This window comes from Gymnoscopelus braueri (genome assembly GCF_963280865.1).
Source record: "Gymnoscopelus braueri genome assembly, chromosome: 4".
In the NCBI taxonomy this organism is placed as follows: domain Eukaryota; kingdom Metazoa; phylum Chordata; class Actinopteri; order Myctophiformes; family Myctophidae; genus Gymnoscopelus; species Gymnoscopelus braueri.
The window spans coordinates 27,776,103-27,920,281 of NC_137605.1; the positions used below are offsets into that span (position 1 = coordinate 27,776,103).

Consider the following 144,179-nt stretch of genomic DNA (forward strand, 5'->3'; position numbering starts at 1 on the left):
GTTTCGGAATGTGACCTAATGAAGTCATTCTGAACCTGGAGAATCTGGAATCCACACGAGTGTTACTGGAAAAGTTTCAAGGTGTTATTTAGTGTTAGGTCTTGTGTACAGTTACTACATAAGAGTAACATTTATTTTTGTTTGGTTCCTCAGACATAGCAGTATTCGTAGTGCAGAAGAATGATTCATTATACTATATTGTTATTATGGGCGTATATATAGTATCTAACTTTTATATTTTGCCATCACGTATAGTACTTATATAACACTGTTTCTATACTATGAGGTGATATTGAACATTGTGTGAATGTATTTGAGTAAACACATACACATATTTGTTTGTTGGTCAATAGACTACAGACTAGCGTCTACTAGATTGTGTCATCGCCGTCTGCTTGAAATGCTATATTAAGGATGATGAAACATGATGACACATATGATATCTGGACATGTCACAATGACCAACCAATGACACTTGTGTCTAAAGGTCTGTGATTCAAATAGAGATGAGAGGACAGACTGGACATATTAGGACTGCAACATGAATTCTGATGATGGAGGCAGGATGCTCATATTGAAACACTTTGTGAGTGGTAGGTAAGAATAGATTTGAGCCTGTCTGCTTGATAGGATGGTATGTAAGCACCCAGGAACTACATGGTACTTGTTGATTCTGCTGCCTGCTCTCGCGTGTGCTAGATTAGACCTAGAATGTTAAAGTGTACTTCATGCTGAATAAATACTGAACATGCAGACTGGCCTGTCATCCTTGCTTGGGATGCCTTGCTCCTCGAGAGATTTCACCACAATACAATACATTATGATATTTGGTAGCTTGTAAGAGCCTACAGATGTCTCCACTAGGCCTGATAGCTATTGTTTTGGTTACAGCCTGTATTGTTATAGTTCAGCTTGTCCTTGAAGCAGCTAGTGTAACTATTGTCTGAACCCTGTGCTCCTTGGCGGAATTACCGTACCACCGACCACTGAGTGTTATTGTACTTCTCCCCATGATATCATGTACATTAAAGCATAACCATCACCACCTAGAATATTGCCTCGACTCCTATCGCCTCATCAATTCACTGATTGATCCAGAATTCCACGACAGTAGTAATAATGAAAATAAATAATAATTTAAAAACCAAATGTACGTATATCAAGAGGAATTACAAATAGAACAGTTTTGACCATTGTGCATTGTGCAACGCTTATTGTGCTTGAAGGTGCTTTGCATAAAGTTCTAACTCCTATAATATCATATAGTCAGGGGATATTTAAAAAATCTTGGAATAAATTCCTTACCAAAAAAAATCTTCACCAATGTGTTTGTAAAGGTGTCTAGTAATACATCTCACAAAGACTGAAATGCAGTTTCCCTAGGAGAATTTGTGACAGCTCCTGAAAGTTGGGGTACCCACCACAACCTTATGCGGGGAAAAAAAATCCAATTTTAATTCTGTTTTAAGTAGCATGTGAGGGGTCAAACTAGGGTGTTTTTATGATTCTGAATCCATTGCAAGCATTTGTTTTGCACCAAAACCACTCCTTGGGCTAAAAACGGCCATAGCCATCCTTTTCCAGGTATACTTTTTGTGTAAAAAGCCCATTGAGATTGGGCCGTTTTTAGCCCAAGGAGTGGTTTTGGTGCAAAACAAATGCTTGCAATGGATTCAGAATCATAAAAACACCCTAGTTTGACCCCTCACATGCTACTTAAAACAGAATTAAATTTTGATTTCTTTCCCCCGCATAAGGTTATGGTGGGTACCCCAACTTTCAGCAGCTGTCAAAAATTCCCCTAGGGAAACTGCATTTCAGTCTTTGTGAGATGTGTTACTAGACACTTTTACAAACACATTGGTGAAGATTTTTTTTGGTAAGGAATTTATTCCAAGACTGGACATTTTTCTGCTAATATCCCCTGACTAATAGGGGTTTGGGGGAGCAACATACTGTTAATGTTCATGTTAATTAGGGCTGCAACTGTTACAATAATCAAACCAATCAATTATAAAAAAATTAAATAAACGATTTTAACACTAATCAATTTAGAAAATAAATTGTATCTTTAGGTGAAAGTTACAGGAGTACATACAGTATGATGTGTGAATAGAAATGTTAGCTTATCATATGAACACAGTCTTCCATACTATATTCAAGGGCTTTAGAGAAACAACATTTTTGAGTTGCTTATCACTTCAGCTTTGCGTACAAGGGGTAGACACAGTCCATTATTAAACAAATGTGGCATTTCTTTTGTGTGTCCCCGATTATTATTAGTAATTATTTCTAGACTTTAGTACTAACTTTCAATTGAATATATACACTAACACACACGATACACAGACGTACACATCCTATATTGTTTGTATGTCTTTAAATACAGTAACAAAGTACAGTAATAAATGGACCAGTAGGGCTGCAACAGTTAATCGGAGTAATCAAAGTCTATTATAAAAAAATCATCATTTTGAATGGTTTGTGTCGATTCAAAGATACATATAAATAGAAAGATTTAAATTATATAAAAGAGATTATTCAGTTAACCAAAACATAATGGATAGAATAATCGCTAAGAAAACAACCTATAACTGCAACCCTAATGTTAATGTCACATTAATGGCTTGTGGGTTTCACTTTGCCATTTTAGGTGAACTGTGTTTCTCTGTAGGCTATATCATCTTACTTAATTCAAGCTCTGTCTTCTGGTAGCTGTTAAAGAGACTGGTAAGGAAGGTTTTCTGCACCGCAATACATCTGTCTTGATGGCAAGAGTGAATGCTGTTACTGTACTTGTGATCGAAATTGGTTAAGATTTTATGGACACTAGTGTGGGAGCCGTCTGTCTGCTTGTCAGCTACGGAGGGTGATGGACAAGTCATCAATGACCTGTTCTCCCGTGTGGAGTAATCTGTTGATTTAGGCAGCATTCCCATACCACACGGACGGAACCTGGCAGAATACCTTCTATTGTATTTTCTATTGTGTGGTCCCCCCTGCTAACCCACATGTTTCTCTCGTCCCCTAAACCTGACCACTCGTGCTGGCCAAATGAATTCCACATTTTCTCCCCTCCTGTGCTGTCATTGGTCTGCACACATGAGGCTATCCTTATAAATGGGACACAGCAGGACGTGTGGGCTCTTGAGCTGACAGCCTGGCCTGAAACAGCTTGCTGGAAATGGAGACTCCATCACTCAGTCAGTCAAGCAGCCATCCAGTCAGTCAGTGTGTGGCTTCATATGACATAATGCCTGGTTCTGGTTCAACCCAGTACCCATAGTGTCCAGAGTGAATAGGGCCGGGGGCCCATAGTGGTGCCGTGGTGAGCCACAATTGTGCGGTGAGCAACCCTCTGATGAGTGGCAAGTTCTGAAGAGTTGCCTTCGTTTACTGTGGCTGCATCACGGTTTTGTTCAGCAGAGTGAAATCAAGTCAAATGTATTCATGAAGCTCTTTTAGCAAAGTAAGTGTGTTATATATTGATGTCTCGTCCACATGCATCATTGTGCGGAAGTGGTTACGAGAGCACATTCAACAGTGGGAAGGAGAGTTGAGCAAGAGGACTGGAAAGAAAGCTACTTTAAATGCACTTCCATGAAGTACTACTGTACACCTGTTCACCTGTACCAGGTTGTCAGTTTGAACCCCTGCTATGTATTGTAGTCAGCTTGTGTTAGTAAGATAACAGCATGGCTAAATCAAAGAGGAATCATTAAGTGTAGAAATGCAAAGGGGGGTCCGGGTGGTGTTGGACTAAATCAGTCACCCACCACCATTTAGGGTTAGGATTCCTGGCAGTGATGCCTCCGCCTTGGCTGGGTGCTCCGATAAACACAGTGTTCGTGGGTGGGAAGCCGGTAGGACACTGTGTCCTTGTCACTGCACTAGTGATTCCTACTGATTGATCAGGGTGCCTGTTGAGCAGGGAACGGAGCTGGGGAAGATACTGTGAACGTTACACTCTCCTGGTGAAATTCACGTAAAAAAGAAGTGGCTGTCAACTCTGTGTGTATCAGTGGAGGCATGTGGTTGTATACACTCTCCCTACAACAGCAGTGAGAGGTACCACAGTACACATGGGGGGTAATTGGCATCTGCGATTTTAGCCTCTGCTAGCAGAAGGGGGCAAGAACTATTTACAGTAATGCCACTGCATACTGTAGGCCTATGCCAAATGCCAAAATCTAATCCGTATGAACTTGAACTACTTGACCCTGTCTTTTACTTCAAATCACAATCACATTTATTCAATCATTTTGTTAATTAGTCTAAATGTAAAGATAAAAAATTACAAAAAAACTAAAGATGACAAAAAAACAAAAGCTGAGTGAAAGCCCCCACCCACCTTTCCCCCTATAAAATCGGCACTGGTAGTTGCCAATGATTAAATTGGACAAAATTAGAATAACAGAGTCTAATGGCGTGGCTTCCCTTTCCCTGTTCAATCTTTAGCTTTTCATTGTTAGTTAAGTGAGTAGACCTGCAGTTGATGAACGAAGTTGCTCTGTATTATGTAAACATTAAAACAGACATAATTCTGATATTTTAACAGAGCAGGATTTCCCCCTTGAAATAGCATTGAATTATGGTAAGGTTATCCTACTCAATCAGCTGTTGCCCAGCTGTTAGACAACCAACTAGCAATTCCAGCGTAGTCCCTCTGGGTTAAAATATTAACAGCTGATGGGGCAGCCCCTTCCGGGTAATGGGAACGAAAACCATATAGCGTGTGCAACATCTGACAGTATTTCATGATAAGATCTCAATGTGTTTTTTCATGTTGTGTTGTTTTTCTTAACACTACATGGCGTCCCTGTAGGATATGGGAACGTAACAGTTAATGCGTGAGTGACACTGAGATGGGGTCTAATAACAGCGTGGCCTCCCAGGTGAATCTCATACATCATGTTGAGGTTGGCGGAACTGACATTATGAATTCACAAAATGTGAAAAATATTCACACAAAAAATAAGTTCATAATATGTGACAAATATTTGGTATTCGATGTACTGTGCTTGGCCTACTGGCAGCGTGCATAAGAAATATGGCACTGATCAGTCCAGTGGTTTGTGACATTAGCCACAGACACGAACACTCTTCTAGACTAGGCGGTTTGTCCATGGCATAGTGGATTGTACATGTATTTTGAAAAATAATATGGTGATACTCAGCATTGACAAACAGGCGGCTTGTGGGCATGTTGACTAGTGCAGTGATGGTCTGTTTCCTTTGGACAAATAGCGATCGTTATAATGCTTCACATATCAAGTACAACAGGGCATCACAAAAACAATGTTGGTGTAACAGAATTTCCTGAAAAAACATTTTTACATGCATACATGCTTTATGAAGTAAGATCCCATTTGAACACATGAGTTTCACATTGACACTTCACTTAATCAGGCATTCCCTTGTTGTTCAGACTGTTTATTTGTTTGGCAATTATTGCTTTGTTTTGATGGGAGAGTGTAGAGAGACCGGAAGTGAGGGTAGGGAGGGAAAGATGAGCAACACATGACTTGGGCTGGAATCGGACCGGAGATGTGGCAACCATATGGTTGGCGCACTAACCATTCACCCACCCATGCACTGCCAGACGTTTGTTCATGGCTGGAGGTGGTGCTGTTGAGAAGGCTGTCAGAGTGAATTAATAGTTTTCTCCGTTTTCCCAAACCCAGCTTCTAAGCAAGTCACAAATTTGGACAGGGTTTACCTAATGATCATTGATTATTTGTTTATTAACAGGAGTGTAATCCTTTCCTAATTCTTATCCTCCAGTCTTTCTCAGTGGGCATAAATTGAAGGTCTTGCCAGTACTCCCCTCTCCAGCATGCCCCCCAACTCACACAAACAGTAGGCCTCCCATATTTACAGTATATCCCATAGTTGTGGTGTACAAATGGCAGCAAATGACATGTATAATTATTAATTGATTTAATTCATCAGTAAAAGTTCACAATAATTTGTGAGTCATCAGAAAAATCTTAACAAAAATGTGAACAAATTAGAAGATAATTCCAACAAAAATTATAGAAAATGTTAAAAGTTATTGATCCTTAAATTTGCATACAATGTTGCTAATTACCAGCACTTGTTCTGAATCATCCTTTGTTCTACCTAACCTTTTACATCTCACTGTCTTTCTCTGCTTCTCATTCTTTTCGATTAAACATTTGAAGAATTGAACACTGCATCTTGGTGTTGTGTTAACACATTGACTGCAGTTTTATGCCAGGGGTTTTTCATTGAAAAAAATAAGTACTCAGGAGCCGAGATACAGACTTTTTAAGTTTTAAGTTAAAAAGGAAGTGGATAGGAGTCTAAATCTTCAAAAAATCATATCTCCTTGGTCTTTGGGTCAAATAAAAAAAATGTAAAAAAAAGCAAGTGATGGATTCTAAAGAACGCAAAGAACGCATATATGCGTTCTTGGCAGGCAATATGTTAACTGTCATATCATGTGTTACCAAATATATGTACTTACAGTACCTGTGTGGTGTTGTAATAGTGTTCCTTCTTAATTTGAGGACGTTAGATATTTTGGTACAAATTAGTAGTTAACTAATTCATGAGTTCAGGAGGATCTTTCATGATAGCATGTGGTTGTACGATCATTAGACTTTTGATTATCATTGCAGTCAAATGAAGAACTCAGCCAGTTACAGTGGCTATTATGGTATTGTCATGTTAAGCAGCTCTATCTTACAAACCTCATGCTCACGGATCTGGCTGCATGTTCTTAGATTTATTTTTATTTTTATTCACAGGAACAGCAATTATGTTTTTGGTATTTTGTCACTGTAATCATCATCAGAGCGCTATAAACCCTGAAACCATGGAAAGAACCATGATGACAGACACATATGACTTTTTGAATGAATTCTTTGACGACAGTATACTATGGTGTTTTTACAGCGTGGCTCCAAGCGGCGAGCCGTCCAGAAGAGTGTTCGTCCAAATGTATGTCGCCAAAATGTATGTGTGTTTTTGTGTCCGCCCATCAGTCAATCTGTCACGGCCAATTTTGTAAACAATTACATGATCAGCACCACATTTCTTGCTGATAGTTGGCCAAGGAAGTAAATCGCTGAATATTTTAATACCTTTTAGAAGAGTCAATAGAGTCAATCTTGGCTAAAACTTGAGGTTGATTCCTCTTTGTTTTCATCCTTCTTAAAATCTTGCTCAGTGGCTCGTTCAGCTTGTAGTACCAGTAAGCCTAAGACTGAATTACCGATGCCTGGCATGTCTCACAGTGAGGTTCTTTTTACACCTTTTCAACATTGCGGTGGTAAGGACCAAATAAACAAACAATTGATGTAAAAAAAAAAAAGAAACAAGGCCATTTATCGGAAAAACTGTCTTTTTCCTGTACATTTCGACATCTCCGTAAATATGTATCAAACCCATATCCGTAAACATCTGTATCCGTAAATTTCAACCACATAATACATAAACGGAGACTCTACGTTTATGTATATGTGGTCAAAATTGTGTCTGCAAATACTGACCTCCACTTTAGTCTTTGACTTGTCAAACTCAGCAGGAAACAAATACACTGTGTCTGTTGCACTAACATGGAAAACCATAAACAGACAATAAACCATCTGGTTAGCCCTGTGGGGTAAAGTTCCTGCCTTTGTAGAGACTGGGGTTTGAAATCTCCACAGTGCCTCCGGCTTGGCCGGCACTCAAACGAACTCAATTGGCCATGTTCGCAGGTGTGACGCCAGATAGGGAGGGCAACCTCCGTCGCTGCACTAGTGACTCCTACAGGTTGTTCGTCAGGAAGCGCAACTGGGAGGGGATGGCGTGTTCCTCCGCATATATTACACCCTCCCGGTGAAACTGACTGGAACGTGCCCTGACCTGTGCACATGAGAGTATAATCAGGAGAGAAGACACAAGGACAAGACAATCAGTAGAGTACAGGACTTGAATGGTAAACTTCGGGATAGTAGTCAAATGCAGAGGAATGGCAGGACAGAGTGTGAGATTGAAAGACTGAGCTTCAGCTTCATCAGAGACATTTGTTATACGGGCCCCCCCCCCCCCCCCCCCTTCCCCCCCACCCACACACACACACACACACACACTTCCCACAACATCAACAGTTACAAACTGTGTGTACGTGCCAGTGATGTGTAATAGTGAATTTAGTAATGGTGTGAATTGGCCCAAATTAAGCCCAGCGATTATCTATAATTACCATGGTGGGTTGGTTAGTCCTATCGCTCATCAACGCTGATTATTTGTGTTTGGACAGGCTGGGTGCTGTGGGAGCTTCATCTTAGGTGGGGAATGGAGAAAATGACTCATACTGTATACTGTGTGTGCGTGTGCATGCGTGTGCAAGCGTGCGTGCGTGCGTATACAGTACATGTCTGCAAGTTTGTGTGAATGCATACATCCAATGATGCCACAGTGGGCTGTATAAATGATAGGACGTGCAACCTGTGAGAACCATATGACAGTGATCACAGAAAACAGTCATGAATCCTCACAGAGTCTAGAAAAACGTATTTAGGGAAGAATGGATGCAATAATTATTTAATGAAAAGGCTTCACTGGAATGATATATAGATTTGGATCATTCTAGCTAGAAACTTGAATATTGTAGGGATAGATGGGTGCTTTGGAGTGTGTGTTTGCGTGTGTGCATGCATGCGTGCGTGTCAGCGTGTGTGTGAGAGAGAAAGGGGGTTTAGTTGGAAGCAGCTGTGGATTTGGCTGCAGCATGCCTGTAAGAGCTCCTTACTGACAGCCAGGGTTTCGATTTGTAAAAAAAAAAAAGACATTTTCTTAACCACTTAAGCCCTGTTTACTTCATCGTACGACAAATAGCTAATATAGCCCAACTACAAGCCCACAAATTCTGACACATTTTGACACATTTGCCCAAAATAGTGACACCAGGGCTAATGTGGTTGACATACATTTTTGTATTAAACTGTTTTCACTTTGATATCAAACCTATAAGACAGTCTACATTTCCCAACAGGAAAGGCCTGTGCTGTACTTAATTCAGTCTGTCCAGAAGCAGGGATAAAACACAACCCGACAGGCGATAAAAATGAATGACCAGACGGGGGATATCAACAGCAGAGGCATGGATCCCCTTCCCATCCCCCCCCAGCAAATCGAACCCTGCTGACAGCCATGACGCTCATCTGCACATGAAAAAGCTCACGACTCTGCTTCATGAGGCTGTATCCAGTGGTGGAAAAAGTACTCACATTTTTACTTAATTAAGTAAAAGTATCAATACTGCAATGTAGAAATAAGTCCGGAATTGGTATTGGTATCAAAATGCACTTAAAGTACCAAAAGTACAAAGTACTCATTATGCAGAATGTCCCGTTTCACAAGTTTTCAAATGTATAAAATCTTTTGAAAATAGCAGATCTACTGTTGACGCATTGTGAGCTTGCAGATCGGCTATTTACAAATAGCCAACATGTATATATGGCTGAAGTGTATAATGTATGTTTTGTAATAATAATCAAAATCTACAAAGTAACTAGTAACTAAAGTTTTCAAATAATTGTAGTGGAGTAGAAGTAAAAGTACTGAAAATTGGAAATACTCTACACTACTTTACACCACTGGCTGTATCTTATGTGGACTATTTTCATTGCTCCTCAGATGCCAGTCAATCACGCCCACCATCAGTGGGTGAGAGAAGACATGTGAGAATTATGCCACGCACCCACACAAGTACCTGCAGGTGTAAACACAACCACACACACACACACACACACACATGGAGTCATGCAAACACACTTACACACAGTGCTTACTTTATACTTCACAAACAATTTATTGCACAATTAATGCAGACATACAGAATAATGACCCAAGGGCACTTTAGTGCAGTGCAGAAATAGAATGAAAATACAACACGCGCACGCACGCACGCACGCACGCACGCACGCACGCACGCACGCACGCACGCACGCACGCACGCACGCACGCACGCACGCACGCACGCACGCACGCACGCACGCACGCACGCACGCGCACACACACAGTGCAGACGAATTTTTCCCATGATCATTCATCCTCCATTCAGGACAACCTTCCCGAGGCCTGAGCTATGGACCTGTGCTCCCACTGGACCACGTTGAAGGATTGTATCAATTTTCTCTACAGCAAAACCTCAAACACAACAACAGTAAGTTGGTCATCATGGTCTGCCATAACATCTTGATTTGTGTCATAGGAGCAACACACACACACACACACACACACACACACACACACACACACACACACACACACACACACACACACACAAGCCATCTATTCCAGCACCACGCTGTGCAGAGAGCATACCGTTACTGTTGGGCAGAAACCTTGTATCTCCATATTTTAACTTTGTATGTGTTTTTTTTGGTAAATGAATGCCCTACTTCTTCATACTACAGTGTCACAGATCTACAAGCTCACGCTGTGAGCTTGTAGATCTGCTATTTTTGCTATTTTCGAATATTTCTTTAATGAAAGTGAAAGTGGTTAGACTTAACCACTTTAACCACGTCTGTGGGTTTAATAAATATTTAACCAATGTTAACAAGAAGCTTATGACTAAATAATAACTACACTGAATCCATTGGAACACAGGTTATTTTCCATTTCCTGAAAAGCAACGCTTTTGGACATACAAGGTTTCCACCCGACAGCTGACAATAACCCTTCGAGGGCCGACTCATCAGTTGGACGAGAAGAAATCTCCCTGGGTTTTGGGAGATCCCTGGATCTTTCTCTGAAATGATTTATGAGGCCAAATCACTCATAGCGCTCACTTCCTGTCAGTGAAATCTCCAGACGTCCTCCTCTGTTTTATACTGTCACGTCCCATCTAGATGGCTGGCTGTGGAATTTAGTGCGCGGCTGGATCAAGCCTTGTCCGCACATGTGTTTCACTGCGGGAAGTTCTGTGCCATCTGAACTCTTCATTTAGTCTTTAACCACGGCTTTTGCAAGGGGTTTTTATGTTGTATTGCCTCTCCAATTGCCTGGTCATCTCTCTCTGTCTGTGACTTGAATTGGTTTGTGCTGAAAGTATACAGGCTTTCATGCTGCACAACTGGTCAAACTCTTCAACTCGAATTTGGCTTCTTCAGTTGGCCCGGGCTTCCCTTGATGAAGCCTTTCCTGATGCCACAGCGATATTTTACTGCCTACTGGTCAGACAACAGAAGATCTTGTAATTTCCCTTGCGCGAGAGTTTTGCAGTAAAGAAAAATAAGGGAGTAGAACAGAGAGTGGGAGTGAGGCCAGTCGTATTTCTGTGACTCCAGTATATGCATCCTGAATGAGAGGTCCCGTTCTCTTTTCCAAATAGCAAATTAACTTGAGGCCTCTGAGTGGTGCCATGCTCGGGTGAGATTTATTGATCTGCAACAGCCCCTGGGCTCCTAATTGGCTGTCTTGGAGCTGACCCGACCCATGATGGTTCTCTCAGCTGCCACCCCCTCAAAATGGCTGCCCGGCCGCAACGCTGCGGTGTGTTAGGTTTGCCCAGCACTTTTCATAGTGCTCGGCCGTAAATCCTCTCTTTCCCTTTCCTACAATCTCCCTCTCCCTTTCCTCTATAACGTCTCCATTACCCAAGTCGTTTTGTCAGCACACCATTGGGCGTAACAGAATACCATGCTAACCGACATTTAGGTCATTTCCTCCTCTTACGACCAGATATTACGGTGCCGCGAAGGTAGCCGGGGGTTGCCAGATTGGAGTGCTGGGTTGCCAGATTGGGGACCCGGCTAATCTAATTAGAGAGTGAAGGAAAGAGGCCCACGAGGCCCGCAGGACTGGGGCCACGGTGGAGCCAGGAGTGGTTCCCCCTTCTGAAAAACTAAGCGCCGCAAAATACAATGTGGTAATGTCTGAGGACCTAATTCTTCCGGAGGAGGGAGAGAACAGGGCTCTGTCCTGCAGGCGGCCACATCCCTTGCTCTGACTTCAGAGAGAGAGAGACGAGGGGGTTGCGGGCAAGAAAGAGAGCCTGGGCATGATTTATGTCCTGCTGTGTAGACACAGAAATAAATCCAGCAGTGTTGTGCAGAGAGTGAAGCTGGACATACATCCTGTGTAAAGCACAGGATCAATTCTGAACGGGCTCCTTTGAAAAAAATTATAATATAAAAAATCCTAAATGAGCTAAATTCTCCCTCCATGTCAAAGCCAATGGTTTTGTTTTATGTCATCAAGCCGTTTTATGATTAGTTCCCGTTCTTCAAAAAGGGTGTGTGTGTGTGTGTGTGTGTGTGGGGGGGGGGGGGGTCTCTCTGTCTAAGTACTGTATATGATATATTAGGTTCTGTCTTTGGAGTTGAACCCTGGGCTCTCTGAGTTGATAATGAGGTCTGCAGTCGTGAATGCTTTGATAGTAGTGTATGGGGGGCCTCATTAAAAAAAGCACTACTAATTTGACGCGTAGGAGTTATTGCACTTATCACCCCACACCACACACAAGGGATCCGTGTCTTAGCAGTTTGGTGTCTGCTGTTGAACACATTTGCACGTACGCACGCACGCACGCACGCACAGAAATACTGACAGACACACACACACACACACACACACACACACACACACACACACACACACACACACACACACACACACACACACACACACACACACACACACACAGAAATACTGACAGACAGACACACACACACACACACACACACACACACACACACACACACACACACACACACACACACTTGCACACACACAGAGAGAGAGAGACCTCCAGGTGGCCAAGAGCTGTGCATATATTTCACACACTTCATGCTACGATCAATTTCACCTTGCATGCGTCCAGTTAAGTGTGCAACTTTTACAAGGGCTAGAGATCAGTTTCAGACCCCCTGAGAAACCCCGACTTCTTTCCATCTCTGCAGAGCGAACCCGGTGTTGACCAGTAAAACGATCAGTGGGTGTTTTTAGGTGTGACCTTTTGTACCCACTGGGAACGCAAACGTTCAAACCCACAGAACTATCTATACCAGTGGTTCCCGCAACGTTTTAGCTCGAGACCCAAAACAGAAATTATATGTTTGCCCGGTACCCAAACTATAGTGAAAATAGCAGATCTACATGCTCACAACGTGTCACCTCAGACCGCATTGCGAGCTTGTAGATCTGCTATTTTCACTACTTCTTAAACATTTTTTTTTACTTTTGACATTTTTTTTTAGAATTGTTTTTAATTGATACAATGTTGTTTTTAATAGTTGTTTTTAATTGATGAAAGGTTGTGATTTTGTTTTTGTTTAAACGTTTTTACATCTTTTGAAATAATATATGTACATTTTTAAATGTAGGAATAAAAAAAGGGAAATTTGCAAAAATTGGTCCGTGACCCAAACATGGGTCCCAACCCACTGTTTGGGAAACAGTGATCTACTGTATACTACACATTGTAACACATTATTAAAAATAATAATGAATAATATCGTGAAAATTGCTTGCCATATTGAAGAAACCGATAGCTCAACACAGTAAATTAACAGGGGATCAAACAGAAATACTTTAACCCTGCAAGACCCGGATATATTTCTACTTGCAAAAAAAATGTTTCAACCTTTCAGATGGTGTTGTAGGAGTACTTTGGAGAGGAAAATATAATGTTTTTTAAAATAAATAGTTTTCGTAAGGTTTTATTGAAATGTTGTAATATTACAACATTGGGTCTAACGGGTAGCAGAATGTCCTATAGGCCATTGTTACTCACTATCAGAATAACATGGCAAATGTCTATATACTTCACTAAAACAACTTAAGGGTTCATTTATATGGTTATGGTTTATTATTTGGCCTCAGAACAGTATACATTATGAATAATATTTGGCCTCAGAACAGTACATTATGAATAATAACATCAATAAGCCATATTTTTAAGTTTTTATTTTATTTTAGTCGATGTCCACATCACTCTCTCCATTCATTACAATATCCAACACATCCCTTGCAGTGAAGCGAGGCTCTCTCCTTGCTTGTGGCATTCTGAAATGATAAATGAAGACATACCTTTAGCACATTAGTAGCACATCTCACTGCAGGTACATATTTCACAAGTCACACAATACTGTCTGGCCAACCTATTGTGCTTTGCTTATCCTCACAAAGGCTAAGCACCATCATCACTGATGGTGCTTAGCCTAACAAAGGGATTGAGGATGGCTGTAAGTAAGCAATCCCCAACACCCATCACATGAACAATGATGAGTCTTAACTGGGCGACTCCCATATGAACAATTACCATACACTGATTGCTAATCACAAACATTACCAAAATATTTTGCTAAAACATTATAGGCAATGAAATGTTATAAGCTAATGCAGTATATTTGTCTTCGAGCACAATTGGTTACAAAATGTATTGTGAAAACGAATAATACTCCACTGCATTCCACTCTGTAAAATGAACAGGTGCATTGCTATTTGCTACCACCATGACCCAATGTTGTAAAAATACAACAAGTATAAAGCATGCTCTAATTTACATTTGGGGGATATCTTTCACAATAACAACATATCTACATGTTCTAGACATTCTAATGATCACCAAAATAATTATTACAGACATTTTACTTACTTTTTTGTGAGGAATCCTGTCCAGTGAAAAAGAGATTTTTCTTCCTTCAAGGATTTTCAAGTTGTGACATTTCCTGCCTCTGTGGGGGGTATTTATATGCAAATATCCTGGCCACTGACATTGCAAGACTAAACAATAGGATCCAATGATGATGTTTAGGTGAAAAAATAACAGGAAAACAAATGATTTATACACTTTTTTTGATAAAATACAAATGTTGTATTATTACAACAGCGGGTCTTGCAGGGTTAATTAGCAAATAAAAGCAGAGGAAACGCAGGTGAAGGGCTACCTTGCTCCGTCTCCTCTGGGTGACATGTAATTCTGAGGCAGGCCCTCCCTCTTGTCTCTTTACCATTTCTCCTTGTTCGACTAATTGGGATTCGTTGTGATTAAAGCCGCCAGATGCTCTGGCGAGCATTGTAAAAAAAAAAAAAAAAAAGGGAAAAAAAGGACCAAACCCATAAACTCACAGCTCTGTTTCTCCGACAGCTCTTTCTTGTGGAGAGCCCCAGGAATGTCAGCAATCTTACCATCAGCACAAGACGCCACAAATACTCGATTTTAAAATGTGTTTACAGTGAAACGTCCCACTAATGTGGTACAGATTTATTACCTATTTACTCTCCGGCTTGGCCCAGGCATTTGTTAGTCCAATTTCTGATCACTTTGACTACCTCATGCCAGACCGCGGCATGTAAACACACCACATGCAAGCTGGATAAGAGGAATGTATGTGTTAGTGTTTGTGTGGGTGTGAGACTGAGACTGTGAATCTGTGTATTTATGCCAGTGTGCATGCCCGTGTATTTGTATGTGTTTTCTTGCCTTCAAATGTGTGTTCTGTTTCTCGCTGTGTGTGTGTGTGTGTGTGTGTGTGTGTGTGTGTGTGTGTGTGTGTGTGTGTGTGTGTGTGTGTGTGTTCCACTCCCTACTCAGTGTTGTGTAATTATCACATCGTAATCAGCCTCCAATGAAAGGTCAATCAGGTGTAAGGTAAACATGGCAAAGTTGTCTAATACTGTACACTTCATTAAGAATGAAAATGGAGATGTCTGCTCTGCCTGATCACTGCTTGGCAGAAAGGCACGGTAGTATTTACACCACCCACCAGAAATATCTCCCATCCTACATCAGGATCCCTGGCCATTGAATGTCAGATTAATATATATCTATGTGTGTCGATTGACACATATCAGTCTCCTGTCTATATCTTGCACATGCCCTATTGCAGTGTGAGGACCCGTTCTACTTGTGTACGTATTTCCTGTATCACTATGTAAGTTATCAGGTCTTGACTCTATACACCTATGCCACCAAGACATTCCTATGCATTTATTGCACTTGGCGCATGAGATGATTCTGATTCTGATGAGGTTTATTTATCGAAGAGAGAGAGGAAAATGGCATCATGATGAGCGTCAGTACCGCCACTGCTGTGAGTCAGAATGAGCAATGGGGTGGTTTCCTCTTAATTGTTTGTGTGCTTTCTCCTCTAATTGAAAGTGGTTCCATGTTAGTGAAATATGTTACAGGTCAGGAGAGTCGGCATAATAAATGCTTTGTCTGATGGACGTTGAAAAAACAAGAGTTACCACAGGGGGGTTTCAGTATAAAGAGTTCTGATTTGTATGTTATGGATCACAGAGTGTGCGAAATAAAACTTTAAACAGAGTCCAGTGTTTATTTGTTCAGCAGTTTAGTTGGATTGTATTTTGCATACATTCACAATAAAAACAAAACACATTAAAACATCAAAAGATGATTATTTTCAATGTGGTCTACACCAAACAGCACCAGGAAATGTTATACATGCTGCAACATGAAAAATGATAAATAAGAAGATTCACATCAAAAATCAAATACAGCCACATGAAAAGTAGATTGAGGTCTGGTCGATTGGGGTCATAAAAGTTGCAGTTATATTGTTTAACCAAATTGCCTTGTTTGTAATCAATGGTAACTACCAAACTTCTCATAACTTAATCTTAAAATGTATATTCCTACTGACAACATTAGAATAAAACCTGCATTTATAGCTTACTTGTTTTATATGTAGCCTGATTTTTGGAATCTTACACCAAGATTGACTTATTATTAGACCTTTTGAATATCAATATCTTTTGAATATCAATTATCCTATGAAAGGTGATCTGGTCATTTGGTGCATCAGACATCACAAGATCCAAATGTAGGATATTTTCTTCTAAATCGACATCTCCAAAAACACAGCTCTATAATTCAAACTAGTTCTGCCTGAGCATTTTTGTCAGTGTGAAGCTGCAATATTGTTTCTTGTGGGAACATTTTTTTTGGATCCAAGTGTCTGTCTATACCGCATTGTTTCCCGAGTGGGGTTGTTCTGTCTCCCCCGCACTGAACACCTCCCTATTGTTTCCTGCTGAATGACTTAACGGTGCTAAAGTAACTGTCACACCGCTGGCCTTTCCCAACCTTCACACCTCCTTTGGTTCCTATCTTTACTCTCTTGAATCTATAAATCGTGTCTTGGTGTTGTGTTTCTTTCCCCAGTAGTCACATCTTGCGTTATATTCTGCACATTTGCTATTTGTTACATACGCTTTTGCTTTTAAGCTGCAGCATGAACTTGTTACTGTAGGTCGGCGGCCCTATACTCCTGAGATAGTCTTTGAGAAGCTAAAATGATATGCTCCTCCCAGCACTTGGAAGGAATATTGAGTCATCTGGTAACCTTCAGAGATACGTATTGTACTGTACGCATACCCTAGTGAATTATGATAACTTACTCTGATCTTTCGCAAGAAGTGAGAACAAAAAGGGTTGAAGAGGCTATCGCAATGATCCCCTCAACCTCTACGGTGAGACTCTGTTGTACGGCAGTGTCGTGTGCCAAAAATAGCAGATCTAGACGTTCACGATACAGCGAGGCGTTGTGAGCTAGTAGATCTGCAATTTTTTGGGCATGCGACAATGTCATATCACAAAGTATAAATCAGGCTTTAATGTGTATCTTCATGGTTTACATTTACATCACTGCATTGTCAGTTCCTGTGTGCTGCTGTTTCTATGGGGTCATGGGTGGATTGTAGCCTTCCAGCAGGAAGTCCCACCTCCTCCTCCTCTTCTTCTGTTTTAACGAAGCCCCTGGGAGGTTTCGGAAAGCCCTGGAACCGAATGCTGTCCGTCCCATCCAAGCCCACCCCCCACCACCTCCTCCTCTCCCATTCCGCCGGTCTTGGACCAAACCCTACGTCCTGCACACACCACACTGTCACCATGGCTACTACTACACACAGGACAGCGTAGGGTCGCCTTTAAATGCAACTATGATTTCAACAGATGTCAATGGGATGTAGCAGAAGTCTCTAGCTTCCCTCACACATAATATTTCAGCCATCCATGGAAGAAAAAAAAGATACATAATGTTTGACAATAGGCATGTTTTTTTTTAAAAAACATGGTAACGTTTTGTATTTCATTTAGTGACATACTGAATGAATCCATTATGAATCAGTCCTGCACAGAACAAACACGGCAGCTCTCTGTTTGGTGTCACCAGACATGAAACACAGGAAATCGGCACAGGTTCAGTTCATCGTTCATAACAACCCATCCTAACCCTGTCCTCGTTAAAGGGGGATTTCTGCACCCAGTACAGCGTGCCTTTATATCCTCCTATTGTTCTGGCCATGCGTCATGTCCACACTATGGACGCTTCAGCTGAAGCCAGATACTGGTCTTCTCCTGACGTGGACATGGGATTGTTCTGGACCATGGTAGGGGAAATGCTTGGGAACTCCTCTTCCCAGCGTGAGAGTCGACGGAGCGCACAACAGCTCCCCGGGGGCCCAGCCAGCGACCTCGCTGAGTGAAAAGTATGCAGAGGTCACTGGGTTTCTATTGGGCAAGAGCTAAATCTGACTGACACCAGGCAGCAATAAACTTTGACTCTGGAGCTGTTCTGAGATGCAACTATTTGTAGAGGGATAAATATCAGAGGAATTGTATTAGAATTTCAACAAACACTTCAAAAAAATACATATAATACAATATAAATAAAATCTGACTGTCATTGGTATTATTTTGCTCTGATCTGTCTGATCCCTAATAAGATCCGATTCTCTTAAAGTATCAATTATGACACGTTTAATCATACAGTTAAACGTACATGAAATTGATACATACAGTAAAGTATGTCTCCCGTCCTGTCCATCCCCTCAATATTTGAATGAGACAGATAGATTATCATGACCCGCCATACCTCAGAGGTCAAGCATGTACAACATCAGTCATAGGCTAGCTGGGTCAGTGGGGATCAACAGCAGTATTGCTATTTTATGTTGTGTGCTTACACACCCTACCCCCTTTCAACACCCGCCAGCAGAGGTCAGCGTTCTCCTGCATACCTCAGTGACCTGGGAGAGGCGATGCAGCGCCTTGGGGCCTTGGCTCATGGTGTGGAGAGCTTCACTGACAGCAAAAGAGTGCAGTCTCAGTAGAACGGCCTGCCCTCAGTAGAACGGCCTGCCCTGAGACCTGACTGCTTGGGCCACGGTGTCATTTGCAGCTTGGGGAAAGTTCATACATCCATGGATATGTTTTTATTAGTCCCTGTGTGATTGCAGATCACCTTTTCAAGCAGCTCCTGGTCAAGAAAGCAGTGTCGAACAAAAGACGGTTACAGAAAAACAACACAAAAGCCGGATTTAGCTGTGAGCTCAGCAACAGATAACAAAAAACAAGTCCAGTGACTATAAAAGGTAACTTCCAAATCTCTCACATACCAAACACATTCTAAGTGTTATGTTGTCATTGAACAGCTATGGTGCTATAGCATGACAGTTGCTCAAGATCAAACCAACGGTGCCGAGTCTGAATTGAGTGTTAATGAGCTTCACCAGCCCCAACCCACTGACTTAACGTTAGTCAGAGTGCCTATAGGCTGGTCCGACACACAGTCAGCAACTAGAGGGAATCAACCCTCTGGGAATTATCCAGAAACCCCCAGGAACCTAAAGAGAGAAGGAAGCCGTTAAATCATAAAAGGTTGACTTCACTCTTCAGAATTATTAGGCTTATTGAAACAGCATGTTTAGGCAGGACCATCAGAGAGATGCTGAAGTGATGCAATATGGTCAGAGTTCTTCCAAAGCTGTTGGACGGAACCCCGACTTGTGGGCGTTCGAAACAAATTGCATTGTGAAACAGGAGGCATAGCATGGGTTCGGGGGGCCGGGGTGGAGGGCTGAGGCAATCGAAAAAATAAAAGCACTAATGGTCCCATTCACAGATTGGGGAGTAGGGGAGTCTGGAGCCGCTCAACGCCTGGCATCCATTCACACACGAGACCCTTGAAGGCAGCAAAGTGTGTTTGGGGGGTAAAATGGAGGAGGGCATTTACAAATTTAGTCTGGGAGGAAACAGGCTTAGCGCTGTTGGGTAATGTGCATGGCTGGCTGGAGCCGGGGCCTTTCGGTTTTGGTGGTTGTACCAGGTCCAGAATTAAATGGAGGTTTTAGTGGGGGGACCCTGGGCTGTTTGAGGTGTGGTCTGCCTTGGTGCTAGGTCCTGTACAATATCACACACGTCTACCCAGGCTCCAATGCCTCCAAGCTAAAGGCAGAGGGGAACCATCACGCTATCCACAAGGCAGCTCCAACCACCCCCATTATAGATGATGATCTCACTCTGGCTGTCTTTGGCCATTAAAGCGACAGAAAATGGCCACCTAAGAGCTGAACCGTTTCCTCAGTGACTTGCATTACACTACAGTATGAATGTACTGAAGTCATTGGATCAAAAATTAGACACAATTTTAGGGCATTTTTCTTTTAAATGTTATTAATAAATGCGAAACAGGAAATATTACTGTAACATCCCCCTGAATCCAGCGATCAGATTTCTAAAACCAAACCAAAGATATAGATGGATTTAAAATAATAATTTATTGTACCTTCTTTATACAGTATGCTATGTCAACACTAAATTCGAAAGCAAGCCAGACATTTTCTCATAATATTTTATATTAAATATATATAATTTTCCACTTCATTTAATGTAACAAGTGGTTCATTTATTCTCTTTCAAACTAAATAAACCAATAAACATCTATTAAATATTTGTTTTTGTAACTGCCTTATGCTTTTACACGTGCTCTTAGAATATTCCTATATGTACAGTAGTTTGGCCTGACAACAGGACAACTGAGCTGAGACTACATTTACTAAGACTACATCATATCTTCAACATCCCACTAACGTCTGTATAGACAGTTTTCGTCTGACAACTGTTATGAATCTGTAGCAGAAGTTAGAAGTGTAAAAAGCAGTGATGACTGCCTCTCTACCAGAGCCTGACATGCTGTCAACACATGCTCATCTTATCTGATTTCAATATATAACTTTGCATCGGGACACCACCAGGCAAGTGTATAAATTGTCTGTGAAGCCGATGTGTAATAATCTAGTCAAAAGTTCTAATATTGTCAAGGTCATTATTTTAATAGTTGTCAAACTGTATTTTATTTATAAGCTACACCAAATGAAAAATACATTACTTTAGCAGCTGTACAATAATTTCAAGAATTAACAGCATACCTCCTTTCCAGAACGATTTATTTCCAACGGAGATTTAAAGACAATTAAACAAAGAAAGGTTATTTTTAACAGATAAGACATCCATTCGGAAATATGTCTGTGGTTAATATCCATTTTTCAAATTTCCAATTTTATCCTAGGATGCCTATTTTGAATATTATCATTCAAAAGTGATTTAACAAGAGTTGAATTACTGTTCCAAAACATGAAATAAATGCCTCTTTAATGGCATGCTTTATATCTTTAGAGGTGCACAACATAGTGTACCCTAAAATCTTTCCATATTAGCTGAGGAATAAAATCATATAAATGTTTAATGACGATCATACACATATTGAGTCTTTTTAAATATCCAAATTATATTATGGACTAGAGGGTTACATCAAGGGGTTTTGAGTAAAACATATAACATTTTTGAGGCAATAAATTCTTTGCAGAAAGGGGCGGGCAGTATGTGGACTTTAACATATTAAAATGTTTGAATACTTTTTCATACTTTAGCCCGGGGGCCATTAAAATCTGATAGTCAGTCTGTCAGTTCTGCTTTTAGAACTGTTATTGTTGTCATCTCTACTTCACTCTAAGCATGTCGAACACTTTTAATACCACAGCTTGTAACTATTTCATATTGTAGTGTCATTATTCATTGTGTTTGGAGGGGCGCTGAGAAACCCTGTGACATTATTCTAGTGCTGAGGCCACTCTGCTTTGAAATATTATCTCTCGCCTTTCAAATGTATTATTCAACTATATTAACCTTTGTTTTAATCGTTTAGCACGGTACCTAGTGAAAATGATCCTATATAATGTACTCACACATGTCTAACAGTACAATGTTAAGTACAAACAGTGTGCAGTGTGTAGGTTACTGTTATTTATTAATTTACTGATTTTAATTTACTACCAGGTACTATTTTATCCATAAATTACCTTTCTCTACGACATAGATTATTAAACTGGATTTAGAGCCATTAAAGACTATAGTATGTCTATTGTCGGATAAAGGGCACTTCTGCAATAAGTATACATTTATTCAGGAACGGAGAGAAGAGTGAAGGGTGTATCACTGCCACCCAAGAGATCAAGCTGCATTTTGTCATTTTGAGGCCCCAGTAGGACATGAAACTCACAAGACACTACATGCGTCATGACCAATGTAAATGCAGTTCAAGTAGGCACAGCAAATTCCCGAGTGTTAATTTAACTCTGAGTGTTAAATAAATGAGTTAAATCATCACCCTTGATTTTAACAGTGCACATGGTACAAATCCTCTGTGTTAATTTATCCCATTCGTAACTCTGAGAGTGCACAAATGTAACCAAAACGGACCCCGTTTGTGCACTGTCCACATTTTGTGCACTCTCTGAGTTAAAGGTACTTCTTCCACGGTCGACCCGCGTGACAGGCCTGCAGGCCTCCCCATCATCTCCCTCCCGGGCCGACATGTCTGACTGACAGCCACAGGTTTAGCAGCAGGTATCTAGAGCACCGGTATCTGTCTACTCTGGAGGAACGAGCTGTCCTGACCTCACGGGGTCCCGTCATGGCTACAGGAACATCACACTCACATCACATCAACACAGCCTTGACCCCACAGCCTCTGTTCCCATCGCTCGGTTCCAAATCAGGGGACAAAAGTTTCACCCACTCCCAAACCATCTTCTCTTGCCTCCTCTATCTCCTTCTATCCCTTTTTGCGCACGTACGTACGTACGTATGCACGCATGCACGTATGCACGCACGCAAAGACACACACACGCACACGCACACGCACACGCACACGCACACGCACACGCACACACACACACACACACCCCCACACACGCACAGTCACACACACACACACACACACACACACACACACACACACACACACACACACACACACACACACACACACACACACACACACACACACACACACACACACACACACACACACACACACACACACACACACACACACACACACACACACACCTCTCACTGGTAGATATTGCCTCACAGCCTTACGGCAAGAGTGCACAAGGGGCAAAGAGCAGGATTCACTGAGACGCCCTCGCCACAGGGCATCACAGCTGAGAGAATCATGCCAGGATATTGGAACCACATGTGCATTAATACCAAGTCAAGGCCGGAGCCAATGCAGTTTTCACTAACCTGCTAATAGCCTTAATTTGTAACGTAAACAGCAGAGTCTGACACTCACTTACCTAAGGAGCCTTTAGCCGGGTGCTGCCTCCCTCCACTCCCTTCCGAGGGTATGACTGGGAGAGTGATAGCACCACAGTTAGAGCCTGCCTCGGCTGTGCTATCTGCTAAAGTCATTTTCTCTCAAAGAGGAATTAATTTCCTTTCTCAGGCGGGCCCCCGTGCATGTGGCACAGCCTGCCTGCGTAGCTGGAGTCAAATCCACTGCTGTATGGAGCTGTGACCCATTCATCTGCAGCACACGTCGTGGGAAAAGTCTGAAACAATCAACTGAAAAGTTTATTTATATATTTCTAAATCTGTTTTTATTTGTGTTAATAAAATCCTTTTATTATTAAATGTTTTATTCACCGTAAAAGTATTCTGTTAATTTAACTCTGACAGTGTGCAAATGTAACAAATGGACATTTGGTTACATGTGTACACTCACAGAGTTGCAAATTGATAAATGAACAATGAGGATTTTCCTGTGCATTTTCTGTTTCCTTTTTTTGGTAATATAATAAAGCTTCAATATTAGATTGCATTGATTGTACACAGTACTGGGTTGGGTTAAAGGGGAGGTTTTCCTTGCCGCCGTTGTCAAAATGCTTGCTCTTACCTGCTCTACACGTGTGTGTGTGTGTGTGTGTGTGTGTGTGTGTGTGTGTGTGTGTGTGTGTGTGTGTGTGTGTGTGTATATTGTACGTACAGTGTGTGTATATATACTGTGTGTATATATATATATATATATATATATATATATATATATATATATATATATATATATATATATATATATATATATATATATATATATATATATATATATATATATATATACACATACATACACACATTATGTATACAGTATGTGTGTTATTTATATGGATTTAAGAGAGGACAAAAGTCTTAAATAGTTCTCCTAACCTGTTCACTTTGTTAATTCAAAACTGATTACTCACACTCAGTTGTTGTTTCTGAAATGTCACAACAACACTGATTTTGCACTAGTTTTTAAAATGACTGCAGATACTTTTTTTTAAATACATTTATGCAAAGTTATTGATAAGAGGACTGTGAGTATGGAGCTATTAAATATGGATTTTTGGCTTATTTTGAGATTGTGATGTGTTGAAAGATGTGTTCATGCTTGTGTTTGTTTGTGAACAGTATTGCCAACAAGTCTTACTACAATGTCTTTCAAGTTATGGGAAATTTGAATTTTTCATTAGAATCTCATACTTTGCAATACACTACCAGGATGTGATATTTAGACAGCTGAATAAAGTACCATAAATAATTAATAAAATAATAAGTTAAGAATATTTGTGTAGTTTTCTTTGTGCCAGTTAATATTTTTAAGTCATTAATTAAGTATAACAAAAATAACATATACTTAAGATGGTGAAGAGAAGGTGCTCTTCAATGCACAAGCTGACAGGATGCACAAGCTGACAGGTTTCCACTTTAAGGGGAGTGGTAAGAAGGGGGAGCCATTAGAAGTGGGTGGAAGCAGCAAGTGTGCTAGGAAACTGCCACAACACAAACATTACTGAGAGGGGTCAACATCAACAAAAGTAGGGTGACATCCCAGAGTTAACCCTTGACACCTAGCCCCCTATCTCATGCCTGCTCACATCCCAGACCCCGTGAACCATTTAGGGGCTGTTTTCTTAGGGAGGGTGGAAAGAAGGCCACCGGAGGTCAGATCCAAGTCCAAAATAAATTGTCGTCTTTCCTGAGGCTCAGCCATTTTAATAGTGCAGATTTATTGTGCTGTGCTTTTTGGAGGGCGATCATATGTATGTGGTCAGTGGCGCGTATGCAGTCTATGACCCAGCCTCCCTCTCACATTACACCCTATTTATAACTTTCCCCCGACCGGCTCCCCTTCGTTCTGCAGTTCCTAGGAACCACCTTCTTCTCCCAGCCTCGAGCTCCAGTCCCCTACTCTTCCTGACATCCGAGAGGCTCTCCCAGCGCAGCTTACCCAGGGCTCACTGTTTATCCTGTGCAGCCTGGCAACTGGCCGCATGCTCCGGATTACCATAGGACCCACCTTTCAACACACACTTAAGTTTTTTGTGTGCTTCCAATCTCAATTTCTTTTTTTTGTACAAAGAGGAAAAGTTTTTGCACTAGTTGAGGAAAGAGACAAGCATTGTGGATATCTATGTGCTTTCATTTTTATTTTTCATCTATTTTTTATTTTATTTTTTTCTGATTGATTTATAACTTTATCCGGTTGACCTTCCCTTTTCACCTTTCCTGGAGTGCCTTGTGTTTGCATGTGATGGATCACACACTCTTCGGCTGCCTGCGCAGCCCCCATGCCCCAGCACAGGCCTTGCACCCGGCTTTCACCCAGTCTCCCCTGACTCTGCACGGACGCTCGGACCACGTCTCCTACCCTGACTTAGCTGTTTCCTCCTCCCCCGCCACATCCTCTCCGTCGCCCTGTATCATCTCTGGCTATCCTGCCGATGACGGCCTGTTCTCTGGACAGTACCATCACCCCCATCGCGGCCACCTGCCCTCCCAGCAGCATCTTCATCCGCCTCAGCACCAGGCCCCATGGCACATACCGCAGATGCCCTCGCCTGGAAGCACAGGCTCCCGCCACAACCTGTGCCACCCTCACCCTCACGCTCACCCTCATCCTCACCCTCACCCTAATTCTCACTCTCACTCTCACTCTCACTCTCACTCAGCCCAGGACAGTGGGCCCACAACCCCAGACCTAGGTCCTCCAGGTGGGCCCAGCATGTGCGCTAGTACCCCCAGCCTGGGGGGTGGCAGCACCCCCACAGGGGCCTCTTGTATTCCGGTAGACTTTGGCAGACAGACGCTGTCGCCTGTCGAGGCAGAGAAGAGGAACGGCAAGAGGAAGAGTGACAGTTCAGGTAAATAAGGACAAAAACATAGAGAGCTTGGGAGTGACTATTTTATCTTTAGTAAAATGTGCAAAACTATGGGACGGGGCTAGATGAGGTCAAATAAGAAAGACTGGTTGTACTATAACATATGTCGAATATAATATATAATAATATATAATATATAGACTACATCAATAGACGTTCATAACGTTCCTTAGAATATGTCAATAGAAGTTCATAAAGTTCTTAAGATTCATAATGTTATATTCTGTGTGAAACCGGGAACCAAATTAATCTTTGGCTATTTCTGTTATATATTATCCTTATATAAATGTTATCACATCAACATCAACTTTTTAAGGGATCCTGAGCAGATCACAAAAGCTACATTAGTACTTAATTAATTTATTGCTTTCAATCTTTCAACGACACATACTGTAACAGTGGAGGTTTACAATGCTTTGACAGGACAACAGAATATTGCCTTAGAAGCAGTTTGTACGCGTTGGTTGACATGAACAGAAGCAATTGCACTTGGTTCACTATACCCTGGAGCAAAAGGCTATGCTACAGCTCTGTGGCAGGCACTGGTATGTTTTGCTTAAAAATCACATCTGGTTCATTTCTACACATTTCAGAGAGCAGAAAATGAGGCACACTGTAAAGAATTAATGTCACGGATTGTAAAAGACTACACCGGCGCCTAGTGTGACATTAAACACCCAGAAAGATTGGGGCTTTTCATGCTATGCGCAGTGATTTATTTAAGGATTTGTCTCACTCCTGCATTCTCAATAAATCATTATATGCTCTATTCAAATAAATCCCCCGGAAAATACAATTATGCAATGTTTAACGTATAACATAATCAAGAGTTAGTGCGAATGCTTATTCATTGAGATCAAATTGATCAGTGGACTGATGAAGTTTACTGTTGAATGAAGTTATTCATTACATATAACTTTAACATAATCAATTAAACATTGTTGTGCAATAGTAATTTTACATTGTCCATAATCCATACATTTTAATGTCACGGTAAGCATGTCTTTCTTGCATGTTACTTTAGAGTTTTCATTCAAACAACCAGACGTCCTTTATTTCTTATACACGTAGTGTACCTGGCCATCACTTCTGTAATGTACTATACAGTATATTATACTGTATATTATATACAGTATATTATGCTTTACAGTTTATTATAATGTATATTATTGTTATGCTTTTAGAAATCAAGTATCGTGCTGGCTACAGGTGCCTTGACCTTGATATTTCCCAACAGGGTTATAAAAACAAAAGCATGAAGATTCCTGTACTGTAGGCCTACTAGTGCTTTACCTACTACACTGTAAATATAAACTGAAATTGTATTTCTGAAAATTATATTCCAATTCTACCCGACGATATTGACGATTCAACTAGATCAAATGTCAAAATCTTTATATATTAAATAGTCTTTGTAAGGAAAATCTGCATTCAACACACCTTCCTGCTAATCAGTGCAACACTTAAAAAACACATTCACCACAATAATCAATCACGGCATGACAAACTGCTAAGGTAGGGGCGAGGGAGATTTTGCATGGAAACACGATACGAAAATGAGTGATCAGTTTTCTGGAAAGTGTGCTTGCCGTACTGTCCGTCTGTTTGCAGTATGTAGGCCCTCGCTACGGGGACTGAACCTGAGCTCTTTTTAAAAGCCTCGTTGTATACTGTACGTCACCTGGTCTTGGCTGTGTGTACACAGCACTTTACCACTGAGTGATATTTCCTTATACGATTAGTATTCACTCAGGATGCACATAGCCACATCAGACATCTATATGCTCTTTCATAGTCTGGTCACTCAGACGTGACTTTACAGGACCCCAGGGACATGTAAATAGCATTTCAGAGATTCATTCTTGAGTGACAGACTGTATAATGAGTCTGGGTACATTATTTTTATTTTGTAGAATAATTTAAGTTGGAACACCAAATATTGGGATAGGCAGGTAGCGTGCATGCAGCATTTTCCACATTATTTTTGTATGTGGTTGTTAGGTATTTAAAAATGAAGGAGTCAAGGCACATGGTTCATAAGTATATATCTTAAAATAATGGCCTTAATGATAGAACTTGACAGAGCTTTTCCTGCACTTGAGTGCCGTCATTTCTAATTCTTATAAGTATATTTTTGCTAAGCCTCCTGTCAAGACGCATCACGGTGCTGTAGTCCATTTGATTAACAAATTCAACACACCAACCTCTATTTCCTTTTCCCCTTTGTCAAATCGTTTGGAATGCAACCCCTGGCCCCCAAACCCCATTTCACTAATAACAATAGTTATTGCATGCTCATATGTGCCATGCTTTCTCTTAATGCTAACACCAATCATGCTGATTATTGAGACTATTTAGCTTTCTAACACAATCAGCTGTCTAAATATCCTACTCCTGCTAGTTCAATAAGATAGGCCACGATTTGGTTTCACCATCTGGCTTGGAAACTCTGAAAGCCAGGTGAAACTTAAAGTTACATATCAAAACAATAACCCCCTTTAGTCAAATAAGTAGTTTCTCAATTTTCTTGGATTTAAGCTGGCTTGTTATTGTTGTTATTGTTATTGCTTAAATGGGGTTGGCCACCTTTGGCATTTGGGTGTTTTGTTTCTGTGGAACTTGTTAAATTTCAGTAGGCCATCTGAAGACAGCATGGGTGTGCAGGTCCTCTTTACTGAGCTGCAATTCACATGAAACCAGCTCTTTAAGGGAGTGGCCATTCTTTATAAGTTACAAGAATATTCTGTGTGGAACAATAAAAAGAAGCTTGAAGTCTTCTTTTGTTGAAGCAGACACTTCTTTTGGACAGCAATAAAAAGGAGTGAGCAGAAATGGATGAGTCATTCAGTGTTCAGACACATTTTCTAAAAGCAATTTTGGAATAGAGTAGATACATCAGTACATTTAATGTCATCCTCCTTGTATACACCTCAGAAACATTACATTGTCATTGTTATTTTCTGTTGAGGAAAATGGATTTTATTTACTTCAATAAATGAATGAAAATTTGTAAAATTTAACAAATCTTCAAGAAGGTACCTATACAGTATCTAAGCTGACCTAAACTATGCTCTGTTCATTTGGGAACCCTAAATTAAATACCCTGTCTGAGCGCATGTATTTTTCTCCTATTATTCCTCCTTTTTAGTGGAGAGATGAAAGTTACAGAGGAGACCTAATTGCTGTGGTGTAGTGGCTGTGTCGTAAAAGCCTGCCACTCGTTTTAAACTCTGAGGCGGCTGGTCTCAAGCAGCTGGCTGTGTTATTCTTTTATCCTTCTTACACAATGTCTGTGTTTACCAGAGAGAGAGTAAATACATCTGAGTGCCTGTTTCAATCAAACCAGCTCAGGGCCAGAATGCTGTTTGGACCGCTCTGCTGAAATTACAGGGAAGACAGTGTGAGGTCAAGGGGAAGCTGGACACTGGCTGTGGGTCAAGCAATGAGCCGCTTAATTTCAGGGGTTCTCTGTTTGGGGATTCCTGCAGTAGCTTAGGCATCGCTGCATCGTTCATCCTTGATTCTAACTACTCTGTACAAAATCCACAACAAATATAACTTTTGTTGAGCAGTTTAAATTTACCCGATGTTGTATAACCACTACATAAAGTTTTTCCCCACCGCAAGAAAATATATGCAATATATATGATATATATATATATATGCCTCACTTTTTTTCTTTCACTAGACATGGACATTCATAATGAGAGATTTACGTCAAGAAAAGAATCGTGTTTCTCGTGACGTGACTCTGCGTCTGACACAGCTTGTGAAACTGGCTCTGAACCCCAGGCCTATTTACAGTTTGGCCTTAAACAGGCCTGCTGGATTAACACACACTACAGAACATGGCCGCAGATGAATTAGCATGCAATCACGACTGCCTTCAAATACAATGTGCAACTGAAGCATGTCCAACACAGAAACCACAAGGCCTGCTCACAATAGGAACGTTTTGGAAACCAAATTAACGATACGTGTCTTCTTGGGAAAGATCGTGGAAAAACAAAAACAAAATGTATTTTTCTGAAGTGAGAATGATGTGTTCTTAGTTTTACCCATTTTATTATGTATACTTTATATTTTACTTAACAATACAGCGCAGTACAAAGGACCATTTTCCTTTTAACTGTATACTTATTTCAAGCTATATGCTTTATTCTTAGCAATTTATCATTTCCTTCAGCATGCAATATAATACGAGTTTTAATTGTTTGCATGATGACTTTATTGACCCATAATGTTTTTAGAGATATTTGCCCAGAACTTCCCAATTGTTATCAATTATTGAATGGAGCGTTTTAAGTGCTGTCAAGTGCTGTTGCTGTTTTCAATACCTGCTATAAAGCCAAATCGGGCCAAAAGAAAGAAAACTTTGAGAATTGTAGCGAGTTGGCGGCTTGTTAGCCATAATAAGGAGATGCTTATAAATGCTGAAGTAAATAAACGGAGGAAACATATTTTACACATCCTGCAGAGCTGTTTTGTTCCATATTAAAATGTTGGGGGTAGCAGCAGATTCCATTAAGACTAAGACAAATTAACTCCATGTTGGAAAATATATGAGCCAGCCTATTGTGAGAGTGCAGCTGCCAGAGTCAGACACATGTGTAGCCGCCTATGGGTCCTTCCAGCCTCTTAATATACGCCTGAACAATAAAGTCTGATTGGAGCTTTCCATTGTTTCTCTTACCTGATGTTTTCCCGTCCTCTGCTTGACTTGCACCTGCCACACAGTACACTCATTTAATCATTATTTTCTTTGCATATAAATCTCCCCTGACTGGAAAAGAAATGTGTGGTGTTTGATTTCAGAGTCCCAGGATGGGAATTACAAATCAGATGTGAGCAAGCCCAGGAAGGAGAGGACGGCCTTCACCAAGGAGCAGATCCGAGAGCTGGAGGCAGAGTTTGCCCACCACAATTACCTGACCAGGCTAAGGCGCTACGAGATAGCCGTCAACCTCGACCTTACCGAGCGACAGGTATGTTCCTAACCATTGCTCCTGCTTTTCCATTGGGTTCACACATCATCAGGCCCCTATTAGCACATTAATGCCATGTTATGAAAACAGAGGGGGCCTCAAGACGAAGAAGAGGCTGTTCAGCCTGCTACTGTTTTTGTAACTTTGGTGCATGTGCTATTATGCACCAGCTATGTCTGCAGTGCCAGTGAAGGGACTATTATATTCCAGTTGTTCCTGTCTATTCTTCCAGGCAGGCCACGGTGAAGTCCTGAGAGAGGGATTGAAGGAAATGCTGTCTAGCAAGTCACTTCCTCTCCTCTCTAGTCCTGCTTGCAGACATTAGTCTGAATGCGGGCAGACTGTTGTACAAGCAGGCAAAGACATGCAGTACAAATAATACAAGACAAATTGTGCGGGAAGGAAACACCCACGGTGTGTTGTCATGACACCCTTTTGGTTTCGCAAGTCATACTTAGTTGACACTTTGCCAGTGATAGTTTGTAGTGAGATCGAGACCCTGTATGGATTCGACATTAAGAAAAGACTGGAGTTAAAGAGTAACATTAGCATTGGATTTCAGTTGTTACTTCAGTAACTCAATAACTGTTTCCCCCTGGGAGCTGGAGAGTTTTGACTTGTAATTTGTTTTAGCTCAGAGGTTGACTTATGCTTGTCAAGGCCCAAGAGTCCCATGCAATCGGAGTATCTTATGTCACACTGAAATCAAAAGCAGTAACACTTACGCAACGAGTTAAGTAGATGTTATGAAGAACCAAACAGATCGAATTAGCTAATGAACCTAGATGAACCTTCAGACTCTAATACAAGTCTCAACTTACGGAACTCAAATAGACCACTATTCTTCGTCTCAAATTCAGTCACTATAATAATTACTCAGAGGAATTCTCACTGTAAAATTTGCCTCAAAATGTATGCCATAATACCAACATTTACATTCTGTTTGAAGTATGAATATCCCTGCTGATAGCATAAGTAGGGATAATACACACATCGGCTCCGTGAAATCTCCTTGAATGCTTTTACACAGTAAAATCCAGAGTGTTAACTGGATTTTACTGTATACTCCCTGAATACATGGGAGTGAAAAGGCAATGCTTGCAGAATGCAGATGTATTTTAAGGTTAGTCTACTTGGAGTAATGATATTTGGGAACCTGGGTGGCCATGTTTTGGACCTCATTCCTCGACCAACCATTCCTCAAGTGAAACATGACAGTGATATATCACCACAACAGAAGTCTCCTACTGTACAGTACTATACTGTAATGCAGTAGGAGCCACCTGTGTCAGGACTGGAGGTGGTCAAAGGTTAAGTTTAGACACAAGAGTTGAGCTTATGCAAGTGTATTTTGCACCTGTCACCAGGACCTTGAGGGTCATAGGTTATCTTTCGGGATAAGGGCTTTACCAGTGGCCGTGGAAACGTGCCATTGCTCAAGTTCCCCTCTGACCCTTAAAAAAGCCCCCACCACCATGTCATAAAGACGATGTGATATCCAGCATGGCGCACGTTGCTGATGTTTAAGACAAACGTTTGTGCTGTCAACTGACTTCCTGACCATGTGATCTGTGGGGCCCCTTGGAATGACATTCCCCAAAAATAAACCCACACGACATGAGGGGAGTGAGCGAGTCCCCTCCCTTAAGCGCAGTGTCGACACTCGGAGAAGCACGGCCTCACTACGTGTAAACCGTTTTAAGCAACAGCTTAATCATCAATCTGAGAGACGTAAATACGGTTTAAGTTGTCGAGTCAGGAGAAAAGAGGTAGATGCCAAACAGCAGGTGGAACATCACATCAACACATAATTGCTGCTGTAGAAATAGCTGCCAAACATTTACAGTAGCTAGCTAGCTATCGAGTGTTAAGGTTCCTGTTTACTCGATATTTGGGTTACTTGGGTTGTCTGAATATCGAAAGACGTGAAGAGCCATTGTGTCTACTTTCCCGTTCAGACCTGTGTTTGACCACTTCATTTATGTCCATTTGACCCCCTAGGTCAAGGTGTGGTTTCAAAACAGGAGGATGAAGTGGAAGCGAGTGAAAGGAGGCCAGCAGGGGGCAGTAGCACGAGAGAAGGAACTGGGGAATGTGAAAAAGGGAACATTGCTGCCTTCCGAGTTCTCTGGCATTTCAGCCCTTCACCACTCCACAGACTCCTTAGCCAATGAGGACAGTCACGACAGCGACCAGAGTTCTGAGCATGCTCACTTATAATGCACGGACAACTGGCCACACCTTCTCAAAGTAGGCCTTGCCTCTGCCTCAGGAACGTCCTTAAAAGGATTGCTGTTTGCTGATTTGCCATCGTCATAAAGAGTACAACGATGCTAAATAAATGTACAAATGTAAAAAGGGATGATGTGTGTTACTTGATGTAATAAAGTCCAGAACATGGGCAGGCAAAAAGTCAATTTCATGAACAAAGTAGAATGTTGAAACACTGCAAAGTGGAAAATAGCAATAAAGGCTTATTTTACAAATGCCAGAAACATGAATATTTGACTGTAATTCTAGTTTACGTAAATGTATTGAATATAATATTTTGGATTCAATTCAAATTTGGTCAAAACATTTTGAACATTCCATGTTGTGTGTCTTACATTGAGAAGGACGCAGGTTGATTTGCACTGTTAAACATTTGCCTCAATTGGTTTCTACTGTATGTAATGTAAATTACCATGTAATTGAGTTACTGATCAAATCAAGTGCCAGGAAAGTCAAATTTCGCCTACAGTACCTAATATATATTCTGTAAATAATCCTCAGTATTGTCTTACCTTAACAATAACTTCTTATCAAAACTATTCAACTCACTCAACAATAAACAATGGCGGTTCTTTAGTCAACACTTTTCTGCCTGAAGATTATATTTTATAAACACACCTGGAGTTCATCATTTATGAAAATAATTTGCAGATCATTTTTAGATCTATCAAAAGTGACCCTGCGGTACATTTAATTCCTGATGATTGCATAACTTCTCTATGTAACCCCACCCCATCTACTGTATCTGTCCATATGAATCCATGGTAATGTATGCACATAACGTGAACCGAGGCTGAAATGAATTATACATTACAGAGAGTGTAGAAAGCTGGCGATGGGGGTGCATGCTAAATTCACCTTCCTTCAGGCAGGGTCAGGACATTCTGCCAAGTCTCCACAAGAGAACCTGCAATGGATCATATTCTATTACAAAATCCAGTTGAAAATAATTTCATGGTTTGATCTCGTCTTTCACCACATTGTGAGTGTGCATTCTAATTAGCAGAAAAGGTTACAACGTGATTTTTTTTTCATACAAAAAGGTTGGCCTATATCCGCATTTTGGCCTATGCTGAGAAATAAGCCCCCAATATTTAATTCAGTTATTTACAATATTTCAATCACACACATCTGACATTGATGTCTGATGAAGGTCTTGTGAAATGCTATGAATACAGTGCTGAATGGGTTTGATCTAAAATATTTGGGAATTCGAAGGCTAAAAAATACTGCTCTATATAGTCCCATAGCACTTTAAAGCAAAATATATTTGGATTTAAGGGTAGGCTTGTAAGCCTTATTGAGAGATACTGAATCCTGCTTCATCAACATCTTGTACTTGCTTGACCCTATAATACCTACCTCGGTCAAAACAAACCTTTTTGGCTGGTATACACACTGCAGGGTGTCGAAGCCATAGTATTGGGGTAGGCTACTGAGATAATATAAGGACACAATAAGACAGAGACAACAACTCAGATCTTAAAGTACGAGAGATTTCAAGTTTTCAAATACTGGAGTCAGAACTCATAATTCAATACAACAGAGAAATGTGATAGGTAAACAGCCTTGTCTGACTAACTAATGTCAGTGCTGCCGCCTCCTTAAATACACTACAGACAGAACATACAGAAACAAGAACAGACTAGAAATAATCTTATATCGCTAGTCCACCCCCTGACCCAAGTGTCTTTTCGGGTCACTACAAGCAGCAAATACCTTTAACATAAATTCCTTGCCCTCAAGAAGACTAGATGTAGCCTAGATCTCATCCATCTTTTCCACAACTATTTATGGAGAGTGGATTATATTTGTATATTTGAGTTAATTTAAATGTTCACATGTCAGAATTCTTTGACTTGACAAGGGTAAATTCAGGCAAACTGTGGTGCATAGGCTGATTTAAGACCTAAGGACAGGTGAAAAAATAAAACCTGTTCCTGCAATTCTTTAGGCTATAATTGTTTTTTTTTGCTACCATGTGTGTTGTTTTCTTGTGGTATTCTCTCAGCAACGCATCTAAGAGCAACCTGCTCATTCACTGTAAACAGGGTATAAATAGCCTAGGACAGGTTCCTCATGGAACCTATAGCCTATAGGTTCCATGAGGTGATGTTTATGTTACCTGTCCTCCTGAGACCAGCCTATTGTTTCCTGATCTCACCTTAATGGTTGCCCTAGTTGCAGGTGGGTAGACTTAAGATGGAAAGACACGCTCATTTGCTCACGATTTAACCACTTAAACCCCATCATCAGTATTTGTGGGAAAGCTTTCGCTCAACATAGCCGATCCTCAAGCTCACAACGCGACGCGCCAGTCCAGGTCACAGGTGGGAAGACTCGAACTTCTGTGCAGATAAGCAAATAATTCAAACAATGTTTTCGAGTGTATTTCTATGCAAGCAGTAACAAATATTGCACTTCACAGACAGTAGGCTAATCTACTGATCTTTCATAAACAGATTTTCTTTCACCGATACCGATGCACTGATTGGAGGGTTGCACAGACAATGCTGCGCGAACTCTCGCGAGTTGAAACGACCGTTTACTAATTACTAAGGAATGCGAGTCCAAACAAAGTAGGTTACTGTCAGTCAATCTAGTGAACAGTAGGGCTGACTAATAGTCTCTATGGTACACACAACCGATATGACCGCGCAAGGGCACTTTCGCCCTTTCTAACCAAGAAAAGCCTACTCTACAGTAAACGTGAGGTCAAATATATTGTAGACATTGCAGCATAACGCAGTTGTTAGCCATTTAGAACTGTCCATTGGAGGAACGACAGCCCAGACCAAGTTACAGTTTGAGTGAGTGACCCAGTCCCTGAGAGGCGACTGAAGGGCTGTGGTCCAAAGGGCGCGCGGCGCGTCGCACGCTCCCCCATATAAGCAGCATTCCATTACCTACCGCATCAGATCAGACTGCAGGCGGCATGGCTCAAGTTCTGGATGCAGACACCCTGTCCAGGGGGGTTCGGTCCATGTTTTACATGGTTACGCCGAACGAGTCATCCTTTCAGCATGTGGAGGAAGTGCCGCAGTATGTACAGCAGGTGAGTGGGCTATATACCTGGTTTCCTCCTCCAAATATGTTTTTATTTGTTTATTCATTCATTAATCATTAACTTATCTAGACCACCGTTTCCCAGACAGTGGGTTTGGGAAACGACCCATCTTTGGGTTATGTCCTTCCTTATATCTCCTTTTTTCCATTTCCTACATAAAAAAAATTATCTAAAGAATTAAAAAAGTTAAAAAAAAAGAAAATAAATCTCAACTTTTCATCAATTAAAAACAATTCCAACATTTACAAAAGTATTTCATAAATAAAATGAAAAAATATAATAATGTGCATAAATACATTTTTTTTTAGTTTAAGAGGAAGTGAAAATAGGACCCTGGACCATATTGAAAATAGCAGATCTACAAGCTCACAAAGCATTGCTTTGCAGCATTATGAGCTTGTAGATCTGCTATTTTCACTAATTTCGGTCCCGGGCAAACTTCTATTTCCCCTTTTGGGTCTTGAGCTAAAATGTTTGGGAACCACTGATCTAGACCACGTTAATTATACATAGATATGCCTAAATGAGCTATTCTGCATGGCTACCCCTACACCAAAAAATTAATCATAATACTTAATTGAAAACACCTGTGTAAAGGGAAGAAAAAAAAGTTTGTGGTAGTTTTACAACTTGATTTAATTTTATAGTGTCACACGTGTCTTTTATCATTACACTTGTCTGATAAAGGTTGGCTGGCATAAAAATCAACATGCTTCTAATAAAACACACTTTATTGGGCACATCAGGAAAAAAGAACAATTACTCACTCAGCAGGAGACCTTATAACACCAAACCAAACCAAAATTAAACAACTTCTGTTTGGATTTTATGGTGTTTACATTTACATTGCTGTTTACATGGGTGTGGCAAGGCTGTTTGTTGTTCAGAACTAGCCTATACTTAACACATTGTAACCTGCAAGAACAATTCCTTTATTACAGCAGGCCTAACCATAACACACACACAAAAATCCCATATTTTGTTTTTGTTGTTCTTGGGGTTGTCAGCAGTTAAATTGTGCACAATGGCAATATTTTTAGTGTTTAAAAGTGTGTTTTCAGCTCACACCACTCATCCATGACACTATAAAAAGAAGCTGTTAAAGAAAATTCTTTCATCTTGCCTACAAATGCCATTTCCCATGTAAAGTTGGAAAATAAGTATTGGAAATAAAAGTGTAAATTATTAGGCTGACTCCACAATAAACAATCCAAACGAGCTTTGTGTGACTTTGTGTGGCTGATTTAATCAGAAAGTCATATGGCCTGATAAGAATGGTGGAAAGGGTCATATAAGTATTCAGAAAAACACGAGGTGAAAAAACTCTTAGTTCTTGCACAGCATGAGAATCAACTTGCCTCTCTGAATAATTCTGCACTGAACTGCCGAACTGTCAGGGACATGGAGCTATGGCGGTAAAACTATCCGCTAGACAGCAGACTAAAAGAGGGGAAAGTTTAGGCCAGCATCCAGAATGATAATCTCTCTCTCAGCGGGTTTGGAGAGAGACTGCCTGTGCTCTGAGCCCATTTGTTAGCTGCAGTTCTCCAGTCCGTTGCCAGATGTTGGAGTGTTGCGTGTGATCGCAGGTCCCTTGTGGTGCTCTCACCTCTGCTTGTGTAGTGACACACACACACACACACACACACGCACACGCACACGCAACACACACACACACACACACACACACACACACACACACACACACACACACACACACACACACACACACACACGCACGCACGCACGCACGCACGCACGCACGCACGCACACACACACACACACACACACACACACACACACACACACACACACACACACACACACACACACACACACACACACAGGTGCAAATGAACACAGCCACAGCCGCACACTTGCATGTATGTACTGTAGGACTAATCTGACAAGTATACACACATGTCTGCACGCATGCCTGTGCACGTACTGTATGAACACATACACTCATGCACTCACACATGCTGTGCACGTGTGTGTGTGTGTGTGTGTGTGTGTGTGTGTGTGTGTGTGTGTGCGTGTGTGTGTGTGTGTGTGTGTGTGTGTGTGTGTGTGTGTGTGTGTGTGTGTGTGTGTGCGCGCGCGTGCGTGTATGTGTTCATACGTGCACATGCGTGTGTGTGAAGGCACATGGACATTGTTCCACCTGCAGATGTGTTCCGCAGTGGTTCTGTCACGCCCTACATTCCTCACAGCCGTCTCTTTGGGTGGGGCCACATGTCCATGTTGGGGTCACAGGGACTTGGTCAAACTCATCACATATACACTCAAATCCGGTGTGTTAATTTAACTCTGAGAGAGTTTAAAAATGGACCCAGACGATTTAAGTGTGCCAAAAAGTGCCACCAAAAATGCACTTAAACGATGACTAAATATCTGGGGACAAGTGTTGGAATTATTGATATATAATTAGGTGTAAGTCACCAAACTTGGTGTAGAATACTTCATTGGTCTTGAATACCTCCCAGATAAGCCATTTCTTAGATATGGCTTGGTGACTTTTACATGGAGGGTAATTTATTTCAATCATTTTAATAATCTATATAAACTGTATAAGAAATCCTGACTCAGTGAAGCTGAGTTATTGTGAGTGGCCATATTTTGCCATACGCAATTGATGCCCATGTCCTTTGGACTATTATGCTGAATAGCTGATGATGTCATTTATGACCTTTTTGTGACCACTGACCCTGTTGCGTACTGCATTGGTCCATGTTTGACAGACCCATGGGGTGGTACTTAAGTTGCCGGGTGAAAAATTATTCCTACTCTGCCGAGGCTAAGATGGATCCCTGGGGACCACTAACATGTGACTTTCACGAGTTGTTTCAACACACTGCCATTAAATAAATACAAAGCATCACAAGACATGAAAGATGTGCAGATCCTCTGTTCATAGTCCAAATCAAACATTCAAGCTGAACACAACTGTTAAAGCAAACAGTGAGACTTGAAAGTGTCCTGTTTTCTCTGCGTGTAAAGCCTAAATTATATTTTGTCAATTGCCAATGTTTTATGACAAAAACAATGTAAAAAAAAGTGTCAATGTGAAATGTTAGTTTTTACATAATTTTGTCCTTTAACAGGCCAGCCAATGAATTACAAATGACTTGTCTTAAGCTTAATTTATACTCCACCATGCAAGCGTCGCTTGCCGATAATAGCCGACAGTATATCGACACATTGTGAGCTTGTAGAAAAAGTATTAAATCAGGCTTTAACACTGCTGATTTATGATTGTCTGTTTCCAGGCCACTCCTTTCTTTGTTGGCTTGGTTCTGCTGGAGATGGCGGTGGGCTGGCTAAAAAACGGGGTGCCAGTGGTCACCATCAGCGATGGTCTCACCTCCATATCTGCTGGCATAATCTCCAGACTTCCATCGTGAGTCTTTCATGTTATTATAATTTTGTGTTCTTATGTGTTATGTAAGCACCTACTGTGGAAAAATAATGTCCTCCTTGAGGACAATTGATTGATTGATTGATTGATTGATTGATTGATTGAATAGTTTATTAACATGTTTGTTAACAGCATGGCAATACAGTCAAAAAAAGCTCTGCTAAAAGGTTAACACAAAAAGCCCCGGGGGGCTTGTTTCCATTGTGGTCCAATTCATCAATAAGACATACAATACATACAATACATTACACATCGGTAACAACACCAATAGCAGCAAAATATATATTTACAGAAAAAAGAGGGGGCGGGGGCGGGGGCGGGGGCCAGGGAATACCACTCCCATGAGGCTCCTTCCTCATACACAGGTACTTCTGTTCTGTGCTTTTTTTTGTGCAGTTTTTGCAAACTGTTAATAAAGTATTCAATCAATCAATCAATCAAGTCTGTTTTCTCTCAAAAAACACCCATTGAATTTCAAGAATTCAGAAGAGCGCATACATTTGAAATAGAAGAAACACCACATGTACGGCTATAGAAATAAAGCTCTTGAACTTATGAGTGACTATGAAATTAAGAGTTCATACATCCATGAGATGGACATGTTAAAGGGCTGAAGCAGAAAAATAATCTCATGACTCAATAATCTTATCATCATTCATGAAATAAGTGATGTTAAGATAGGTTAACTGCCATTTTCATGTAAAACTACTGTGACCATTAGGATTCTATGATAAAAGATCCTTTGATTTATGTATTTTATTGCAAGTTTAACCCATAGTTTGATCCTCTTATCTTTGAATTAAAACAAATTATCTATTATCCTTTTAGAGCAGGGTTTGGCTTGGCTTGTCACATGGTGCAGCCAGGGAAAGATGAACGCTACTGGTTCAGATGAAGAAATTACATTATGTTTGTATAGTAGACTGTTACAGTACACATGGGTAATTCACGTATCTTGAGAACTGTCCGTCGGACCGACTTCAAACTCATTGTGCCCGTCGCCAATGACTTGAGGGAGTGCTGTGCCCGGTGTTGAGTCGGTCGGATAGTCGGTTCTCCAGAACGCTGATCCAACCGATAAGCCCATATACAGTATAGGCATACAGTATATGGAGATCTGGTTGTCCAGAACCACCGATCTGACAGCTATGCCCACATATGGGCATATACTAATGACATCAGTGATCTCCATATAAGGGACAAGGAAGACAGACAGACACATACAGAGACACAGACAGACAGACAGACAGGTACCAATAGCGATAACATTTCAAATCCCCATATACTGTATGGAGTACCCTGATGTCCTCAATATGACATCATAGTACTGATGTCATAGGCTGGCCTAGACTTCATATTTTGGCACGCATGCCAATGACACAGAACTCCATATATGGGCATAAAAGGGACACAGACAGATCCAAAAACCTCCATATATGTGCATAAAAGGGACACAGCCAAACATACGGGTACAACTCTGACAACGGGTATTGCATAACTGGGTGGGGCATGCATTTCCAACTTACATCATTCCCAACTTGCATAGTTCCGAGTAGTGTTTAGTTAATTGGCAACCTACAGAAGGTAGCTGTCCAAAACGACAAAACGAAATTAATGTTCGCACATAGCCTAAAGAAGATAATGTACTGTAGGTTGAAATGACATGTTTACGAATATTTTCATTTGGAAGTACAGGCATGAGAGCTGTGAAATTACAGTTATGCTTGCTGGCTCATACTGTAAGTTGAATAGGAACTTAAACCTAAATAATAATAATAACTAAATGGGTAAAGGCAAATAAAGGCAAATAGTCATGTAAGCTCAGAAAATTACATCACTTTAATGCAACCTTTAACCACTTTAACCCTGTTGTCCCTATTTTGGGCAAGTTATAGGCAAAATCTCAACGTTTAAAAAAATCATCAAAATAGCAGAAAAAGTATGAGCTCACAACACATTTAAATATGGCTTAAAGGGATACTTTCAAATATGTTTGGGGTCATTTTAACGTCTACTCTGGCTTTTGTGAGGACCCCAGACAGTTTTTAAGTTGCTTGATTCAGTATTTAGATATTTGATATACATTTGATCAGACACGCCCCCTTCCTATTAAAACCAGGACAGCACTTATGCCATATCATGATATTACAATGTTTTTTATTTTATTTATTTGATTATTTTATTTGACCCAAAGACCAAGGAGATATGATTTTTCGAAGATCTAGACTCCTATCCACTTCCTTTTAACTTAAAACTAAAAAATTCTGTATCTCGGCTCCTGAGTACTTTTATTTTTTCAATGTAAAAACCCCTGGCATAAAACTGCAAAAAATCTGAAATAATTCCGGCAGTCAATGTGTTAAAATCCTACGCGATAGCATGTGCAGTACATAAATGACCGTAACCTAACTCATCGGTGAAACATAACATTTTCCATTGTAACTTCCTCAGGTTGGTGATGCGAGGTTTAGAGCTGACCAGTTACATCTATGTATGGAACCATTATCATCTGTTTGAGCTACCATGGGACTCTGCCTGGACCTGGTGGTTCACCTTCCTGGGCGTGGATTTCTGCTACTACTGGGTGCACCGCTTTGCTCACGGTAAGAAAGAAAAGTCTGGCTTAAAGTCCAGGGATCAGCCATCCCCTTTCTTCTATATTGTTTATGTTAGTTGCAGGAATAAGAAAGAGGGGAATGCAATGGATTTTTCGTTGTGGTATATTATCATCATTATGATAATAATGATTATCTATTATTATTATCAGATGGAAATGCTCAGAGTTATAGCAAAAATCCATGGATACGTACTTGTTCTGAAACCTTATCATTCGTTTAACTGCCAAAATGAGATTGCAAGATTAAAATGTTGTTGTTTGTTTTTTTATTCTAAAAAAGATAGTGTCACATATATAGAATTTCAAAAATAGTCAAAAATAGCAGATCTACAAGCGTAGATCTACAATCGTTGTGAGCTTGTAGATCAGCTATTTTCACCATTCGCCGTACGACGAATAGTGAAAAAAGAAAAAAAAGTATATAGGACTTAAGTGGTTAACAAAAAAAACAACTACAAAGAGCTGATGATAAATGATTGTGAAACATTGACTTAGTTGCCGTCTCCACAGGGAGAAACTGTGAAGATAGTACACATCATGTTTTGCTGGATGTTGAGGAGGAAGCAATTATTTGTGAGTTACGTCCAGCTGGTTCTGAACATTGCAGATGTGAGAGGCTGTGGTCTCCAGAGTGCTGTAGTCCACCATGGGGCTTTCAGAGCAACATGCTGTAAATAGTGATAGCTCAAAAGCACCAGGTTCCTGGATCTTCACCAAAGAGTGCTGGAGACTGTATATCTGCACTGCTGTCTCAGTGCTAGTTTTAAATCTTTAAAGCTAGTTTTAAATCTTTCAAACTACCCAAGACCTACACTAGTAAGTTCTGCTTCTTCTCGTATGCCTTTGGTTTGTTGATCAACGTGCCAGACATTTGGCGTGCCACATTGTTTGTGCACTGGATTGGTGCTTATTTGTGTCAGTGGCATATCAAATGATTCAACGTGTGCCGCGGCTGTGTTGATATTTGATTCTGGGTAAACAGAAGCTGTGTTTTTAAAGGTTCCTGGCCATACGTATTGTGTGACAGAAAATGGCTCAACACACCCTCGACTCTGCCAGCCTTGTTTGAGAGGTCATTGCTCAAAGGCTGTCCTTTCTCTGGCCATAGAACATGTAAACAAACTTCCTGACTGTATCATTATCCTGACAGGCAATCTGTGAACCCATGTTAAGGAGCATTTATTGATGTTTAACAGGGTTGATGTACTGTTCAACCTTGCCATCTGCTAAGTGTGTATTCACAATAGGTTACTGAAAATATAGATAGAACGTCTGTATTTAACCCTATTCCATCTGACCTTTTTTTCTGTCACCATGGCAATGCAAGCATCTCTTCAATGCTATTCACTGGATCCTAAAAGCAATTTTACATCTCCTAATGATGTATGAGTGCACAATCTGCACATATTCTCATTGTCTGGTGATTCCGAAGGAACGATTCATACAATATCATATATCTGCTCGGTTTGTTCGGTTGGAGTGTGGTATTTTTATGTCTCAAAAACTTTCCACTTACTTTCATTTCCTCCTCCAGCCTTTGGGGTTGTTATTATGGAACATTGTGGGGTCACAGATAATTGTCTGGTGCTGGGTGACCGCAGTGCTTGCTGAGGATATAAGCTTTTCCCTTGTTACTCGAGGGAACCAGCCCTTTCTGACCACAGGATAGGTTTGGCACAGTCTTTAGTTCTCACTCTGGTCAGGTGAGGTCATCTCAGTCAACCAGGTTTTGACCTCTGCCTCATTTCAAGGTACAGTAAGGCTTGACCAAGCCATTGTATTTCAGAGGCATTTTGTTTGAATAGTCAAAGACTGGAGGGTTGGGGAGACATGTTGTGGTTAGGTACAGTAATATCCTTGAACATAAAGAGTACAATTAAACAAGTTTCAGAATGTAAGTTCATAATTCTGTTGGGACTCAGTCCTTGTTTTACAAGGTCCAAGTTATTGCGCTTTCATCGCAAAGCACAAATTTACAATCTAACCGATTTCTGCTTCAATGGACCATGGGAAAAATGCATCCATAATCCTATTGTATGAAAACATATGAACTATAAATCTCAATATTTCATAAAAATGAGAAAAGCACAATAGAAAGCTGCACAAAATGTGCAAGTGACACACTCCATTGGGAAATATGAACCCTTATTAGCTGCACTGTAAAATATCATTTTCAATTTAAACAGTTTTATGGCCCTTTTTTTCATACTTTCCTCCTCATGTCTTCCACTTGAAAGGACTCTTCCCGCCGAATTGAATGGAAAGTGCTTTGAAACAGTCAGTCATCTCTGCTGATGCCATCTTTTATTGAGGAGACATTACTGCTTTGCCTTCCTCTGACCAGCCAGTCTGTCTTTGCAGTAAAATCTGATTCAAAGACAACGCACCATAGTGTGCAGGTATTTTAGTACAGAATTCTTTACTCAGTTTTGAACTTCAGTGAAATATTAAACGTTTTCCATATTGGCTCTTGCAATAGTACTTCTAAATATTTGAATAACCTTTCACGTAGACAGATTTAATTGATTTTACACTATTTGTGTGACATCTTTTTATTAGTAGTGCACATCATAAGCAGCTATAGCTCATCTAAGCTAATTACCAATACTAGGATGGCGCCCTTTGGGAGCTGGCCTATTTGGGGCCATGCATGCATGTCGAGAACGATGCAAGTCGTTACATTTATGCTGCGATGCGGCACAAATGTTATGCGAAGCTCGGCCAATCAGTTAAGCCGACTGGTTGGGTTAGCCAATCAAGCACTTATACTGTCTTAGCGGCACACATGTGATGTGCCGCTTCGCCAATCTGTAAAGACGACGGTTTGGGATGGCCAATCAGAGAAGCAGATGCATACAGTCTCCCGAACAATTCGTGTGTCTTTCTCCGACTAATCTCTCAAGAACAGTTTCTGCACTGCGTTGGAATCTGTCGGGGAGGTTCGTCATAACGTGTGCGCATGGTCGTGCCTTCAGATCAGGAAGCAGGCCGCGCTTTACCCAATCAAATGTAGTGGGCGGGATTCACGTGTCCGTCGATCCTTCCCCCCTCGAAACAAACCGAAACTAATTTAACAATAGCGTCCGCGGAGCAGACAAAACCACGGAAAGATATTCACATTTTAACTTACTCTTTCATCATAGAAACAAGTGGGCTTATAACCAATACGATCCATGTTCTCTGGGAGAAGTGGTGTTAGTGTTCCGTGTAGAAATACTGTTAGTGGGAATGAAAACATAGTCGCACCAACCGGAAGTGATGCGCTGAAGGCATACAACAAACACCGGTTTCCTTGCGCTCTGGCGTTACGTTTTCTTCCGCCCAGAGCCAACAGACATAGAACAAACAGCAGAGGGCGCTGTTTTTCATTTTCAGTTGGCGATGGGTTCCCAGATTGTTCTCCGACAGATACAGATATTTGTGATTTTTCGGTGCTCGGAAACCGTTGGTCGGTCCAAATTGCCATTTGACTCTGAACACCTCTGGGTCATATGGGACGCACACGGCAAGTTTGAGACCGAACAGTCAGACGGACGCTGTTGGATTTATGCCCGGGACAAATTATGTGTGACAGACAGACAGACAGACAGACAGACAGAGAGACACACACACACACTCACACACACACACACACACACACACACACACACACACACACACACACACACACACACACACACACACACACACACACACACACACACACACACACACACACACACACACACACACAGATTCCGCAAAATATAGTATAAGTCACGAAACAAGTATAATACATCTTACACTCTATTTACAGTACCTTTTTTTCCATTAATATGTTTATTAGAAGTTAGGCACACAATCAGTGTCAGTTCACATCTGCATGACTACACATATTAAGCTTATTTAAGGTACACATGGAATGACAACTTCCCATCATCAACACAGGATCGTTTGCCATGCCTACTTCCTTAAATGTTTTCACTTTTTTTAAACATGCAACACACTCATTAAAAAATACATCAGAAAGTAAGAAGAGAAAAACAATATAAAGAACATGGCACATAATGTTGCTTTTGAAAACAAAGTATATGAAAGTAAAGATCAGATAGAAAGAGAGAAATAGAAAAGAAAAGGTAGAAAGAGAGGAGCAGAGAGAGAGAGAGAGAGAGAGAGAGAGAGAGAGAGAGAGAGAGAGAGAGAGAGAGAGAGAGAGAGAGAGAGAGAGAGAGAGAGAGAGAGAGGGGGCGGGTGCTCAATATTGCAGTGGGGATTAGAGGGAGTCAAATGTCAAGAAAGGATCCCATTTCTTTTGGAATGTAGTTAGATTACCTCTGGTTGAATAGCTGTATTCTGATTGGGTATATTTACAGAACCTTGTGTAAATAAATAACCCTGGGAAATAAGTAGCTACACCTGCACCTATAGCAAATGTCCTGAGCGATTCTGGCCCAAGCTTTGTTGTTGCTGATAAGTTTCACCACCAAACGCTACCTTTTCAACAAATAGACAGTCTATATATGTTCCAAACAATTCTATTCTAAACAGCCTGCAGCCAGATGGTTTTGGGTAAGTCGGAGGTGGATTTGTTTCTGATGCGGCCATGTTGTTGACAGCCCTGGTGATTCTGTTTATTCTAACCTCATATCACAAGTCCCACTAATAGTAGCTCTGCTCTTTAAAGGACGTCTATATCTAGCCGTTCAGGCCCAAAGCCATTAATCAGCCAGTCCGTTGTCCCATACATTGATTATATGTGAGGTAATGGAATTATGCTGAAGCTGTCTCACCACATTTTCTGCTGTTGTACGGTACCGCCATGGCTAACATGCATCCGAGTCACCGGTCATACTGAGGCTTGTTTACTGTCTTATCAAATGCTGCTCTTGCAGAGTGATTTGTATGCTTTAAGGGTACTGACTGTAATAGGAAATGGTGTCCCTGGTTACTAATTAAAATGGTACCGTTAAGTCATACGCAGTCATAAGTGAGGTTGATTACGCCACATTGTGTAAGTTGTGAGTCTAGCGCTAGTGTAGTCACTTTAGAAGTCTCAACTGTAGTTTTCAATGATCATGAATCAATGGAAATCATGGAAACTGTGGGGCTAATAACAGAAGCTGGATGATCTCAGGGCCCGGCCAATAAAAGTACTGAGTAAAGTGTAATGTGTTCAGCCGCAGGTAGTATATAACAGCAGAACACACAGAATGTTGGCACAGTGATTCAGGAACGGCCAGTTTTTTTCTCTTGAACGGAAAGGGTAAAGGCCAAAACAAATGAACAATGATAATGCTGGACAAGGCCTCAATTGTGCCTTGAACTTTAACATTCAGATTAGATAGGAAGGAAAAACATGACAGTTTAAAACGTACCTATCTAATTACCTAATGATGTTTATATCTGCAGTTATTTACCTAGTGATGTGATGGCCATTAGGAACACATGGCACTTTGGTTACACAATACCGGTTGTACCCATTGCAGAGTACTTAGTGCAGAACCTATTATTATAGTACTTGGAGGTCAGTCTATGATGTCAGTAATATGACGTAATATTAATGTAATCAGGGATCTCCATATACAGTATGGGCATAAAAGGGACATGGACAGAGAGACTCACAGACAGATATGCACATGTCAAGTTTGAAGTCGATCGGTTGAATGGTTAGAGATACGCAAAGGACACACTCACAGAGATTTCATGCATTTATAGATACAGATCATGTATGTGCAACTACTTTACCAGAGAGAGAGAGTGTGTGTGTGTGTGTGTGTGTGTGTGTGTGTGTGTGTGTGTGTGTGTGTGTGTGTGTGTGTGTGCGTGCGTGCGTGCGTGCGTGCGTGCGTGCGTGCGTGCGTGCGTGCGTGCGTGCGTGCGTGCGTGCGTGCGTGCGTGCGTGCGTGCGTGCGTGCGTGCGTGCGTATTGTAATGTATTGTGAGGTGGACATCTGACAGCAGTCCAAGAGGTGCATGCACATCTACAAGTAGGCTATTTCAACGGGTGCTGGATCAAATAGGTAACTGTACAAAAGGAGAAGTCTTAATGCTCCCAAAAGTACACAACGTTTTGGCCTCAACGTTTCGGCCTTTATCAGGTGTACTGGAGTACACCTGACAAAGACCGCTTAATAAATATTTTTGGGAGCATTAAGACGGCGTGTGGACTTTCTCCTGTTCTGAAATCTGACATAACACTTCCCAACGTGTTCTGTGTATCCAGAGCTCACACTGAAAAGCCTACGTTAAACTCATGATCAAAATGCATTGTTTATGTAAGCTGGGCTGATTTTCCAGCATGAGCTGTGAGTGCTGTCATATCTTCACATGTCCTCCTCATGACAAAATAGAAGGACATTAAATATGCGTGTCGACTGTGTGCGTGCATGTTTGTGTGTGTGCGTGCTTGTGTGTGTGTGTGTGTGTGTGTATGTGTGTGTGTGTGTGTGTGTGTGTGTGTGTGTGTGTGTGTGTGTGAGTGTGTGTGTGTGTGTGTGTGTGTGTGTGTGTGTGTGTGTGTGTGTGTGTGTGTGTGTTTGATTGCTGCTCTGCTGTTTTCACATTCACCTACAGCATGTGTTTCATACTCGTGCATATATCCAATCTCGCCCATCCTTATCCGTGCACCAGTCTTCTGTGCATCTGTTTGGCTAGAGTCCACTCCACACCCCTCCCACTCCTCCAGCCGTGCAGACAGCAGCAGTTGTTAAGACAAACAGATGTGTTCAGTACTCCTCTGCTCTTCTCTCTCCTCTCCTCTCCTCTGCGCTCCCCTCCTCTCCGTGTGCGTCCCTTGAGGAGGCGCTGCTGATGTGGATGTTATTGTTTAAAAAGAGGAGCTCCTCCTGTCTGTGTGGCAGGGCGGGGGTTAACCTCCCCCTGGGAGGCCACGTCTCCATAAATCTTCGCCCTGACTGCATGTTCCTGATCCGGCACAGGTTTGGAGAATCCCCCCATAATGCTGTCTGTTGGAGGGGATGCGGGGGCTCGCCCTCGCTGCACTACGGGAGACCCACGAAACACTTCAGGGGATCCAGAGATAACATCAACAGTGGCCTGCAGGTCACTGTGCTCTTGCGCACTCCCGTCTCGTGTATGTGTGCGTCCGTGGTTCTGTGTGTATGTGGGCTTTCGTGCACACAAACTTGCATTATCCGCACCTGTGCGCGACACGTCCGTATCTCGGCAGCAGTGTCTGTGTGAGTTCAGGCCACGGCTTGTGTACACTACAGTTTGACAAATGGAGGAGTCAAGTCAAGTGCTGATAACGAGTATCTCAGCGACACCGGCAGGCAGCTGAGCTCAGCAGCGGCACAGGCCAGCAGTCTGCTGCCCTCATGTGCTCTGGCAGCCTCACAGACAGACTTCCCCATGTTGACAGACAAAGCAATTTCCCCTGCTGACACTGCTGAGTGATGACACAGTCTGATTGGAGGCGTGTGAATGACATCCTCCTATTAGATAAACACATGTGTACCATAACTTTACAAAAATGCATTGAATGCAAACTAGGATTTAGATTTTTGGGACAGAAAATTAAATAACAGATTAAAATGTAATTGGAATACATAATCAAATAGAATTCCGAAGAATAGAATAGAGACACATAATAAAATGATATGAAATGGAGTTAATATTTGGAATATAGGTGCTTTACCTCACCCGTACAGCTTTTAACACACTGTTAGCGAGAGCTGTAAGTGGGCCTGACCAGGGTTATAGTGTGTTTGGTTTACTGTGTGTGACTGAGCTGCGTGGACAGCATGAAGTATGGCAGTGGCAGAGGGGAGCAGGCCCACCGGTCCACAGAGCACAGCCCATTGTGTTTAGGTTGGCACCCCATCCAAGCGCCCTCCAATCCAAACACTGGAAAGCTGTTCACAGCCCATTACCCACATGACTGACAAGGCATCCCACCACTCACATCAGGGACTTTGCTGTTAATGCCAGGGTTTGTCACAGAGGGTGCTGATTTCAGCATTTGATTGATATTGCTGTTAAACGGTTTCATAAGGCAGGTATTTGAAAGGGTTGAGCGGTTAAAGAGAGTCATTAAGCTTTCTTTCTATAATCTAATGAAGGTGTTGTTGTTTTTTTTACCACTCATACCTGTTTATTGACACTGTTATCCGATGCCTTACTTGATATAGCCATTGCCACTTCACTTTATGGCGTTCAATAGGACTTTGTTGTAATTATATGACACATTACGTTGTGTAAGCACTGTGTGTGACAGGTTTCAGCATGGACATACACAGTTAAACACAAACTTATGTATACTCTCACATGATTTCTCTCTACATATCACATGACCATGACTGATGATTATGAATGATAGGAGGCATACATTATTTGATTGAAGATCTTCACTCAAGATCATACATGCAGTATTACATCAGCTTGCTTGCTCTGCCTTTGACATAACTGTTATTTCAAACTAACAAGGTCTTCCTTTACACCAAGTTCACATTGGCATTATTGTACCCACTATTCCTGAGAAATCAATTGCAGATCGACCCCACTAGAGGCCATATGGACACATTGGTCCTCAGTGCCTTCTGCTCTTGTTGGGAACGTGGGCTCTGTGGCATTGGTTCTCATCATTAACAGGGCTTCCCTCCTGAATAGGCCTTGCCAAACTATGCAGTGTCCTGCCGAGCACAGAGATGAGGACATGGGCTTGCAGTGAAGCCTAGCGGTTCCTACTTCCTATCAATGACAACGAGCATCAATCTTTCACCCCCCCCCCCCCCCCCCCCCAGCCCGGGACTCCACCATGCAGGAGTCCACTGAGTTGTATAGAAATAAAAAATATTCAGGCTGTTGGAATTAAACAAAGGCTAGATTATGCTCTCTATGTATCTTAGCAAGAGAGTTTGTTTCAAACCCACTTTGACTTTCTAACAGAATACAGAATGAAAATGTATATCTATAGCCCCCATTTATAGGACTTAGTTTCTTAGTATCTGTTATATGTTTATGACCATTACCTTTCCTACAACTTTTTCCGTTTTAATTTTCATTCAAAATCTCTCTTCTCTTCTCTTCTCTTCTCTTCTCTTCTCTTCTCTTCTCTTCTCTTCTCTTCTCTTCTCTTCTCTTCTCTTCTCTTCTCTTCTCTTCTCTTCTCTTCTCTTCTCTTCTCTTCTCTTCTCTTCTCTTCTCTTCTCTTCTCTTCTCTTCTCTTCTCTTCTCTTCTCTTCTCTCACATTTCCTTTGTTCATTTAGCACATTTTGTAGATTAAAATGCAATATAGTGCACTTCATTGAAAGTGCACAGATGAAAAGTAATGATTAAACAGTCTCTCTTCTCTTTTCCCAACATTCCCTTAGCCGCCTTTCACATTCATGGCTGAGCAGCAGGCTTCTGTCAGTGGTGTTGAGAGGGCAAATAAAGTTTGAAATAAAGTCAGCCTTATTGCACCCATTTCGCTTCACTCCAAAGTACACTGTTTGACACCATATTGACACTGTTCTCTCACACCAGCTGAAATACAGCAATAACCTACGAAATAAGTGAGGTGTGGAGCATTGGTCAGGAACGTTACTTTTCGGCAGGAGTTAATAGGGGTTTCCCCCCGCTGTATCCAAGGCTTGACGAATTCCACGTCCTCGCGAGGCTCCCTGATTGGAAATGGTTGACCATGCTCTGCTGGCTGATGGCTGTTATATGGTCAGATTGTAACGCCGCTCTCTTCACAGGCACGTAATATGCACACCTTCAAACTCACTTTCTTTGTGGCGTGTTTGTTCAGGTGGCGTGGCCTCGACCCATTGGGTTTTATGGTAGCCGGTCTCAATAGAATTCACAAGTTTATTAAACATTGAAAAAGGCATACTGTATGTATCGTTCAAGACGTGTCTTTTGAATGATCTCTCAAAATAGTTTGTTATCCCAGAGAGAGGGTGATGCTGTTACTGTGTGTGTGTGTGTGTGTGTGTGTGTGTGTGTGTGTGTGTGTGTGTGTGTGTGTGTGTGTGTGTGCGTGCGTGCGTGCGTGCGTGCGTGCGTGCGTGCGTGCGTGCGTGCGTGCGTGCGTGCGTGCGTGCGTGCGTGCGTGCGTGCGTGCGTGCGTGCGTGTCTGTCTTTGTGCATGTGCTTCAGGCCATGACATTACTGTACTTCCTTACATCTACTAAACCCCTCAATTCTGATCCTGTATGTATCTAGTACATTTTTGTGGAGTTAAATTGTTTTATTATCATCCATGGCGTAATCACACATCAAGGCTGCTATGTGGAACTTTAACCCAATTTAATAAACTTCAACTGCTTTTATTGAAATGTATACATTACTATAGATAGCCTATATGAGTCTTTGCGGTCCCGCAATATTTGAAGGTTACTGCACTCTCATGAATGGCCAAAGGAGCCAACGTGTCTGGTAGGTGCCAAAACGCACACGCTAGACAGGGTGGTCCGGAAAAGGGCCGGAGATCCAGTGAAACTTAACAAGCATGTTCCTTTTGGATGTTAAAATGAAGTGTAACACTGATATTAATGTAGCAAGTATCACAACACAGCAGAGGAATGTAAACTGGAGCACTGGGAGCTCAGGCTGGACTTTTACCAGCTGCAGCCCTTATACCCCTGCTGTCATAATAGCCTAGTGTCCCCCCCCACCACCAATGGCCAGCCAGGCTAATGCCTAATTTATACTCTGTCGCAGTGTTGATTTTGTCGACTAAAACTATGATGAAAAATGTGTTGACTACCTTTTTTCACTGACGAAAATGAAATAAAAACGAAATAAAGACTAAGCTACGATGACTAAAACTAAGACTAAATATATTGACAATTTCGTCAACATATAAAAACTAGACTCAAATGTTAGTGAGGGACTAGTGGAGAAGAGATCAACCAGTAGAACTAAGACAAGTCATTTTATGTTTGGTTGCGCTCGGGTGTTGCGCTCTGAAAATAGCAGATCTACAAGCTCACAATGCGTCGCAGAGCGACGCATTGTGAGCTTGTAGATCTGCTATTTTCAGCATGCAACCAAGTGTAAAATTTAACTGTAGGCCATAATCTTATGATATTTAGTCGATTCTTTTTCAAAAGACTATGACTAAAACTAAATCAAAATTTGCTGTCAAAATCAACAGGGCTCTGTCGTATGACAGTGCCCAACACTGAATATAGCCGATAGGCCTATACAATCTCACGACATGTCGCGATGTGACGTGTTGTGAGTTTGTAGACTGTCTACGTTTGGCACGGAACACCGCCGTACAACGAAGTATCAGGCTTAAGCGTTAGCTTTTCATCAAGACTTTATAGGAGCATGATGGACCACAATGACTCCTTCTGGGGATGGAGGTGTCTGGTTACTCATTCGGGGGTTGATTTTCTGAGATAAATCACTTGTCGAGCTGATGCAGAGGCAGCTGGATGTGTGTGGAGCAAGTGCTTGAACGATTGTGTGGAAAGTTGTGCGCCTGCTGTTTGCCCTTAATGAGAGACTGTATGTATTACTCATAGGTGATAGCCTCATGAATTTAAAGCTTTCTTTGGGCACTTGGGACTGCGGTGACTAGTGATTTAAGTTGCATCTTTCTCTGTCTCTTACGTTCTGTGCGTGTGTGTGTGTGTGTGTGTGTGTGTGTGTGTGTGTGTGTGTGTGTGTGTGTGTGTGTGTGTGTTCATTTCTCAGAGGTGGCCCTCCTGTGGGCAGCCCACCAGGTACACCACAGTTCAGAGTACTACAACCTCCCCACTGCTCTCAGACAGTCTCTCACCCAGCAGCTTTCATCATGGGTAAGGGTTCCGCTCCAAACTGTAACGGCTGGTGGAGTTACTGGCAAGAGAGAGAGAGACTCAAACAGTGTTTACTTGTAGACGATCAGTACACAGTGTAGTCAGTCAAAAGATATGCAAACAAATGTGGCAAGGAGAAGACAAAGGAAAGGCCCAGCCAGGTAAACGAAGCAGAGATTAAAACAACAACAACACAGAAGTCTAGATATGCAAACAAATCTGGCAAGGGGATTACAAAGGCGAGATCCGGTAAATGAAGCAGAGATCAAAAAACACAAAATTACATCCGGGGCCCAGGTAAACGAAGCAGAGATCAAAAATACCAAGAGATCAAAACACAAAGAGAAAGAACTCTAGGCATTGTGTTAAAGAGGAACTGGCACTGAAAGAGGGGCAGTGGGTACAAAGATGAGCTGGCATTGAAAGAAGTACACTGGGTACTTGGTACTAAGGGGAACACATAACTACACTACGCTACGCTACGCTACACTACACTACACTACACTACACTACACTACACTACACTACACATCTCTGAAGTGAGATAAAGAGGTATTTCAACATAAAACAGGAAATGATGAAAGAATGACATGAACAAATTATGACAAATAACCTAAGGAGCAGGGAAGGGTTGCTATTCCATTCTTAAGCAATAATACACAAGAGGCAGTCATACTGAATATCATGATATGAGTGCAAAGTCGAGTGGCTTAAATGCTGTAGCTGTGGTACAGTAAATCACTATACAGTATATCACACAATATCACATCATTGGCATGGCCTCAAGTGTATTATTGCTTTTATAACATGGTTATAACTAGATTAACCTGTGTTTTATCTTCATTAGATTCCAATGGGGAGTTCCAATTAATTATATCCTCATTGATAGGATATTGTATTTAGGTCCTTCTACTTACAATTTTATGTTATTTATTGATTTATTGAAAATAACAATCTGTTGGAAATATAGTTGAACTCCAGCCCCTTACTTTATTATTAAGTATGGGGCTTTTAACGCAGTTTGAGAATTGCACCTATGTATGTTTGTATTTTGATTTGCTATGTGTTTTATTGTGCTTTTATTTTAATTTTATTTTAAAAGAATGTACTGACTGTACAGCACTCTGTTGTGTAAATAAAGTTGGATTGGATTGATTGGATTAACAATGATGTACTGCTCTTCTTAGATCTTCTATCTGCCCTTGGCTCTTGCTGTGCCTCCGTCTGTCTTCGCTGTTCACGTCCAATTCAACCTGCTCTACCAATTCTGGATCCACACAGAGGTAAACACACACAGGGTCCAATTTAGTGTTCAGGTTTTCAGCAGTTTTGGTGAAAGTCCCCCAGGGTATTGAAAAGTTTTAGAAGACGTCCAAAATATCTTTGAGATGTCATGGAAGTTTATTCATGAGCACATACTGTATGCAGTTTTTTTTAAAGGCTGCTTGTTGTAGGTCTAGGAGCCCCTGGGAGGAACACTAACCTCAAAAACACATTTCCTGATTGCAGCAGTCCCAAGAGAATGTTGTGGCCTGCCAAAACAAATCTTTCAAGATTTGAGTCAGCTATTAAACAGCAACAAATAAATTAAACTTTTAATAAAAACACAGAAATTGTGCTACATGTCACAGAACATACATGGAAACAATATGGGCCATGATTAGCAAACATGAAGAAAGTTTTTGCATACCAACCATATTTATTTGTCACAAATACTGCTGAGGTGAATCAATGATGAATTCCCAAATCACTCTGGGTCTGGTTAACTACTTAATTACTTAATTACCTTACTTACTTACGGTACACTAAATTTCATCGTGTCATGTTGGGACACATTGTGAGCTTGTAGATCTGCTATTTTTGGCAAAATTCCTTGAATATAGGGAGCTAGGGCTCAAGTGATTCAAGTTTGTAAGCACTGGAGAACACAGATATACTCCTTGGAAGAGTCACACTGTCTAAATATTACAATAACAATAGCCACAGTGATGCACATACAGCAATCAACTAAATATAGTATTTATGCTGCATGAATTATATATTTCAATTGACTATTGCTGTGTGTAGTCAAAAAGATACTGTGGCTGACTTAAGCAGGATTTATACTGTACGACGGAGCATAAAGTGGGCTTTAGTCTAGCTATCTCACTCTCCTCCCTGTGTTGTTATTGTACGGACTACTAAAGCTAGCCTTTATAGACCCAAGGCTGCAATGGAACCTGTATTTAATAAAAAATAATGAGATTTTATGAAATATTCCAAACAGAAGCACAACCACTCTCCCGCCCTTTAAAGTGACTGGGAGTATCACTTTTACAATCCCCTGGATCGTTAGTGGAAATGAAGGGATTTGGAACACCTTCCATCTTTTAGTACGCTATTAGCGAAAACAGTCATAACAGTCACAATTTTTTGAAGGGATGTAATTTATGCCTCCTTTATGGACTTTTTTTGATGTCATGTAATTTATTGGCACACACCGTTCCAGCCACAGAGGCTGGAGTGAAGTGGTGGAGACCTTTTTCATTCAAGATAAAACTCTCAGAGCTCGCTTGCCAGACGCAGTCATTACATGGAAATAATGACTCACTGAGAAATTCTGTCCAGCCGTGCACATTTCCCCAGATTGAGAGGTCTGTCTTGTCGACTCGAAACATCAAAATCTCTGTAAAAGTCACACCCAAAGGGAAACCTGATCTGTCTGAAATATAGGCTCCATGTGATGAGATCTCTAGCGGCTCTGAGTGTTTGTATATGTGTGTGTGTGTGTGTGTGTGTGTGTGTGTGTGTGTGTGTGGGTGTGTGTGTGTGTGTGTGTGCGTGTGCGTGTGCGTGTGCGTGTGCGTGTGTGTGTGTGTGTGTGTGTGTGTGTGTGTGTGTGTGTGTGTGTGTGTGTGTGTGTGTGTGTGTGTGTGTGTGTGCGTGTGTGTGCGTGCGTGCGTGTGTGTGCACACGCGCGTGTGTGTGCGCGCGTGTGTGCGTGCCGTGCAGGTACACATGACTGTGTGTGTGTGTGTGTGTGTGTGTGTGTGTGTGTGTGTGTGTGTGTGTGTGTGTGTGTGTGTGTGTGTGTGTGTGTGTGTGTGTGTGTGTGTGTGTGTGTGTGTGTGTGTGTGTGTCTGTGTGATTAATCACTTAAGTATTTTTTCTTTTATATGTCTTGTCATAAAAAAACAACTGTTGTTGAACTATGCTGTATGACTATATCCTAGACCAAAATGCACTCGGAATTCGCTCATGTTGCATATGTGTGCCCTCCTACTTACTGTAGGAGGGCACACATATTTGTTAGACCATGAGTGCGTGTATTTTGCAGAAGAATGTAAATTGATGTAACCATTATCAGCAGCATTAACGTGCCTCTGGTTTGGCACCTTTCCTCTTCCGTCTGTTTGTTGTGCTTCCAGACGTTTATTGTTCTTTCCGATGAGAAGCTTGGCCACCTCACTTAGTCCATGCCTCATGGAGCTTAGGACCTGGACAGGGATTCATTCGATAAGAAACCACTTATACATTATATAAATTGTGTGAAAGTCTTAGGTATCACTTACAACATTTGAAAAGGGTGCATTATCGAAAGATATATCAATGTGCATTTGTACCTACAGTACAGTAAAATGCCTAGAAAATAGTAAGAGATATCTACAAATTGGCTTTCATTCAAAAATCCACACTAAAAGAAGTGCAGTGTATCCAACAAACACAATTTGTTTGCGGGTGGGAAGCCAGCAGGATTTTATCCTTGTTGCTGCACTAGCAACTCCTACTGGTTGGTTGGTCAGGGTGCCTGTCCATAGGGGAGGGGAACTGGGGGAGATACTGTGAGCGTCCTCTCACGTTACGCTATACCATTGAAATTCCTCACTGTCAGGTGAAAAGAAGCACTGGGGAATGGTGTATTAGAGGAGGTGTGCAGTTGTTTCCTCCTTCCCCAAGCTAACTGGAGGTTGACAGCTACAGGGATCACAGTACACATGGGGGGAATTAGCACTAATTGAATTGGGGAGAACTTTTTAAATAAATAAATACAAAATAAACTAGAAAAAGTGCTCCTCGGAGCACAGGTCTCCGCCAGGTCAGGTACGTTATTGTGGCCTCCTGGTGGCGCTATAATAGGCCAATGTGAAAAGGGTGCCATTTCTTCTTAGGCCTTTCACGGCAATTGGACACTGCATTCATGATTTGAGGCATTTTGTTCCAAAAATGTGTTTTGCTAAATTAGACCTGCTGGTGGCGCTATAACAGGCCAATGTGAAATGGGTGGCATTTCTTCCTCGGTCTAGTGGGAATGTGCGTGTGAAATTTCACGGAAATTGCAAGCTGCGTTCATGATTTCAGGCATTTTGTTCAAAGCGTGCAAACTTTGGAAGCCAACCGTAGCCAATCAGGATGGAATATGGGAAATCGGACAGATCCGGGTTGATCACATGACTATAGAGATACTGTGTACCAATTTGCATGACGTTTGGATAAAATCTGTAGGAGTAATGTAAAAAAATTGGTTTTGCACAAATCGGCCTCCTGGGGGCGCTATAACAGGCCCATGTGAAAAATTTGGGGCAGACCCTTACAGATCTGTAATTGTGCAAATGGTTCCACTCTCCGAGTTATGGGGTCCTTGAAATTGAAACGTTTGAGAACCACTGACTTAGTGCATACTGTTTGTGTGTAATCATTTGTGCATGCAGGTCATCGGAAACCTAGGTCCTCTGGAGTTGATCCTCAACACCCCCAGTCACCACAGAGTACACCATGGTAAGATAAGTTCTAATTCACTCAATGTCTTTCCATTAAAGTAAATCAATTTTTGTCAGAAATGTGTCATTTTGAATCACTAAAACATTACATTAACAGGGCGGAACCTTTATTGCATCGACAAGAACTACGGGGGAGCGTTGATCATATGGGACCGATTGTTTGGTAAGAATGATAATGAATATTAGTAGTATACATCAATACGGTTATGGTGTCCTGTACTCAGTTAGAAAATGCAGATAATGCACATACAAATGCTCTGTAAGTGTGCTGCAAATGTAATCATAAAGTTAAAGCCTTGTGTTTCATGCCAATAGCCAGCAGGTTTGCTCACACTATTATACCACTGTCTCCTCAGGTACCTTTGCTCCAGAGACAGACAAAGTGGTGTACGGCTTGGTGTTTCCCATCAGAACCTTCGAAATCCTACACGTTCAGGTTGGTTTCCCAACTTTCCCACGGCGGTGACATCACTGCCACTGGGCCACTTGGTCAAGCAGCTAGCCTCCATCCCTCTGTATGGTACTCTGAGTGTAAACACCTGTGAGAGCAGCGATAGATGAGGCGTGAGCTCATATTTCCCCTGCTGGCGGACCAACCATTTTGTAACCATAACATTATTACTCTACTTTAAACAAACTGCCCAGCTGAGGTGAAGGAGGCCAATAAAATGAAATGCCAGGGAGGTAGTTGTTTGATTATTTTCGCTGCCCTCACCCTTGGCACGGTACGGTATATGAGCAATGTCCCCTTACCCACGAATGCCAAACATTTCCACTCAAGATTAATTAAGGCTGCAATCATTAACATTGATATGAGAAATGCAGCATTGTGTTGTGTAGCGCTCAGGTTTTTAAGTTTCCATCTGTGAAACATTTATGTTTTGTTTAAGTAGAGCAAATATTTCAAATATTTTTTCACATATATTGAAAAAAAGAGCACAACCCCATCAATTTGCATGCAGATTCATTTTTGACAAACAAGTCAGATCTAACTACCCTATACTTTATTGTTGATGTCTAAATACTTTCCATATTTTCATTTTCAGTTTGCCTACTATCGCTATCTGTGGAGAAAATCCCGTAAATATGAGACAATCATCCATAAGCTGTCAACCTTCCTCAAGGGGCCAAGCTGGTCACCTGGTAAACAGCGACTGGGAGATCACAAAGAAGTTCCCAAAGTAAGTAAAGTTTGAATCATGCTTAGTTGCATGCCGGTGCCATGCACTGAAAATAGCTGATCCACAAGCTCACAGCGCATCGCCCTGTTACAGGTTGTCAGCTTGTAGATCTCTTATTTTTGGTGCACGACACTGGCGCGCAACTAAGTATAAATCAGGCTTAAAAGCACTTTCTCTGGCCTTGTGTATTTCAATATGAGAACCTCCAACCTATCATTTTGACACGTTCAAATCACAACCCAAATGACTCAGCGGTTTCACATATTCTGCCATTTTTACAAGGACCCACCATGACAAATAAATCTGGTGAGCCTTTGTAGAGGGAACACAATATGCTCTTTTTCACCCGACTTTAAATACAGTCTGCGGGATCAAAAAGGCATGCAATGGTGTGTGTGTGTGTGTGTGTGTGTGTGTGTGTGTGTGTGTGTGTGTGCGTGCGCGTGCGCGTGTGCGTGTGCGTGTGTGTGTGTGTGTGTGTGTGTGTGTGTGTGTGCGCGCGCGCACTGGTGTGACTGTGCATGTACTCAAGTGCATGTGTATGTGCTGGTGTGGCTGCATGTGCATGTGTATGTGCATTCTGTGTTAGCAGAGTGAATTATAGGCTCTAAATGAGTGCCCCAGTGGTTAGCTTTGAAATAGCACTGATGGTGGCACATATGTAGCTCCATCATACTACACACACACGCACACGCACACACGCACACGCAGACGCACACACACACACACACACACACACACACACGCACACGCACACGCACACGCACACGCACACACACACACACACACACACACACACACACACACACACACACAAAAGCTCTCCCCTTTGCCTTTACAATTAAATTTGCCCCTTAAACTCAGCGGGGGGATTCTGAGCATGTGGGGGGGAGCTGGAATCTGACTGAAATATCTTGAAAGACTTGCCATTGTAGTCCCAGAGAGGGGCGTGTGTTGATATCTGTTGATGAAGGAAAGAAAGAAAGAAAAGGGAGAGGAGTGAAAGGGTAAGTAAAGGGAAACAGGGTTGGATGTGTTTCAGCTTTTGAGACTAAGCAGAGCTGTGTGCTGGAATGCCTTACGGGGTTTGGGATATGTGGGGAACCCACATGTGCTTTAATAACCCAGGATCCTGGGAAAGACCCTGAATGAAAAACCAAGGATCTCTTGATCGGATATCATGTTTATTTGTTTATTTATTGATTGATTCGATGATTGATATTGTTATCTGTTTGTAATCTGTTGTCAGGGCATCATGGCTATGGACATGGCATTGAGAGTGTATATGCGTTTGTGTATCGGGGTAGCATTTAAAAGGGGGACGTGTAGAGGCCAAAGGTTGAAGGTTGAAAGTCCATTATTGGAGTTCATGATGCTGGAAGCACATGTTTCTGTGCCTTAAGTTTATTGATCTGAACTGAATGCTGTATATTTATAAAGTTTGTATTTTAGTTTGTTTTATTAATTACCGGTATGCCATTTGCTGTTTTGTGACCACAGTATATTTACTCAAACGTGAATCTATACTCATTCCATTTTCCCTGTTCAGGTGACTGGAAAGGAGATCCCCCATGAGAGCAGCTGGCCAGTGACTTTACAGATCTACGTATTCACGCATTTCTTCCTGGTGTTTGGGCTGTACCTTGATGTGTTTGAGTCCAAAACGGTACGTACAGTATCTGGTACAGTACACTAGGTCTAGGAGAACAACAATTGACAAAAAAAAGTTATTTTTGTCAAATTCAAGTCTCACAATGATGTCCTTTGTCCGCAACTTAGTATACAAATCTAGTAAACCGTATTTCTTTCTCGGGAGGGCTTATGCCTTTCACACATTTGTTTGTCTCAATCATGATGGCACATTTAAGCGCCATTTTGTTTGTGGCTGGTCCATGGTCAGGCTGAGTCCTCCATTTAGCCGGTAGGAAAAAAGTAGCTCTTTCTAACATCATGACAGAATGACTGATTGGCATTCCTCTTTAGAACAACTTTTGTCTATTATTTTCCATTCTGTGAGCCAAAAGACCCCCTTTCTCCCTCTCAAAGAAAAAAAAAAGGTCTTTTCAACAGTTATCTTTGGAAGCCTTGTTTCCCTAGGCATAGTTTTGGTTAGCCAAGAAAGTACTGTCCCACCCAGCCTCTTCAAACTTCCAAATAAAATGGCCTGTCTTCTTCTACCTCTGTGGTGATCCCACACTTGTGGTCCTCACCTCTACGTTGGCCGTGGTTGAGGGTTCCCCCTCCTTCTCAGCGAATGAAACAGCAGCAACAGCTGGTGGTCCAACAACGAACACAAACGCCCTAATTGTCGAGTCAACCATTTCCCAACCCAAATAGCCTTCAGGATGCAGCAATCAGGACTTGGAGGGGAAAATAACAAAGTGAGCCGTCTGGCCCGACAATAAATCATGTCACCGTATGTATTTATATCCACATGTTCGCTAGCCACTTATTTAGCCTGACAATTGATGATACACTGCGGGACAATTTATGGGCTTAGCGCTAATTCGAAGCCATGAAAACATTTCTATTTCAAACAAGTGGAGCTACACTGCAATTACATCATTGGAAGGCCAACGTGTACATTTTATTATACTGTAGGTCGGATGAACAGTAACTATTGAAGACAGAGGAGGAAATTGTCCAAGTCGAGCCTTCTGAGCCTAGCTAAACTTTGCTTCTTCATGGACATCGTCATAATAATGACGCTGATAATGGTCCAAATAAAAAATGTAATCTGCCAAGCCTCGAGGGACTTAAGAAACAATAACACAATCCATCTATTTCTTTGGTCACCACACCACCACCAGATGTTAACTTTCATCTCTGCTCACTGCTGTTATTGCTGTAATTTGACACGCCGCCAAAATTAAAAATTATCACGCTGAAAGAAGCATGAAAACGTTTCCCTTCCATTTCTTTTAGCATGTGAATATTACTTCTTTCCACCTGATGACAGCAAATGAATTTGGAAAGATATTCCCTAAAGGATTTCTGTTAGCGTCTGGGGTCTGTTCCCTTGGGGTAACAGATAGTCAAACTAAAGATCATGTGACAAAACACACTGTCTGGCCTACTGTGCCCCCAGGGTTAGAAGACATGGATAGGTTCACATAACCCTTGATGCTAAAATAATTCCTCCAGTCATTATACCTCTTGCTAAAAATAATTGTATCTATAGCCTTTGAACTTTAATGTCACTTAACTGCTGAACAGTCAACTGTAATGATTTTTTATGGTTTAGGGTGACTTGCGTCCCCTGTAATGGAAACAGTTTGACAGCCGGACGAAACTGTCTTATTGAGTCACAGAACCATAACCATACCAGCTCACTCCATTCCCATGCGTGGGCTCAAAGAATATGATTCATATGAGGCTCGTGGATTACAATTCTTGGGTAAAGCACAAAGAAATACTACTTTATTGCATCCTGTTGATAGGCAGATCCTCTATTTACTATATATGGCCTGCTGAGTATGTAGCGCACATGGGCTGTCACTGGGGTTTGGTTGTGAGAGTCTTTATTGAGTGCAGTAGAGATGTAAACCGAAGTTGACAGACCACGGCATCCTCAGGAGAGACCAAACATTCAACTGCTGCCTTCAGCCAAGACCTTACAGTAGATTGGCCATGGATGGAATATGGATTGGACTGTACTTCACATACAGCATTCATCACCACCACGTATGCACATGCGCACGCACGCATGCGGTGTGTGTGTGTGTGTGTGTGTGTGTGTGTGTGTGTGTGTGTGTGTGTGTGTGTGTGTGTGTGTGTGTGTGTGTGTGTGTGTGTGTGTCTGTGTCTGTGTATATTATCAGCATTTATGTACTGACGTTTCTTTCTTCTTACGTGTGAGAAAGATAGAGATCAAGAGATAGGCTGTGAGTGTGACAGTGTGTGTGTGCGTGTGTGCGTGTGCGTGTGCGTGTGCGTGTGTGTGTGTGTGTGTGTGTGTGTGTGTGTGTGTGTGTGCGCGCGCGCGCGCGCGTGCGCGAGCGCACGCTGTCCACACTGACCGCAAACAGCTGATAGGTCAGTGTGGATATGCATGGGACCAGCTTTCTCACGTTGATTGCCTTGGCTCTGTTCAAGGCTATCTGTATTCAAACTCTTCCACTGTGGTCAAATCCCTTGTCAAGACGCATCTGAAATGATTAGTGCTCCTATGTAAACTGGGCTTGTCAGTGTAAAGAAAGAGATAGAGTGCAACACCACGGGACGTGTGCCAATGCGCTCATGCTGAAGGTCAGGCTTGTTTGCGTTGGCATTTTCGCGTATGTTCGAACAAAACTGTGGTTTATGGCTTCTCTCCCAGTGGGCTCTCCTGCAATTGTAACTTAACCAACCATGGTATTGATTTAAGGTTTAGATTCTAATGTATTTTCTCCCCATAGCCGTTTCTCATGCTGTGTAAATGTATCTTTTTCATAGATGCTGTCCCAGGTTACCATCCTGGTGATGATCGGCTACATCCTGCTCACTCTCACCTCCATGGGTTTCATTATTGACCAGAGGTACCGTCATTCAATCACGTTTTTATTAATTAACCTATATTTGTATTATTCATTATTTTTTTTATTCAAATCTTTCTTTTGTTGACAGTAGGAAAGCAGAGCAAATAGTGAGAGAAGGTTGTTGTGGTAAATATTGATGCGATACTGTACAACAGCGCTTGCACACTGGCTATTATATCGTTGCTGTCGAGTAGACACCTCTTATCTCCATATTTTACGTTTTTATGGGTTTTTTTCTCTGTAAATTGATGCCCTACTTCAGTGGTTCTCAACCAGTGGTCCACGGACCACCAGTGGTCCTTGAGGGGGCTCCAGGTGGTCCCCAGCTAAATGTTGGAGAGTTGGTAACCAAATGAACCCTTAGTAGATCTTTAACTATTGAGAGTGTAAAATTAAACCAAATGGACCCTTTGGTTTCATTTTACGCTCTCAAGAGTTAAATTATTGTTAAACATCTGCATTACTTAACTCTTTCACTGCCAAGAGTATTTTCAAAAAGTACTCCCCCAGTGCCAGCAATTTGCGTGTTTTTTTATTTTTTAATTTTTCATTCAAATAAATTATCTGATTGCAGTTTTAAACCCATACGACAGTTCTACCAGTAGAGAGCAGCAAATCGACACATTGATCACCTCGTTGACTCGCTCGCCCCCTCCCAAACAGGCTTACGTCACATCCGGTCATTAACCGGATGTGACTTTTTCGACAATCGCTGATCGGGCTAAATTACGATGTGATACACGACTACGATGACTGATCGTCACCCAGACCAAAGAGAATAGAAGTAGACCTCTCCGTTCGTTTTTTATACCGTGTGAAAAACCGTGACTTTCCCTATTCTGGCCAAAAATGACCGCAGAAAAAAAATGAGAACCGGAAACGGAATCTGCGTCATGAAACCGGAACCCAATGAGTCTGAAGGAATCAGAAAGCGAAAGTGATCATGAAAAATAAACAGAATAACTCGGGGCTTGGCACTGAGAGAGTTAATTAAATAATTGTTGTTTTGATCAACTACAGTGTCACGCGAAAGAAAATAGTAGATGTACGAAGCTCAAAATGCATCGCGATGTGATGCATTTTGAGCTTGTATTTGTTGTATCCTGAAAAGTAACAGTTTGGGACATATGAGGTTTCCACCCGACAGCAAAGATATTGTACCAGTTATGTAGCCCCGGAACTGACCTGCTGATACATTATCTCACTCCTGTCACTCGCCATGAAGTGGCAGGGGTTAAATCTCTTTGAACTCAATCAGCTCTGCAAATTGAAAATGCTTCCATTTAATAATGGATTATTCCGATCACGCTGTTACTGTGAATGTGTCCTTGGAATAAAGGTCAGAAGATGAACTAAGAGGATTGAGATGAAATGTTCTCTGAGTGCGGTGGTGGAAAAAGTACTCTGATTTTTCACTTAAGTAAAGGTAGCAATGAGTATCACAATGTAGAAATACTCTGTTAAGTGAAAGTACTTGTAACTCAAAATGTAATTTGAGTGAAAGTACGAAAGTATTGGCACCAAAATATACTAAAGTACCAAAAGTAAAAGTATAGCCCAGTCATCATGAATGTGCTATTTAATTTTTTTTTCCAAATTCATAATTTGTCCAACTTACACAGCTCACAGAGCTTGAGCTTTTAGATCAGCTATTCTTAATAGATGAAGTATAAATTAGGGCTCAAGTGGTTATGTTATGTATGTTATGTAATAATAATCAGTGTTGGGTAACGTAAGTTAACGTTACTTTTAAAAGTAACTCGTTACATTACAGGTTTACTGCCATTAAAAAGTATTCCGTTACATTACAGGATTACCTTCTGAGAAAAGTAACTTGTTAGATTATTTTTGTGTTAACGCCAATTAAAACCCACCTGCGAGGGAGTTTGGTAAACATAAAATCAAGAGTGCAGCCTACCCAGGAGTGATCACCAGTGTTGTGGAGCTGTGCTGGGCTTCACCATGGCTAATTTGCATTGACGTTCTCCCCCTTTCATCAATAAATCAAAAAATATTGTGAATACTTCCACGGCTGTACTAAAGGGCAACCTCTCCGTCTTCTCTCAATCTCTGCCATGTCGCACACGTGCGACACATTAATGTAAGCGAGACCAGTAATACCGTCAGCCGTGTGTCACACCAAAAGTGGTGACCCATTGAATAGGGTAGAATGATTACGCAATCACCACAGACTGCAAGGCATCGGTCACCGACATCCGTGCAAGTCTTCGTTGACTGAGACAAGCTTGTCCTTTTATCAGGAAACAGCCCAAATGTGTCCTTTTCCTTTGTGGCAACAGAAAGAACAGGGAAATATAGGTCTTAAATGTAACGAAGTAACACCATTATTTTAGAAAAGGTAACTAAGTAACCCAGTACTCTAATTGCAAAACTAACACGTGAGGTTACTCCGTTACCCCAAAAAGTATTCCGTTACAGTAAAGGCGTTACTTGTAATGCCGTTACCCCCAACAATGATAATAATCTAAATCTACAAAGTAACAAGTACGTTGTCAAATAATTGTAGTGGAGTAAAAAGTACAAGATTTGCCTCTGAGATGTAGTGGAGTAGAAGTATAAAGTATTGCAAAGTTCAAGAAAAATTTAAGTAACTCAAAATGTACTTTCCACCACTGACTGAGTGTTGATGGTGTTCTGTGTTCCAGGCCAGGGGCAGCCATCTTGGAGATGATGCGGTGTGTTGTCATGGTGATGATGCAGCGTTACGGTTACATGAAGCCCCTCCTACCATCACTGGCTGTGCCGATAGAGGTAAGAGAATCCACTGGGAATTAGATAAGAAAACAGCATACACATGGCGGATGCTTTTATCCAAAGGACCATGAGTGCATACATTTAGTTTTTACAGTTTACATTTGGTGTTTTTGCATGATTTTGATGCAGATTGCTTCTCATTGCGACGCGTTGTGAACTTCGGCTGTTTTTGCTATATAATATATTGGGCTTAAGTGCTTAAAGAGTATTATGCTGTACAATATATTATATAGCTACTGTATGTACATATTATGTATCACCGACAAAGAGAGTGAAAGAGCTCTATACAGTGTCCAAATACAGTGAACTAATCATTGTAGCCTCACATCGCAGTAACAGGTGGATATGTGTGCATGCGTGTGTGCGTGACATGTATGCCTCCAACTGCATGACAGTTCTCTCACTTTGCCACTACTTAGTGTATATGATTGTTTTACTCATGCAGGCTTTAAAAAAAAAAACTGAATTAGTAAATTTACAAAAGTTTCGGTCCAGTGATATTTATGTAAATGTTTTATTTAGAGTAGCCATTGGCACTGCTTGCCACTGCTTGTTGTACCCTAGTGGCTCCAGTGAGGAGCCCCCACCGGGAGGACGTAGTGCCTCATTACTCCTAATTATGCACCCCTAATGTCATGTGTGTGTGTTCCGTTCCGTGTATGCACAAACGTGTTTGCGGTTGTAGTGTGGGAGTGCGGCCTGTAGGGGTCTCCCATGAAGCCAGCAGGCCTGTGTCTCCCAGCAGGCAGTGAGTTAGAGCTCAGGTAGAAGACTGAGGAGATGATGAGAGGTGGCTGGCATGGTGGCATGGTGACCTAAAACTCCCACAGTGACTTGTTTTCATTTCAATATCATGATAATTAGAAAAATAAACTTATTTTTATAAAGCACTTTTCAAGACAGCAGCTGTTACAAATTTACATCATGAAAAAGAATTACAATGTAGCCTTACGAATTTATAGTGTAAATTAAAAGAGTAAGAAATTCAAAAGAAAATGATTGGCACACAAAGGTGTTCATGGTCAAAGTGGCCTCATTAGCAGTGGGGAAACTATAATACTAGTGTATAGAACTACTATGTGTGTACATGTATGTGCATGTGGTGTGCGAGAGTGAGTGGGCTCTAGGTCGTGTGATGTATGGGACCAGATGCACGGCCCAATTGACCATAAAATTGCCGTGCCTTTCTGGCACTCGCAGCTGAGCTGTAGATCGCGGCTCGGCGGCTGACCTCTCATTATGTGCCCTCCTCCCACCCAACCACTTTCTCCCCCCCCCCCTCTCTCTCTCTCTCTCTCTCTCTCTCTCTCTCTCTCTCTCTCTCTCTCTCCCTCTTTTCCTCCCCGCCTTTGCCACCTCAGCCAGTGTGAACGAAAGCAACACTTCTGGAAGCAATTAATGCTGTCTGCCGCTAACTAGCGCTGGCTGATGAGATTTGCACGTGAGCGCTGAATCGCTCCTTTTATTGTCCCTACTCCACATCTGCAGCGCTCAGGTGTTCAAGATGACTCTCTTAGTAATATTTGTTTTTGTTTTGTTTATTATCATGAAATGAATTATTGCATCATGCTTGACAAAAAAATGCATATCATGTCTTGATTTATGCAGCACGTGCCACATGGCAGTGTTTCACTGACAGCATCATTGTCTCATGTACCCCCATTTCCTTGAATGAATCATTAGGCTTCATTTCAAGTCGTGGTATATCAGCTGAATCAGTTGAATAAATGTCACCCATGCAGGTGGAGCTCATTGAAACCTCTAACGGTTTTCATAAAATGGTTCCTGACGTATTTGCCCCTTTAGCTTTCTACTATGGCAATGTGCAGAATAGGGGGGGGGCGGGGAAATCCCCAAACCTGAGTGTACATTAATGATATATGGTCTTGACGTGTGAGGTGAACGGCCAACTTTTTGTAGCAGAGCGGGACCTGTTTTGAAGTCGCGCCAATCAATTAACAGTGACTTGAAACGGAGGGGGGGGGGGGGGGCGAAATACACATTTAATTGTATTCAGGCCCATGCGACTGTATATGAGAAGAGACTACAGAAAAATGACTAGAAAAAAACGAGGTTGGTTTGTGGTCCTTAAAAGCCAGCGGTGTGATATACAGCACCCTTAAAGCTCACAGCGGTATTTATAGTGGCTCTGGAGATTTCCCTTGTAAAGCTGCAGGCTTGACCTGCAAACCAGGGCTGCCTCTCTCGCTCCCAGCCACCACACTCACCCACCCACGCCCAGCGTCTGTGTGGCAGACATGGAAGGCCATGGCGGTTCAGACGGGATGATGCTGGTGCTAGTGTGTGTAATTTTAAAAGCTGTGTAGAGGACAGGGTGGGTGGTGGGTGTTTTTTTTTTTCTTCTTTTTTGTTCTTGTGTGCACGCACGTCTGTGCTTGGGGACAGAATGCTTCAAAGTGTAGTGGAGGAGTAAGTAGGGCTGGGCAAATAACTGAAATATATCGAAACCGATATTTAGAACCAAATAACCGACTTACAACCAAAACAAATCGACACATAAAATTAGATATTTTATAATCAAGTAATTTGATTATTCTGATTAACCACTATTTGCCAGACCCAAGGGGTCGTCGGGCTTACATGAGGCTTTGTACCTGTTTCGTCCATACATGGGCATGGTCACTTTGTTTATGGTAATGTATGAGTCATAGTGACATGCCTATATATGGGCGTATCAGGTTTGTTTATGGTTATGTCTGAGTTTAGCGATGTGGCCGTGGTCCTGCCTGCATGTGGGCGTATCGGGTTTGTTCATGGTTGTGTCAGAGTGACGTGGCCGTTGTCAGCCCACCCGCCCGCCGGCCTGCCCTCCCTTTAGCCAATGTTGATATAGGATTAATTGTGGAAAGGTTTGAAATAATTGTGATACTGATTTGAAGTCATATCGCCCAGCCGTAGGAACAAGTGTGAGTGAATTAGGTAGTTTATGTGTAGCTTATTTGTGCGTGCCGTGCATCCACCCATTCATACATTTGTGAAAGTGCATGTCAGTGCATGCTGTGTGTATGTTCATAGGCTTTGTGATTTTGTGTGTTGTGTATGTTGTGAGTATCAGAGAGGGCATGTTGTTTAGCTTAGCTTGTAGTCAGTAAACTCTTATGGGTCAATTAACACTGGATTTTACTGTGTAATGATGTAACATAGTTTTAGTTGTACTGCCATGCATGTTCCTGATTTGCTTGAATGAAAGGACAGAAGTGCTGTGGACCAGAACTGTATGTTGCAATAATATCCAGAGTGTTAAAAACTGACCAACTGTCAATTTTTTACCCATATGGTTGAAAATGGACTTTTCAGGACTGTTCATTTTATGAGACTGTAAAATGGACTATTCTGATTTTGTTGTGTAACACTGAAGTCACAGTAATTTAAAAGAGAGCTCTAAAAAGTACAACTGTTTAAAGCATACCTGTCTTTGGTCATCAATGTTGTTATGGAGACTGAAGCACTATTACATTGGCTGAAATCCTTGTTTGCACAGTCAGTGGCAGCCTCATACAGTATAAGTCTTTATTAATACATTATTTAATGCATTGACACTGTACAGCTCTGTACACCAACTGGACATCATTTGTACTGCAGAACATGTGTCATTTAACTATTAGTACAGACCATTTATCTTTGATGACCAAAAAGAGAGAGCAAGTGTAGAGAACATAAATGTAGCTTTTTATTAGATAGGAGAGCGTAGAGACAGGAAGCTGAGGGAAGAGAGTTAGAATGGCATGATGCAACACAGATCTCTGGCTGGAATCAAACCAGGGTCTTCTCAGTTACGTGCGCTATCCGATCATCTACTGACACCCCCTGTTTAGCTTTCCAAATAATTCCTTTTGGCGAATGGAAGCATAGTCATAGATGTCTGCACACTGTGTTTTACTATATTATAGCGTCCCTGGGTGTGACACTTCAGCTTGAAAGGCTCCCAGCATGCCGCGGGGTGTGCCAGCACTTATTGTTTTATTGTTGCGTTAATTTGGTTTGTTATTTGATTTAGAGACTGGTTTTGCTTTGTTTATTGTGATTGATGCTGTTGTTTGATGTCTGTTGTTCCATTTGGCCGTTTGTTTTCATGTGTGTAGGTTTGGTTATGAAACTATGGGTGATAGGTGTAGCTGTGGTGGGGCAGGGAACCCCCTTTCTGTGGCAATGCGTTGCGGAGTGGTGCCGTGTTGAAACCACCTTCTTTATGAAAGCTGCAAATAAAAACGTTTCCTAGATCAAGAGGTTGCCATGCCTCTCAAAATTGGCATTACTGTATAAAAGAGAACCCGTGCAAGCTGTAGCCTATTGCTAAGTCCCATTGAAATGTACAGTTTTCAACTGAAGTGTATACCAGTCTATGATTATCTTTTTCGTGTTCAACTTCCAAGGGAAAGATAAATACCATTGTGACCAAAAAAAAAAAAAAAAAAACAGAGAGGCCAGAACAATATTATCAAGTTCATGTCCAACACAAAAGCTTCACCTCACTGCGCAGAGGCCCTTATCTCCAACACAACACCTGACTGGTCTGCAAAAACGATGACTCCCACCCAAACCACCTATACCCCCCTTTACCCCTTCCAGTCATTGTCAGAACTCTCCAACCCTGAACACTGAGATAAGACCGCTATCAGTGGGAGGTTTTTGTTATGTGTAAACGTTGTTTTCCATGAGCGCAGATCTCAGGTGCGAGAGGTTAGTGTCCTTTTCTGTGGCAGGAATGCATGGTAGCAAAGGAGCACTGCTGAGGTTAACGGGATCGTGTGCGGCTATGGAAACTCGGTGAGCATGACATCATCTGAAAGCTCGCAGGAATGGAAAGGAAAGGAAATCTCCTCTCGTGGCGAACGTGGAGCGATTTGAAGAAGAAAAAAAATTGTGCTGGATAGGACTGCTGTGTGAGAGTAAACAATTTGGCGGTCGACAGTACACGGTGTGAAATATTATCACTCAATGTGCAGGGGATCATGTCCGTCAAAGTGTAAGCACTTGGTTTATGTTGTCAAACCTGCTGCCAGGGAAAACTATGGAAGTCTACCACCGATTGGTCTTTAGGGAATTTTCCATCAGTATTTGGTTCTGGGGCTTTGCTTAGTTCACTTCTTAGGACAAGGTTTACTTTCTTTTGAACTGAAATGATTGCATCTTCTTACAGTAATTGTGATTTAGTTTATTACATGGCCTCAGGGCCTGCATGTGACCGTAAAACGAATCTGGTATTTACTCCTCTCCCCTCTTGAAATGCGCATAAATCAGATTTCATACGGCAGTAATAATGCTCTCAGAAGAAGTCTGCTCACAATTTCACAACATTAGAAATGATGACATAATATTTTATAATGTATATAACTATGCACAAGTCAAGAAAGACTGGCCATAAAATATGCCAGTGTGACACAGCATGAAAGCTTAGCATATTCATTTATCAAGCTTTGGTTCTGTGGAATACATTTAAACCTTTTAACACTTGGTTACATATTTTCTCTCTCTCTCTCTCTCTCTCTCTCTCTCTCTCTCTCTCTCTCTCTCTCTCTCTCTCTCTCTCTTTCTCTCTCTCTAAATTGCTCGATCACTTGTCTGATACTGTTGTAAAGAGAAATCTTTTCTGGCTCTTTTCCTGGTAATCTCATATGGAGTGAGATGGTAAATGTCTAGTGGTTTTGCTGTGATTTGAGCGCACGTACCGGACTTGCAAGTTTGAACTGAAGACAGGCTGAGGTTGCAGAATTGGGAACAGGCGTTGACATGTGGACCAATCCTTTAAAAGTTTATTCTCCGCTCTGACCACAAATCATCTTCCTCCATGTGCACTAGCGTGGGCGCATGCCTTAGAAGCGGCGGCAGTAGCCTCGTAGATAAATAAGCAGGACTGTGATCAGAGGGGTCTCTGCGATATGTGAATGATAAACTGTCTCCCCTTAGTAACTACTTTCAAGGTGCCTTTGAGCACAGCGCTTAACCACTTAAACCCAATGTACTTAATTGACCAGGGTTCAGGGCTCTATGCGAGGTCCGCTGCTTTTCCCCTCTTCACCGGAAAAAAGCAGATCTACAAGCTCACAATGTGCAGTTGTGAGCTTGAACAGCTTGTACATCTGCTATTTTAGGGTCTAGGGTCCAAGTGCTTAACACCCTGTAGACTCTAGAGGAGCCGAATTGCCAACAGCAGGGCGCTGTGGGAGTACTGGCTGGAATATGACTCAATGATTTCAGTGCACAGTCAAATCCAGAGTGTTAAAACTGCTTAGACCCAGGTGTCAGGTGCTTTGTAAGACAAAACACCAGGGTACCTACTATTTGACAAGTACTACTGCCTGAAGGTTATAAGCGCATTATCTCCCCTGCCAAGCGGGGATGACTTCTTGGAACAGTGGTAGAAATGTGGTCTCTCGTGCAGGAGACCGGCAGTCATTTAAGCCAGATAGGACCTAAAAGTTATGGATTTCAAAATGAAGCCTTACAGGTCTCAGAGTTGAAGGAGGATGTCGCTGAAAAAAAAAAAAGCCGGTCAACATTCCCTGGGTAAATGTTCTAAAAGAGGAAGTGGAGGAGGTAGAAACAGACCTGGAGGTGAAACAGGGGTGGGAGGTTACATGTCCCAGGGGACTCATCTGTCTGTGCTCTCACTCTGAGGTATCTAATTGAACACATTCACAGAAGACACAGTTGTCCACCACTCTGCCTCTCTTCTCATAGCACCACACCTATGTACCTAACAGCAGGGCAGGGGGCTTGATTTTGCAGAAATCACCCCCCACCCCTGACTTCTTTTCCTCCCCATCGCATTTCTGGATTCGTGCCCTCTACCGTTGCTTCCAACTTTCCGCCGGCTAGCTAGTGCGCTCTCCACGAAGTTGTCCGCCAGCGGGGCCACCCAGGGAATTGTGGTTATTAGAGAGGTGTAGACTTCTCCTATTGAGGCTGAATTCAAGCCAAGCTCACGGGGTCTAAAGTGAATTATAAGAGATATTGAATGTGGAATGTGCCTTATGATTTATTTCGTTTTTTGTTCGTTTTTTTTTCATGCTATGATTTTCAGTGCCTTCTTAACAAGGCACAATTTAGTTCTTTATGTAATTTTGTGGTGATCTATTGACCCCCTGAAGAGGAAATGAGTATTTTCACCTTTACGGCTGGTTGGGATTGAATATCTAACTCAGGGAACTTCAGCAGCAGAAGATGCTATGGAATAGTGTAGGATCAGACCTGGATCCTTCCACATGCAAAAGCGTGTGTATATGTATAGGTATATATATACATAATGTTTTACAGTTAGGTGCAGACTGCAGAGCTTAGAGTTTAGTCTCTATTTGCTGTAGTGTTGTACTGTATAGTGTATAATGTATTGATGCCTGTTTAAACTGAATGCTCGATATTGAAGCTGTAACGTTATTCCGAATTGACTCATATATTTATTTATTTATTAATAGAAGCGTTACTTTCAAACAGATTCTTGCCACCCGTCAGAAAATGGCCCTTTCATCCATCTCCAGCCTGGCTCATGTCACATAAAGTTTCATAAACAGGATGTATTTGATATTTAATCCACAATACATTTAAAGCACATTCACTCAGTTATCTGAGCGTCCATCCTTCTTATCAAAGTCAGGATGACAGTAATGATTGGAAAATATCCAGTTGGATTGCATCAATTTCAATTACATTTGTATTGTTTATTATTATAACATTATAACTATATATATATGTATATAGTTATATATATATTATTCATTTATGTTTTCACCTAGACATTTATCACAATCTGAACTTTAGTCGGAACAGTTTATAATTTATTTCATGACTCATATTCTTTTATTTATTTATATATGTACAAGTCTGTCTCAAACTAGAAAAACAAACAAAACGAACAAAACAAAAACAATATATTCTCTTTTGACAGAAAATGACAGACCTCTTTGTGTTTATTACTTGCCATGATTTCTTGTTTTTTGTTGTGTGTGCAAAAAAGTAATAACGATATTTGTTATAAAAAACAAAACAATATATTCTCTGTTCTCTTGAACTCGAGAGAACATTCTCCCCAAGTTAACTTAACGAGAACATTCTTCCCAAGAATGCAAGTACGTTGTGCTTGGTGTAGAGAAATGGCACTTGACGGCTCTGCTTGGCTCTGCTAGATATCCTGTGATACAAACTACTGCCACCTCCTGGTATGGAGAGTTATTTTTTATCTGTTAGCGCAGAACAGCAGCATCAGCTGAGTGGCAGCTGTAGTCCTTGTGGTGTGTTCCAGTGCAACTTTTACCAGAGACGTAAGGTGACACAAGCAATCTGATCAGTCGCCGTTTGTTAGTTCTTGCTTGGTGTGTCAGGGCCTGTAGTGTTAGGACTGCCCCCTTAACCCCTGCCCACTTGAACCCTAGTGTCCCTATTCTGGTTTATTATTCTGTTTTACATTTTGCCAGAGAGACTAATAGACCTTTCTATATAACATAATATTGTTGAATCGTCATATTGAACTGCCAAATCCAATATTTTCCTAAGGAAATTCTGAGTCAGATACAGCACTATAGATGTAGAATAAGACGCTAAAACTGATCTCTATAGCAGCTATTGCAAACAGTTAGATCTCAGGAGGACTAGCCACTGTGTTAAAATTGCAACATCACCAGACTCCCTAATGTTTTGATACACTTCCACTGCACTGTTGCTGCTAGTGCAGCACATATGTTACGTCTGGCTGTGCGTCTATGTGTGGGAGTGTGGCGGGGATATTTCTCATGGCTGTGCTACAAAGCAGGCACCAGACTGGGCTCTCTGGTGAGACATTAAGCTGCTTAGTGTGTCCTTCCTCTGGGTCTGCCCAAAGAACTCAGCATATAGACTGTATATACGTATCTGCTTGTAATGAACAGACAGGAAGTACAACTTGCACAGGGGAGAGCAGTGCGTGCGTGCGTGCGTGCGTGCGTGCGTGCGTGCGTGCGTGTTGTATGTGAAAGTGTGCATGTGTGTATTTTCACACCTGGCTTGTGCATATTCATTTGTATGTGTACACTTTATACAGCATGCTGGTATACAGACGCATAAAGCATTATCTGTTTTGTGTGTTACCCTACCTACATGGAGTTGGACCTTAGAGATGTATGCCAAATACCATATTATTCACAACACATTTTATAGTTTGTTCTCGTCTATTTCAGGGCATGATAGCTTGGACCTGTCATTTAGGAGAGTACAATCAGAGCCAGAGAATTCCGATAATCTAAAAGCACTTTAATGCACTTTTCTTTGATCTGATTGTACTGCCTCCTATGTGGTAGGCAGTACAGTGGTTCCCAAACGCCAAACGGTGTGCCGAGGTACAGGACACTGGTGTGCCATGAGACAAGTGTACGAGTGCTTTGGGATTCACATTATTATTGCAATAGGGGAGAACGGGATAAGATGAACCACTTTTTACTTATGTTGACCTCTAGGCAAGGAAAAATGAGATGGAAGTAAAATCTAAACATCTACTAAAACGTCAAGATGTCTTCTATCAATTGAAATTATGAGTGTGCATCTATGACAAATGGTTGTAAAAATATGGGTTCTCAAAAAAAAGTGGTCATGTGGTTCAACTTGCCCCAGGTAAGGGGTAAGTTGATCCTAGTCAACGGGTAAATTTACCCATATGATATTTTGCATTTTCAAGTTTAAACTTGAACAAATAATGTATTCACGTATCAACAATAATTTAATAACACATTTCCCTTTTGCAAATAGTCTTATTTATTTTCTTAATGGTATTTAAACAATATAAAACCAATTAAATAATGTTTGTTATTCAGAACCTTTTAATATTTGCAATTGTTAATACAATATTGAAAGCTTCTCTTAAATGAGTGTATTCATCCAAATGAAAGGTCATACAGCATAATTTGTATTAAGACATAATACAAAATATGAATGGTGATTAATATTAGGATAATTGGTTCAATTTACCCCAAGGCATTTGGTTCATCTTGCCCCATGGCCACCATTTTGACCTAACCTGGCTAGCTTAATGCTTCAGGCTAATCTTTAGCTAAATGATTCACATGGTTTTATACATTGGAATATCACCAACATGCATGATATATAAGTTTCAACCTGGGTACATTTGCTTTAAAATAAAAATCATTATACCAGAAAAGTAAAAATTTAACTTTGACCAGCAAAAAACACTTTTTTTGTGTAGAAATATGCTTATCACTTTGCCCATGTTCTCTCAACTTCACAGCCAGGTGGAAATTATGGATGTGTCCTGATTTTAAGGTCACATGACAACTCATGTGTATAGTTTTAAAGATACAGGGGGTGGTTCAACTTACCCAGAGGTTCATCTTACCCCGTTCTCCCCTACACAACTCAATGCAAAAAGTTATGCTTTATTCTATAATATACTGTACCTGTATATCAGTATTTGCGCACACTCATTTCCAATACAGAGACAAATTCTTTACCCTAAAAAAATCGTATTTCAATATATTAAAATAACACACACGCACGCACACACACTTTGTGGATAGGCTATTCTCGCTATGAATGCAGGTGTGTCTTCAGATTTTGACTTGTCCATTAAAAAGTTTTGAAATCACGGTGGTAGTATAGAAGCAGACCTGAAACCAACACTAAAAAATACCATTTGACCCAGGCCTGGTCTACTGTAGGCAGCCATATGGACGGGGAACTCTGGAAACATCCCATTACAGGTCATATATCACAGGGCTGACAGCAGCCATTCTGCCTTGTTTTCATTTCAATCATGAGTGCAGCTGCTTTGGAGAGCACTGGGGGCTCTGCCATGTTAACCCGCTACAGCCTGGAAGGCTTAGCATAGGCTTCCATAAGAGAGATTTGATGAGGTTCAATCCAAATGCACCGTTACGTCATGCATTTTCTTTTAGGCAAATGTTGTCCTATTTAATGTCAGGTTTGGATGCCCCTCTTTTCAGCTCGGCTGGGCACTCCAACGGACACAGTTGGCAGTGTTTGTGGGTGAGAAGCGGGTAAGGGAAATGCGACTTTGTCACTGCACTAGTGACTCCTACTGGTTGGTCAGGGTGCCTGTTCAGCGGTTAGGGAAACTGGGGATTTGCTGTCAAGTTAGAAGAAGTGGATGGTGGCTCCATGTGCATCAGAGGAGGCATGTGGTTGTCCACACCCTCCCCATGCCAACAGAGGGGGTTGACAGTGAACACAGCACATTTAGCAATGACAATGAGAGAGTGAAAGAAACTAGCCCAAATTCTGCTCGCATCCATCTACACTAGGGTGCGTGTTCTATATATTTGTTACAGAATGTATTACAGCACTCATTTGGGAAACAGGAATTGATCTGCCTCAAAGCTAAGCCTTAAATCTTAGTCCGATTGGCTACATGCACCCCTTCATGTACTACATTTCCCCTTTATGCCACATGTGGACCCAGCAGCAGTCAATTAGGGTTCATACTTTTCACCTGGATTTACCTGCTCTGTTTTTTTAACTGGAAAAAGCAAGTGGGCATAATTATGTGTACTCTTTGATTTGGTGTTTGTGATATCTGAGCTTACAATTATATCATAGCTGGATGCTCTGTCCACTCTGCCTCTCTTCATCCACCTGAAACAAACGTAAAATCATGGGAAACATACAAAAACCACATGTGATTGATTTGTCTTATTGGTGCCCTTAACAAACTACCCTCTCTCTCCAAATCAGAACAAAGTGAGTGTGAGGCGATTTGTTGAGATTCCTACTTTAGGAGCTGGTGTTCTCTGGTTGTAGCGCTTATTTGCAGATCATCGAACCCGCTTCCTTCCACGGTGTAATCTGTCCCACATGGATTTCCTACCTAGTCCATTAAAATGTAGCTCAGTGGAGCCAATGGGGGAAGATGGGAACTGGAAAAGAAAGAGAAAGAAAAAGACTTCCCTTCCCCTCAGCATGCTTTGATAGAAATATCTGTCAGACTTTGGTCCGTTGGAGTGTAAGGTGATTTGCGAGGTTCTTCCGAGACTGTTATGTGCTCTTGATCCCAATCCATCTCGGAGATGGGCACGACACAACTTCACGTCTGTGTAATCTGTAGGTGCTACATCGCCAAAAAAAAAGAAAAGAATGCTTCTTTTGATACTTGGCACTATTTCTCTACTCCCATCAGTTGCTCCCTGCCTTCTACAGTATGTTTTTTTGTGTGTGTGTCCTGCACTCCCATCCTCTTTTTCTCTCTGTGGGGAACATGTTGCCAGAACAGGTAGTGAGAGGCGGAAAGCAGAGGGGGGGGAGAGGAGAGGAGGAGAAGGAGGAGGGCACATTCCAGTCCGTGTTGTGATCTCGTTCTCTCTGTCTCTTGCCTTCTGCTCCTCTCTCTTTCCCTCCCACTCTTAACTTCTGTCTCTCTCTCACTCTCTCACTCTCACCCTACATCCCTTCCCCTTCGCGTTCTCTCTCTCTCTCTCAGAGGAAAACAGCTGTGGCGTCCAGGAGAAAACATTGCTTTTTTCCCATCAGGCTTTTTTGCCTGTGATGGACAGGGGTCTGGTTTTGGCTAGCTTTGCAAGGTAGGATGCAGTTTATGGCCCAGAACACAGCTGGGGGTGGAGGGTAGGGCCGTTTTTTCGCAAGCCCCTTTTGCTGAATAGCATGGTCCCCTATGGTGGTGACCCCTCAACCCTGATGTGAGACCATCATGGGAGATGACTTTGCCCCACTCCTTAACCTTTTGGAGTCAACTTTTCACTATGATTCTATGGTCCAACTACTAAGTATGGAAGCCTGCTTCCGCTACCGAGTGACAAAAATAAAAAAAGGCTAGATTTGTGACTTTTTCTCTCTCACAAATTTGACGTACATCAGCATTCATCAGAGTTTTTTTTCTCTCAGAATAGCGGGATAAGCAATGTTGAGAAAGTAAGCTATACTGTAAGTCTGTGGTTCACAGTTTAGGTTCCGGGTACCCCCAAGGGTTTGAGGGGGTTCCAGGGGATCCCCAGCTAAATGATTGATATTTGGGAACCGAATGGACCCTTTTGGGGATGTAACCCAGAGAGTTGGTTCCTTATGGGCCTATTTGTTTCATTTGTACAATCTCAGAGTTAAATTAACCCTGGGGAATTTACAGTAGATGGTGCTCTATAGAAGAGAAAAAAATCATATCAAATGGGGGTCTGTGGTCTAATGCATATCAAACTGAGGGTCCTTGACATTAAAAAGGTTTAGAAACACTGCTATAACAGCATTTCTTTGTATTTTTACTCAGTAGTGGAAATGACTGAATGTGTTTTCTTAGTTTTTGTTAGCCAGCTGACAGATGGGCAGATTTTCATGAAACATGGTTGAAAATGATCATCAGTTGGCTGTCCTGAAGAGATTATTAACTTTTGGATCAAAAAGGCCAATGTTCACAGTCACCATCAACGTCTTGGTCAACATTACATAATTGGCCATATCTCAAGAATGGAGACATGTAGAACAAAATATTTAGGTGTGCAGTCTGAAACCTAATTTATGCTCTGAGAATAGCAGACCTATACAAGCTCACAACGAGTTGTGAGCTTGTAGTTCTGCTATTCGTGTCGTGCGACAAAGTATGAATCAGGCTTTACTGAAAGGTTCACCATCCACAAGCTGAACATGAGCACTTGCTGATTACTCATTTGACCCTACATCCTATTTGTAAGTCCAACATAATTTATTGCAGGTAGTGCTATGCAAACAGTAGCTATATTTTGGGTACCTCCGATGGCCAACAGTATGCACAGGGGTTGGCTCAAGCCTTGTTGTTTTAGACACATCCGATAAACCATAGGAACATCTTGTTCCATTGCAGGAAGCATTTGAAGACGGCAGCATTTTGAGACTGTGACAGTGGTGGGCAAAGTACTCAACCCCAGTACTTCAGTCTAAAGTACTGTATATAGCAGATACTCCTGATCAAGTATTACTCAACTATGAGTGAAAGTTGATTCTTAAGTACAAATTACAAAGTGCAATGCGTTGCTGTATTGGAATACATTTTAGACATACTGTAATAGACATTTTCAAGAAGTTTTACCAAAATAGCAATAATAGTGAAAATAGCCCATCTACTACTAGATTTACAAGATCTACAAACTACAAACTCAGATAGACAGATCTACAAACAGATGTAGACAGATCTACAAACTCACAACGCCTCGCAACGAGAGGCATTGTGAGCTTGTAGATCGTCTATTTCCAAAATGTTTGCCTCTTTCTTATATTATTTGACCAATATTTGACCAGATTGTATACTACAGTTTGTTGATTCCTTTTAATGCAGTAATTGTCTTTTTCTTTTCTTTCTTTTTTTGTTGGAGGTATTAAATAGGTCTTAAAAGTCCTTAAATTGTCACTTCACTGTCGACAGGTTGAGAACCACTGTGCTATGGTAAACTTAAAGCATAAGATCCTCCTAAAACCCCATGCTTGTTTTTTTTTGTCTCCAGGCCTTTGTCTCCCTCTCTCTGCTTTACTGGGGCTTGCAGAACTTCTCTCAGCTGGTCAGCATCAAGAAGAAGTCCAACTGAGTGAAGAGTGGGCCTCCAATCGACCACACCGTAAAATCCTCAGTGTTCATTTAACTCTGAGAGTTTACAAATGTAGCCAACGTAACATAAAATAAAACCAAATTACAAAATAACACAATTTGTTGTGTGTGTGGGTGCCCCGACACCTGACCCCTGACACAACCTGGTGGTTTGGGATTCCATCATTTAGTTTTTTTTCTTTTTTTTCATTTAATTTAAGTGTTAGATAATTTCATAGCTACAAATTTTAACCAACGTCAAAGGATGAGCATGATATATGCATGAATGACCTACTAATGACATCCTTCCACTTCTATGAAAAGCAGTTTTAGTATGCATACTGTATTTATACGGTATATATATGTATATATGTGTGTCTGGATATGTGGTGACTGAGGGTATGTTCACACTATCCACCTTCTATGAAGAAAAAGCGCAGTCTAGAGTGCCTTTTCTGCTGAAAATGAATTAAAAAGAAAAGTGGGAGTGCGGTCGTGCCATCGATTGAAACAGATTTTAATATAACTGCATGGAATGTATCGAATATTGAAAACAAAGTTTTAAATCACGTAGAAGGTATAGACGTGAAACTAATAAAGATTGAGCGACTCTATAGCATATTTATCACCTTATATATCAATCTGTTATAGACATGCTGCCAGAGACGAACGCCGAGGTCTCTGTGTTTCTCCTCCCCTGCCTGTCAGCTCTGCTGCCGGGCACATACAGTATTAATAGGCCTGCCTTTTACGAAAATACAACTCCACCATGAATCTAGTGAATACATATGTAATTATATTAGCTAATAATAGGTTTAATATACTGTTGTTGTTAGGCAGAAGAGGAGGAGGGAGGGACGCTGGTGGTACTCAGGTGTGGGTGTCTCCGTGGCTGACAGCGGGGCATCAAGAGCAATACATCCATGATAGATACCATCAGCTCGGACTGGCAGCTCTGCATTTGTGTGCAGTCGCGATTGGACAGCTGATAAAAAGCACCCCATATCGTGAGGTCATTTCTCTAAATGTTAAACTATTCTCAACTTTTAAAAGCGCTCTGCTCGGCCAGAAAAAGCGCTCTCATCAGCGCATTCTAAAAGCGGCCGCCATGCAGTCGCCTTTTGGTCCTTTCTCATAGGGTTTAAAGTAAAAAGGCGGTGCCTATTTTCTTTTTTAAAGGCGGCTAGTGTGAACATACCAGTTGGTGAAGGGCCATGTTGACAAATGATGTCAGTAAATCTATAATAACAGGCAATGTGCCCACCACATTTATTTTTTCCTTCGTGTAATTGTGAAAAAACTGTGGTGTGAAAATGTTTTGATCGAATTGCACTGTTATTAGAGTAGCCCCACTGTTTGATATTTGTTTATAATCAATCAGGGCAGTGTACATTTCAGTCAAACAGTTTAGTTGCTGTGTATGTGCAATAATGAATGGCTTTTTATCTCGGTAGTGAATATTCAGCCGCCTGACCCTCTGCGTTATATGTCATTTGATTGGTCCGGGACTAATCACATGGTTATAGCTTGCAGTTGGTTAACCACATGAACCCTAGCATCCCTATTCTGGGCATGTAATAATAGACAAACATTCTGTGAAAATGTCAGATCTAAAAGCTCACAATGCATCGCAGCGCGACGTGTTGTGAGCTTGTAGATCGGCTATTGGCAAAGAGATTGGTGTAGAGGTAAAAAAAAAAAGGAGGAAAAAAAGGAGCGGGCTTAGTATAGACCCCTGGGGGACCCCATGCAGTCAACAAAGTATATGGTTTACTGTAAGTGGTTAAGTTGGGGCATGGGTTTGGTGTGGTTTAATTAAGTCATATTTTTAGTTACGGTTAGGCACTGTCAGTACGATGATGTTTAGGCATGGGTTTGGTGTGGTTAAGGTTAGGGTAAGGATGTGGGGAGGGCGTTTACCAGGCGCATGCACTGAGAGCACTTTGAGTTTCTACTCAAAGCCGTCCGACGGCTGAATATCTACAGCTTCTTATCTTTTCTACGCAACACATACTGTGCTATTTACCTTACTGTTCATATCTGTACTTATTACCATTTCACAAAGTAACATTGCACAAAGCTATATTTTTCAATAAAACCATTTTGGTCATTTTATTTCCATTACTCCATTGTTCTGGCATTATTGTTACATTATGTTGTGAACAAGCAAAAAATATAAGACACTCAAAACAAAATCGAACCTTCAATGTATGCGATTCTGAAGCATATCTTATATTCCCAATTTACAGTTTACATCTGCTGTAAAAACTGAATTTACAGCAGATGGTGCTATTACTGTCCTGTCCTGCACTGCCTTCTATCTCACCCTGGCAGATGTCATGAATTAACTTCATATTAATACTACTGAATAGAAAGGGAGGTTTTCACAGGCCCTGTGTTGCATCATGACCAGCATCCCCATAATAATCAGTAGCCTATGCTATTCTCAATATATCTACACTACAATTTGTATTAAGGCCAGTTCACTTCAACTACTTGCAAAATAATTCCTATATGTATGGTCTGCAAGATTCTGAAAGAGACAGTTTGTTGAATATTTAAGGTTCATTCATACTCAGTGACATGGGTTATGGCATCTTTTGTCTAAAACAAAATATTTAAAATAGTACTGTAGGCTATGTGGAGCTAGTCTGATATCAGTCTCAGTGGTTCCCCAACAATATGACAACAAAATGAAACTATAATATACAGTAATAATATTGATATAATATAATATGCGCTGCCCTTGACATTTCAAAATGGAATCAACATTATTTTGGCTAGGCTTTTTCAAGGTGTCATCTCTGCCTTTGCATGATATTGCAAAGACTAAAAAACAAACAAACATTCTTACTTATGACACCTGTCTATGCTCCTGATGCAGTTCTAAATATTCTAAAACTCAATGTCTGTGATTCAACATGATACATTTCCTGCAACCAACTTGAGGCTTTATGAGAATTCTCTGTGAAAAAAGCATGACGTTTCTCCCAACAAGCACAAATAACTCATGTAAACATTTAAAAACATTGTTTTTTTGGCAGTTAAAATACAGTGCTCAGTGCTTATTTTTTCTTCTTCTTTTTTGTGTGAACACCACAGAGATAATACCAGACAACGTAAATTGTTGCTGAATGTTCTTAGCTTGAATACATCAACTTTCAGTTATGAGTCACACACTCTGCTGCTAGCCACACACTTCTTATTACCTTGTTACGATGAGACATGGGTGTGGGAACATGGTCCATAATGGAGCTACGTGTTCCCATGTGGATTCTGAGATCCACATGATTTGATATTGTTTTAATTATTTGTCTGGTAAAATGTATATATCTTTTTAAGCTGGGCTTTCAGTTCCAGACCTGATAACAGTAGTTAACTGTGAACGTTTGTATTTGGAAACATGTCAGACTTAAAATGCTAAATAATTATTTTGGAATATGTAATGTTTTTAGCTGAAACATTTAGCAATCTACCAGATGATTTAATCAGATAGCCATTAAAACTCTATAAAATATTAACACACACTCACGCATGCGTGTATGCGTGCTAGGGGTGGGACGATATGGGTAGCTCACAATTATGATAACTGGCGATATTTGGCCCATGATAACGATAATATCACAATACACGATACCTGTGATACTCGACATATTGCAAGAAATGTAATCAACGATATATCACGATATCTGTAACTGAAAAATAAAAAGAATACCCATAAAAGGCAAAGATGTAGTTATGCATTTATTCCGAAATCTTATATGTTTGTGCAAAACGAACTGGCCTAGTACAATGTACAAAAATGTGCATGCATATTGCCTCCTCCTACTGTAACAGTAAAACACAGACTGTAGCTGCCATCAGTTAAAAGCCATCAATTAAAAGTATTTTTTTTGTAAATAAGTTCTTAATGTTTTGTTTTGGTCAATTTATGTTTCTATTCTCTCTCTTTGTGAGGTGATTTATGTTTCTTGACTAAGGTCACCTCTAACAGCTGAAGCTGTTAGAGGTTAGAGGTTAGAGTTAATGAGCAAAGGTGATTTAGATCACTGTTAATTATCAGAGCTGAGGCAGTCAGTTATTCTGATTTTGAACAGAGCACTCAAACGTGCAACAAGCAAAGGGCATTGCTGTTGATGCTGTTTAAGAGTCAAGATTTAAGAAGAGTTCCAAGAGTTCCAGCTATATTTAATACTGCAAAAACTGACAATCGAAAAAACAAATATTATTATTTATTTATTTTTTAATTAAAAAAATGTAAAAATTTGCCGGCAGAGACGAGGGAGTATCGTGATATATCGCAATATTGATATTTTAGCACACACGCACACACACACACACACACACACACACACACACACACACACACACACACACACACACACACACACACACACACACACACACACACACACACACACACACATGCTGTCTCAGCAGTGCATGCTCAGAGAAGGGTGAAAATACATCAAAAAGTATTTTGATACAAATGACAAATACAGGTGCATCTCGAAACCTTTTAATATCGTGGAAAAGTTTTTCGTAATATCATTTGAAAAACGAAACTTTCATTCTAGATTCAATGTGCATAAAGTGAAAAAAATAAGTTTGGTTGTAATCTTTATGATTACGACATACAGCACATGAAATCAGAAATCAGAAATCCAGTATCTCAAAATATTAGAATATTACATAAGATTTTTAATAAAGAAATGTCAACCATCTGAAAAGTATGTTCATTTGTGCTACTCAATATTTGGTCTTGGCTACTTTTGAACTAATTACTTTTTTTGTGGCGTGGCATGGAGGCGATCAGCCTGTGGCACTGTTGAGGTTTTATGGAAGCCCAGGTCATCTGTATTGTTGGGTCTGGTGTCTCTCATCTTCCTCATTACAATACAACACAGATTCTCTATGGGGTTCAGGTCAGGCCGGTTGTTTGGTCAGTCAAGCACAGTAATACCATAGTCAGTACACACGTAACCCTAGGTTACGTATGTAACCCAGGTTTTATTAGTAGCGTAAGTAAGGTACTTACTATGGGATATCATTGCCCCCTGGCGATCATACAGAGCACGCACAGACTCCCGAACTCAATTTCCTATTGGAGTAGGGTCGTGTGACGCAAAACACCGGCGACCGGTGGTGGTATAAATACCACTGCGTCATATGAGCCCGTTCTCTGAAACCTTCCACTCTGCACGCCACACTGTGCACAGAGGGGGTAAAGAACGTAAGTACCTTACTTACGCTACAATAAAACCTGGGTTACATACGTAACCTAGGGTTATTATAGCATAGCTTCGTAAGGTACTTACTATGGGACACATAAACGTCCCCCGGGGAGCCCATGCTTACCAACCCTACCCAAACACTTTCCCAAGGCCACAGGTCCCGCCCCCGGCAAGACCATGGCCCCCAGACAACCCTGACCCTTCGGGTCAGGAAGTGAAAGGATTTATGGCAAGACCTTGACAGACATAAGTCCTGTCCCTAGTCACCAGCCCGACCAGACCCCCGGTCTGACCGGCCCGTGACCAAGGTCTCCTCCTCCCAGACCATGCCTAGCAGGTCTAGAGAGGGCTTGGAATGTCAGCCCGGCAGGGAAAGAGAAACATGCCCCCAAGCGTGGCTCGCATTCCCCCTGCACCGGCTGCTGCCCACAAGTAGTAGGAAACCACATGCCACCAGGCATGTTTATGTTACCTAACCTTGAAGGCCGAAAAGGCCAGCCAGGCAGGGAAAGAGAACATGCCCCCAGGCATGCCCCGCATTCCCTGCCCTGAACCAGCTGTCGCTCACCAGTAGGAAGGAACCACATGCCGCCAGGCATGCCTGTGTCCACCTAACTTGAGCCAGCCGCTACACCCAAGATCGTGCGCGCCATCTCGGATGCCGCCACGTCCAGGCTGTAGAAAGATGCAAAGGTCAAGGGAGACGACCAGTTACCTGCAGAGCATATTTCCTGCATCGACACCCCTTTGTAGAGGGCCCAAGATGCAGCAACACCCCGAGTAGAGTGGGCCCGCAGTCCCAACGGGACAGCGGCCCCGCTACTCACATATGCCAACCGAATCGCCCCCACGATCCATCTGGACAGAGTCGGTCTATCCACCGCCTTCCTCTGACCCCGGCCAAAGGAGACGAAAAGCTTAAACGACTCACGGCCGACCGCCGTCCTCTGACAGTAGAGCCTTAAGGCCCTTACTGGACAGAAACAGTGCAACCGTTCATCTTCTGCCGAAGTGAACGGCGGAGGATGGAAAGCCCCCAGTTCCACCGGGGCCCTGGCAACCGCGCCGGTTTTAGACACAAACGTCAAGTTGGGTTTCAACAAAACCCTCTTGCCGTCGTCTGAAAACCACATGCATTCCTCGCTCACAGAGAGCGCTTGCATGTCACCAACGCGTTTTGCCGTACAAAGGGCCACCAGGAGCACCGTTTTGAAACTCACGATCTTCAGATCCAACGTTTCAAGAGGCTCAAAGGGGGGCCGACACAGTGCGTCCAGCACCACAGTCAGGTCCCACTTAGGAAACAAAGGTCTGTTCACTGGCCTAGCACGCCTGGCGCCGGTCATAAACCGTCGCACCAGCCAGTGCGCGCCCACCGACTGGCCACCGAATCTATCGTGGCAAGCGGAGATGGCTGCCAGGTACACCTTGATGGTAGAGAAAGCCAAACCCTGGTCCAACCTGTCCTGCAGGTAGACCAGAACGCTTCTCACAGGGGCCTGAAAAGCCACCACCGGAGGTGATTGCTCCAGGCACCATGTTTCAAACATATTCCACCTAACGTCGTATTGACGTCTGGTAGAATCTGCCCTAGCCCCCTGTATAGTGGCTACCACTGCAGGGGGCAGGCCTTGCGAGGCTAGACTCGACCTCTCACGGGGTAAACCCACAGATCCAGAGTCTGGGGGTGCTCGTGGTAAATCTCGTCTCCGCCTTGTCTCAGAAGGTCTCTGAACAGGGGGAGAGGCCACGGCTCGTCGTAGAGGAGGGGAGAGATCTCCGACCTCCACGTGCCCCATGCTGGTGCTACCAGCAGAACCCTCCCACCCTGGGTCCTGATCCGTTCCATTGTCGGACGGATCAGACTCAGGGGCGGAAAGGCAAAAAGTAGACCGCTCGGCCACTCGTGCGTCAGAGCGTCTACTCCCAAGGACTGGTCCTTGGCCCTGATCGAGAAGAACCGTGAACATTTCGCGTTCTCTCTGGACGCAAACAGATCGACCTGGGCCCGGCCGAACCGGGCCCAGATCAGATCCACTGCTCTCTGGCACAGCGACCAATCCCCGTACCGGAGCCCCCCTCTGGACAGCAGGTCCGCCCGCTGTTCAGGTGGCCCGGCAGGTGGACGGCCGTGCCAAGCGTTGCACGCTCCAGAGTGTCAGCTCGCGTGCTAGCCTGTCCAACACAAGGGAACCCAAGCCTCCTTGTTTGTTGACATAACACACCGTTGTGGTATTGTCCGTTCTGACCAGGACAGTGCACCCCACGATGTGGCTCTCGAAATGTTTGAGAGCGAGGAAGACCCCCAGCAACTCCAGGTAGTTGATGTGGGCTCTCCTCTGGGAGGAGTCCCACAACCCCCGGGCTGAGTAGCCTTCGTAGACAGCCCCCCAACCGGAGAGGCTGGCGTCTGTGGTGATCACCTTCCAGGACACTACAGCGCCTATCTTGACCCCTTCGGACAAGAAAGTCGCCTGTGTCCACTGTTGGAGTGACATTACACAGCGTGGTGACACTACCACCTTCAGAGAGCCCAAGGAATGCGGTATCCTCAGAGACCGCCTCCATCTCTGGAAAGGTCTCATGTAGAAGGTGGGGGCTGCTGACGTCATCTGCCCCGTCGGGCTCTGACCGTTCGACAGTGGGGGAAGCCCGTGACGTAGACGGGGAATCCCACACACCGTCGACATCCGCCCTGTAGCATTGCTCGTTAGCGCTAGCTGGGCTAATGTCGGTGTCGTCACAGAGCGAGCGTCCGTTCCCATGGGAACGTGAGACGCTGTCGCTCTGCGTGACCTAACCTTGGAACCAAACCTCGTTGTTGTGTCTGTCCTGACCGCAACTCCCCTCGGGGAGTGCTGATGGAGTAACACCGGGGTTTGTTGACGTAAGTTCCGTCGCACCTCGTCCGCCATGTTGGCGAGGTCGAGGGGGACGGACCTTCCGTGTGGTGTTTCTACCCGGAGCGAAACTATTTTTCCCCCTGGGGAGCTTCGCTGGTGTAACACCGGGGTTTTCTGAGACGTAAACTTCCGCCTCTCCTCCGCCATTCTGGGGGCGGCTGAGAGAGGCGGCCATTTTGTGCTTTTTCCGAGCCCCAGAGGCGTTTTGCCGCCATCTGCCGGACGGAAGAAGGTACTGCAGTTGGCAGATGGAATTAAAGTTTTGTCTCCAGAAAACCCCCTTTTTACACAAAGCATTTGAGACATTTGATTCATTAGCAAAGGTTTCCCTACCTGCGTTTGACTCATCATGTTTATAGCAAGTACAGGATCTGTCCCTACAGTGTTTGGGATGTCGTCCTGACTGGTTAGGGGACATAGCGAACACTGAGGGCTCATGAATGATTGCAGAGGACAGTGTTTCCCACCGGGAAACATGCTGTCTTGGCTTCTCATGGCATGGGAAAAAATGGGCATTTGTGATTTTGGCAATAGATTTATTCCACACACAGGAAGCACATTTTGTACACTCATCACTTGTGATAAAAGACACACATGACTTTGAACCGTATTCATTGTCTTTTAGCGTCTTTTTTAGTGACTGTTGGTAGGATGTGAGGCCTACATCCTCCTCCTCGTCCACCACCACGATGAGGGCGTCGTCGTCCTCCTCGGCGTCGCCTTCGAAGTCACTGCGGTCCGGAGTGGCAGTGTCTCCCCAGGCGGTGATGGAGGTGGCGGGGGAGAAGACGAGGTTGTCGCTGTCTTGGGACGGCCCGACGGCCTCGACAGCGGCGTCTGGGTCCGGAGATGAGGATGAGGCCCTTAAGGCCTCCTCATTCCGGACCTTGCTGATGACTCCACTGGAACGTGGGGCCGAGTAGAGAGGAGGGCCCATGGCCCCCAGGCTAGTGCTAGCCGCCGGCGCCCTTGGTGCTTTGACGGGCGGCGCCTCGGGGCTAACACAGCCGTTACCTGAGGCAGCTAGCGAGGTGGCCCTGGCCAGGTGTCGCTCCAGCTGGTCCTCAGAGAAGCTCCTGCAGGGGTCGCACCCGTGTTCGTCTCCGTCTCGGTTACTCTGCTTACCCCAAGCAGGACAGGCAGAGGCGGTGGTCATCGTCCGCAGCTACGAGGTATTCACATCCTCGCATGGCGCATGGACGAGGCGCCTCCATTCTTTCCTTTCTCCGTCGAGCACGAGGCAAACAAACAACAAAAAAGGCTAGGTAGCTAGCCTAGCTGCTTGTTTATGACTTAGGCGTAGCGTTAGCTTAGCTTAGCTTTCGCCTCGTGGCGAGAAAATGGAGAGGATAGGAAAGAAAGTAATAATAAGAGTAAATAAATCGAAGGAACTCGGGAGAGTTAAGGTAACTGAAAACTGATTTACGAAACACCCGTAGAGTGGCCCTCGCTTTGGGTTGTGTTGGAATTCGACAAGTTTTCTCCGTGCTAGTTCGGCTCGTGCGCAGTCGCGTAAGCAGAGTGGAAGAAGAGAACGAGCTCATATGACGCAGTGGTATTTATACCACCACCGGTCGCCGGTGTTTTGCGTGACACGACCCTACTCCAATAGGAAATTGAATTCGGGAGTCTGTGCGTGCTCTGTATGATCGCCAGGGGGCGATGATATCCCATAGTAAGTACCTTACGAAGCTATGCTATAATAACTAGTAGTTTTGGAAGTGTGGGCACTGGTGCCAACTCCTGCTGGAAAAGGAAATCAGCATCTCCATAAAGCTGGTCAAAATACGGAAACACAAAGTGCTCTAAAATCTCCTCGTAGATGGTTGTTTTTACTCTGGACTTGATAAAACACAGTGGACCACTGCCAGCAGATGACATGGCACCCCTGTGGAAACATCACAGTAGACTTCAAGCAACTCTGACTCGGTGCCTATCACTGTTTCTCCAGACGCTCTGGGACCTTGATTTACAAATGAAATGCAGAATCCAAGTTGAAGGTGCCATCCATAATAATACTTAAAGTTGTACAATGCAAATTCACAACTAACGATTTTTAGCAACCTCTGCTGGTCACTACCGTCACTGCATACAATTTCCGTGGTCCTCGATTACCCAGAATTCCATTCGTTTTCACCGGAAGCCGGAAGCGTTTCAAAAAGCGATCTTTTAATTGTTTTATACTATCTACGGATCGTTTCTCTTAGCCAGTGGAGCATTAGTTACCATGAGCTGTGCTTTCTTTTTCTGTTCTTTTTCGATCTTCCAATCCTACATTCTCTTAAAATCAGCGTGAGGTTCCTTTTTGTTATTATCGCGATAGTTCCTGGCCAAACAGGAAACCGTTGCGGTAGTTCCTGGCCAAACAGGAAACCAGTGCATTTCCACCTCTGTTTTCCGGCCAGATGACGTCATTTCCCTGGGAAAGTCCCCCCAGTCCACGTTCAATAGAAAATATATAAATAGTGGGTGTTGTGAAACTTTTGCCACTCACAAAAGATATACAATTTAACTTTAGTTTTGTTGAAAACGTTACCTAGTATGCCTTTAAGTCACAAGAAAAATAATGAGCAAGAAAAAAACCCACCAAGCTATCTTGAATTTAATTCCCTAATTTCTAATTCTGTCACTTTTCTCCGTGTCATTGCTCCATTCCCTTTTTAGCTTTTATCGTGAATGAGGTTCACAAGCGGCAATCGCTCATTCTGAACATCCGGTAATACTGTACAGTAGTTAGCTACTATGGGTATGGCTTTTAAAACCCTGTCTTATTGTTCCCTGACATAAAAACAATCTCATACTTATAGATCTGTGAGGCTATTGAGCTATCAGCCATGGGTCATCTAACTGACATACAGTATTGATTCCAGAAGAAGATATGGCTTTACATGAAACCTTTGTAATAAGGCAGTGTGCAAATTCTCCCCGGTGTCTCGCTTAATGGAACAAGGAAATGTCGCCCACGAAAGACAATCAATAAGACTGTCTTATTAATTGTGAAGTAGATCAGCCCTGCTCTCATGTTAAAGGGAAGAACATAATAGGAATGGATGCCAGTGTTTCAACATGTAAAAATCACACTTGGTAAAATATTAATATTAATAAAATAATATATATAAATATGAATTAAACTAATGTGAAATGGCATAAACCCTTGTCAGCAGGAGGTACATGGTAATGGAAAGAATACAAACGCAAAGGCTTATTTCAACTACAATTGAGGCCCCTTTTCTGAGTTATGACAGGGACATGTTTATCAGTGGCAGACAGAGGTATCAAGAATGTAAGCCCCATGGTGGACAATGACGACATTAATTGTGAATCTTAACCGAGAACTTGGAAACTAAACAGCAGGTAGTCTCTGAAGATAATGTTCAAATGCTTCCGCCTAACCGTCTGTACATCGGAAAAATGCTCAGAAAATTATGCGGATGTCTCCCCCACTTCTGTTTCGTCTTTGCAATATTTTATATATTCTAAAATATATTTTCACGAATGACAAACAGATGACAGGTATTGCGTACAACTTTTGCTTGGCAGAGTTACAGACTCTGTAGCATTCAAATATTGTGGAAGAGTTGTCTGCCCTACCCACATGGGTGTATCTGTCACGGTCGAGAACCCTAAAGCTAAAGTCGCACAAAACAGAGTATGTCGAACACTAAATTGAACCCTCACAGACGCGTTGTACCTGCGTTGCACCATCAAAGACTCAACACAGGATAAACAAAAAACAGGGTCTAAGTACACAGACGTCCAATCAAGGCAAAATCACAGAAACAAGTCACAGGTGTGGTGTTAACAAGGGGGCGGGGAGAACATAACCCAAAAGCAAGGCAAAACATTTCTAGAAAGGCCACTAGAGAGCTACAAAGTCCCAAAATAATTTCCAAATCCCTTGACCCATGACAGTATCAGGTCAACATCAGCCTGATCTGTCTTTTCTGATAACATTATCGCTATTTGTGCCATAAACTAAAAACAAGGTAAATGTCACGACCTCCGAGGGAAAGGAGCCAAATACATTTACTCAAGTACTGTACTTAAAGGGATATTTCACTTTCAAAAAAACGTTGGGTCATTTTATCGTCTACTCAGGCTTATGTGAGTCCCCCAGACAGTTTTTAAGTTGCTTGATTCAGTATTTAGATATTTGGTATTCATTTTATCAGACACGCCCCCTTCCTATACAAACCCATTATAACTTCAAACTAAATTTTTAACATGTTAGATTCATCAAAAACACCCGTCCTTGGTTCTGGTGACTCACCCTACCCTCCTAATACGCGAGGGGGCCGTATTACTTTTTTCATTTATTTTATTTAAATGTTTTATTGTATTAATTTTTTTTCATTTTCCCCAAAAAATATTAGAAATAAATGAAAAAAGTAATAAAAAAAACACGGCCCCCTCGCGTATTAGGAGGGTAGGGGGAGTCACCAGAACCAAGGACAGGTGTTTTTGATGAATCTAACATGTTAAAAATTGAGTTTGAAGTTATAATGGGTTTGTATAGGAAGGGGGCGTGTCTGATAAAATGAATATCAAATATCTAAATACTGAATCAAGCAACTTAAAAACGGTCTGGGGGGCTCACAGTAGACGATAAATGACCCAAAGTTTTTTTTTAAGTGAAATATCCCTTTAAGTTTTAGGTACTTTCACTTTACTTGAGTATTTCAATTTTTCTATATTTTATACTTCTACTCTAGCTGTAGATTACGACTCTCGTAGATGTATTTTAACGATTCTGACATTTTGATTCTACGAGAGTCATAGTGACCATCCCCCCATTTCCCACTGGATTGTCAGCTCCAAAGCCTCCAAATGTACAAATGCAAAATATAAGGTGCTTCTTACCCTTGTGCCCCAAATGTTAACTCACTCTACGGCGTAGTAGTGCAATGTAATATTGTAATAATGTAATAATAAGTGTTTTAATCCCGTCTGTCTTTTTCCCCCTCGTTTACTTCCTGTTTACATAACGTCTAATTCCGGATGCGCTCCGTCACTACCTCCCAATTTTATATTGTGGTATTGCTACTTTTACTTATAAGTACAAAATCTGAGTACTTCCACCACTGGACATATTACTGGACTAAACTCAGTAAAATTTCAGCAGCATTGCAGAGACAGAAGATTGCTCAATTTTACTGTGGTGGATTATGGATTATGGAGCTATAGAGATGCTGGAAATCTTGATAATGTCCCTTTAAGCTCACTGCATTGTTGTACAGTACAATAAGCCTTTTCGAGTCCCACCAGAATATGGTTTGAGCCTCAATGAATTCTTCTTATATGGTTCATAAATAAAGATAACTCTGAATATTCCACCCCCTTCTCTCCATCTTATTCCCACATGTCAGTGAAGGATAGAGCGGCATGTGGCTCATCTACCACTTCCTACATGGAGTGTATTCCTTGATTTATATACTCTGTCGTACAATGGTGTCGGTCGATAAAAATAGCCGATCTAACAAGCTCACAGCGCATCGCAGATGGGATGCAGTGATAGCTTGTACTGTACGTAGATCGGAGTATAAATTAGGCTTATAAAGATAATATTATGACACTTTGATATCACCAAAGCACTTGTGTGTGTTGCTGCATCACATGAGAGAGTGCCGCTCACTGGGCTGAGGCTAAATCACCTCAGTATTGGTCGGGAAAACAAACTGTGGCCATATTTATGCCCCTGCGCTCGCTGAATTCCTCCACACATCTCACCTTTGACCTGCACATAATTGCTACCTGGAATTGCAACCTTGAAATAGTGGAGTGCATCTTCAGGCAGCGTACCTACCTGACCTGCATGTAGGCTACCAAGAACAATTTGTGGTGAGATGTTTTAAGAGTTACTGTTTTTTACTTCACTCCAAATATATGTATGTTATGTTTGTGTTCTGGCACACTAGGCTTCATCATCCACTAATTGTCACTGTGCAAATAAATAAATAAATTGTTTTGATTTTAAATGTCTGTGACTGTGACTCCCCCCGCCTTTTTTTCCCTCATAAGATGGCAGATGGGCAGAGAGAACGAATGTGATTTGTACCACAGAACGCTCCAGTGACTCATGTTATGATAATGGCCCTGTGCTCTGTACCAACTGTCTACAAGAAGACCGACGAGAGCCCTGCTGCCATCACACACACAGCACACACATGCACGCACGCACGCACGCACGCACGCACGCACGCACGCACGCACGCACGCACACACACTCGCACACGCACACGCACACACACACACACACACACACACACACACGCGCGCGCACGCACACACACACACACACACACACACACACACACACACACACACACACACACACACACCTCCCACACACACACCTCCCTCTCACATTCACACATGACAGAGAGACGTACACACACCATAATATAAACATTTGAAAAGTTTATTGCATTTTGTCTCTGATGTTTTCATTCAACCACATTATTTGGTCATATTCTTTTGTGATCTGGCCTCAGTGAACGATAAAGCAGAGGACTAATTAGTACAAATCAACTTAGATTTAACATGGAAAAACATTAATGAATGGAGATCATCAGAAAATCCCACCAACTCATCCTAATGGGATGAGAATGTCCTGCAGAATCAGCTGGGACAGTATAACAGTACAGTATAACAGAATCAGCTGGGACAGTATAACAGTACAGTATAACAGAATCAGCTGGGACAGTACAACAGTGCAGTATAACAGAATCAGCTGGGACAGTATAACATGCTACGCAGCCTCTGTCTCGGGCTGTATACAAAATAAGAGAGACCCAGCTGTTTGCTACTTTGATAGCTAGGTTAAATCGGCCCCACAGGGAGACACAGGGGCAGGCAGTGTAGACGTAACTGAGGACAGGACCTTACGTAATGCTCACATTATGATACATTGAGTCCCACAGTAGACTCCACACTAGGGATGCTATATATAGCACAGGAAGCCCGAAGTGGGGTAGGGATAATATGTGTGCATTGCAAGCTGTCACAATGGGGGGTTTAGGTTAATGGGCTTCACTATGGAGAAGAAACCGTGGAGGGATTTGTTGCAACATGTGGCACATTAATGTGTACCTATTGAGGTGAAATTTATATAGTAATATAATTTCTTCTTCTATAGGGCTGTGTGGAGATTCATTCTTTGCACGTGTTCTTGCTTAATCCCTTGATGTACGATGCCTAACCTGCATGCACACATAATGACCCCGAGATGACGTACATGATGTAATCCATGCGTCTGTTATTGACACTTGACTTTACATATAGTTGCCCCTTACGACAACAAGACTATTTTCACCGTTGCGAAGGTTGATGTTTTTCTTTCAAATTTACCGTATGTAGGTAGGCCTATGTACAATTAGTAAATTACCCATATTTTAAATGCTGCCGCCTGAAGAAAATGACTCATCCCACACATTCTGATTATGGTCCATGTACTGCAATTGTGCATCAGGGTTGTCGTGACGTACATTCAACCACTGTTGCATAAATGCACCATCCCCCATCACAAAGTAAAATGACAATCCATAGACTCACTAGTTTGAATTTGCTGCTGTGGGATTAATTCGAACATCATTTTAAATCTAGCAGGAAGTAGATTGGGTGATACCCAACATTTCAAAAATCTGTAGCTGATAAAACATTGTAAGGTGTCGATGGTAGCAGAATTCCTGATGATGACTCTGCAGTAGATGAACAGTCCTATAGTAACCCTACTCCCACATCCACGTGTAAAGGACGAGTCGATATATTTGCATCTGTCTGCAGCTCTGAGTAGGAATGTAAACACTCACATGACCTAGACACAGTCTATACGACACACTAAACCACAAACACTATTGACACACTCCCACACACTATTGTCCAATCCCTCACCCAAACACCCCCATAATATCTTGGGCATTGTTGAGCTCGTTCTTTATAAAAATCCAATTAATGTGGCTTGTGGCTTGTCACATAATGGGGGCGGTTATGTGGAAGGTATAATTGATCATGTCTTCCATTATGTAAAGGTGGGCTGTTAAATAAATTGTAGGCATTAGATTTGGTTCCAACAGTAGGTCACGCACACAACATTGTGCATGAATTGTGCATGCATGAATGCTGGAGGAGATTTGGCTACACAGGTGTATTGCTGAAGTGAGTATCTAGCAGAGCATCAATCCCATTTTCAAATGTGTGAAAATGAAATACAAAGTTGCCTTTGAAGATGTAATCTGGCATCTTCGTCGCTCTTTTGCCTTGCACCCTGTTCAATATTAAAGTAAAAAGATCCAATCATCCGGGTTGCTCCAGCGCCTTCTTTATTGTCTCCGCCAGGCCGAAAGGCATGGCGAGAGAGTATGTTTTACCCCCTGTCCGTCCGTCCGTGTGTGTGTGTGTGTGTGTGTCCGTCCGTCTGTGTGTCATTCTGTCATTTTGTGTACAGCTAATCTCTGGCACCGTTGGCTTGATCGCAGCGAAACTGTGCACACACACTCCCTGGATGCCAGTGCAGAACCTCTGCGCAATATTTTTCACATGGGCCTTTTATTGCGCCACCAGGAGGCCGATTTGTGCAAAACACATTTTTGGACAGTACTCCTACAGATTTTGGCCAAAAATCCCGCAAATCGGTACACAGTATCTCTATAGTCATTAAAAGAAACGGCTCATATCCGATTTTTCATATTCCATCCTGATTGGCAAAAAATGGCTTTCAAAGTTTGCAGGAGTACTCCGTTTCGAACAAAATGCCTCAAATCATGAACACAGCATGCAATGTCCGTGAAATTTTGCACACACATTTCCATTAGGCCGAGGAAGAAATGCCATTTGAAAATGTTCAAATCAGCCTCATGGTGGCGCTGTAACAGGCCGATTCGTGTTTTTACCTATAACTGCACCGGTCAGTGTAAAACTTTGTATGCACACTATCTAGAGGCCAAGGAAAAACCTTTCACATTTGCCTTTTATAGCGCCACCAGGAGGCAGACTTATGTAAAACACATTTTTGGATATTAAAGGCGGTTACACACCGGCGAATATACGCAAAATTCTGACTCGTTCCGAATAATTAAAAGACGCTTTTTCACTTCGCTTTTTCGCTCCATGTAAGCTTGCATTGACTTTATAAGGTTTTAAAAAAAAACGTATTATTCCCATGAAAAAATTTGCCCCGGTGTGTAAGGACCTTAAGCCTTCAGATTTGATCCAAATTTCACGCAAATCGGTACACATGATCTCTATAGTCATGTGATCAAGTTTGATCTGTTTGATTTTTCATATTCCATCCTGATTGGCTAACATTGACATATAATGTTTGCTGGAGTTGCCCGTTTTGAACAAAATGCCACAAATCATGAACGCAGCGTCCGATTGCGGTGAAACTTTGAATGCACATTTGCACTACGTTGAGGAACAAATGCCACCCTTTTAACATTGGCCTGTTATAGCGCCACCAGCAGGTCAAATTTAGCAAAACACATTTTTAGAACAAAATGCCTCAAATCATGCATGCAGTGTCCGATTGCCGTGCACAGCCTAGTAATAAATGGCACCCTTTTCACATTGGCCTATTATAGCGCCACCAGGAGGCCAAAATAACCTACCTGACCTGGCGGAGACCTGTGCTCCGAGGAGCACTTTTTCCAGTTCACATATTATTTAGAAGTAGCTCCAAAAATGGTAGGTAATACTATGATCTTGACTGAGCGAGTTGCAAATGTGTTTTGCTCAATGATATTTTCGCAGGTGATAAGTTTAGAAACAGTAACTCTTATTGCTGTCAACACACTGTCACCTCACCTTACACTGCTAACCACTTAAACCTGCAGACAGTATCCGATATCTGGGGAAAACAAAGCAGAAAATTGCAGATCGACAAGCCCACTATAGAGCCCTGAGGGACTTCGGTCAACCAACTTTGAGGTTTAAGTGGATAAGCCTCATTCCATGCCCATTCAACATTTTAGATTTTAGATATCTGAATTTTACTTGTAGATATGATCATTTTATATTATGAGTCAAACTTTCTTCTAATTATGTCATAGATCATACTTCAAAATGTCACACACTGCCTTTCCCAATTATAATGAGGGTCTACATGTAACTTTAATAAAAATTGAATTGAATTGAATTGAATTGAATTTGAGGAGATCGGAAAGCCATAGGCGGGAGCCAGCCAGCCAGGTTGTTGAATACCTAGGTGGTGAGCAGTATTTTGAAGAGAATTATTTGTTTGACAGGAAGCCAGTGTGAGTCGTGGAGGACAGGTGTAATGTGGTCTCTGGGGTGGGTACTGGTAAGCAGGTGGGCAGCTGAGTTCAATATGTGAAAAGTGCCTCATATATTCATAATTCATAAAGAAAATATAGGTTTGGTTTTGTTATTTTGTGGTTTGACTTGTTCCATATTATCAAAGTTTTAATGTTGAAAAACCTTCGTATTATAGGAGTTAACCATTTTAGGATCAGTAAATGATTAAATTTGGAGAAAAAATGAGCTGTGGGAATCTTATATCAGTGAGCTGACTTACACTTGCAAGTATTTTCAAGTCATAATGAGCTTACAATGTTGGCATTGGTTGTCTACTGCAGCAAGTTGATTGATGAGTCCAACTCATACAGGTAATATTTTCCTCCTTCGCATTCTTGTGCCATACTTTAATTAATTAATTTAATTCCTTCCTTCCTTCCTTCCTTCCATCATTCATTCCTTCCTCTTTTTCATTTTATATTCCTTGAACTTTGTATGCTGCTGCTACTGCAGCTAATCGGATGCGTGCCACAGCGACCACATAAATTAGCACAGAATGTGAGAAGACAGCAGAGAGAGGAGAGAAGGTGGTGGTGAGGAGAAGAGAGAGAGAGAGAGAGAGAGAGAGAGAGAGAGAGAGAGAGAGTGTAGGAACTGTGAAGAACCCCAAGCAGGGTGGGGGGTAATGAGAGCTGAATATCTCTCTCTCTCTCTCTCTCTCTCTCTCTCTCTCTCTCTCTCTCTCCCCCCCCTCTCTCTCTCTCTCTCTCTCTCTCTTTCTCTCCCTCTATTCTCCAGTGTGTGTGTGATTGTGTGATTGTGTGTGTGTGTGTGTGTGTGTGTGTGTGTGTGTGTGTGTGTGTGTGTGTGTGTGAGAGAGAGAGAGAGAGAGAGAGAGAGAGAGAGAGGGGGGGGGTTATGAGAGCTTACTCTCTCTCTCTCTCTCTCCCTCCCTCTCTGTCTCTCTCTCTCCCTCTTTCTCTCTCTCTCTCTCTCTCTCTCTCTCTCTCTCCATCCTACTCTAACTAACGACAGACACAAGCAGTGCACTGCGCACATGCAGCAGAGTGGATCTACTGTCTCTCCCTTCACACAGTGACAACACGCCACCTGAATCTAATCTTTACCACAGAAGCGCCCAGCAAACAGAGGTGGACTTGAATTGGCACCATATAGTAGCCTATCTGTGGAGATCGCGCGCGACGCGCGTGTTTGAGGAGCATCTGAATCTGCTTTGAGGGTTGTTTCATTGATCTGCAGCAGGTGAGTGACATGATGGGATGTTGAGCTTCTCTTTTATATCCATTTAGCCAGCCTGTCGGTAATTACATCCAACAGTGTTTGGTAACCTACTGCAGTAGTTCTCAACCTGTGGGTCGGGACCCCCAAAAAACAACACAAAATATTGACCAAATAATATAAGAAAGAGGCATAAATTGTGAAAATAGCCGATCTACCAGCTCAAAATGCCTCATTACGCGAGGCGTTGTGAGCTTGCAGATTGGCTTTTTCCTCATGTTTATCTGTGGAACCGAGTCAAACTAAATATGCCTCAACTCCTACATTCCAAGTGCTTGTCAGGGTGGGGGGTCCCCAGTTCAAATATGATAATTTTGGGGGGTCATGGTCTGAAAAGGTTGAGAACCACTCTAGTCTCTAACCTACTGCACCATGGTGGAATGAATGGTGGAGCTGACATCGTGGAATTGGACTCATAGTTGCAGTCAGAGGATGGTGGTGGATGTAGCCTACAGTGGCAATAATACACTAACAGACTTTGAGCTATAGATTTGTTTTGATACAATTGATATTGATTCAACTCACATTATTATACTGTAGCCTACAAAATGGTAAGATATCGTGCAGCTACTTTATAGTTGAGCTCTCAAGGGACAGAAGTTTATGGGAGGAAGCTCATTTATTATTGCTACATGCACGCATCAACACATCTTTATGTGTGGGGCTTTCTAATATAAATCCTGTTATGTGTAATAATTCATAATTTAAAAGCATTTTGCTGCGCGCACACACACACACACACACACACACACACACACACACACACACACACACACACACACACACACACACACACACACACACACACACACACACACAGGGGATAGAAACAAAAACATTGCTGCTAGAGATGTTAGACAAACATCCACTTGTCTCTGCTACAGTGTTGTGTCCCATGAACTGATTCTGAAATAAATCATCATCATACAGACACACACACACACACACACACACACACACACACACACACACACACACACTCACTCACTCACTCACTCACTCACACACACACACACACGCACACGCACACGCGCACACACACACACACACACACACACACACACACACACACACTTCCAAAATGTCACATTCACTTACCTTCTCGTCACCTGTGAAAAGCTCTTTATGGTTATTCGTCATCCTAACCTATTTGGCACATTAAAATGCAATATGTATATAGCGCACATTTAAATTAACCACTTGAACCCCAGGATGCCTATAATGGGGGGAACATTTGCAAAAAATAGCAGATCTACAAGCTCACTACACATCGCGTAGTGACGAGTTGTGAACTTGTAGATAGGCTATTTTTGCCGAGGAGATTTGGTGTAGATGGAAAAAAGTTTAAAACTCAGGTCTATTTTACAGAGAGCACTAGAGGGTTAAGTGGTTAAATTAACAATGTAAAGTGAAGGAAAAAAATAGACCAGTGATGGCATGTGGACGAAAATCTATCTGTTACAGATGATGTGTTTTTGGAGCTCGGGTGGTGCAGGGGTTAAAGTGCCTGCCCACCACCGTAGAGGTCATGGGTTCAAATCCACCATGGTGCATCCGGCTTTGTCTACTCTACACGAACACAATTGGCCCGTGTTCGACGGAGGGAAGACAGGCAGGGGGGGGGGTGATAATTGTCGCTGCATGTAATCCTACGGGCTGTGGGCGACACTTGCCAACAGGGAGTGTTAGGCGGGAGGAGTAGGAAGAAGGCTTTACGTCCTCCCGGTGGAGGCTCCTCACTGGTAGGATGCAACAGCAGTGACAACAGAAATGTGTGTGGGATGGAATCAATTGGCATAACGACTAAATTGGGGGAGAAAAAGGGGTAAAAAGAAAAAGAAAAAACAGTTGATATGTTTATGGTGTGTGGAATAAATGAGAGCTTTGCTCTGTTTTATTCTTCAGCCCAATGTATATGCACCATTGTGCAACAAAGTATAAATCATGCTTAGGATGCTCCGTTTTGCAAACTCCAAAATGGACATTTTCTCTTTGGTTTGAACAAGAAATAGCACCTGCCATTGTTGACAACATGTGGGAAATCATGACACTGGTTGCAAGCTAAAAAAAAAAGGATATAATCGACCACTTCTTTCTCAAATCCTGAAGAGATTACTTTTTCCAGACAAAAATGAACCATCTTGACCTGTCTATTTTGTGTCACAGCAGTAGCACAGTCCATCAACAGCCAGCTGGATATTTCCTCACTGTATATAGGCTACCTGACTGACATTCTGTTAATAAATGAACGATTGTGTATTTTTGCACACGATTGTACAACAAAGTATAATACGTGGTTCTTCAGACTAATCGATTTAGTCAATTGTAAAAGAAATGTAATTGTTTTCATATTGATTCGTTGATATAAGAAAAAAACTATCATTTATTTAAAAAGATAATGCTTCTCGATTATTCGATTATCCTACATGACCAAGATTATGTCGGTTAGAGGTTCCAATTTTCGGTTTTGATATATTTTTGGTTAATTGCCCAGCCGTAAGTTGATCTTAAGTGGCTCTTCACCCTGTTGCATTTGTTTAGACTTCGATATTGAAGTTGGCCAGCTTGTGTAAGCAAGAGTATTTATAGCCACAGTAATTTTGACAATGTATTCCAGTATGGAAAACACAACATAAGTACAAACAATTAACACTTATACGCTTTGGATTTGATATATCAGTTCTGTACTGGAAAGATATTTTCCACATTATAGTTCCACTTACAGCAGTATGGTCCAGAGAAAGAAAAAGCCCCTTTTAAATGTTGCAGTGGATTGTAAGGTGATTGTAAAGTAAATTACTGTAAGTACATTTACTCAAGTACGAGGCTATACTTAAGTACAATTCTGAGGTACTTTTACTTTACTACAGTGTTTCCATTTTTGATACTTCATACTTCTACTCCACTGCAACTCAGAACAGAAGCAAATATTGTACGTTTTACTCCACTACAATTAATTGACAGCTTTAGTTACTAGCACTTCGCAGATATAGATTATACTTTGTCTATTAAAAATAGACAATCTAAAATTCTCTCCATTCCTTTGACAAGATCTGGGGACCCTTCTTAAAGGGTTAGTTCAGATTTTTTGAGTAATTTCTGTAGGAAATACTTACCATTAATGTAGGGGTTGCAAAGGTATTAATTGATTGCCCGAGTCCCATGGTCAGAGTTCTGGTCCGGTTCTGATGAATATGAAGTAGTTCCGGTAGATTAGTAGATTTGGTGGGGGCCGCTCGTTAAAATTAATTAATTAAAAAAAACGACCGTCATTTGTATTGTTGTCTCCTACAGAAAATACTAAAAAAATCTGAACTAACCCTTTAAACTACTTGGATGCTGTGTCAATTCAACCTGAAGATGACAACTAAAATGACCTCATAATTAGAGCTTGTTATGTGTTTATCTTGTCAATTTGAACAAAAATTATTATTTAAAAAAAAGAATAGCATCTAAAAGCATGTCTTGTTAGAGTCAGATTAATGTATGCTCAAATCATATTCCGTCATATGACGGTATCACATGCCGGAAAACACAGATCTACAAGCTATTTCTGTGTTTTTCAATCTTTTTTGGGGCCAGTGCCCCCTATCCAATATCCAGGTCCCATACCGCCCCCTACACCCAATTAAAACTTTTTTGTTTTTAGAACACTCTCATCAATTTCCAAATTTCAGATTTTAAATTAAACTGGACTGTTAGTATGTGATTTACATGTCATTATTAGCCTACTTTCGAGTGGGAGGGAAAAAAAGCCTTTTAACGATTATAAATAGAATTGTATATGGATGTCAGGCCCTGTCACGTCAGGCCCATCATTTTACCATGTAACAGGGATGTCAGGGCCTGACATCCCTGTCACACAGTGCTGTGAGAGGGGCCTGATGTGACAGGGCCTAACATCCCTGTGACAGGGCCTGACATCCCTGTGACAGGGCCTGACATCACAATGACAGGGCCTGACAGCTCCGTGACAGGGCCTGACATCACTGTGACAGGGCCTGACAGCTCCGTGACAGGACCTGACATCCCTGTGACAGGGCCTGACATCCCTGACATCCCTGTGACAGGGCCTGACATCCCTGACATCCCTGTGACAGGACCTGACATCCCTGTGACAGGGCCTGACATCCCTGTGACAGGGATGACAAGGCCTCACATCCCTGTAGCAGGGCCTGACATCCCCGTGACAGGGCCTGTCACAGCCCTGTCACAGGGATGTCAGGCCCTGTAACAGCCTTGTGACATTATACTGACCATGATACTGACATGATACTGACCATGGTCCTATGATACTGACATAATACTGATTATGACAAAACAGTTTGAAACGCTGAGGAAGGCCGACGTGCCGAAACGCGTCTGTTTCTCTAGATAGACATGTCTGCTGCGGCTGTTCATCTTTAAAGAATAAACCAAGAACATAACTGAAGAGAGTGCGGATGTTCCTTTATTATATCTATTCTCAAGAATCTGCACCCATTTAATCCCAAGAGACTACTCCTCAAGACTCCCCTTGAGTAGAGCACGCCTTCTCCTGACGGTATTATCCGGTAGGAGAGCTGCCTTTACTGACGTGATACTGACATCATCATACTGACTGATTCTGACCATGATACTGACCATGATCCTCATCCCAATAAAAAAACTTGCAACTACCGGTACACACAATTCATAAACCACGTCTCATTTGACTGCAGAATATATTAAACTGCCGTCGTAACCAAGAGCACCTCAGCGCCCACCTTTAAAAAATATAGCTTCCAACGCCCCCCGAACATCTCTGTACGTCCCCTGGGGGACTGTACTGCCCCTGTTGATAAACACTAGGCTATTTCCAGATCAGCTATTATAAATAAGGCTTTACGTGATGGTTAGCTCCTACTCTGGTCAATATCATGTTGAGAGCCATGGTGCAAATAGAGAGTGGTGTGCCAGAGGCTGGGACAGAGTAGTGTATGTGTGTGTGATCTAATGTGTGGTCTGTTGCTGCTCAGGGGATGCGAGGTGTTTGGAGAGAAGAGGAGTGAACACAATGACCAGCCAAGACAAATGGGTCACACTGACCCCAGCCGAATTCTCCCTGCTGCAGGAGTACGCTCAATGTAAGTGTGTATGCGTGTGCATGCATGCGTGTGTCCCTTTCTGTCTGCACCAGTGCTGCATGTCTGCATTTTTCAGCATGTAAATCTTCATTTAGTTGTGAATGTATACAAAATTGTACACTTTCAGAGTTAAATGAACAGTCCAGATTTAGCTGTGTATGCACTCTTCTTTGAAGGACGTTGTGAGCCTCCGTTCCTCCGATATGCTGTCGACATCCAACTGTTTTCACACGGTCTAACTAACTAAACCAAGCTGAATAGTTCTGTAACATATGACCTAGGTAGCCATCGACTTCCTAGTCTCACGTAGCCAGACAACTATTCCACAATCTCCGGATGCTATATAGAGTCTGGAACGACACCTCCCGAAATCCGAGAGAGGAAGCTGGCACTTCCGTTCACGTGAATACATTTTGAAATATCTTTACATTTAAAATTTTTATTTCCATTTCTGCTTAGCATGAAGTTATATATGCTTAGATGATTTTTATTTATATTAGGATAAATTTGCGCGACTGTAAAGACGAAACGGAAGTGGGGAGGAGGCTTCACATCCACTGTATATTTTAATCAGGAAACATTTGAAAATTGTGGGAGGCAACAGTCTGGCCACACGAGACTATCGACTTCCTAATGGTCCCTATAGCCTTAAGCCTGCCTTATATGTGCCGAAAATGGCCTATCTAGAAGAAGCTCACAACGCGTTGCATCCACAACGTGTTTGTATGGCGTGACACCGCCATACAAGTATAAATGATCAGTTCCGTAAGGAACGGCAAATTACATCCTGTTGCCATGGTACTATGTAACTTGTGTTACAGTAAGTGAGTCCTTGTCAATATGTTTCTCCACCAAGACACTGCAAATCATAGTATTGCTGTTGTGTGGAAAGCTTGTATGTCTAAAACCGTTCCTTTTCAGGAAATGGAAAAAATAACCTGTGTTACAATAGACTCAATGTAGTTATTATTATTTAGTCACTAGCTTTTCATTCGTTAAATATTTATAAAACCCCAAAACAGGCTTAACCCCTTACAACCTGGCATCCCTATTTTGGGCATGTCACTATAGGCACGTTGTGAGCTTGTAATGGCTATTTATGCTCCTTTTGCATGACACTGTCATACTACAACGTAATAAGTATATAATAGGGAATTCATAAATGAAAAAAAAAAAAAAAAACATGAGAAGATGAAATATGGAGATTCAAGGTTTCTGCCTGACAGTGACATTATGTGATGTGATGTGCCATTACATTCATAGAAAGTGCACACGTCATCATATTTTACGTCACGTTTGTTATGTGTGCAGTGTACATATGTCCTAACCTCATAACCTTTCTGAGTGTTTTTGGCAAAATGTCAGTTTCTGTCAGAATCATTCTTTTGGCAAGTGAAGCCAAATGTATGCTCCGTCCTGTGTCACTTGCCAAAAAGAACAGATTTTCAACAGTCAGATCACTCCATTAATCCGGGGCTGTTCTCATCTGTTTCTAATCCTTATCATACACGTACATACAGATGCACACACACGCATACATCCAGTATTCACACATACAAACGCACAATGATGCACAGTTAACACTGACTTTGACTGAAGAGAATATACTGTAACTCTGTCTGCAGAATAACTGCATCCTAACCCAACAAGTCATGGTGTGAAACTTAGTGAAAAATGACCCATTAAAATGATAAAACGTAGAATCTACAATTGCCGATTGTGAGGGCCAGCTCAAGTTGCTCAGGCATTAAATCTAACTGGATCTGTTTGGGCCCTGAATGATTCATTCCGTGCACAATAAATTGTTCCCCTGCTCACCAGACTGTGGTCTTGGATGCTGTAGTTTATGTTATGCTCTGAGATGTTGATGTATTTCATCATTTGAAGCAGTACCAGAGATGGAAAATCTGACTACACGTGCTCTTGCCTGTGAGCAGTTGTGATCGTTTTCACTATTGTCGCATTACTTTGGAGGGATTTAAATGTGAAGCAGCCCCATAATGCACCATGTTGTAGGAAAAAAAATTGAGAAAATGTGACCATGGATCAGGAAGGAATGAGGTTGTTCTGTTTTTTAGTAAGTGTTCTTACACAATAGCTGGTTACACACTGGAGGGCCTTCGTAGTGCACGCTTTTCAGAGCTACAAATGTCTTTTTTATCTTCGTTTCGTTTTAACCAGAGGTTCTTTTATTAGATATTCAGGGTGCCAAGTCCAAATCTAAATTATTGATGCTTTTCGTCTCTCGTCTACCACCAAAGTGTTTGCCTTGGCCACGATATTCATGCCTTCAATTGCTTTTTGCCTAGCATTGTTTATCGGACTCTGAGGAGTGCACTCTCCCGCAGACGCTATAACCATGAGAGACAGGCTGTTTGCCTTTATTGTCTTTTCATGTTGTAAGTGTCGTACTTTGTTGTACTTGTTGACGGCCGGCCAGGGAGATGGATGGATTACACGAGTGGCGGTTTGAGAAGCTGAAGGAGATTCGAGCTTCTTGTTGTATCCTGATATGAAAGGAACAGGAGGTTCAGAAAGAGGGACAAAGAGAAGGAAAATGGGGAGGGAAGGGTGTGAGGGGGAGAAAATAGAGTCTGTGTGTGTGTGTGTGTGTGTGTGTGTGTGTGTGTGTGTGTGTGTGTGTGTGTGTGTGTGTGTGTGTGTGTGTGTGTGTGTGTGTGTGTGTGTGTGTGTGTGTGTGTGTGTGTGTGTGTGTGTGTGTGTGTGTGTGTGCGTGCGTGCGTGCGTGCGTGCGTGCGTGCGTGCGTGCGTGCGTGCGTTCTTACGCGCTCGCGTGCGTGCGTACGTTAGACAGATTTGGATAATCATGTTTCAATGAGCTCAGGGCGAGTCTTTGTACTCCATTGCAGCTACAGGTTATAAAATATCCCATTATCTGAACCTCAACAATGAGTATCACGTGCCCCCCCCCCTCTATCTCTCCCTTCCCTCTCATTAAAGTGAGCAATGCACACTCTCAATAACACTATATTGCCTGTGTGCTCAAAGCCAGGAACCGAAATTCGGACTCAGAGCAATTACAATGTCTCTTCATTAGATGGAATGGCTGGTGTGTTTACACAGTAGAATCCCCAGTGTTAATTTTTCCATTTGTAACTCGAGAGTTAAATGAACACCATGTATTTTCACTGTGTATATTATACTGTGGCACAGGGGTGCTTTAAATGGAAGCCCTCTACTATACCTTCCATCTTCCAAGACAGAGCCAATCTACAGCACAGTATAATGTAGGTAGGTACTTTATTCAGCCCCGAGGGGAAATGAAGGTGTTATTGTATCGTGAGAAAACCCAGAAGCCTACAACCTTAGGCGTCTAGGAGGAAAATTCATGCCTCTGCATTTGGTATACCCCCCTCTGGTCATTCATTTAAGTATCGCCGGTCGGGATAATGTTTTATCCCCTGCTTCTGGTCGGACTGAATACATGCATTTTCTTTTAGGAAATGTAGACTGTCTGATATGTTTGATATTTATGTTTGATAATATCACAATTTGACAATTTGATTAAAAATGTATGCGACAAGTCGACACCAACTCGGGGTCTCCTGGATCGCCGTTCCTCCACTCCCTCCTATCCAGCATCAGGGTCCAGAGTGTGTCCACCAGTGGTGTAAAGTAACTAAGTACTACTCAAGTACTGTACTTAACACATTGAGTGCCAAAACCGTTATATTAAGTTTTTGCAAATACACCCATGGAGTGCCAAAAAGCAAAAGAAAAGTATTTTTTTCGTTTTTTTCCACAAGGGGGGGGGGGGGCTAGCGCAGCCCTGGAATCACCCATGAACACTCTTCGCGATTGTGAGCTTGTAGATCAGCAATTTTCAAAAGATTTTTATGCATTTTATACATTTGAAAACTTGTGAAATGGGTATATTTTGATACCAATACTTTTGTACTTTTACTGAAGTAAATTTCGAATCCGGACTTTTACTTGTAACAGAGTATTTCTACATTGCAGTATTGATACTTTTACTTAAGTAAAAACATTTGAGTACTTTTTCCACCACTGGTGTCTGCGTAGGTGGCGTGCCCCCTTCCCCTCCTAGCTGTGTCTTGGGCTGGCTCCCACAGTGTCAGTGTCCTCCTCCTCGCCCTCCTTGAATGCTATTAGGCCTACTTTTGTTTTCTTGGCAGTGAGCTTGAGGCCAATCTTCCTGCACTCCGTTTCTACTGCCAGTAGTACTTAGGTCCCTTCCTTTCCCCGCTGTGTCCGAGACAAGGGCAATGTCGTCTGCATAGTCTGCATAGTGAGTCTTCCTCTGGACCAGCGCGAAAAACCCAATGTCTCCTCCCTGCCACTGATAATGGGTCTCAGGGCGTGGACCATTGCCATAATAAACAGGAAGGGGGCCAGGGTATTACCCTGTAGGACGCCCCTGAGTATCTCAAACTGTCTCACCATCATGAGGCATCTCTATTTTTGGCAACATATTTTAAATGTCAAAACGTTTAGAACACGTGCAATGCATTGTGAGCTTGTAGATCTGCTATTTTCACTGATGTGTTAAAGCCCCATCCCACATGTCCCATGTGTAGTTTAAATCCTCAGGCTGGAGTAAATCTCTGACAGCAGCACGCACGCACGTACGCACACACACACACACACGCATGCACGCACACACACACGCACGCACGCACACACGCACACACACACGCACGCGCACACACACACACTCACACACACGCACGCACGCACGCACGCACGCACGCACGCACGCACATACAGGTTCTCAAGCAAGCAGCACGTTTGCAAGGTAGGAGATAGCTTTATTTACTTCCTCTTAGTCTGGCAGGTCTGTTGTCCAATCAGACTAAAGACATTTGATGAGCCTTTGATTGGCGACGTTGCACCCCAATAATCTGAAGACCAGATTTTGGTTGTGAAAATCCATACAGAAAATTCTCCCCCCTTTATTTTGTATTTTATTTTTTACAAATCAAACACTGTGAGGTGATACATTTCAGAAGCCTACAACACTGTCTTGTCCTGTGATTGCAGTGTAGCACACAATGGTTAAGCCATTAGAGTGGACAATGCTTGTTATAATGAGTGTGAAGTGGTTGTTGAAAAAGGCTGTAAATGTTTTACCCTTTTAACCACTCCTGATGTCCCTATTGTAGGAATATCATTATTGGTGAAAGTAAAATAAATAAATAATAAAATAAATGTCAGGATTTCGGAAATTGCAGATTGTTGCATTGTGACGCATTTGTGAGCTTGTAGGTCGGCTATTTTTGCTATTTGTTGTATGGCAAAGTGTATTTGTCTTAATTGGTTAACGGGCCTGAACATTCATACACATGTTTTCAGTTACTATTGCTGATTATACCTTTCCTTGAGTCAGGTTGCTCCATGGTGAGTTGCCTTTAGGCATTGACTACGAGGCTAGTCAGCCTGTCAAGCTGCAGTGCAAGCACTGTGCAATTTCCAAATAGATTATAACTGATAGCCACCCTATCAGCATGCAATTCGGATTCGGAGTCACTAGAAGCGGGCTTCACACCTCTCTGCACAGGCACTCGCTACGTGAGGGCACTCGTTCGGTTGATGCCTTGCTTTGCTGCGCCTCACAGGGCTCAAGCTAGCCTGGTAAACCCCTCCCTCCGGAAATCTCATTTGTATTTGATTTCAAATGCAAATGAGATTTCCGGAAGGGGTGGGTTTACCAGGCTAGGCTCAAGCCGCTTCTGACCGTGCACCTGCCTCATTTTCTAGTGATGTAAAAAGTCGTTCATTCTTTATTTCAATAAATACATTCAAAAGACAAGTGCTGGATTCAAACTTGCATCCACACAGCTGCTCACAAGGAGCATATCTCTGCTGTCGGGCAGAAACCAACTATGTCCAAAATATAAATCTTTCAGGAAATGAAAAAGAAAACTGTATGTTTTTAAAACAACACAATACTGCCTCATCAAAGTTGGTATTGTGACGTTATATATTGTCAGATACTTGCATGTGTCATTAGCCTACATTATCATTGCTTTACCCAATTCCAGCTCAAGTGGAGTTAGGAGTGTTTTGACCAGTGAATGTGGAGAAGGGCTCGGTGCTCAACAGTGGGACAAATTGAATATAAAAAGAAAAATACATGGGCACTTCAAAAGAGACTACCCAAATAAAATACTGGAGCACTCGACTCGGTCTGCACATGTTTTTAGTTTTTACTCTAGAACGTACGTTGAAACGTCAGTCATCCATGCAAATTAAAGATACGTGCAGACCCAGTCGAGTGCTCCAGTATTTTATTTGGGTAGTCTCTTTTGAAGTGCCCTGGTGTTTTTCTTTTTATATTCTACTGTACCAGGCAGCTCTGGCGATTGGGTTGCTATCTGATACAGCGTGTTTCTTGACAACTAGTGTGATCTGTTTGGTTGTGCTCGAGCTCATGATCTGATTTGTTGTGCTCAAGGACGGTGCGCAGCCTGGCAGGCTGAAAGGCAAGTTCACCCTACAAGTCAGGTTGAAGCTGGGTGGAGCTATTCTGACAATTAATGATGTCACAAAAGCCCATCTGCTAGGGTAGGTTCTCTCATAAAAAACATGCAGTAATCCTGGTCTGTGGTCTCCATACTGCCCCCCCCCTGGTCAGCCGGGGCGCCTGATGGAGGGGAAAGGAACTGGTTGGAATAACGTGTTCCTTCCACGTGCTACGTCCTACCGGGGAAACCAGGACCAGTCACACTATGACCAGGTAGGGTCCAACCAAGTGTTTCCAAATGGACTGCAGTCTGCACAGAACCCTATCCATCAGATCTTTTTTTCTTTTTTTTTCAACAATATGTTTATTTATTTTTCTTTTACACGCAATACAACAACATTATAATACAATAAAAAGAAAACAGAAAACCAAAATGGACATTTACATTAAATCATACAAGACAATTATTGAAATGACAAAAAAAAACTAAAAAAAACTATCCATCAGATCTAAAGTAGACTAGGTTTTTTTTTGCGACCAAAAGACCATGTATTATGCAAGTACATAATGAAGTTTCTCAGCTGCATTATATTTGTTATTATTGTCTGTCTATCCTCTGAAAGAAAGGGGTTTAAGGGGCGTCATGGCCATTCACTGTGCGTACGACGCGACACCCTCACTCTCACAGATCCGTGATTTCATACCCCCCACTTTTTTTTTTTTTCCTTTTTTTTTTGATAATAAATCGGTAAAATCAGGCAAAATAAGAATTAAATAACAACCTAACCTAATCCTAACCCTAAAACCTAAATAAAGTAACCAAAAATCGGAAAGAAAACTAACAGAAACCGGCCAATAAGCGGACATTTTCGGTTATTGCGCGGACGGGCGGGTTACATGCATGTGTCCCGCGATGTCCCGCAAAAGGGCCACCTGTCCCTCAGTGGGCCTGTTTGGAGGTGGTCACCCTAATGTCAATTCCTTGGGCGGTACTTCCATCAAATTCCGGTACTTCGGTTTAGACACTCAACCGGCTAGGTCTTGCCCAGTGTGCTGTTTGACCAGAATGGAACAGAGCCTTAATTAGTACCATTGGTAACAACTGTGAATGTCTTTGCAATATATGTCTGCTGTGCATAGAGCCTATAGGGCACGCCCACACAGCCCTGAGAAGAGATTTATCCAGCCAGAGTAAATGAAAACACCATTAGGAGAGTTCAGGGCATTTAAGGTCAATCAGTGGTGTATGGATTGCTATGATTGACAGTTTTAGGTTAGTGCCTGCCATTTGTTTGTTGACACATTCATTCCAGACATTAACTGCACAGCGCTTCATGTTGTCTCCTTTGAGAGCATGTTGGACTGAGCATGTTGGACTGATTTTAGTGTGCATAAACCGCATTGCTGCAGATATAGACTGCATAATGTTAATGCATGTATGAGGTTTTAGTCTTTAACTGAATGTGAAACTTATGAGGTTGTCAGTTTGTCTATCTGTGTATTCAAGTACAGTACAGTATGTAACTCTGTCTGCAAATGTGTCCACCGGAACAAAAATCTGAAAAAAACACACCTCTGTTTATTCTGATGATGGTTTGGCAAAAAAAATAACGACTGACTTCCATCTGTTCTTATTATTGTTGTGTGTGATTTGTGAATGTATACTATTATTGTTGATATAAATAACTTACCTCATTGTTCCCATCTGCTCTTCCTTCCCATTGCTTCCAAATAACCCCCACAAAGCATTCTCTGACTTACTACTTACTACAAGCTTTTTACTACTACTACTACTACTACTACTACTACTACTACTACTACTACTACTACTACTACTACTACTACTACTATTATACTTTATATTTTATTAGTATTTCACCTTACTTTCACCTTACATCACCTTTTCATTTTGTTCATGGTTAGTAGAGAAGGAAGCCCAATGAGTGAAATACATGTGACTTCTGCTCAATGTCTTTCCCTAGACTCAACCAAGAAGCTAAAAGATGTGCTACAGGAGTTCCATGGTAATGGAGTACTGGCGAAATACAATCCAGAAGAAGTATGTACTATATACAGTAGTATGTTTTTTCAAGGAATTCGATAGGCAGTAATAATTAATCCATTGTCATTCTGGACAAAAACAAAACTGAAAACAAGCCAGTGTAAAGATACAACATTTGTGTATTAGTCAGTACAGTAGATTTTTTTTTGTCCAAAAACCCACACTATGCTACAGTTGGCAGTACAACGGTGATAGCCCTCCTCATATCCTTATAACCTTCACTCATGCATACCATAACCACACCAAACCCATGCCTAAACATAACCATGCTAATAGTGCCTAACATTAACTCAATTACAGTAATTGAACCTATGACTAGACTTAACTATACTAAGAATGCCTAACCTCAATAAGCCAAGTATATGTAGATACTGTAGGTCCCTGGGTGACACCCAGGGATCTATTTTTTGCTTTTTTCCCCGCTTCACCAGTGCGACACAACGGGACTCGTTGTGCGCTTGTAGATCTGCTATTTGTGCTGAAATGTTCACAATCAAAGCTAGCATGGGTGTGCTCTTAGGATGAAAGCGGGTATAGGACTTACATTTTTCCCCACGTGACACTGTTTGACATCTTTTCCTCTACAATGCTGCGTGATGCATAGAAGCAGGAGCTCCTCAACCAGGTAATGGCTGCCTATTCCTGTCTGCCAGTAATAGCTCAAATGTTTTATTTCTTTTCCAGTATTTTACCAAGAGTAATCCCTTTGAGATTCAGAATCTCTTTTACAATGGAGTCCTGGACAAGACAGCCAAATAGATCTGTCACTTAAAATCTCTCGCAGAGCCATGAAACTGTAGATATCATAAAACTGACTTGCTTGCGACTTGTTTATTCATGAAAAAAATGAAATAAATTGACTGACAGTTCTAAGAGACGTGTTATGAGAGTGTGTCAACAAGAAATGTGAAGAACTGCTTGAAGGGGAATATTCCTGATCCCCAATGTTTAAAGTGTGTATTTTTCCGTGCTCTGGAGAAAGTGCTGTTCATAGCCAAAAGGCTCTGTTACATGCAACTCAATGTACTGTATATACTGTGTGCAAGCTAAAAAAAGAATAGTAGGCTATAATAATACAAAATACAATGAACACTTAATTGATTCATGTGAGAAAAACTAAACGCGACATACCACAGTTAAATGATAGCAACCAAAATATAATAATCTTTTATCTGCTGCTTTTGTGCTCTGTGATTGAGGAACCAGAAGTAGTGATTCCTTTCACTCTCATTGCATGGTGGAAAAGGTCACACAATAATACAAACAATGTGGATTCTGTCAGTATACATTGGGCCTATATAAGAAAACAAGTCCTGAATACATTATTTATTTATTTTTGCCTATTTTGTGTACTGGTGGCAGCAGGATCACTCACATTACACCAACATTGGTGACCTATCGATTTTGTTGTGCTAGACTCTGCTAGACTCTAGCACAACAAAAGTTCTCTAGAAATAAGAAAAATCTGTGTGTGTGACGTGTCTGTCTGCGCATCTGTAGTTCAGTTATCTCAACAAACATCTGTCCGACCGACTTTAAACTCGATGTGCGTGTCACCAAGAATCTGAGGGAGTGCCATGCCCAGTATGAAGTCGGTCGGATTGGTGTTTGTACGGAAGCGCTGATCAGATCGATATTCCCATATATAGGCATACACTTTACTGTACATGGATCTGATGTCCATATATGGGCATAAAAGGGACAAGGACAGACAGATACAGAGATCTCCATACAGTCTATGGGCATGAAAGGGACACAGATAGACAGACAGACAGACGGTACAACGGGTACTCTGACAACGGGTATCACATAACTGGATGGGGTATGCATTCCCAACTTGCTTCGCTCCCGACGTTGCATCGTTCCCGACTCCCGAGTAACATGAGTACAGCCATTTTGCTGTTTTTATATGGTCAGAATCTACTTTGTGATTGTTTATGTGCTAAACTGTGATTTTGCCACCTGTTTGGCCATTCAATGAGAGTAAATGGAATAACTACGCTCAGTTTTTTGCTCACGGAGCACAGATTTTCTTTTTTAAAGTGTGCTCCAAGCAGTTTGGAATATGGAATGGAAAATACAAAAGCTGAGATCATGTCATGTGTACCTAATTTTAGTGATAAACTCTTCTGCAACAAACAGTGACATTTGTAGTGTCTCTAAGGTGGACTTATAACATGAAAGTTTGAATAAACATAAATAGGACATCGGTTAATTATTCCAAAATGTACAAAACTGTTCAGCCGTAATGTAAAGTAGTAAGGTAAAACATGCAAAAACACCAGTAGGGTTCTTTAAGGCTATGATTGTTATATGGAACAGAGTCTCGGTATAAACAAGCATGTGTTCTGTCTTGCTTCAGGACATTGACTTTGATGGCTTCAAGGTCTTTATGCAGACATTTTTGGAGAGCGAGCTCCCTGAGGAGTTCTGTCAGCATCTCTTCTTGTCGTTTAGCAACAAGGGGCCCAAACCCAGTCCCTCATCATCAGACAAATCCAGAGTCTCTGGTAAGTAAGTATTGTAATGTGTAGATATAGATGTTACTTTATTGTAGTTCTGCTTATGAGAGTAGAATGCTCAAACTGCAGTTGTCTGACGTCTGCAGTGTTCACGGCCAGTGGTGAGGACGACGGAAGCCATCTTGTTTGACGGTGATCCCTCTCTTCCACTTTGACCTCTATAGCACTCCTTTTAGATGCCCTACAGTCTATAACATTAGTGCTTATCTCGCTGCAAGAACCGATTAATTCTCTCAGCTTTCACTTATCATCCATCAACAGACAGAGGAAAAGAGGGACAGACCGACAAAGCCTTATGTAGGCCGACCCTCTGGGAATGTTATGGGGCGACCCTCTGGGTCTGGCAAAAAGGTGATGTTGAATATAAAACCTGTCCCACAAAATAAAGCATCTCTAGACAGACATCTACGCTGGGTTCAAGAACCCGGAGTAGTACTGTAGCTACTGTATAACTTCACATCGATATACACTATCACAGAGAAAAGCAGTTTTTAGACTTGGAAAAATATGATCGGCTGTGGGTGATTTTAACTTGCAGGTTCTCAAAAACAGGACAGTAAAGAATATTGATGTAATCTGAGAATGCAATTGGTATCCTGAGAAGGAATCCATTGCATTTGTGGACATACTATGGAAAATAGTGCTCTTACAAAAGGCCAGATTTGGAAATTGATTGTTGAAAACTCTAAGCCATGATAAAGACACAAAATCTTGGATTATGAAATTGCAAAGTGTGCCCTTTTCAATTCATAGTTATAAACTATGAATTGGCCTTAAGTCCTTATATGATGTAGGGCAACCTAAAAGATTATTGCAATCAGCTTTTGTAGGACTCAGACCAACACTGGACACAGAATTATTATCCAGCTTTGTAACACAAATTCAAAATATTGTATCTACTCCTCAAATACATAATCAACACAGAGGTGAATACCTGTGTTACAGACAAACACCAGCTCTCCCCCAAATTGCACTCAGTTAATGTTATATGGGGGCGGATGGTGAGTGACCAGGTCCATGTGATAGAAATCTTACCCGAGGATAATTGTGTGTAGAGTGGTATTGATTCATTCAAACACAAGCACAAACCTGAACCTGCTTCAAATACCCTCACAAGCTCCTGCTGAATTACAAGATTTTTGGTTGTAAAGCTACATTGGAGACCGGTTCTCAATGTGAGGTCCAGGGACCCCCATTTTTTTTTTTGTGGGTTCCAGGGGGTCCCCAGCTACAGTAAATGATAGTAGGAAGCCGAATGGACACTCATGGGTGTGTAACTCAGAGAGTGGACAAAAGGGTCCATTTGGTTCCAGTTACATTAACAAAGATGCTTTTACAGAGCAGATTGGGGTCCTAGAGGAAAACAATGGTGGTCCGGTGGGCCTAATGCATAACAAGCTGGGGGTCCTTGGATTTGAAAAAGATGATAATCACTGACAGGGAATTATTAACCCATTAAAACCGGGAAGGCATAGTTGTCATTTTAGATTTTAGCGTTGACTATTAAAAAATAGCAGATATACCTGTACATCTGCTGTTTTTGAACATTTTTGAAAAATCGTGATAGTGTGGGAACTACTGATTTAGAAGGCATTTGCAGAATCGGCCTCAGCTCTTAATGGGTTAATCATGCTCACTTGCAGCTATTCTGGATTGATACTAGAGTGGTGGGAACTGTGAGAGGATGTGAAGCTTCTATTGCCAACATAGTGTAAGCATGATCACCCCGCTAATCACTTTGATTGAGTTTAATGGTCATACTGTAGATGAGCTTGTGATGTGTAAGCAAACCATCTGTTGTTTGTCTCTTTTACCCCACATGAAAATTTTGGGTTATGCATATTATGCTGATTAATTGTCATTGATCTTTGTTAACTGTAAGCCCAAGCACCACCACCAAGCTGCCCCGATTGTTTATCTCAGTGCAATGTTTGGTCTACCGGAAAACCCTGCGCTACTCTGAGAGTGTTACATTCTATTCTGTTCTAAGTACAGTACAATATACTACTCATTACAATACCTTCGTATTGTATTTTGTATTAACCCTAACATACAATAGTTTAAAAGATTGTGTGCACAACTAGGTTAAAGGAGTACAGCATACAGATTTTAGTTATGCTCATGAGCTGATGGAATGCTAACTTATAGTATGCCCTCAACATCTCCACTAAATATACACAATATGTAAAAGCATGCTCAGTGTCAAGCTAAATAAATAACTCACTGCAGAAGGGTGAAAACTCATCTTCTCACCAAACAACAGGTCAAAGAGGTTAAAGGAGATTGATTATACTACTGTATTTTTCACTGTACATAGCACATGTTGATTTTCAGTGATCTACAGGGAGAACAGGCCTCTGTCACTAACTACTAATTGATTGTAATTATTGATTGAGTGTATAATTAATATTAGGCATTCTATTGCACTGGATCATTAACATTGGACCTTTCATCCTGACCTCTCCCCCTGCAGGGAAGAAGCTTATCAAAGGCAATTCGACCCCTCTGAAGGTGCCCACTCTACCCAGACCCCTAGCCTTGGTGCAGCTGAAGGATATTGTTTGTTACCTCTCTCTGCTGGAGGGAGGGCGACCTGAGGACAAGCTGGAGTGTGCGTATTTTGTGACATAACCTTCTTGTTCTTTCGCCCACTTCCCCTCTCTCTCTCCCTCTCTCTCTCTCTCTGTCTCTGTCTCTCTTGCTCTCTCTCTCTCCCTCGCTTTCTCTTGCTCTCTCTCTCTCTCTCAGTGGAAATAAGCTGTTAATGTTATCCTTGATCGTTTTTATATCTGTCCTTGAGAATGTCTCCAGATGTCTCGTATATTCTTTAAGGATTACTCAGTGAATTCCAACACAGCACCCTCTCTCCCTCTCTCTCTCCCATTCCTTGTTCTCTTGATCTCTCTCTCCCTCCAACTCTACCTCTCTCTTGTTCCCTAGGCTAATGACTATTTAGATTTTTTCTTCTTTTTTATATTTATGTTTACAGTATACTGATGTGCTTAATAGAACACAGTTGCAACCTATTTCTCTTTATTCCATTCATCACATCATTTATTCATAAAGCGACATTGGTTAATTGGACATCAGACTTTTAATGTGTTGCTATAATTCCCCTTCACCTGTTGAATTATTGAGAAGAGGAGCGTTCATTAAGCACAGGACTATTAATAATTCAGCTAATTCTGCCCTACCGTGTATGTCCAACCACATCACTGATTTAACCATTTCCATATATTGCGCAGCGGGCATCCCCTCTCTGCCTCTTCTTGCATCGCCCATAAGGTCTTAGCAATGCTTCTTTTTCTTTATTTTTTTCCTGGCAGATATCGCCCTCTGCTGATTGACTGTGAAAACTGCCTTGGTTTCACTTGAGTACATGGGTTTCAGCCAGTGACTGACTAAAGAAATCCCATTAGGAATCTGTTACGTGAAGTACTTTAACAGGCTTTCATGTTTTCCATAATATTGTAGATGCATGGCCACTGACGCAGTGATCAGAAATTAATTCAGGTCAAGCCATTTACTGTAAAGACAGGGTCACCTTTACCCCTTGTCTTCCTCTGTCCACTGTCCCATTCCTGTGGCCACCAACACATCTCAGCTCCATTACTACCCCAGCTGCCACCAGGCACTTATCTCATCATGTCCCCTTTCCTTCACCCCAGAGGGGCCACACTCGCACACAGGATGATGTCAATTAGCTTCTCATTAGTTTTGATGTCAGCCCGTTATGACATCCCTAGGCATCTCCCACAGACCTTCATATATGAGGAGCTGTGCCACAACTGTTCTCCCCATGCTGGGACCAGGTTGTGCTTGTATGCAGTCCATGGCCTAGCCATGCATAGCCATTAGTGTGGAAATGACGGGGAGGTTTTCACAGTACTGTCACATTTTGATTGAGGAGTGTTTATGTGTCATTATGTGATGGCCAATCACGACTTTGGTGTGGGAGCTCTCTGTTGCCATGGTGACACTGTTGAGTGTTGGTGATAGGGGGGACAGTTAAAGCTGGATCATTTAGATGCCTGCAAGCATTGTAGAAGGGGACTGCATCATTATTCTGCCAGTGTAATACAATGAGGCATTTGCACGGAAAATGTGTTTGATTTAATGATGAAAGCAGCCATTTCTCCTGTCCATACCACTGATGAATGTTTCCCATTCAAGGATTCTCTTTGCGTCAAAGAGCACAGTGTCGATAGTGTGACATTTTCTTTTTCTCTTCACAGTTATGTTTCGCCTCTACGACACAGATGGAAATGGGTCTTTGGACAGCTCGGTAAACAATGATGCCATTTCATTTTAATCATTGGGAAACTCTTAAAAGTTTCATTTCAGTTACTCTATCCATCTAATAAAATATACTGTATGATTGCACAGTCCTCTTTCAATAGCTTAAGGTCATGAATGTTTTCCACCTATTGGTGAAGGTCTTCAAAATAGCATCAAGTATCACCTTGTATATCTAATTTTGGAAGTGAACCCATATTAGCATAGTCATAAAGCAGAACTGATATTCAGTATCAGTATTAGAGTAGCTCAGAGCATCCCAGAGTGCTTTAGTCTGCCAGTAGACTATAATTGCATGCCCCGCAAAAAAAGAGCAACCACTGTAATTAAACCCTCAACCTCTGAGCACTTCCCTTTGTGTAACAGTTTAGAAATCTTGTTTGTGAAAGAATGACATTTGAAACCTACCATTACATGCTGCGTTTTAGTCCATTTAAGCCAAAGACACTCAATAACGACATCACCTTTTAGGCTATAATAGACTGCACAATAAAAACTGTATTTATAATGACAGCTTGTGATTTCACCACAGGAGCTGGAGCACATCATCTCTCAGATGATGCATGTGGCTGAATACCTGGAATGGGACGTAACAGAGCTGAAGCCGGTAAGAAAGAACAACATTTTTCTTAAGTGATAAAATAAATGATATAAAAATTTAATTATTGTTAATAATAATAATAATAACAGTAACAAAACTAGAAAATGTGCTCCTCGGAGCACAGGTCTCCGCCAGGCGAGGTGGTAAAAGAAAGTACTGTACCTGATTAATCCTGTCTTACCTATTTATATTACATATTGTGATGTCACGTGAAGCTTGACCAATGTTAGCTGTGAGCGGACGGACACACACACGGACGGACAGAGGGTAAAACATACTCTCCACCATGCCTTCGGCCTGGTGGAGACAATAATAATATAATAAATACAAATAATGTAAGTCAATAATCAAACCTATCCCAAAATACTCCAAATAAGATTTGCTCGAGTCTCCCTAAATTCAGAGGGTTTAGTCTACTGAGCACTAAGCTATAATCTAGTATTTTGAACTCCAGACTTGCAAAATATTTGGTAAATTAGTAAATGAGTAAATTCTAGAGCATGTATTGCACCTGTGCAGATCAATGAGTTCACAACAAGCTTGTTTCAACACCGCATGGAGATGTTCCCTTTCCCCCCTTTACGTCAATGACTTACTGTAGCTCTGGAACTTATTATAGTTATGGCAGGAAAATGACCCAGAACAGGAAACAGGTATGACAGCTTCTGGAAACCTGGGACTACAGTGAACAGAGCCGATACCCAAGACAATAAAAAAAAAAGACATGCCATCTCCAGTTTACTTCCCGTATCTGCGTTAAGTAGGTGGCCGCCTTTTTAGGAGACTGGGAGCTGTTTGGAGTCTATTATTTCCAATGGAAGAGTGAACGTGAACACAGCCTCTGAACCATTCTTTAGCCCCATGGTCACTGAACTAAATGTTGGACCCAATAGTCACAAGTCACAATTTTTATATAAATAAGTACATGGGGGCATCGCCACCATCTTAGAGACACGAGGGCACTCACGGCATCGGAAAGTGAGGCCTGTCGTACTTGACCAAGCGCCCGGATTTGACAAATTGGCACGAGAATGTGATGACCAGGAAACTAGTTGGGAACCTTGTAGTATCAGACATAAAAATATAGTTATATTTTTTTTAAATAAATAATAAATAATGTTGCTTTCTAAGTTTAAGGAGAACCTACTGTATATTACTTTTAAGAATCGATATGCACCTGAACCTTATTTTAGTTTTAATTTAACCAGGGGTCAAAGGTCAGTGTGTACAGCTGAGGCCTGTTACTTTATTTTTGGTAGAAACAGGTAGATTCAATGCTATTGCTGTACGTTATATGTACGTTATGTGATTTAAAACGAATAGTTTTACTGCCAATTCTGTTATGGTCTGATAATTAATCTGTTGAGTAAGCATGCATCAATTTTAAAAATATTTATATTGTTTTGGCTTTTTCTGCCTTTATTGATAGAATACAGTAGACTGACAGGAAATGGGGAGAGAGAGATGGGGAGTGACACGCAGCAAAGGTTGTCGGGATCGGGAGTTGAACCCGCGACACGCTGTCAGACTGCATTAGCAGCCTAAATGCCCGGACTGCTACGCCAGCCGTCTGGGCCAAGCGTAGATTTCTCTTGATGATGCACAGAGATTTGATTTTTTGTTTCAGGAAGCTGTACATGGGACATTATATATGCAGCAGAGGATAGGATTTGAAGAAATGCTCATTGTTTAGAGATTGACTCTTTTTGTCAGAGCTGTTGTCATTTGAGTTGGTGTTAATGGTTTAATGTTTTTGTCCACAGTCAGTTAAGGCTGTAATTTGTATACTGTGTATATTTTTTTTACATAGCTGTATGCAGGATAGGTATGTGATGCCTACTTTGCTCCTTTGTTTGATAAAGGTGATTGTGGACAGTGTTCTGTGAGACCATATGGGCTGGGCGCCAAGAAAGAGCAATAAAAGCAATCAATCCATCAAAATAGAAAATAAATAGTTGTTGCAGTGTTAGTAAAAGAATAGTAGAAGCTGCAGCATGGTGTGAATAGAGTGATAGAGTCACGTGCCTGTCATCACAATAGACAGCAGTACTACTGGGTGTACCTCGCCTCTTAGTAATCTTGTGTATTTCTAATGTGAGAAGAGTGGGTGTAGGTGTTAAAAGATGCCTAATTTAGAATTGATCTTGTAGTCAGAACTATTGTTGATGTTTTTGTTGTGCAGTCTATTCAAACTGTGCTGTTGAATAATCTGAGGTGTGACAGTTCACTATTGAGTCAAGAAAAAACTTCATTACAAATACCTCGGTTTCTTCTTGTTTCCCTTCCCATCATGACCTGCTGTAGATCCTCCAGGAAATGATGCACGAGATTGACTATGACCATGATGGCACGGTGTCCCTAGAGGAGTGGATCCAGGGTGGCATGACCACCATCCCACTACTGGTACTACTGGGTCTGGAGACGGTGAGTTGAGCCTAATTCATTCTCTGTCGTGCAACATTGTCCCACCAAGGTAATTAGTTAACCCATCCAATCCGGGAACGCATCTGTGTGTCATTTTAAGATTTCTTTGGCTGTTAAAAAATAGCAGCTATACAAGCTCATAGCGCGGCACCGAGTGCCGCGCTATGAGCTTGTAGATCGAGGGACAGCGAGTGCATTTTCCGGCAGCGGCTGCTGCCGAGGCAGCTCCGCGGAGCTGCCGGCGGCGCCCGCTTTGGGAGTGTGCTGCGTTTGTGTAACGCAGTCCCCACCAATATTATTTACGATTCTGTGCCTATCGGTACATAACTCGGACGGCGCTTAGTCGAATAGCAGGCGCGCCTCCGTCATGGTCCAAAACTATACTTTATCGGCGGAAAAAGAAGTTGACTGCCGCTCCTCCACCGGCAGTTCCGCGACTGCCGCTCCTCCACCGGCAGTTTCCGCGGCAGTTCCGCTGCTCCGCCGGCAGCTGCCGCTCCACCGCCGGCAGTCACTGCCGCTCCTCCACCGGCAGTTCCGCGGAAGTTCCGCGGCTGTTGCCGCTGCCGGAGAATGCACTCGCTCCTTCTGTGTAGATCTGCTACTTTTGAAAAAGAAAGAATCGTGAAAATGTGTGCAAATCTTTGAATATATATACATTTTTAACTCAAATGTTCTGGGGGTCTCTGAAACGAAATATTTTGAGATGGGTTGGGTGGTCCTTGACATGAAAAGGTTTGAGAACCACTGATATATCAACATCAACACTGATATTTTTTCCCCAAAACAACTGTTAGGATTTAGAAGACATTTGTAGAATCCCCAAAGCAAAGATTTGAGTTAAATAAATTCGCTTTAAAAATATATATATTCAAAGATTTGACAAATTTTCATGATAAAAAAAAAAGCAGATCTACAAGCTCATAGGGCGGCACAACATAATATTGTTAGATGGGGGGGGACTGTCCTTGACAGTTGGGATGACATACTTTGTCCCATCCATTCAATTTGTTTTTGTTGTTTTGCTCTCTACATTTGCTTTAACTTTTGTACGATGATGTGCAACCTAAAGGCCAAAGCTAAATGTTCAGAGAAGGAATTGCTGTCTATCTTAATGGTTAAGATTTGATTATGCAGCTAAAAGAACATTCTGTAAAAAGAAAAAGTCTATAGTCTTGAAAAGGCAATAAAGGCTAACTTCAGACAAGCTCACACAGAGTAGGGAAGTAAATTAAAAAGCCTTGGGCAACTTGGGCATATCAAAGTAATAAACCACAGCGTCTTCCTCGAGGCCATGCTGGAAATCTCATGGACAATCTGTCGAGGTGTCCCAGACTCTAGGACGGTGCTTCTCAAACTTTTGTGTGCCAATGACATTTGGCCGCCGACCCCAATATGAAAGTATTTCGTGCAAAGGACCCCATACAAGATTTGTGGTGTAAAGCTCCAAAGCCTTGTTTACCCTGTGGCCTCTGGAGAGAGGGCCCTCTAGTGGATGTATTGAACAATGCTGAAATGAAGCGTAGTGTGAACTGAATTCCCCACATTCGAGTCACCTTACCTACAGTAATAGATTGCATATTGTGGATGAGTGGCAGTGTTGGAGGAAGTACTCTGACTTTTTACTCAAGTAAAATATCTATATCACAATTTAGAAATGCTCAAGTTACAAGTAAAAGGCCTGTATTAAAACATCTACTTGAATTACAGTACAAAAGTATTGGTATCAAAAATGTTCAAACTTCTTTGGAAATAGCAGATCTATAACGCGTCGCATCGCTATGCATTGTGAGCTTGTAGATCGGCTATTTTCGAATAGCCAAAGTATATACAATAGGGCTTAAGTGGTTAATGTAATAATGTAAATCTGCAAAATAACTTGTAGCTAAAGCTGTCAAATAATTGTAATGGAGTAAAAAAATGGAAATACTCAAGTGAAGTGCAGTGAGTAAGTGTCCTTAGTTACTTTCCACCACTGGTCAGTGTTAGCCAGAAAAGGTTAGAGAGGTGGGTTGGCCACCAATTCCATGGTTGCTTATTGGATTGAATCCCCAGCCTGACATGAAATATGTGAGGGGAAATGAATGGATAACACCCTCTCTTCTGCTCAGCTACTGCCCATAAGCTCTTAGCACTTACAGTAGTAGGTTGTACAAGGTATGAATGTGTGAAATTGCAACTGAGTGTGAAGTAAGTTGAAAACGTGTGCTCAGGATCATCCTTGTGAATGTAGCAACTATTAACAACTTAGAACAAAGTATTAATCATATGAAACACATTGTCAGTTTTATGTTGACGTCTTAGACATCCATTTTCTTATTGTATCCTATTCACAGACTGATCAAATGCTACCACTGCTATTATATTATCCACTAGATGGAGCCATCTAATCATCCTCCGTCTAGCGCTGGTGGTCTCCTGAGTATTGTCGGTTACACTCACTATAGAGTAGATGATAGAACCTTTTATTTAGGTTGTGTTCTTTACTGTATTAGGGAGAGTATGTATGTATGTATGTATGTATTTAACGTAAATATAAATGTAAAGTGACAACTTTTTTACAATTTTTGATTTATTTCAATCATGCTCTATATTATGTTTTTGTTGCTCTAACCAATCAGTCGGATGAAAAAGGAAGAAAAAAAGCAAGTTACAATTGCAAGTTATCCAAAATGACTTAATATGTGAATGAAGAAATGAGTGAATTATTAAATCAATTAGTCAAACCTTCAGTCATTCTCCCTCCAGAATGTGAAAGACGATGGACAGCATGTATGGAGATTGAAGCACTTCAACAAGCCAGCCTACTGTAACCTGTGTCTTAACATGCTGATCGGCTTGGGGAAGCAGGGACTCTGCTGTTCTTGTGAGTAACCATTTAGAGCTGCCACTATGGGCCAACTGTGCCGTATAATGCCACTGACACCAGTCAGTCATTCACATGACGGCCATATTTGGGGTGTGGAAAATACCCCCCCCCCCCACCTCCACCCCCACCCCCTGAGTATGACGTAAGAGCAAAATGGACCAACATTGTTAATTAGGCTTCATTCTGCAAGCTAAAGTTTACAGCTCCTGTAATGTTATCACTACATGAGTGCCACTTGTAGTATGTGTAAAGCATACATACAAGACCGCAAGGACCTTTTGAACGGACCTTTTAGACAAAGCATTTTAAATGTAACTGTGCTGTTTTACATTTTTGCCTAATAAAATATTCAATCAATCAAAAAACATTAGATCGGAATAGTAACTAAGCATACTTGAGGCTTGTCCTTTCCTTATGCTGTGAACTTTCTTCTTTTCCACAGTCTGCAAGTACACAGTCCACGAGCGCTGTGTGGCTCGCGCTCCGCCATCTTGCATCAAAACCTATGTCAAGTCGAAGAAAAACACAGAGGTGTGGCAATTGGAGTGTTTACCAATCGGCACGCTTAGAACAGCAGTGCTCCATGCAGCTTTAACTAAGGGCTTCTCTTCATCTAATGGAATTAAAACAACTTGAGCTGCTACTAAGCATTGCTAATTACAGGATCATCCTGCCTTAAAGATGTGCACAATACACAAACAGTTTCTTTCTTTCTTTCTTTCTTTCTTTCTTTCTTTCTTTCTTTCTTTCTTTCTTTCTTTCTTTCTTTCTTTCTTTCTTTCTTGCAGTTGTCTTTATTTTTGTGTCTATGCTAGATGCTTCTCTCCTTTAACCTCTTTTTACCCGTTTGCTTTCTCTCCATGATGACCGTCTCCCTGTCTCTGCAGGTGATGCACCATTTCTGGGTGGAGGGGAACTGCCCCACCAGGTGTGACAAGTGTCACAAAACTATTAAGTGTTACCAGGGCCTGACTGGGCTGCACTGCGTCTGGTGCCAAATCACGGTATGATGCCACCTAGGGAGAAGCAGCCACCTCCTCATTATTTCCCCCACTGTTCCTTGTTGTTTCTGGTTTCTGTTTTTTTTTTTTTTTTTACACTTCTCAAGTCATTCCACCAATTTACACCCAAGAAACACTTGTTTGCAGTCAGCAGGAAAAGTAAAATACACTTATTGCGTCGTCATGAAGCAATGCAAATAATTCCTGTGAATGTACCTGAAAGTGTACAGTCGGAACACAGTGTTATTGATGCGAGTTGGCTGTTAATAACTTTTGTCACCTCTTCAGCTCCATAATAAGTGTGCCTCCCATGTGAAGCCTGAGTGTGACTGTGGACCCCTGAAAGATCACATCCTACCCCCCAACACGATCTGTCCCGTCGTTCTGGTGAGTTCACCTCACACCTCTGCTATCATTCCTAACATACGTTAACCACTCAAACCCTCTAGACTTAGTAAACTGGACCTCGATCTGTTCCGCTCTGTACTTGGACCACTTTTTTTCCCATCTACACCAAACCTCTTCGCCAAAAATAGCTGATGTACAAGCTCACAACGTGTCGCATTTGCGGCGCGCTGTGAGCTTGTACATCTGCTATTTTTGGCTAGTGTTCCCCCCAGGATACGGATGCTGGGGATCAAGTGCTTAACCTGTCTGTGTTCTATCTGCATTTACATGTTTTAAATCGTTTTTTTTTTACATTTCTCTGCACAGTAAAATCCCCAATTTTGTGAATGTAAAAATGGGACCAAAATATTTCTGCTGCGTACCTCTCTTATTTTAGGGCCCACATCCACAACTTTTCATTCTCTTCATGTTACCACTACAGCAGTACCCTTTCTGACCTGAGTTTTGTCTCCATACAATTTCCAAAAGAATCAATCAGTATTTTATTCACACTGCACTTCAAGATACCGTTTGCCCTTTGACCCCAGGAACGTCAGTCAACATTGAGGAAAGACTCCAAATCCAGCCAGTCAAGCCGAGGGAAGATGCAGAGGGCCAACTCAGTCACAGTGGATGGTCAAGGACTGCAGGTGACAGTCAGCTTTCAAACTGTAGAAATGGTTACACAATGTGGAGATTAAAGTCACAAATGGCTGACATACCTGTACAATCATTGCACACTTACGCACCTTTTACAGCTGGCCTCAGGGTTTAAACACTACAGCCCTTGTTTGTCTTCAGCGTGTACATACAACAAAGTCCAGTTCAGTCGGATCATTACTAATATCTGTCAGCACAGCACACCGGCGATGGAAACCCGCCGCCCTCTGTGGCGACAGCTCGTCTGCGCGTGGCTGCGAGAGAAACACAATGAATCACATCGCAGTCACATCCATCTCTGCCGCTCGCCGGCTAACCAGTGTAATAATCAGGATTATCATTTATAATTACAGGAAGTAATGGATCATTCCTGACTGGACAGGGAGCTCATTAATTCACCCTTGGCCTGCTGGGGTATAGCAGACAGGGGGAGTTAAGCGCTTCATCTGTGTCAGGGAGTGCACCAGAAAACACACAGCTGAAGCAAGGCGAGTGGTTGCACTCTTACGGCAGGGAGGACAGTTCAAACAGGTCTGCCGGGTTAGAGCTTGTTTACACTGCGTGTTGCGGGTCCCGCTTCCAGCTCTTCTCTCACCGTCGTCCTACTGTTGCAGCTACTGGGAAGGCCTCTGTCACATGACACAAAGCTCCTTGCCAGTTAGCAACAATGGTGACAAGTAACTACTATGAGATACGCTGAGATATAGATGGCCTGATTTTTTATGTGAAAGAGACATTTCCTAAAAAAAATTGCTGGTTGTAATGGATTAGCAACAGTTGTGGAAATGCTGTGCAATTTTAATGATATTTGTGGATATGTCATGATGAAAATGTCCTCTCCGGGCGAATTCTCCGTGTCTCAAATAACTATGCCTTTGTGTTGCTGTCTCCTATTCAGATCACAACAATAGAGGGCACTCATCCTCTGCTGGTGTTTGTCAATCCAAAGAGCGGAGGGAAGCAGGGAGAAAGGTAAGTGCACGATCTCACCATGCTCTTCCAGAGGCCTCTAAAGTCTGACGGTACTTTTCGTTGGGACAGAGAGAGCATGCAGTATAGCAGCGAGGTCCCTGACTGCTGACAGTGCTCGAGGCTTACTTAGTCAAATAAAAACACAATAGCATTTACTTAATGCAGCGGCCACCTTGACGACAGGCCGCCGCCCCTTCTGACACCCTCCGCGCTGTCACATGTCTGGCTCGCACTAGCCGTAAAGACAGACCCCCCCCTTCTTCTTTAACCCAGGGCTAATTGGGTTATTACTGAAACATATTCATTCACTCCTTATTACACCAGGCCTCATTTGTTTAAATTATGAGATCAAAATATGACTTGAGCCAGTTGATGTAATGAAATTGAAATTAAAATGAATTAGTCTTTCTAATGGCTTCTCCTCAAGGGGACTTTCGCTATATGTCCCATCCTGCTGCCCAGTCCACTGCCGTGTCACAATGTAATTGGACATTTTGTTGGTTGTCTGCGCTACTACGACAGAAAGTGACACCACCATGAACCTAGGCCTTGTGTATGACATTTTGAATCAAGTGCACAGATACAAGTCATAAATGTATGAATAGATCTTTACTAGTAGATGATTGTTATCATACATGACTGGAAATTAATTGGTGTCAGAGTTACTAAGACAACATGTTATGTCTTATGTGCAGTATGAGGTTATGTTTATTATCACAACAGATTTGTGTGGATGAATGTGATGTGTTTCACTGATGCCTTAAACCTGTTTCTTCTGTTTCTCCTGTGCATTCTCTCTTCTTCAGGATTTCTAGAAAGTTTCAGTATCTTTTGAACCCAAGACAAGTGTACAACCTGGCCAAGAATGGACCAATGCCAGGGTAATCTCTCTTTACAGCTGCTTCCTATACCACATACTGAAAGAGTGAGAACCACATTGTCTAGTGATCTGTTGTTGACGAACACGTTAATGTATTCTGCGGTTGCACACACATAATGACTGGGATCACATGCAAGAGTGGTCTTAGAATTAGTCCCTTCCCTCAATCCCCTCACATAATAGAGACACAGTTAAGGTGGGACCACACATAACAAATATTGGAGATATCATGGTGGAGCCTTCGGCTGTGTCAATATGCATATGCGTGTGTGTAGATGGAGGGATGTGAGTGCAGATGATTGACAGACAGAGAGGGATAACATTCTTACCTTACCACGTGTGATCACGCATACTAACAACAGCATCTTGTTGCATCGGTGCGAGCAACATTGGGTTTTTCTGTTGAGAACTGTTCACGTTTGTGATTAAGAAAGTGGATGGATCATTTACATGCATAAGACTCCTTCACTTTTGCATCGGCATCCACCGCTGTTTGAAAAGTGAAGTGGCTGCTTCTCTGCCGTGCCGTGATGTTGTTTGATTTTCATTATGGTTTAAAACAGAATCTTTTTGCCTCATCAAGTATGAACAGCAAGTGCAGGAACAAAGCCTCCATGAGACTTTGAGTCTGCACACGGTGGCATGGTGGCCTTTATTTTCACTAACAGAGTGTGACATTTCCAGTCTGACCTTGTCGGACATATTGCTTCTTTTACATGTATCTGCATGTGGCTGGAAGGCTCACCTGTATTGCAGAGACTTGGACATGCTGCACTTAGAAGAACCCGGTCTTGGGTTGAGAGCATTCCAGATGACCCTGCACTGCAGTAACCTTGTTAATATTTTGTCAAGTGTGCGTAATACAGTGTGCATTAGCAAGGTGACGGGTCACCATTGGACACTGCCGGCCGAGGCAGCCGCACACACTGCTGTCAATTAGCTGCCTTGCTAACATAATTATGCCAAATTAAGTGTTTGTTTCTTGGTATTTAAATATCCCCAAAGTTGCCTTTCATGTTTGCGGCCGTCTGTTTTGCGTCTAACATGGTTTGCAGTCCCAGTTGGAGAGTAATTGAGCGAATCATTTATCCGTCATACGAGACTTGGAGGCTGGCTCATTCAGTTAGGGCTTTGTTATTGTGAAGGAACGGAAGAGTTGGACTGAACATTGCCTGTCATGATCCAATTAGCTGTTGAACAGGCAGGCTAGCTCACTGAATGAATGACTGTCAGTGCGACATGTGTTATTTTGTGAGATTAGAGGGGGGCTTGTAGAGAAGCTGTACAGTGTAGCGATGGCTGAATAGAGGACAGGACAATTATGTGTTGTACTTATATGGGTGATCAATAGAAAATCATTATAACGGCATATAATTCACAAGGTTAACAATAATAATGATATAATCATCATCACTGTCATGGCACTTAATACTTGCAACAGAAGGAGTAATTCCAGGTTGTCGCGTTGGGCTGATGTGTTGACTTTTTGTCTCAATAGGTTGAATTTCTTCAGAGATGTTCCTGATTTCAGGGTGCTGGCCTGTGGTGGGGACGGAACAGTGGGCTGGATTCTGGACTTCATAGGTACAAACTAGACTTCATACTGTAGGTACAAACTAGACTTCATACTGTAGGTACAAACCAGGCTTCATACTATAGATACAAACCAGACTTCATACTGTAGGTACAATACTGTAGGTATAAACTAGACTTCATAATGTTGGTACAAACTAGATTTCATGTAGGTATAAATGAAGCATAGCGTTAGTTCATGCAGGACACGGAAGTCTTGCACGCCTCAGCTGTAATCGGCTGTCAGTCAGCTGATGTGAACATCAGCCTAGCCTCCTATTCCCCATTCACAGCTCTGCTGGTCATTACGTCACACATTCATACTCCAATCAGAGCTCACACCTTAACAAGGAGGTGAAAGGGCCTCTCTGTGTGGAGTTTGCATGTTCTCCCTGTGTCCTAGGGTAGGTACCCTGACAAAAACATGCAGTAATCCTGGTCTCTATACTAGAGCCCGACCGATGCCAGATTTTTGGGTCCGATGCCGATACCGATTTTGAGAGTCCTTGACCACCGATTGCCGATGTTTTTGACCGATATTTTGTAATTAAATAAAATAATAAAAAATAATTTTCAAAAACGTATAAACTTCATTTTTTCATTAAAGTTAAGAATACAAAATTGAGAACATTTAAATAAAATGCAATCACATTATTACAAATAAACATGAATACAATTATTTGAAAACTTTAGTTACTAGTCACTTTGTAGATTTTAATTATTAATATTATTACTAAACATGCATTAACCACAAGTCTTCAGCCCTTTTTAAACTTCGGCTATTTGCAGTGGTGGAAAGTAACTAAGTACATTTACTAAATTACTGTACTTAGTACAATTTTGAGGTATTTGTACTTCACTTGAGTATTTCCAATTTCCAATACTTTTACTTCTACTCCACTACATCTCAGAGGCAAATATTATACTTTTACTCCACTACAAGTATTTGAAAACTTTAGTAATTAGTTACTTTGAATATTTTGATTATTATTACAAAACATACATTAACCACTTCAGCCCTATACAGGGCCATTTGAAATTAGCTGATCTGCAAGCTTGTAGATCTGCTATTTTCAAAAGATTTTTATACATTGGAGAACTTGAAATTGATTGAAATTTGATGCCAATACTTTTACTCAAGTACATTTTGAATTTTAGACTTTTACTCGTAACAGAGTATTTCTATATTGCAGTATTGATACTTTTACTTAAGTAAAACATTTTAGTACTTTTTCCACCACTGGCTATTTGAAAATAGCAGATCTACAAGCTCACAAGTCACAACATGTTGCTATGCAGTGCTTTGTGAGCTTGTAGATCTATTTTCAAAACATTTTCATACATAATGATATAAAGGAGTGTAGTGCACTTCTAAATTTAGGATTTGGTTTTGGTCAATTGATTTAGTTTTCATATTACATTGACATGACGCTGTCACCGCATCCTGCAACAGACGTGCTCATGCAGAGCCCGTCCATCGATTGGTTGTGAAATCGCCCTGACAACCAACAACAACCAATAAAACCCACAACTGTCCCTTCGGACTATAGGATCCATTCTAAACTATGGGATTGTACAACTTGAGCGTCGAGTCACACAGGCTTGAGGCTTTGAGCACAACAAAACTGTGTCCTTGTATTTTAGTTATGAACAAAGTCTTGCTGAGAGCAAAATGAACGGCCCAAGGTAAGGGTAATGCTTTACAAAGTTGTAAGAGGAATCCCTAGGCTTCATCTGACTGACCATCTTGTCCGCGTCTGATGAAAAGTGAAAGTAAATGAAACTCGCCCCAAATCACGCTCACCCCCATTCTTTTTCGCGGACCGACGGTTCTTGCATTTGTTTGATGATAAGGTTAGAACATAGTTTTACTGTGGTTACGTTTAGAAATAAGGTTAGGTAGGTTTAGGCATAGTTTACTGAAGTTACGTTTGTGAATACCGCACGTTATAGTCCAGTAATATTGGCACTTGACCTCCCACTAATTGCAACAAAAACAAACTCAACTGATTTTGTGTCCTAAATATGTCCTGAATGAATTGCATACAGGGAAATTTCAAAATGGCCGCCATCCACACTGTTATTACACATACAATTATATATCTTGAAAACCGAACACTGTATGAAGTCGACATTTGGCTGGTGTGTTGCTGAGGACCCAGAGAAATGCAGTATCAAGTTTGAACTTGTTTGGATGAGCGGTTCTTAAGAAAGCTGCAATTAAGTGGCCCATTCTAAACAGGCATATTAAGTATAGGCATTCTATGGATAATAAGGGGTTAACCTAGGACAAATTGCAACAGAAACTCTTTCAACTTTTTTTGTTTCATAAATATGTTAGTTATAACATATCAAAAGTCCTAAGAAATCCCAGTGGTGGAACATATTGAAAAATGCTTAAATAGGTGATGTGCTGATGTCACAATTTCCCATTGACGCCCATGTTAAAAAAGATTTAAGCATGTTTCCTTGTCTAATTTCCACACAAAAGGTTCAATACTGTCCACTATCAACCAGAAACTGTGTTGGATGCATTACAGTGCTTGTTAAAAAAGGAAGAATAAACTAATCTTAACCCTTCAAGTGCCATTTCTGTATGTTATGCATTATGCATTTGTGTGCACTCGGTTTTCATGTTCATTTCATATACATTCTTATGTGAAGCACTGCGCATGTGATTTTGTTGATGTAAAGCACTGCATTTTGTTGTGAAGATACCATCTTCTCTGTTGCGAAGATGGTATGCCGCCGACACTGTCTTGCCAATGCTGAGCTACAAACGCCACCTGCGGAGGTAGGCTACCATGGTGCCCATGTCCTGGTTGAGACCGTCTTCCATCACCTTCAATTATAATTAGACCCATTTGATCCTGTGGGAGAAATTAAGTTTCAGAAGTGTTCAGTGTATTGTCATTGGGACACATCAACAACTTGGCAGGGCCGGGAATCGAACTTGAGACCTTCTGCTTCTGAGGCTGGCTCTCTACCCATCCTGTTGGTCTTTGCTTCCATGTTAGTCATCTCAGCATGATGGCTAGGTCGTCCACATAACCATATTTTTTTCATGTTGTAAATGGTGCATTTGTATAGCTCTTTTATCCAAAGCGCTTTACATAGATTGTGCATTACATTCACCCATTCACACACACATTCATACACCGATGGCGGAGGATGCAAGGCACCAACCTGCTCATCGGGAGCAATTAGGGGTTCAGCGTCTTGCTCAAGGACACTTCGACACTAACTCTGGGGGAGCCCCCCAGCCCGGGATCGAACTGGGAACTTAGCGGTTTCCAGTTCACTCTACCCTGGCAACTCTACCCCTGAGCCACTGCCGCCCCATGTTGTATCTGATAGGTCATAGATGTAGATGTTACAACATTGAGGAGAGAACACACCCTTAAGGAATACCATTCCTCAGTCATCTGAGCCAGCTGTGCTGGCCATTACTGGTCTGTAGAGTGAAGCTGCGGTTTGACAGCATCTCCATGATGAAGTTCACCATATTTCGATCAGGGATTGTCCTCCGAAACCTCAGGTGGAATTCACAGTGCCAGACAGTGCCAGACTATTTTCGGATTTAGTAATACAAAAAAAAAATCTAAGTTCTGATTTCTAAAACATTTTTAATTCACTTAATAATAATAATATTAATAATAATAACAATAATAATAATAACTTTATTTCACTTTCATACAGAAAATGCAGCTTAAAGTGCTTCAAATAAAAATGTATATGAAATGAACATTAGTTCATAACAATGCATAAAATGCAGCAATAGCACTCGAAGGGTTAAGGCTTTTCTTTTTCTTTTTACAAGCGCTGTACTACATCCAACAGTTTCTGGTTGATAGTGGGCAGTATTGAACCTTTTTTGTGGAAATTAGACAAGAAAACATGCTCAAATCCTTTTTTAACATGGCCGTCAATGGGAAATTGTGACATCACCTATTTAAGCATTTTGACATTTTGTAGTGTGATATTGTGTGCGCATAATTTAATTGAGTTGTTTGATCAGTACTTGATCAGTTGTGTGATTATGTGATCATAATAAATTCTTGTCACTGATATTCTGTATCCTTGTTTTGCTACAAGGAACAAATACAGCATATAGTCAAATCTAGCAGAAAGGGACAAAAAGCGTTATACTTACAGGTAATTTTCAAAACCTTCCCTTCATACGATTCCTTGCAACTTTTTTTCTGTGATTCAGGACATATTGAGGATACAAAATCAGCTGAGTTTGGTTTTGTTGCAATTAGTGGGAGGTTGACCCCCATTTTGACCTAAAATGCCTGGACTATTAATATATATTTCTTTAGCGATATACAAGTAGCTTAGAAGATTGTAGTAGCCTATGCCCAATTGCCCATAAAAATATATACCTAACAGTTGCATCATGATCCATAAATTAACGAGCCTCGCGTCGAGTCATTCATATCATTTATTAATTAATTGAGCTTGGTCTCTCTAGAAGGCATTGTAGTGGTAGATAAGTCGTAAAGCGCTTTGAGTAAGTTTGAGTACTAAGCGCCATATAAATGCAATTCATTATTATTATCATTATTATTATCTCTCTCAGTATTATTGAGAGATTGTTGAGAAAAACGAGCAATCTTTGTGGATTTCACATAAATAAATCATTTATTAACATTGAACAGCACCTGTGCCCCTCCTTCTATTCTATTTTATTTTATTATTATATAAGATGATGTTTGGCAACATATGTGATGTCTATTGTTTGTTTTTTTGTTTTATGTGTTTTGTTTTTGAAAACTTAATAAAATTTAAGTGAAAAAAAAAAAAAAAAAAAAACATCGGAACATCGGGGGAAATAATGACCGATGTCCGATTTCAGCATCGGGGTCCAAAATGACCGATGTATCGGTTCCACCGATGTATCGGTCGGGCTCTACTCTATACTGCCTCCCCCTGGTCAGCCGGGGCGCCTGATGGAGGGGAAAGAAACTGGTTGGAATAACGTGTTCCTTCCACGCGCTACGTCCAACCGGGGAAACTCCCCCCCTGTCGGGTGATAAGAAGGCTTGTTAGCTCTCATGCATTGAAGGAGGCATGAATGAGCTCGGCTCTGGGCTCCCCCTAGGCTGGCAGAGGGAATGTAGTGCCCAGGATTACTTAGACAATTGGCACTGGGTGCACAATTGGTACTGTAGGTATAAACTAGACTTAAACTGTAGGTATAAACTAGACTTCAGGTACAAACTAGAGTGTTTTTGTCAGATGCAAATTTGATATATTTTGTGTTGTGAAACTAAATGTATTATAGTGCTTTTGAATGTATAGTATGGGCTGGAACATTTGGTCATTTGCCTGTGACTTGCTGTCCTATACTTACCCCCCTCCATCCAAGGATCACATTAAGCATTTTTTGTGTTATCCTTGACATTTGCTGAAAAGGTGTACATGGCTTCATCATGGCTTACATGTATTTATTATTCTTTCTGTATAATTGTGAAATTTCTTTCAATCAATCATCTGCTGGACATTTAATTATACTTAAGACAAGTTATGAGTGCTTTGAAATCAGTCTCACACATATTTCCTTTCAATATAAAATCACTTATATACTGTGTGTGTGTGTGTGCGTGTGCGTGTGCGTGTGTGTGTGCGTGCGTGCGTGCGTGCGTGCACAATATATATGGATATATATATATAGCGTGTATGTGTGGACAAAATCACAAACTCATTTTATCATCTCCCTCTCAGTCCAATTTCACATTGTAGTAAAAGAATGACATTGCAGTTCCTTTTTCTTCTTCATTTGGAAAATTGTATTTGTTTCATTAGTTTTGCTCTATCAGCTGCAGTCTAGTTATTTTGGCCGAAATAGTAAAACATGTTTGGTTCATATAAACACTTTCATTATGTGCATCCAAGGCTCCGTATTCAGGGGAGGTAAAATAGGATGATTACGTGAGTTGGAAAACAGCATATTAGTCATCATTTGAAAAAATAAATCACCTGCCAGAGTTCTATTTGGACTTGAAGACCTGTTACTTGTTCGACCTTTCAAAAATTGCCTCAATTTTTATCAATCAAAACAAAGAGAGGTAATAACCTTCTGGCCAAATGTGTCTCTTGAAATAGACAGAACAACTAGACATTCATATTGACTTAGTAGTTTAGCAACCGGGTCTGCAAAATGGATTTGTGTTTTTGTTTTACGGTATGCGATGCTCAAGTCTTGTGGAATTGTTTTGTCGTGATGTTTGTCTTGTGCTCCAGATAAGGCCAACCTGGACCGGAACCCCCCTGTGTGTGTACTTCCCCTTGGCACAGGCAACGACCTGGCAAGATGTCTGCGCTGGGGAGGAGGTACGTGACATTGGCAAAGCATTCACAGGAAGTGTCGAAGTGTAATGTTGAAATAATATACATTTCATCAATTATATATATATCTGCTGTATATTTGAATAACAGAAGAGCTCTATTACAAAGCTGTCCCTTTAATCAAAAACAAACAAACCAAAAATATCCATCAATTTATCTTAAAGATACACAGCATGCATGCCTCATGTCATTTTGTCAACGCAAGGAGTTGAATTACCTACTGCCCTATAAAACGTGCCATCATTAATTTTGTTTCATTGTTTTGCTTTCAGGCAATTTCACGTCACATTTGTCAACAGGTGGAACTCTCTTCAAATATAGAACACTGTCACATTAAAGGCCAATCACTAGATAATTCTAAATGATTGTTTCCATCAGTGTGTACACTACAGAACTGTATGCAAGGTCCTATGCTGTATTAGTCATCATAGTAGCTCAGTGGGAAGAGCAGGATGCTGTCACTGCCAGGGTTAGGGTCCCATGCTGAAAATATCATGGCGTTATAAAGCACATTATAAGGCACACATATGTTAGGTTAGACATATTTTATTCACATGTATATCTACATATTTTAACATGTTTATTGTTATGCATCTGTTTATTTGAGGCTATGAGGGTGAGAGCCTACTGAAGATTCTTCGGGACATTGAGCACAGCACGGATGTGATGCTGGATCGCTGGAGAATTGACTTTACACACACAGACAAGGAGGAGCGTGGCGACCCTGTGCCTTACAGCATCATCAACAACTATTTTTCCATTGGAGTGGTAAGTTAGTCAGTCTGTTATATACTGTGTACCGCTGGGACAATGTGATTTATTTCATATTTATTTTGATTATAACAAAAGCAAATAAACACTGATGTACTGTACATAGGCTGGCATTCTAATGTCAGTTACAAATCAAATTGGCCCGAGAATAGGGAGGCCGGGTTCATGTGGTTAATCAAGGCATGGATTTAACCCATTCAAACCGGTAAAGCATCTGTGTCAATTCATACTTTGGCTATTCAAAAATATACAATCTCATAGCGCGTCACTTCGCGTCATTTGTGCAAATCTTTGAATATATACATTTTTAAGGAGAACATTTTAACTCAAATCTTTGCTTCTGGGGGTACCTGGAACAACATATTTTGAGATAGCGGTCCTCAAAATAGCGTGGCCAAATATATATTATTTTCGGGGGTCCTTGACATGAAAAAGTTTGAGAACCACTGATATAAGCAACATATGATTTTTCAGAAAACTGTTAGGATTTAGAAGACATTTGTAGAATCGGCTTCAGGTCTTAATGGGTTAAGAAACTGTACATGATACATAACTAGGAGTGATGACATGATCTATACAGCAAGGTCTTTTATTTACTTCTCTTATTAAGCTGTCAATGAGATGCGTTTAAGTCTCATTCACCTCTGATTGATGAAAGCACCCTAAAGTGGACGCGCTTTGCATTGTGCCTTCCACGCTATCAGCGCTGCGCGCAGGCCCCTCCCTGACTATCTCCACGATAATAACACTGATTACACATAGCTCGTGTCAGCCATTACTGATAAATGTCAAGGGAAATATGGTAATTGACATTTGCAGGTGGGGGAGGTAGGGGACATCTCCATATTGTGACATTCGTGCGTTGCAGGGAAATAAGTGACACATGTCCTTACAAATGCTAGTCGAATAACACAGACAGCCGTGGGCCGTAATGATGATATTAGAGGATATTAGAGGACAGGTCTTGTTAACATTGTGATAGAGGAAAAGAATGGCTGTTATAGTCTGCCAATGATAATGAACATGCAGTATGGGCATGTGTATAGCAGAAAGGGTTCTACTTCAAAATAAATATCAGAATAGGCAAAGCTACTATGTGAATGACTACCCGGTCTACATGGCAATCATTATAAACTTATGAGAAATTACAAAATATTTTAAGGCATAAATATGCCACAAATATGCCAGTTATTATTTTAAATTTTAAATTTCTTTATAATTTTCCCTGTGTGCTAAAAGTGAGAGTCAGAAACTTTGTGCCCTGGTGCCGTAGAATGACTTGCATGGATTTGCTGTATTTTAGGTACTTACTCAATGCTCTCATCTAGAGCAATCTTATGGCTGCATGTTGTTGTTATTGAATGTCATCTGCTCATCTCCTATCTTTTACTATTAACCACAATGCAGTATTTGTACTACAATTTTTTTTAAAAGACCTATTGCGCTGGCTAAAATTGGCTTATATTGCGCTGATCAGAGAAATGGTCACCGAGTTATGGCCATTTGAAGTGTTAAACACTGCTGTAGTGCACCATATGTGTGAAAAAAAAAGTTTTCATTTTGGTGAGGATTGGAGCAACAGTGTGCCTGTGGCCCCCGGGGGCCCCTAACGTGGCCCCTGCCCCCTGGTATGACTATTCTGATGAGGGGGGGGGGGGGGGTAAGGGGGCCCCCTCAACCGGACCATCTCTCCCTCTAAGTCAAGACTGCCAGTTAAAAAAACAACCTTCTGGTACTTTTTAATTAATAGTGTTTCGGCGTCAAGCCTTCCTCAGCATGTTAAAAAAAGTGGTCAGTGGTGTTTTGTGTACCAGGAGGGACTGATAGACAGACAGACATGACAAGGACTTCAGCTGCTGTCGGTAAAAATTAATAAAAATCGCCCCCCGTACTTACGCATCCGCCACCCCACCGTTGTCGGCTAGCGCCGGGCCTGTGGCAGACCCCTGAACAGTGTTTGTGCCAAGTTTAACCCTCCCCACACAGGTTCCCTCCCACGAACAAATACTAAATAATCAATTGGAACACAGTTTTTTCTTTTTGAATGGTTTTGGACATACAGTACAATGTTTCCTCCTGACAGAGACGACATGTAGTGAAGTGAAGACTATGACGAAATTAGAATTAGAATTAGTCATAGTGAGCTTGACCTTTGGCCACCAAATTCTAAGCAATTCGTCCTTGAGTGGATGTTTGTGCCAGATGTAATACAATTCCCTCAGTAGTGTGTGTGTCTGTGTGTGTGTGTGTGTGTGTGTGTGTGTGTGTGTGTGTGTGTGTGTGTGTGTGTGTGTGTGTGTGTGTGTGTGTGTCTGTATTGATAACATCCGCTGCTGTTGCAATATCAATATGATATCACTATTGCTATAAATTCTACATTGCTCCAGTCCAGACTGGCCTTCAAGTACTCTAACGGGTCTCAGGTCATATGACACACACACACACGCACGCACGCACGCACGCACGCACGCACGCACGCACGCACGCACGCACGCACGCACGCACGCACGCACGCACGCACGCACGCACGCACGCACGCACGCACGCACGCACGCACGCACGCACGCACGCACGCACGCACGCACGCACGCACGCACGCACGCACGCACGCACGCACGCACGCACGCACGCACACACACACACACACACACACACACACACACACACACACACACACACACACACACACACCATCTTTTAGACGCCACACCATAACAAAATCTTCGTCCTGAGAAACAGGGAATCATTGACACCAGTGAATTTCTCCTTGCTGAATAACTATTAAAAATGAACTTTGGACTGGCTACTTACATGAAGTCATTATAACTCTATTGTCTTAGCTCTAACAATGGGATTAGTACCCAGCAGGCGTGATGATGACAAATGAAGTTGTTTGTGGAGGATTAAGAAGATTTTGAGCTCTCAATGGAATTGAGTGCGATATAATATTAATAAAAAAAACTCTGCCACAAGTCAAGCTAATAATTACCTCAGAGATTATGCAGATGAAGAGAGATTGTTTCTGTAATGACATTGTCGAAATCAAAAGATCAGCAGTAGCAACCAAAACGTTCACATGTATCGATTATTTAGGGAGTGTCATCACAAATTGATCTCGACTTTTCTCTAATTAGCACACAATTTTGAATTGACTCGTTTTAAATTACAATGTGAAAAAGAGGTTTGGGGAGGGGGCATGCAAAGCTGACAAAGCATTGATAACTTACACCTCAAAGTCAAACCACTGGTGCCATGATGAATGGAGTGCAGCACTCACCTTACAACTTCCACTCTCCAAGCCATTTATTTCTGAAAACAGATGATCCTTTCATAAAAGAAAGGCCATCTTTTTTTGGTAAACTATTTTAACCTAAAGGGCTTGATATACTTCTTTGCACATTGTGTCGTGCACCGA

At 41.8% G+C, this 144,179-nt stretch overlaps 3 protein-coding genes across 4 annotated transcripts in view; all 3 read left to right on the forward strand.

Annotated features, from left to right (window-relative positions):
* Positions 1-25,304: 25,304 nt before the first annotated feature.
* On the forward strand, positions 25,305-35,352 carry meox2a (mesenchyme homeobox 2a). The gene is made up of 3 exons (XM_080426729.1): positions 25,305-26,295; positions 31,129-31,298; positions 33,300-35,352. The coding sequence occupies exons 1-3, from the start codon at positions 25,686-25,688 to the stop codon at positions 33,516-33,518; spliced, it is 999 nt and encodes a 332-aa protein (XP_080282855.1). The 5' UTR covers positions 25,305-25,685; the 3' UTR covers positions 33,519-35,352.
* A 1,200-nt stretch (positions 35,353-36,552) lies between these two features.
* Positions 36,553-82,168, forward strand: agmo (alkylglycerol monooxygenase; the record flags this gene model as incomplete). Its single annotated transcript, XM_080425857.1, has 13 exons — positions 36,553-36,624; positions 39,907-40,037; positions 42,507-42,658; positions 54,305-54,408; positions 55,596-55,691; positions 59,097-59,163; positions 59,263-59,328; positions 59,522-59,601; positions 60,212-60,346; positions 61,896-62,012; positions 64,781-64,863; positions 67,530-67,635; positions 82,080-82,168. The coding sequence occupies 13 exons, from the start codon at positions 36,553-36,555 to the stop codon at positions 82,158-82,160; spliced, it is 1,290 nt and encodes a 429-aa protein (XP_080281983.1). The 3' UTR covers positions 82,161-82,168.
* A 24,713-nt stretch (positions 82,169-106,881) lies between these two features.
* Positions 106,882-144,179, forward strand: part of dgkb (diacylglycerol kinase, beta) — a gene marked incomplete at both ends in the record, with an annotated part of 72,337 nt that continues 35,039 nt past the window's right edge. The window contains 18 exons of one of the 2 annotated variants that reach the window (XM_080425527.1): positions 106,882-106,951; positions 115,379-115,455; positions 116,063-116,083; positions 117,821-117,968; positions 120,454-120,591; positions 122,216-122,265; positions 122,809-122,883; positions 125,182-125,301; positions 128,050-128,167; positions 128,613-128,701; positions 129,058-129,174; positions 129,460-129,558; positions 130,107-130,208; positions 131,117-131,190; positions 131,997-132,071; positions 133,569-133,654; positions 139,889-139,978; positions 140,601-140,761. In XM_080425527.1, coding sequence (XP_080281653.1) covers positions 106,882-106,951; positions 115,379-115,455; positions 116,063-116,083; positions 117,821-117,968; positions 120,454-120,591; positions 122,216-122,265; positions 122,809-122,883; positions 125,182-125,301; positions 128,050-128,167; positions 128,613-128,701; positions 129,058-129,174; positions 129,460-129,558; positions 130,107-130,208; positions 131,117-131,190; positions 131,997-132,071; positions 133,569-133,654; positions 139,889-139,978; positions 140,601-140,761 — 1,710 coding nt within the window. The remainder of the gene's footprint in view (positions 106,952-115,378; positions 115,456-116,062; positions 116,084-117,820; positions 117,969-120,453; positions 120,592-122,215; positions 122,266-122,808; positions 122,884-125,181; positions 125,302-128,049; positions 128,168-128,612; positions 128,702-129,057; positions 129,175-129,459; positions 129,559-130,106; positions 130,209-131,116; positions 131,191-131,996; positions 132,072-133,568; positions 133,655-139,888; positions 139,979-140,600; positions 140,762-144,179) is intronic. The other variant, XM_080425528.1, reaches the window with a different exon arrangement.

Coding starts and splice junctions, on each gene's coding strand:
- meox2a (XM_080426729.1), top strand. CDS start 25,686: ATGGATCACACACTCTTCGGCTGCCTGCGCAGCCCCCATGCCCCAGCA. Junction 26,296..31,128: donor GAGGAAGAGTGACAGTTCAG/GTAAATAAGGAC, acceptor GTTTGATTTCAG/AGTCCCAGGATGGGAATTAC. Junction 31,299..33,299: donor TCGACCTTACCGAGCGACAG/GTATGTTCCTAA, acceptor TTGACCCCCTAG/GTCAAGGTGTGGTTTCAAAA.